We start from the raw sequence: 106978 nt of genomic DNA, 5'->3' as shown, positions 1-106978 counted from the left end.
GATACAATAGCAGTAACAACACACAAATGTGTGTGCATGGAAGAGGAATTAATTTTCAATTCTACCAGCTAATAAACTTGTTTCTCTGGTCCTGAAACTTAGTAGTTTGGGTTCTGCCAGGATGTGACCGGAGTCCCTCAGGGGCAGGGCTCTATACTAGACTCCAGAGCCTTAGAAATACTCTAGTCTTTTCTGTTATTGTGGGAAGGCTTTCGCAGTGGCAGAAAATACAGTTTGATCACAGCATGTTTGCAAAATCCTTCCCGACGACAAGGTTGCTGCGGTTTAAGTGGTTAACTCAATTATCCCAGGCCCAAAAAATACTCTCTAAATACACTGTAAATCCAGAGTGTTAAAATCTAGGAGTGTACAAATGGAACCAGAATATAAACCACATACTACAGTATTTAAATGTGATGATGAGCGTGGTGAACGTATGTTTACTGATGTTATTAACGGTGATAATCCTATAAATTGTGGTTTGTATGGGGAATAAAAGCATTTCAAAATGTCTTGTGTTTCTGTCATTACTCTCGCACTGGTTATACAATAGGTAAATGTCCTATTGCAGTGGTTCTCAAACCTGAACCTTACTTTGAGAACCACTGTCCTAAATTCCAAAACAGACTCACACAGTATAAAACCTTTATTGAAAATGTAACAAATTCACACTATGTGCAACCACTAACTGTGGTGGTAAAATGTAGCAAATTCACACTTTGTGCAACCACTAACGGTGGTGGTAAAATGTAGCAAATTCACACTTTGTGCAACCACTAACGGTGGTGGTAAAATGTAGCAAATTCACACTTTGTGCAACCACTAACGGTGGTAAAATAATGTAGCAAATTCACACTTTGTCCAACCACTAACGGTGGTAAAATAATGTAGCAAATTCACACTTTGTGCAACCACTAACGGTGGTAAAATAATGTAGCAAATTCACACTTTGTGCAACCACTAACGGTGGTAAAATAATGTAGCAAATTCACACTTTGTGCAACCACTAACGATGGTAAAACAACAAATGAGTCTTAACAGAATCAAAACAATTTGTCTTCAGAACCAACCGGATTCATAACCAGACAACATACCCACACTCTCTCCACTTTGTTTTTGAACACCCTCAGTTACTAATCAAGTAACAATTATCTAAAACAAACAAAACATGCCGTCTCTGCCGGGTGGAAACCAATCCAAAACTTACTTTTCAGGATTAAAATTCAAAAGTAGCAGAAGTAGTCAGATCGACACTAGATTTATCACGTTGGGTGTTCATTTATGAAGAAACTTGATGAATTAAAATATGTAGATGGGAGGTTTCTGCCCGATAGGGACGATATGAAAGAAAATGAAGGGTTTGTGATCAAATCTCCATCCCATCTCTTCACCAGGAGTCGGAGGAGAAGTCTGTCTCCTTTCCTCCCTCGCTTTCCTCTTGGTCTCGGTCTGTCCTCTCCATCTCTCTCTCCTCTTGGTCTCCTATGCTCTCATATGGTGCTGCAGGATTACAGGTACATGGATTTAAGTTCTCAGTTGCAACAACTGATTTCAGTCATTTGGATTTGATTGAATACTTTAACAGTTTGTTAAAGGTACAGAGGTGCAGGTATACAATAATGCTAAAAAGATAACACCAAAAGCTGGTTTCCATTGTGATACTGTGTATTCAATTCATTATTCTACATAAGTCTTTTGTGGAATCATGTTGTGGACTGAAAATAGACGATACATACGTCTTTTATGAAATCATGCTGTGGGTCCCCAGCAAAAGAAAAATGATTGCAAAAGTAGATTTACTGGAATCACAATCATGTCATCGAGTTTAGTTTATCCATTAATCGTTGGCTATTCAAAAATAGATCTACAAGCTTGTACATATAACTTGCTATTATTTTATATATAATATGCTATTTTTGAAAATATTTGAAAAATATCAAAGATGTTTGGAAATGTTTTTACATAAATCTTCTCTTCTCTGGGTCCATGGCACAAATCATTTTCTGATTTGGGTCTGTGCCCAAATATATATCAATTTGGGGGTCCTTGAGAACCCCAGGCTGTTCTAGATCACAGGTATTTCCAATGTAACCCGGGCTGTCGCCATCATGACATTTTACTTGACCATTCATTTTCAAACAAACTATTGTGAATTAACAATTTAATTGTTTTTGATATTCAACATTGGAACAGTTGGCTTTTCTAGGCTTTGTAAACAAAATTGCACAAGGCAGATATGACAAATAACTAAACTTTGGGGATCTGCTATTTTTGAAAAATCATTAAAATGTGTTGAAAATTTGGAATATATATTCTTTCAGAGTGAACTTTTTAACTCAAATCTTTGCTTCTGTGGTGTCCCTGGAACAACATATTTTCAGATGGGGGTTGGTGGTCAATTACATATAATTCTGGGGTTTCTTGACATGAAAATGTTTGAGAACGACTGACATAGAAACACAGGGTTTTCATAAAACTGTCAGGATTTAGAAGACATTTGTAGAATCGTCCTCAGGTCTAAATGGGTTAAGAGGTCAAAGAGGATTCACAGTTAAAACCCCATTGTCTGGGGCATCGATAGCTGAGTACTGCAAAGGCTCTGAGGCCTGGCAGCAAGTCCTGGGTTCAATTCCCCAGCCTGCAGCACATTTGCTGCAGGCTCTCTACACCGTGAAACTATCAAAGTCAAAAGACGCAACAAAAACCTCCATCCACTGCCGGGACATACTAGCGTCATGTCCAGGGGGTGTACTTGTACATCAAGCTGCCTCACGCTACAGAAACAGGAGATAGGCTCCTGCCCTATGGGCCTCATGGCTCGGCAAGGCTACTTACTTACTGTCTAAACAGCAGCTAATAGTAATGTGTTTGCTCTAGTCAGAATACAGCAATCTGTTCCTCACTTTCTTTTGGATGTTTCTATGTTGCATTTCCAGAAATCTTACAATGAAACAACACTGATTAACCACTTAAACCCCAGCATCCGTATTGTGGGGAAATGGCAGATCAAACAGCTTATGACGCATTGTGAGCTTGTCGATCGGCTATTTTCAGTAAAAGCTTTCATCACAATAACATAAAGGATACTTTCATAGAGCCCTGAGGGACTCCGCTCAACTATAATAGGTTTAAAGGGTGCATGACACGGCCCGACTATATCATGATACTGTACATCAAGTACATGTGTATGTCAACTCACGCAGCAGTCTGGGACATATTGTATTTATGCCTACTGTACTGATGCTCCCACCTCCCTGCCTGTCTCCCCTCGCTCGCACACTCAGCCTCGCACCACTAAACCAGGAAGTGACTTTACACAGATAATGTATTTTAATTTGCAAATCATATAAAATAAAAATAATTTGCAGTGCATATAAAATATATGTTTCCCCTCAAATATCTTAGTTTTACCAACATTGTTCATGTGAAATAGTTTGTTTATGCTTATGCGTGTCCCTGGGGGGCTGAGCCTGAATTCTGTCCGAGGACAAGGCACCTGAAGCGGGGGAGATTAGCGGCGGGGGCCGGAGGAGACCGTGGGACTGGGACTCGAGTTGGGGCAGGGCTCCACCGGGCGCGTCAGTGTTGCGTCTCCGTCAGGGAATGTTCCCTTTTTATGGCTCCACTGCCTGCGTTGCGCTGCGTTCGGTGACTGCTTTAAAATTGCCCCGGTTCGTTTTTTGACGCACGCACGCACACGTCCAGTGGAGCCCCGGCGTTACCCTAAAAAAACACACAGCAACTCAATTAGCCCTTCACTAAATCCCACCCCAAAAAGTGATTGTCCAATGCCAATCCAAATAGTTTAGCAACGGTTGCTATGCAGGTCAAGCTTTCTTCGCTGCTAACGTGGACAAGGATGGGCTGGGGAGGGACTTAGTGAAGGGCTAATTGCATTGTAATTAAGATATTCGATAGAAATGTATACATTTTTAATGCCATATTTAGCCTAGTACAGCAAATCTGCCATCCAAATGACTAGACTAACCTGACTTTTTCCACTGAGACCACGTGATGTACAGTAATAGTATAATGATATTTTCGGAGCATGTCATTGGACCTTTAAGTAGTACCTTGGTAGTACCTACCAACTTTATTCTGAGCTTTCCAAAGACCTTGTGAAGTGTCAGCCAATCACAATCTTCTCTCTGACACTTCCTGATCCCATGATCTAAATGTAGAAAAATATATTCTCACCGTTAGCTTGAAGTGTGACGACAACACTGCTGGGCCACCCATAGCCAGTGGTGGAAAGTTACTTAAGTACTTAAGTAAAGTTTTGAGGTACTTTTCGTTTACTGGAGTATTTCCAATTGTTTACACTTTTACTTTTACTCCACTAAATCTCAGAGTCAAATATTGTACTTTTTACTCCACTACAATTATTAGAAAACGTTAGTTACTAGTTACTTAAGTTACGCAGATTTCGATTATTATTATTACAAAACATACATTAACCACTAGCCCTACTAGCACCCAGTGTACTCTGTCTCGAACAATAAGGACGAAGGTAAATTCTATATCATCTTCATAATAATCAAACGCCGGAGGGCGAGAAGCAACCTCGCCCTAAAGGGCACGCATCCGCCTCGTTGGCGGCAGACTGCTGGGCGAGCGCTGGGGCATTGGCATGGGGGGTCAGATCAACATGGAATGAATTCTGTACTGGCCATATGGAGCATGTCTTGAGTGTACAGGGTTTGATGAGGTCAGATCAACATATGGAGATCTAAGGGGACGTTCTCTTGAGTGTACAGGGTTTGATGAGGGCCCAGGTAGGGCCGGGGCCTGTTGAGAACTCTAGTGCGACTGCACTAATAACTTTGGGGCAGGCCCGAGTTTGAATGGACAGGTATTCACCTTTTTCATATGGCCCATAAGTCTTTGCGTTTGTGTGTGCATAAGTTCCTCTTTCTCTTGCTGTATTGCCAGTTTTGCAAGAGAAACAAGTGGCCAGGTCTATGAAAACAACCACAAATGAAAATAGCTGATCTACAAGCTCACAGCGACACATTGTGAGGTTGTACATCTGTTATTTAAAAACACATTGAGAATAAATCGATATTTTGAATATATATAAAATATAAAAGGCACAAAATATGTTCAGATGGATGTCTGTGGACAATTACATATTAATCTGGGGTTCCTTGATGTGAAGAAATGTGGAAGCAAGCCCAAAAAAGCAACTACTGTACACTTTAGAATCAAGCCCAAAAAAACATCAACCAAGCAACTACCAATAATTTATTTGCAAGTGACTTTACAGAAAAAACAAGTCAAAGGTTGCTTATAATAAGCAGACATGGCAACACAGCCTTAAGGAAGCAAAGCACACACACAAGGAGCCCCAGTATGTTGGCGGGGAAAAACGTGGATAAGTCAAACGGGAGACATCAAAGAGGAAGGTTCTGACATATAGTCCATATATGGAGATGTAAGGGTTTGAGATTTGAGGTCAGATGTAGAGTTGATGACATCACTGGTCTCCATATATGGGCTTAACTGCAACAGAGCAGGTCGCATTTACTATGACATCATCCCTGATGATGTCACGAGTCCTGAGCACCATATAAGGGGCCTTTCCTATGTATGGGGATTTTGAGTGATACACTGACTGACGGACAAAAATGTACAATTTCATAGTAAATGCGACCTGCAGTCGCAATATTTACAACCTAAAACATGAACCTTGTGAGTACTTTTACCACCACTGCCCTTGTGCATATGGAAGCTTTGCTGCCCGAATAGTCTGAACATACTGAGCAACTAACCCACTTACCTTTAGTTAGTAGGGCAGCACCTACCCATTATGATCTTACTTACTTTTAATCAAGTCATTGAGATGTGCAGGTTTTGTAAAAAAAATAAAAATAAAAAAAGAAATGTATACCGGTATATCAATGAATCACCAATCCATTTTTCAGGTCACAGACCAAATTGATATACATTTGGCCAAGGACAATCTGAAAAGGTTTTGTGCCAGGGACCCCCAGAAGAGAAGATTTGTGAAAATTACATTATTAGAAATTAGCAGATTCAGAACAAAGTGACACACTGTGAGCTTGTAGATATGCTATTTTTGAATAGCCAAAATATAAATGGATGTCCTGCTACATTAACTACTTATTTGCCAGGGACCCCCTAGAACCCCCCTCCAATGACCGCTGGGGGTCCCCAGACCCCACTTTGAGAACCAATGCTCTACAAACCAACACTATTGCACTTGGGTGACTTTCTTATTATTTACTGTATTATAGATAAACTTTCCCGGCACGCACACGGGTCATATGCCAAATCGACTGGCTTCATCTGGAATCGAGTGCTTGCATTTTGCTAAGCGATAGTTTTATAGCTTAATATACATTTATTAGTGAATACAAGTTTCCCAATGACGTGAATGGGAATATGTAGGTGGCGGTGGCTCAGGGGTAGAGTGGCTGGTAACTGCAAGGTTGCCAGTTCGAACCCGGGCTCCCCCAGAGTTAGTGTCGAAGTGTCCTTGAGCAAGACACTGAACCCCTAATTGCTCCTGATGTGCTGGTTGGTGCCTTGCATGGTTTCCGCTGCCATCGGTGTATGAATGTGTGTGTGAACGGGTGAATGTAATGCACAATCTATGTAAAAGCGCCTTGGATAAAGGCACTATATAAATGCACCATTTACCAAGATGTAACAACATAGTATGAAAACACTTTTCACCGGTGAGAAGTTCCACATTCTGTAACAAATGTTTCTTTCACCTGGTTTCGCCACCCTCTTCTCCTTCTTCTTCAATCCTCCAATCCTCTTCTTTGGCTTGGTGTCCGCTGCTCTCTTCTTCGCCTCTCTCTTTCCTTTCTTGTGTCCCTCTAAAAAAGAGAGAGAGAGAGAGAGAGAGGGAGAGATAGAGAGAGAGAGAGATGAAGCACAGAAGCCATGAAGTTCAGGGACTATGTGAATCGTTTCTGTCGGGCAGAACCCTAATTAAACTTTTTGTGTTGTTTTGTGAATGCCCGACTTGATAAGTAGCAGATCCACAGTAGATCTGCTACTTTTTCATTTGAATCCTGAAAAGTAGCAGTTTTGGATATGAGGTTTCCACCCGACAGAGACGACATGGAACTAACATAACAGGACAACGTCACATGATAAGCAACACACCGTAAGGGCTGATTGCACGCCAGTGTCGTACACTGAAAATGTGGCTATTTTCGGTTGACATACCTAAGTATAAATAAGTCACACTCACTACTATAGTATAAATCACCCTAACCTAAATAATATATAATATAACCCACTTACCTTTATCTTTATTTGGATGCTTCTACACACACACACACACACACACACACACACACACACACACACACACACACACACACACACACACACACACACACACACACACACACAACAATAACTATAAGATCTGAACAGAGGCGTTATGAATCTTAGTCATGCTCACTGAACAAGTTCAAATGTGTGATTGTTTCTGTGCGATGTGTTGTGTTGTGTTTATTTATACTGTATGCGAAGCGACGCATTTTGAAATTAGCCGATCTATAAGCTAACAATACGTTGCAAATAGCTTGTAGATCGGTTTTCGTCATCCAATCCAATCCAATCCACTTTATTTATAAAGCACATTTTTATACAACAAGGTTGAAACAAAGTGCTGTACACAAAGAAATACTAAAAATATCAGGGAAAAAAGCAACAACAACAGTACATAAACAGGGCAACATAAGGACAATGCAGTGGAAGCAGCAACTCTTAATCGGTATGTTCAAATGCCAAGGAGTACAAGTGAGTTTTCAGACGTGATTTAAACACAGACAAGGATTGCGACGCTCTGACATGAGGTGGAAGTTCATTCCACAGTGTGGGTGCTACAACAGAAAATGACCTATCCCCCCGGGATTTCAGCTTTGATTTAGGGATCTTGAGAAGTGACTGGTCAGTCGACCTCAGGGCCCTTGTCGATACTTTGGGAGCTACAAGTTCCGATATATAGACTGGTGCCAGCCCATTTACAGACTTAAAAGCAAATATTATAGTCATGACACTGATGCACGTCAAAGTATAAAATTGGTCGTTAATCGACTAGTTGATAATTAAAAAAGCTTCTTGATTCATCGGAAAGGTGATCGATAGAATAATCATTAAGAAAATAATTGATAGTTGCAGCCCTAGTATAATTGATAGTTGCAGCCCTAGTATGCCTGTAAGTGTGCACTTGTTTGGGGTGTGTTTTGTTTGTGTATAATGTGTTCTTTTTGTATGTTTAATCCTACCTTCTTGTGAGCCGTCTTCATTTTCTCAACCAGAATCTCCATTGTTTCTACAGACAGACACAGTTATTACAGTTTTGTATATATATATATATTTTGTAGTTCCGTTTTGTGTAGATCTGTTTGCTGTTTAGTTTTTTAATTGTAAAAAAATAATAATAAAGAAAAAAGGAAAGCTCGGGTTGCGAGGCGTTGTGAGCTTGTGGATCGGCTATTTTCACTACTTTAATCGTAATAAAAAAGGACCAAATCAATGTATGGGTCTTTGATATGCAATTGTATTGCTTGCTTGTGTGTGTGTGCCTGTGGTGTGTGTGTGAGAGAGAGTGTTGGGGGTGGGTGGGGTACCTTGCAGGTCGCTGTCATAAGTAGACAGCGAAAAATCTCCATCAGATATTTCCTGTTTTGCCTGGCTAGGGAAAAACCCAAACTCCTCTAGCCTCCTCTGGAAGAGAGAGAGAGAGAGAGAGAGAGATAGATAGATAGACAGACAGACAGAGAGACAGAGAGACGGGGTGAATGTTTGAATTTTCACCTATAATTCATGTCCAGGGGGTGTACTTGTACATCAAGCAAGACGTTACTTATAATGCCATGCCCAGAACTGGGATGCCATGGGTTCAAGTGGTTAACTGACCCTGGGAGTTAGGCCTGTCACAATTATTCACAATCATCATAATCATTTCCAATGATTTGTCACTCAGTCACATCCTCCATTATTCTGAAGTGACTCCAGGTACTGTAGGGCTGTCACCATTAGGACATTTTTCTTGACTATTAATTGTCGCTCAAATAATTGTGTGATAACTGGCATGTAGACAGACAGACAGACAGGTAAAGAATGCAGGCATGCAGACAGACAGACAGACAGATAGGTACCACTACTGGTATTTTCTGGGCTTTGGTTGCCATGACAATGGCTTCCTTGAGCTTCTGCTGGTACCCCTTAGATGCAGACTGTAAACATAAGAAACATTATATTAAAACTACTGTAAATGTGTGAAAAAAAACAGCAAATGCCAGTTTCAAACACGTCGCTTTGCAGCACATCGAGCTTGTAGATCTGTTACTTTCTATGCTTTTGTTTGACGCTGCTGTATGATCAAGCAGGGCGTTAATTTACGAAAAAACAGAGTCAAAATAATGAGGTCTATAAAATAATAGAAACACAATGTGTCACAATGCAATGTGTCACAAAAATTGTGAAATGGGACATTCTGCATATAGAGTACTTACTACTTTTACTTTTGTACTTCAAGTATATTTTGATACCAATACTTTTGTACTATTACTTAACTACATTTTATATTCTGGGCAATTGAGAACTTTTTCCACCACTACTCACCATCTTCACATAGTGTTCAGTCAGGTCCATGTAAGGCTTGACCTTACTCTTTGGCACCCAGGCTCTGCTGACTGGTTCACCCAGATATGTGACATGGTACCGAGACTAGATGGACGGACACAGACACACGCACACACACACGTTTGTAGTGCTATACTTGTGAGGACATCAACATTTTAAGACGGCAATTTTACGAATGCCATTTTCGAAAACAGACCACAGAGATTAATTGAGACAATGATGTAAAAAGATCTTAACCAAGCTATTTTGAAGTGCTAAGCGGCTTCACTGCAAATGATTACGTTTGTCTTGTTTACAGAGTGTGCAACATTATGTTGCGGTGATGTCACGCATCTTAGGATATTATAAACTCTTGAATTATTTTGTGTACAGGGGCATCGCCAAGTTGACCAAAGTACTTGGCAATGAGCTACTGTATTGTCCATCTACAAGCTCACAATGCTGTGAGCTAGATCTGCTATTTTTGGCAAATAAACACTCCCTTCAGAATGCAATTTACAATTTAGGCATTTAGCAGACACTCTTAATCCAGAGCGATTTACAGTAAGCAACAACAACACATGGGAATCAAATAGAAATAGTCATCAAGAATCATAAGCACCTAATATCTGTCTAACAGAAGTATATCTGTACAGTGAAGCTATGAGTATACACTATACTAGTACTATAGCTACATAAACTGGTATCTAAACTACATACATTTAGCCTTTGCATACTCCTTCCTGTAAGGTCGTCGAGGCTAGTGCAAGTGCTACGTCAAGTGAAAAAAAGAATAGTTTTGCTAGTGCATATTCCCAATGTACATAAATATAAAGTACACCTCACTGACAGTTGATTCTTTGCGCAACTTGCAACAGGCCTGGTCTTCAAGAGAACAGGGATACCCATGTCCCTGTTAGACTACTTCAATTACGTGAAAGACACCCACAGGCACAACAACAGCGGGAGCTCCACTGATTTCACTCAAACCCAGCTTCGGCACCAACATGGGGACAAATTTGTTTTGCCACCAAAGTGTGGAATGCCCTACCATGTCCTTTTGGTGTAACTTATCCTTTTAGCAATGATTGTAATATTGTACCGCTGTACTATATTTGCAACTGTTAAAGTATTAAAATAAATCAATTCTTACAGGCTGCGTGTCGGCTTCAGTTTTAAACTGGTAGAAATAGTGTGTGTTTGGGTCATTTTCTATCAGGGCAGGCCACCTAGAACAAGAAACGCACGCACGCACGCACACACACACACACACACACACACACACACACACACACACACACACAGATCAAAACAAGAGACAAGTGAACAGATAAAACTGCTCACTGAGCTGTATGGGTCTGGGCGAGACCCCTGGGGTCCTTGGTCCAGCTAGGATAGGGTAGTTTACCAGTAGGACTATGTATTGTATGTAGGCAGTGTGCTCCAAATTTTAAAAATCTAGTCTCTAATCTTAGGGGCACGATGAAAAGTTATCAAATAATGAGTTTTAATTTAATGAAGTGATATGAGGTAGGGGTGGGCGATATGGCAAAATATTATCACATTATCTTTTCAGCCATTATCAGGATAACGATATTTATCACAATATCGGTTTTATGTTCGTTTTTATATAATCTATATAATCAATTTGTTTTATGCTGATAGACTATTCGTTTTTTATGCAGATAGATGGATAATCAATTGTTTTTTATGTTGCTCATAGATAGATAGATAGATAGATAAGGTAGGTAGATAATCTATCTGTTTTTATCCTGCTGTTCTATCATGTGACATTCGGTGCAGGGCAGGCTGCTCGATGGTGAATTTGTATTGTTAACATTCTCCTTAGCTTTTGATTGATTGATTGAAAAATGTATTAACAGTTTGCAGAATTACAGTACATTTCAAGCACAAACTCAATACAAAGGCTGTTAACTGTGAGTGGACGACCCAATTAAGCATTACACTTGTTTCCAATAGGGTCCACATTGTTCAATTCATCAAAAACATTTAGAGACGTACAAATAGACACTTCTATATAGACAAAGGACAGAACAGGAATTCATCATAAAGGAGGTAAAAAGGGAAAAGAAACATATACAGTGAGGGAAAAAAAGGGGTGGGCGGCTGGGGGGGATTCACGTTCAGCTCCGTTCATTTGTTTGTTTTCTTGGAGGAGCTGCGTTGGGTCCCCAAGTCGGCTCCGTGGCCGTACCTTGAGTTGGCTGTGTGGCCGTGACCGTCTCTTGTGTTGTCCTTGTGTTGGGTCCCCAAGTCGGCTCCGTGGCCGTACCTTGAGTTGGCTGTGTGGCCGTGACCGTCTCTTGTGTTGTCCTTGCGTTGGGTCCCCAAGTCGGCTCAGTGGCCATACCTTGAGTTGGCTGTGTGGCCGCGACCGTCTCTAGTGTTGTCCTTGCGTCCGTGTTTGAGGGATTCCGATTTTACAGGGGCCAGTTTCGAATTGCAGCCGTCCGTAGGTGCCCTTTGAGAGCGGTTTTGAAGGAGTCAAGGGATTCGCATGTCTTAATGACTGTTGGTAGGGCGTTCCACATTTTGGTGGCATAGGAGCGAAAATAATTTAGTCCCTTGTTTGTGCCGAATCTGGGTTGTACATGGTTTGTTGCACTCCCTCTGGTGTTGTGGGTGTGGACTTCGTTAACATTAAGGAAGTATCTAGACAGGTACATGGGTATCTTGGTGGTGTATCGAATCTTGTGGACCAGACCCATTGCAAGATGCTGTACTCTGTCGTCGACCCTAAGCCATTCCAGCCTGTCGACTGCTTCAGACAGAACATGCCTGCCTGTCTGCTACCTCGAAGGATGTGAGGTGTGGTGGTGGTTGGGGGACAGATCTTTTTTGCCCTTGCTCGTTAAGCAGGTCACACAATGGATGGACCACTGATATGTATCCAGCCAGGTCAGTCATTCCTAATATCATTCACGCTGTGCACACGCTTTTGTAAGCGAGGTGCTAAGGGTTGTTTTTGATATCAATCTGTGTGCGTGTGTAACGCCCAGGATTCAAACTCGGGTCTCCCGCGTGAAAGTTATATCACTGGTTATCCCCCTGGGAGATATTCGACTTTTGAGGCCATCAGGCAGAGGCTCTGAGCCATTCTGCTACACTCACCCCCCTTTGACCTCCTCCCACGGGGAAACTTTACCAACTTTACCAGTAGGACTATGGTATGTATTGTATGTAGGGTAGTCTACCAGTAGGACTATGGTATGTATTGTATGTAGGGTAGTCTACCAGTAGGACTATGGTATGTATTGTATGTAGGGTAGTCTACCAGTAGGACTATGGTATGTATTGTATGTAGGGTAGTCTACCAGTAGGACTATGGTATGTATTGTATGTAGGGTAGTCTACCAGTAGGACTATGGTATGTATTGTATGTAGGGTAGTCTACCAGTAGGACTATGGTATGTATTGTATGTAGGGTAGTCTACCAGTAGGACTATGGTATGTATTGTATGTAGGGTAGTCTACCAGTAGGACTATGGTATGTATTGTATGTAGGGTAGTTTACCAGTAGGACTATGGTATGTATTGTATGTAGGGTAGTCTACCAGTAGGACTATGGTATGTATTGTATGTAGGGTAGTTTACCAGGGATATCCTCTCTGCTGGGCCCAGACCAGAGAACCTGGCACCATATTACTCATGATGACGCAATCTTCACTTTCATTACACTCCTCCTCAGAAACCAAGCAACTGTTGTATACTGGATCTAGAGAGAGAGAGAGAGAGAGAGACAGAGAGAGAAAGAGAGAGATAAATAACTACTACATACTTTATGTAGAGCGATAGAGTACTAGCTTGATACAGTAGTCAGTGTGGAGACTGCAGAAAGGAAACAAATTCCCAGTTCAACCCCGGGCTTCCACAGAGTTAGTATATCGGTTTCCCAAAGCTTACTGGTAGTGGTAAGAAAGCAAATGTCATTTTAGAATTTAGCTATATAACAACATACCTTTTTTTTGGAACAGTGGTTCGCAAAAATAGCAGTTCTTGTACATCTGCTAGTGCTACTTTTGAAAATCTTTGAAAAATCATTAGTGTTTGAAAAATGTTGAATAATTTTGACACAAACCTTTTCTTCTGGAGGTCCCTGGTACAAAACATTTTCAGATTAGTTCTCTATCCTAATTGGATATAATTGACATCTATTGGTATCCAGTTAGACCATACTCGGATGACCTGAAACTTCATATTTGTGGCTTTAAATCAATGAATGATTCAAAGATGAACAACAATATTTTGAAATCAATACTCAAGTGTGCAGTGGGACTGTGAATAGTGTTTTTATCTAGTATGTATAAGTCTTGTAATGGTACCAATATTCATTGTGCAGTTCCAGTTTCGTGGGAGTTCGGAGGGATCGGTGTGTGGGAGAAGTTTTCTCCATTTCCCACATTCTGGTTTACAGCACTGGACCCAGCTTTTATCACCTAGAACACAATATAATAGATATTGTTATCATTATTAAAATGCAACATTCTGTATTAGACAGCAATGGATCTAGGGACGGGCAATATAGCGATTATAACAATATCATGATATGAGACTAGATGGCATCTGGGATTATTTGGGATATAGTAATTGTGTTGTACAGTGATATGCTTAAGTGTTGTCTTTTCCTGGCTTAAATCATTTAAACCCAACAGACAATGTCGAAATTTACCAACAATCATTTGTCATTTCTCAAATCATTTCAATATGCCCAAACTAGGGATGCTAGGGTTGAAGTGGTTATAAATTGGTAAAATTGCCAGATGGATGGATGTTTGTAATGTTTGATAACAGCAGAAGTTAGATCTATTGTACACTGATATGCAAACAACCTCTACAGTCTCCACAGTCCCTAATCTCTGAAACTATTGGCAAGATCTACTGTAGCCTCGAAATTGGCTCCATCACATTTGGAAGCGTTTTCAGAACCGGATTTATCACACTGTCAGAGTACTTACAATACTGGTGATTCTCAAACTTGTAATTTCAAGGACCACCATAACCCCCGAGAGTGTAATTTGTACACTCTCAGAGGTGTACTTAAAGGTCCCTGCACACTTGACGCGTTTTCAGAGTTTTCGCTGTGTTTTTCCGTCGGTTTCCCAAAAAACGTGCCCAGTGTGCAACCACCTTTAGAGTCCATTTGGAACACTCTCAAGTGTCCCTGTACCCCACTTTGAGGTATATACAGTATAGGAATCCTTAAAGGGAACTGTTATGGAATCTTTAAGGAACTGGAATCGCTAAAGTCCTAAAGTTTCCAAACCGCCCCGGTCTGTACTTACCGCTGTCTTCCTTAGCCTCTCCCTCTCCTTCATCCTCCTGTCCTCCTCTGGACTGAGGCCTCTCCTCCTCTTCCTCCCTGTTTCCATAACGAGGTCTCAACAAGGAGTGTATGTGTGACTGTGTGTGTGTATGTGCGTGCAAGCTTGTGTGTGTGTGTGTGTGTGCATGCGTGTGTGTGTGTGTAAGTGACCTGTGCATGATGTCATCTGGTTCAGCATCAGTTGAGATGTCCCCAGCCGCCTGTAGAACACAGAGACATAAATATAACCTACCTCTATCCCTAACCTAACCTTAATAACCGCAAGCACGGGAGCAGTGCATGTTCGAGCGGTAGTCTGACCGTTGTTCCCGCATGTCGGACTAATGCTCCGTTGGAATTGCTTCCGGATGGCCTACCTCCTGGTCGTCCACCTCCTCCTCCACTCTTCTCTTCTTCATGTTGTCCTTTCTCCAGTCATCCTCTCCCTCCTCCTTCACCGGTCGCTTCTTTCCTTTCTTATTCCCATTACCACTCTGCATGGTTTAAAACAAAATAGAATCTCTTGACTGAAAACGTTTACATTGTAACTTTGATTAATTGAATTCACAGGACCTCTGGGCTTTTGTAATTTCTGAATTCTCATTTTTCAGAACACTTAGGATTTAGAAATGAAACAAGTTCCTTCCTGATGAAGATCCATTTGTGATGGAAAACGGTCCTTGCAATAAACAGTGGGAGCATCAAACATCACACAGTGCAGCAGACTCTATCTGTACGGTACCTAAATGCTGATCTTGTGTGTGATGGACAATGTACGTTTCCCATTATTTTGTTTAGACAAGCCACGAACAAACATCATATTGCATATCTCATCTTACTGTAACTTAACCAAACATGTCAGATCTTATCTTACAGCAGTGGTTCTCAAAGTTAAATACAGTGTCAATCATTTTAGCCATCAGCCATTTTAACCATATTGTATACTTTAGCTATTCAAAAACAGCAGCTATACAAGCTCCCTGGCACAAAATATTATTTTTTCAGATGGAGGTACGTCCTTGCTTGACATGAAAATGTTTGAGAACCACTGTCTTACAGTATTGGCCTACCTCCTGTTCCTCAATTCTCTGCTTGGTTTTCTCCTTCCATTTCTTTCTCTTTACCTGCTTCTGGTCGTCGTCCTCTCTTCTCTTCTTCATGTTGTCCTTTCTCCCACCATCCTCTCCCTCCTTCACCGGTCGCTTCTTTCCTTTCTTATTCCCATTACCACTCTGCATGGTTACCAAAACAAAATAGAATCTCTTGACTGAAAACTTTTGTTAACCCAAAACCCAATCTGTGATTTGTGATTCCTAAACAATTGGCACAATATGTAGAATGATTATGTTTTGTTTGTATTTTTCTACACTATGTTCTACATTCCAGTTGAAGAAATCACAGATTGAGCCTTTAGCTCTGTACTGTAGCTAGTTGACCAATTCAAACATACAATCTATTCTATTGCTAGTTCTAATCACTTCTATTACTCTTTCAGTTTCAATGTAAAATAACTAATAATCAAAAATAGAAGATCTACAAGCTCACAATGCAGACGTGTTGTGCGAGCTTGTAAAGTATAATTTTACACTCTCAATTGTTAAACATCTGCATTACTTAATGTACAAGAAGTCTACACAATTAGAGAATGTAGAAGAATTCTTATTTTGATCAACGTTTGCCTGTTATCTCTCCTAATCCCAACATCAATACAGCACAGAATTGTGCAATTTATGCAATGACAAAATATTATTTTGGGTCTGTGGCTCAAATGCAGAATAAGAAATAATGGGCCATGATATGAAAAAGGTTGAAAACCACTGCTATAAAATACTGTTCTGTGGAATCCAAATGACTGAAATCAGTTGTGGCACTGGCAACAGATAACTTGAATCCATGCCTTCTTGCTGCTCGGCCCTGCAGCTGTCTGCTCCTCTCTTTCTCCTTGTCTCTCTCCTCCTGATTCTTTAAAGCTTTTCAGAGGAGCGGAGAATCTTGGCTTAACCTTCACCATTGGCCCTGTAGTGTAGATGACAACAACAACAACAACAACAACAACAATACATACATTAGGTAGGTCTGCACATACACACTATTCTAGTAGGCTACTATTTCTGTTATCAACTATTATGAACTATCATTTTTCTTCACAGTTTAACATTAAACACGATAACAAATTACATTGTAATTACATGTCTTAATTTATCATTTTAGCACCCTTTGTATAAATCTACCACTGTACTTTTTTTGCAAACTGTTAATAATGTTAATTCATTCAATCAATCAATGTTTTATTGATTGATTGATTGATTGAAGAATGTATTAACAGTTTGGAGAATTACAGTACATTTCAAGCACAACTCAATACAAGACTGTTAACTGTGGACGACACCATGCACTACACTTGTTTAGTGCACTACACCAGCGGTGGCCGAACGGATAGCGGCGCGGTCTTGATACCGGAAGGTTCCTAGTTCGAATCAGCCGTCCGACACGTTAAAATTACCACCGCTGAAGTGCCCTTGAACAAGGCATTGAACCACTACGATGAAATGTGTTCTATGAGCAGGGCCTGGCTGGAAACAAGTTCTTGAGCTTAGCCCAGATACCCTGGGTAAATATAGATTTCATTTCATTTCATTTCACATTAGGGTCCACCATTTTCAATTCATCACAACATTTAGAGACGTACAAATATACACTTCTAGTTCTATATAGCCAAAAACAGGAAATCATCATAGAGGTAGAAAGGGGAAAAGAACATAGTGAGGGGGAAAAGGGGTGGGTGCCTGGGTGGAGGATTCAGATTTTACGGGGCCAGTTTCGAATTGCAGGCGTCTGGATAGGTGCCCTTTCATACCACTGTTACCCAAAAACGCTAAAAGTTACAAATCTAAAAAGCATCGGCATATTAACAATAATGTCGACGACAGAATAAAGGACTTTAGCTAAACTTTCAATTGACTGCTAGCATAACTTTTAAAAGGATCGACCAGGTGTAAATTACATCTCCATTTTAACTATTTCAGCTCACCAACACAGTAGGCTATGGTAAAGTTGTACACGTTGTATTGCCTCATGAATATTATGTTAACTAAATCATTATATCTAAATATAAAACATTTACCTGTGCCGTCCATCATGGTCTCTCGTGCAGTTTTCACGTCTTCTTGCCGCTGCGGAATATTGTAAATGATGATCCTGTGAGCTGATTCGTAGGAACGGCCTGTCAATCAATCCTCTCCGCCAATCACCAGTGTGCGTGTAAGCCCTTGTTTACCATGCGTGCAGGTGATTGGTGGGCCAGAGATGAGGGGGCGGGCTGTTTGTCGCTTGTCGAAGAAAACTAATCTACAGGCTAACAACGCGTCGCGTTGTGACCATAGTGCGACGCGTTGTTAGCTTGTAGATCAGTTCTTTTTGAGCACGTGATAGTGTGATTTGTTGTGAACTTGTGCCTGATTTGTACTTGCTTTATTCACCGTAAATAAAGTTAAATCATGAAATTAAATTAACTTTTTATCACATATCCCAGTGGTTACACAACTGCGAGTCCCCAAATTATTGTGTGAGGTCCCCAGATGATTAGCTTAAAGTGCAACATTGTTTTCTCACATACAGTAGGCTACTAGAGAAGGTCCTCCTCTGAGCACAGGTCTCCGCTAGGTCAGGTAGTTTATTGCGGGCCACCAGCAATGTTTAGAATTCACCAATCACGATGGAATATGAAAAATCACACTTGTGTGAAGTGAGGGGCGCTCTTATCATCATACATCATCAATATTCTGTGCTCAGCCAATCAAAACATCACATTCCGTGGTACAAACCAGACAATTGCACGAGTCTCTCCGATCCGAGTCCGAGTCGAGTAGCAAGTCATTTGGTCCAAGTCTCAAGCAAGTCTCAAGTTTTTCTGTTGTGGGCAAGTCAAGTCAAGTCGAGTCTCAAGTTTTTACCCTCAAGTCCAAGTCGAGTTGCAAGTCGTCAAATCAATGACTCGAGTCGGACTCGAGTCGAGTCATCGAGTCTCGAGTCCAATACTCTGCCGGACAGGCCGGTTACTTAAGTTGTCCGAGTCAGCTTGTCTCAAGTCGAGTCGAGTCTGGAGTCATTGTCTTCCAAGTCAAGTCGAGTCTCAAGTTTTTACCCTCAAGTCCAAGTCGAGTTGCAAGTCGTCAAATCAATGACTCGAGTCGGACTCGAGTCGAGTCATCGAGTCTCGAGTCCAATACTCTGAAACCCACAACGCTGTGCATATAGGCCCTCAAAAATAGAGATAATGTGTAGTGTAGCCCTTTTTTACGCAGATTATAGTTCATGATTTGAGGCATTTTGTTCAAAACGGAGCAGCACTCACTCCTGCAAACTTTGGAAGCCAATCTTAGCCAATCAGGATGGAATATGAAAAATCTGAAGGACCCATTTCGTTTAATGACGATATACAGACAGTCTGTGTACTGATTTTTTACGTGATGATTGGACAAAATATGTAGGAGTACTGTCGACCTGGTGGTGCTATAACAGCCCCGGCCATGTGAAAGACCTTGGGTTTGGCATCCAGGGAGTGTGTGCACAGTTTCGCTTCCATCATTCCACCGTTGCCGCAGATTAGCTGTTCACACTTCACACACGGACACACACAGACGGAGGAACGGACGTACAGGCAGGTTTCAAAGGCTACCCCTGTCAATTATAAGTATATATGCTCCATGTATGCTCCTTTTATTAACCTGTGAACTATCATCTTTCTCTTAGCAGCCTGTTTCCTATTTATAAAGTATTTTGCTGTGTAGGCCAGAAGTCAAATAATCATAGGATGGGCTATGACATTACTCCTGCCAAAAAGTGTTTACTGGGAGGTATTTTCTGCCTCAAAATCCCTTGATTTCTTTCTTGAGGGTTATATTTCTTAGGCCTATATATTATAGCACAATCAGACAAATATACCGGAGGTTAAGTAACCTTGCAGAGCCATGGGGCCGGAGCCTATCCCGTTTCTGTAGTGTGAGGCAGCTTGATGTTGTACACTCCCTGGGCATGATGTCCAAGTAGCTACATCATGTACTTGGATGGCATGGACATGACGCTAGTATTGTCACAGGGATTTACCCCAATCCAACAATGCTGAGTGCCAAGTTTGGAGACACTAGATCCTAATTTTATGAGTCTTTGTCTCTGCCCAGGATCGAACTCCGACCTCCCAGTCTCAGGGCGGACACTCTAACAAGGCCACTGAGCTGGTATATGGATATATGGACTGGATATACCACTGGACAGACATACAGTACCTCTAATATAGCCTTATAAGCCATAATATACATCATTACTCCTGCCAAAAGCTCCTACCTGGCAAGGCTGGCAGCCATATTAGCTTGCCTTGGGTTCATTCTTGAGGTATATTTCAAACATAACCAAATCAGACCAATTTACCAGTGGTTATAAAGGCCATATACGCCATACAAATCAGTTTTTCTCCTACCAGAAAGTAACTGTAGCTCTTACCTGGCAACTTAATTCTGGCGATGCCATTAGTCAACCAGTAGTGGACCAGTGGACAGGACAGGGAGACCACCTCCAACCACTGCAGATGTACTAGCCTTACTGCACCAACATACTGTAGCATACATACAGATTAGCCAACAAGTTCTATTCGCAAAAAAATAGTGATGGATTGCAGCTTTAAGGAATTTGTCAGAGATAAAGGTGAATCTGTTTAACGTAAAAAAGTGACATCTGCAATCAAATCCAGGTAATATCAATGTCTCATGTCATTATTCTATTTGTTTTATACAGTAAAATGTGTGGAAATCTGCTCCAGTCATCATTAAATAAAATGTGGATTTGGATAACAGTAAATAGAGGAAGTTACATGGACAAGCCAATTCAATTCACAACACCTTTGCACAGGGTTCAACATCAATTCAATTCACAACGCTTTGCATAGGGTATAACACAATATATGGTTTAATTACATAACCTCTACAAAAATACAAAATATATACAATATATACAACAAGCAATATAACAATGAATACAGTAATAGCAATATAACATATATAATATATAAGCAATATAACAATATATAATACAAAAAAAAATCATGGGGGATCTGTGGCTACTAGGGTAGTCCCCTGTCTTCTTGGGACAATTCACTGAATTCAGTCACTAATCCGGAGTCAGGCAGTCAGGCTTCTTCCTCTTTCGGACCAGGCTGCTTTCTGCTGCTTCAGATGAGGTCCTTTTCCTCTCTGTGGGAGCTGTGACCCTCTGTGTCTGGCAGACACTCATCTTGTCATAACAAGACCTTACACTGAAAAGCAAGAATGAATGAATGACTTGATTAATCAACCACAACACCAATTTCATATCTAGACACTTCGGCACAGGCCAAAAACATAAACTAAACAGACACTTACAAGGGGCTGTAGTGCAAGCTGTCCACCAGGTGGCTCATGGTCATAAATGGATGCTGCAGTACGTGGTCGGGTTCAAACCGTTTCCCAGGATCCATTTCGAGCATTTTCTTCAGCAGATCCACGAAGTGATGGCGATCTTTCACTCTCAGGTAGTTACCCTTCAGCTCGGTGGACAGACGGATCTATAATAAAAATTAAAATAAACATTTCAAATCACTTTCCTGCCTGGTCAATACTTCTACATCCTGAATAGGGAATGTTAACAGTGAATTGAAAATTGATTAATCGCCGTTAACAAATTCTCCAATTAAACGTAACAGTTAACAATGAATTGAAAATTCTGTGGTTCTATCATTAGGTGGTTTTCACTTTTCTGTCAATGTAACGCTGTCTGCGCTCGCAGCCGAGGAATGCACATGTGGGCCAGTTAAAAAAGTCGCATAAACGTCTGCTTTTGCATGTGATGTGACAGGAAAATACTTTATTTCATTTTATTCCTCATAAGATGCCATTGCCTGGCCCTGAATCTCAAATGGTGAAATAAATATTTGATTAAGGATAGTTATAGTTAATAGTTATACCCTTTGTATTCTTTCTGTATATCAGAGGTTATCATTTATTCGATAATTTGAGAAACATTGAGAAACATCCTCACACTCAAGTGCTAAATGATGACTATGTCTATGAATGTAAAATAAAAGACCACTTACATCTTTGATTGCATCTAGGGAGCATAAAGAGTACACCATGGTCCCTCCAGACTGGGCGCTTGCCTCCACCGGTGTCTAAAAAGCAAAAAACAACAATTAAAATCATGTTTTATATTATATAACATACAGTTAGTAGCCTGCATTTTAAGAATATAGTACAATGAGGGCAGAAGTGTTTGTACCTTGAGCCTTCTGACACCCGTCAAGTCACTTGTAAAATACAAGTTGGTCTTGGTTGAAGCATGGAGTAGACGTGCTGGTGGCAGTCCCTGAGTCTCTGTGATGAATCTCATCTAGAAACACAACATCAAGGCATTCATAATGTTTCATCCATGAACGTTCACTTACATTTGCATAGGAAAACTTACTGAAATTAGTTCTACGCTGTAGAAAACGCAAATATAACATTTATAATTTACTTATATTTACATTAATTTACGTTATTTAATGTACATCAAATAACGAAAGTAGCCGATGTAGAATCTCGGATATTTTCGCCGAACGTTAACCAACCCAATTCTGTTGAATGTTCACTTTATTACAGCACAATTAGGCGAAAATGGCCACCTAACATTCAGAGAATAGGGACGCTAGAGGTTCATGAGGTTAACTCGATAACTTGAGAGCTTATGTGTTTCTATACTTACCATGTGGTATTCACTCATTCCAGGAAACAGTACAGCGCCAAGGAAGAGTTCTGCTGCCACACATCCCAGAGACCACATGTCAATGGCCTCTGTGTAGGAGAGTCCCAACAGGATCTCTGGAGACCTGAGAGAAGAGAAACATCACACATAAAAAGTCTGATTTCAAGTCTGTCAATGATCCTAATGTTACCAATCACAACATATATGGTATACTTTATTGACTAGAGTCCCTCAGGGGTCTATGCATATTGTAATGCATGCCCCCATTATTAATATATGCCCAGAATAGGGATGCAAGATTCACGTGGGATTCATATTGTGGGAACAATAATAATTATAATAAATATAAACATGTATGTAATATTTTTCCAAAACAAGAGTTTATAAATGGGAAGATATGATACAATAAAGCGATATAATGAGACATTCACTCACCTGTACCAGAGTGTCTGGACATTGTCACCACACTTGACTTCAGAAGTGATGCAGGCACAGCCAAAGTCAATGACCTTTACCCTAAGGGGCTGACGATGGTGGTCCACCAACATAATGTTGTCAGGCTTCAGGTCAGTGTGGATGATTCCAGCTCTCTTCAGCATCTGTAACGCTGTGGCCACCTGCAACGTAGAGGACAGAGGGGTTACAAAACCTTCGACTCTCAAATAGCCTCTAGCCGCGCCCCCAAATAGCAGATCGACAAGCTCACAATGCGTCGCATCACAATGCGATTGAGTTGTGAGCTTGTAGATTTTTATTTTCCAAATGGCACCCCTGACAGCCCCTATTTTGAAAACATGTGACATGTGACAAACAATTGCAGTATGTGGTTCTTATATTTGATTAAGTCAGCTAAGTTGAAGTTAAGTTCCATCAATATTACAAAAAGTAGAACATACCTGCTGAACTATTGGCCGTATCTCTCCTAGGGACAACGGCTGGTAGCGGGAAATGAACTCCTTGAGACTGATGTGCAGCCTTTCAAATACCAGACAGTAAAATCCACTGAAGTGGAAGAAGTCGAAGCAATGTACAAAGTTGTGTTTGTCTGGATCGAAACACAGCTTCTGCAGCCTCCTGAGGATCTCAAACTGTAGAGAGAGAAAGAGTTTAAAGGCATAAGCAGTCATAGTTGTCTTCAATAATAATCATTGTCACATTATATTTTAATTATTGGTGGAGTAGATACTATAGAACAATCTCTACAAAATTGTAAATGTAAACAATCCGCAGCAACTGTACATTGTACACTAAAGTAACTTGATGGCACTCTTTATGTAAACATTACATTGTAACCACATTGCTTATGCTCATGCTATAGATTAAACTTTCAACTGACTTCATGCCATTGTTTTGAATTTTTTTCATTGCTTTAAAATTTGTTATCTATTTTCTCAATTAATTATTATTATAATAATTATTATTATTAGTAGTAACTGTAGTAGGCCTATATTATTATGTAATAATAAGGCCTTGGACCCATCTTCCAGCATGGCTGCCTGTAACCATTGGTAACCTAACCACCTTCAAAAGAAAAAGCCTAATTTCTGTGCATTCACAACACTTTTCCAACAGTAAACGGTTGGAAATGAAATTACTGTTAAGTGTTAAGTAAAGAATAAATGTAAGCCTTGGAAAATGGTCGGAAATAATAAAGCATAGGCTACATGATTTATAACATGCACAGTACAACATTATCAGACCATTCAATCAATGTCTTCTTTATCCCCAAAATAACTGGCTATCACAAGTTTTGTAGCAATTTGAATTGGGCCTTTAAATAATACACAATTATATTTGTTTTGGCTCCTTAAATACATGTAAATATAAAATAAATACATATTTCTTACACAAATTGCCTTAGCAACAACCTTGTTTGTATGCATGCTTTTGGCACTACTACTAGCCATTTTTTGGTATTGGGATGGTAACATACAGTTTAAAAGAACAACTCACTCTAGGCATATATGACATAATCATAGCACAGCATGTTTTCAAACATCGAAATAGCATATGTCCTGAATGCAGCTGAGCCGACCGGCCTACCATAAAGTGGCCCATGGACTAACGATCGCTTTCCCCTACCCATGGTTCACATGACGATCGGCTCGTACTTCACGATATTCATGAAATGAAATGAAATCTATATTTACCCAGGGTATCTGGGCTAAGCTCAAGAACTTGTTTCCAGCCAGGCCCTGCTCATAGAACACATTTCATCGTAGTGGTTCAATGCCTTGTTCAAGGGCACTTCAGCGGTGGTAATTTTAACGTGTCGGACGGCTGATTCGAACTAGGAACCTTCCGGTATCAAGACCGCGCCGCTATCCGTTCGGCCACCGCTGCCACGAATGACAGTCATGACAGTCATGTTCCAGGGCTAGCTTTCCCCCCAAAATGAACTCGATCTATAAGTTAAAGGGCGTTTTTGCTACTAGCGACAACTAGTGTTTAACGACTCCGAGTCTCGGAGTGTCCGTGTCAGATCACCTACCTCACGTTTGGCTCCTCTGGTGCTGTCCGTCACCATCTTAACGGCCACTGTCCGGTTGGTTTCCATGTCCTTACACCTGAGCACCTTCCCAAACGCTCCTCGGCCGAGAAAGGACTTCACCTCGTAGGAGCTTTTCCCCGAGGTCAGAACCACGGACGGCGGACGCATGGAGTACGCGCTCCACGCACGGAGCGTGGAGTCCCTCATTTGACGTTGAGAATCATGCAAGTAGAAGTATCTATCACCTCGACGTTGAGAAGCCATTGTTGCTGAAATGTAGACAGAAACAGTTACGTTAGTAGGCCTAGTTTGTTAGAAGTTCGAACTGGTCGATGGAAATCCAACTGACCTTAAATGTTTTAAATTAGACAGTAGACATTAGACATACTGAACATCTTTGCTGTAATGCAGACGGAAATATCAATGCTAACTGTTGATGTTAACTAATGCTAACATCAATGCTAACGTTAAGAAGTTCTAACATGAGCGTCCCACTTTGCACCTTACCTGTTCGCTGTTCAGTGTGAATGATGAAGATGAATTCTCAAGCGGTTAATCCTCAATGCGGTGGGTGGGCGGGCGATTTAAAATATGCGCGTCCCATTGGTTAGACTAGGAAATGACGTTTCATCACGTTCAAGGTCAACGCTCACATTCCATTGGTTCTTCTAGGATGTGACGTAGGAGCTTAACGCCAGGCAGCAGGCTAACTTGTTGCTACAGTAGGCCATGGGTAGGCTTGTAGATCCGAGAAAAGACATCTTTAGATTAATGTATAGCCTTATTTTTTCCCGTGTGAACTACTTTGAAGGCCTAATATTAAAGTGTTTATTTAGCCAGTTAAATACTAGCCTTGTTTTGCGCGCTGTCGTCACAGGAATTTAGTGCTAGCGACATGACACACACCTTATTTCAAACACCAGCATTGTCATAGCGACGTGTTCACTAATTCACTTCAAGTTCATTCTCCACGTACACTGTACACGGCGAAAGCAGGTTACAAATGTATGTGTCTGCTGCCTACAGTGCCTGCAGTGCTACTGCTAATTTACTGTATCATGTTATTTTTTGCTGCCGTTAGCTTGCAAGCTAACTATTTACGTTTTGTTACAGTTAGGCTACGTTATGAACGAGCTGTTTTCTTTTTTACGTCCACGTACATAATTGGGCCTATGCAGCCTACATTTATAGTGGCTACCCCCCCCCCCCCCCCCCCCTACTCTTATGGTGGCTACAGTTATTATGGAAATATGTGGCATACGCAGTTGCCGTATTATTATAGAAAATTGTACATTATAAAATGCTAGGTCAAAATGTAATACCGGTAACTTTCTGGGGCTGTGCCTGTGCGATAAAAATGTGTATGCCAAATACCTGCTATGAATATGACTATGGGTTCACACTTATTTTTGTGTAGCAACAGTGAAAACATATAAGGTTTTATAATTATAATCCGTTTTATAATAAAGGTTTTATTATAATGCTCTTATTTTACATTCCACAGACCAGAAGACTGAGCGCTCTGGCCACGTTCATTTTTGAAAGTGAGGAGAGATGGCATTGGGAAGGAGCTCTGAGGGGATACCGTAGTGGGAGGAGTCCTGCTGTATTTTGACAAGAAAAGAGGTGAAAAACAACATAGATGGCCACATTGTGTTCATATTGTCATGTGTTCTATGGTTATTACTGCACCACTCACCAAAACTAATTCCAGATATACAACACACTGAAATTAAAAATACTATACAGTACAGTAAGTGCAATATTCTGCTCTTTCATCAGAATTCTTTGTTTAAATCAATATTGTTCTACATTAGATTTGTATAAGCTCAGGTATGCTGACAACGCTTCCCTTTGTGATGCGTCGATCAGAGTGTTCAGGTTTCAGTAAGATACCCAGCATTGCATTGTGTGTAGGCTCTCTCTCTCTCCCTCAACAGATTATTGCATGATGGGTGACATAGGCTCTCTCTCCTACCTCCACCATCCCCCTCTGACTCTTCTCTCTCCCACTCTCCCTCCCTTCTGGTCTCCTTCTCACTCCCATCACTCAGGTTGTTGAGGTTTGGTACCTCAATCTCTTAATCTTCCCGCCCAGGTGCTCATCTGCCACAGACAGACAGACAGACAGACAGATGTAGAATTACTTATTTATTAGATTCCTTATTTTATCATCTTACTGTTACTGTTGGCCCAGGTAAGACCTATTAAGTCAACAACATTAGTTTCGTTCTCTATTTATGAGTATATTTAGACAGCTATGTGTGTTTCTGGCTGGCTGGGTGGCTGGCTGTGTCCGTCCCTGGCTGGCTGGGTCTGTCCGAGCACGAAAATTGCGTTTGGTTTGTTTGCACAACCAAGTGTCACTTGGTGCAGCCTAACACATACACACAGGCGGCGGTGGTTCAGGGGTAGAGTGGCCAGATGGTAACCGCAAGGTTGCCAGTTCGAACCCGGGCTCCCCCAAAGTTAGTGTCGAAGTGTCGTTGAGCAAGACACTGAACCCCTAATTGCTCCTGATGTGCTGGTTAGTGCCTTGCATCGGTGCATGAATGTGTGTGTGAATGGGTGATTGTAGTGCACAATCTATGTAAAGCGCCTTGGATAAAGGGCGCTATATAAATGTACCATTTACCATTTACACACATATTAACTGTATATATGATGATTTGGGGTGTTACAGTACAGTAGAGGGCCCACCTGGATGTCCCCGGGACCCCCAGGGTACCCCCCAGGGACCCCCACACAGTAACTCTGTAATTTCTCAACCATTTCGAATGCGGGGCGGCTCACCGGAACCGGGCCGGCACCCTGGCCGCGTTCTTGTGGGTCTGGAACTTCCGGGGACCCCCCCAGGGACCCCCACACAGTCTTTTTTGCAAAAGAGCCTCTGCCTGATGATGACCAAAAGCCTAACATCACTAGATATTAACTGACCTTTTCCTATGTTGGATACCTCCCTTCGTGTGGTTTTGTTGCCCTATGTGGATCAAACATATGGATTATTTTTTACCTGTGAAGTTATCGCCCATGTGGACTTCCATCTTGATGAATTGATAGGAAAACAAGCTTTTTGTGTTATCCTTCATTGTATAATCGACTTTAATCGTACTATTTGCAAATGGTTAATAAAGTATTCAATCAATCAATCCCATCCTAGTAGCCTATACAGTAGGCCTACCTACAGCAAGCTTTTTGCTTATGCAATAGCCTGCTGCATTAGCATTATGGTAATAGACATAAAATGCAAAAAGGTATAACAGCACAATGGCAGGTCCCCTACTTGTAGGAATTTTATGCTATATTTAGATATCATTGATTAGCCCCTCCTATATAAATGGTACATGGTGCATTTATATAGCGCCGTTATCCAAGGCGCTTTACATAGATTGTGCATTACATTCACCCATTCCACACACACATTCATACCGATGGCGGCAGAAACCATGCAAGGCACTAGCCAGCACATCAGGAGCAATTTGGGGTTCAGTGTCTTGCTCAAGGACACCTCGGGTTTGAACAGGCAACCTTGCGGTTACCATCCAGCCACTCTACCCCTGAGCCACCGCAGGTTTAATGGTTGTTTTTCCTTAAACAAACACTCCATTGACATGGACAGAGTTTAATGTTTGTTTTGTCCATGTTTGTTTTGTCTGATAATTACGTCATAAAAGATGTATACACTTCACTTCACACAGATGTGATTTCTTATTTTATTTGATTTGTTTTTTTCCTCGCTCCCTCTTTCTTTTTCCTGAAAACACAAAAACGAATTTCACTCAATTATACACCTGTAAACCTGTTCTGTGTCAATTAATCTGATTTGATCTTTTCGCTCCTATGCCACCAAAATGTGGAACGCCCTACCAACAGTCATTAAGACATGCGAATCCCTTGACTCCTTCAAAACCGCTCTCAAAGGGCACCTACGGATGGCTGCAATTCGAAACTGGCCCCCGTAAAATCTGAATCCCCCCCCCCCTATTTCCCTCACTGTATATGTTTCTTTTCCCTTTTTACCTCCATTATGATGAATTCCTGTTCTGTTCTTTGTCTATATAGAAGTGTCTATTTGTATGTCTCTAAATGTTTTGATGAATTGAACATGGTGGACCCTCTTGTAAACAAGTGTAATGCTTAATTGGGTCGTCCACTCACAGTTAACAGCCTTTGTATTGAGTTTGTGCTTGAAATGTACTGTAATTCTGCAAACTGTTAAATATTTCAATCAATCAATCAAATTTGCTGACCTTGTGACAATACATTTTGTGACAAGTTGATCCACATCGCGCGATTGGCCACAAGGCGGCGCTCAGAGCCCACAACTGCCAAAACTGCCAAGATGGAAAATCAACAACCGACAGAGCCATTCGATTGCATTCAACTCTCAGGGAACACAGCACGCATGCGTGTTGTCCCCAGCGAGGCATAGGAGGAGACCATTTCCTCTTGCACAGGCCCAGGCCAGCCGCGAGCCGCTCCACACAGACAGACAGTCCCACATTCACTCATGCTCACACACATAGAAGAAGCAACAGTCCAAGCAATCCCAAATCAAAGCCTCCTTTCGGATTGTCCTCCTTTAAAAAAAAAAGACCAGTCAATTAACCGGATGTCCCCGACAGGTCAACAACAGAAGGAGTCCTCCTCCTAATGGGTCTGCGACGCTAGTGTTACTTACAACATCATCCACATCTGAAGTGATCTCTCTCTTTACGGGTGAGTTGGTTGCACACTGACATACACACAGTGCAAGCAGTGTTTTGTCTTCCTGCTGTTGCAGCAGCAGCAGCAATGCTTTGTTAATGCTTCAGAATACACGTCAAACCCACAGCTCCATTAATGGACGGTGTCTGGCCCGTACACTGCACTCTATAATCTGTCAATCTGTGTTAGTGAGACATGAGAGGTGGAACTGTTTATTGCAGCGTTTAGCCTTAGCAGCGGCTACCGCTACATAGACATTGTTGTAGCCCTATTCATCTGTCGGCGGTGGAATGGATACTGTACTGTCTGTAGCAGCAGGGTCAGCCCATTTCTATTGATGCCGTGCTGATCGGCGCGTGTTGTTTTTTCACATTCAATTCATTACACTTGATATATCACTTCATTTTCATATAATATAGGCCTGGTTAAAAGTGTTAACAGCTGGTGAGGAACGGCATGTTGTGTGGACGATTTGCCATGCACATTGTGTGTGTGTTTGTGTGTGTGTGTGTGTGTGTGTGTGTGTGTGTGTGTGTGTACTACGTACAGTAGATTCTAATTGATTGTTGGTTTTGTGCTTTTGTCTTGTGCCCACGATGAGGCCCCTGGAAACCACGTTAGGTTTACGTGTTATAAATGTTAGTCTGGATTGGAGAGGACCTATATGTTGTTCGTTATATCGCGATATGTACGGAACCAAACGTCGACCTTCAATTATGTCGGGATATCTAAGCGTTTTGTCTTGATTTCCTTAATATCACAAAAACATTGTACATACAAAAAAATACTGTAGGCCTACCTCCATGTGCCATAATAATGACAACAGAGAGTAGATGATTTGGTTAATTATTTATTTATAATATGCTATTAAGTAGTAATAATATGTATATGTGTATATATATATATATATATATATATATATACAATACATACATACATGTAACATGCATGCATACTAGTGTACATAATACAGAGAGAGAGGTAGATGTATTTTTTGTACGTATTCAGTTGTTCCATAATTTTCTTTTTTTTCTCTTTTTTCCCCGTGATTTTGCAACCCATTTTTTTCACCCAGTGTCAATTATCTAATGTAATCCTGGGCGCTACACTTCCTCTGCCAACCTGGAGGGGCAGTGCCAGTGGACTGGCCTCATGCTCCTTCTATGCATGAGGAGTCCAAGCTGCTTCTTTTCACCTGACGGGGGAGTTTCCCCGGCCGAACGTAGCACGTGGAAGGAACACGTTATTCCGACCAGTTCCTTTCCCCTCCTTCAGGTGCCCTGGCTGGCCAGGGGGAGGTAGTTTAGAGACCAGGATTACTGCATGTTTTTTGTGAGGGTACCACTACCTACCTACCCTAGGGGACACGGGGAGAACATGCAAACTCCACACAGAAATACTCTAGCTGTGAGGCGACAGCACTACCGTGTCACCGTGCCCCCTCAGTTGTTCCATAATGAACATTTAATTGATATAGTCATAGTCTGTCTATCAGAATTCGTTTCTCAACAAAATGTTAACACACCAAATCACTTTTTTTCTTTAAGGAACAACTCAAAGATTCCACTGACTAATATTCATATTGCATATAATGGACAAATGCAATTTCTGGATGTTTACTGAATGGTAATGACATTTGCAGTGAACTTAAATGCTGTCTTAAATATCCCACTAATTACAGCGAGTAGTGGTCATTGGAGTGACATGATGAGCTTTGGGATTTCAGTTGGAGAAATCTTTTATAGATGTGGCGAGAACTTGAAGTGTGTGTGTGTGTGTGTGTGTGTGTGTGTGTGTGTGTGTGTGTGTGTGTGTGTGTGTGTGTGTGTGTGTGTGTGTGTGTGTGTGTGTTTGTGTTATTCTCAATGCTCATTTTAACATGCATACCTATTACCAGCTGTTGTGTTGACGTGCGTGCGTCTGTCCGTGCATGTGTAGTAAGGTAGGTGTGTGTGGCCTGGGAAAAGCAGACTCCAACATGCTCAGGATCTGTATGACGTCTGTTGAGCCCGACCTGTTGCTGCTATGCTTGGATGTTACAGCCAGTGTCTTCAGGGTCTGGCTGAGCAACAGAATATAGTTTCTGTCGGGCCAGAAACCTCTTATCTCCATATTTATTTCCCGTAAATTAACACCCTACTTAATAATAGCGTCGCACAAAAACATCAAAAGTTGCAGATCCACAAGCTCGCGACGTGCTTCGAGCTTGTAGATCTGCTACTTTTGCTGCAGATGTTGACAATTTGGCAGATCAGTGGTTTCCATTGTAAACATCCATACCTTGTTGAACATGAACTTGCTCATTAATTAAAAACTTCAGCTAGAACGAGGGGGACTAATTAGCGAGTTCAGTGAAATGTGGTCTTTTGATGATGGAAAGACAACCTGCCTACACCATGTGGAGATATCACCGAAAGAAAGAGCTTGTTATTCTCAATGCTCATTTTAACGTGCATACCTATTACCAGCGTGCAAATAGCACTTGTCGTGTTGACATGCAATTGGATGTGCTGTTATTTAGGGCTGCAACTGTAGTTTATTTTCTTTGCTGATTATTCTGTTGATTACTTTATCTATTAATTGAATAAAAGTACAAAACAACATATTTTTTTCAATATGTCAAGAAATCAATTAACCTCTTAAGCGTTATTATATACTTGCACAAAGATGTCATGCAAAAAGGTAGGCTATCTACAAGCTCACAACAATGCATCCCATTGTGATAGCTTGTAGATAGATCGACTACTTTCACTTCACAGTTCACACACACTTTTTTTAAACATTTCTGTCTATGACTTGCCTCAAATAGGGATAGATTATTTACCACTTAAATCCCAGCATCCGTATTGTGAGGAAAGCTTTTACTGAAAATAGCCGATCGACAATCTCACAACTTGTCCACCTGGTATTTATTTATTGTGCTATTCTAAAGGGCACGGTGGCACAGTCGGTAGTGCTGTCGCCTCACAGCTAGAAGGTCCTGGGTTCGATTCCCGCTGGGGAAGCTGTGGTCGCTATGGGCGTGTTCTCTCCTCTGCGTCATCAGTGCCCATGCGTCATCAGTGCCCATACCTGAGGCAGGATTGGCGAAAGGGCCTTTCTGTGTGGAGTTTGCATGTTCTCCCCGTGTCCCATAGGCCTAGGGTAGGTACCCTCACAAAAAACATCCTGGGCTCTAAACTACCTCCCCCTGGCCAGCCGGGGCACCTGATGGAGGGGAAAGGAACTGGTCAGAATAACGTGTTCCTTCCATGCACTACCTCGGCAGAGGAAACTCCCCCCTGTCAGGTGAAAAGAAGCAGCTTGGACTCCTCATGCATAGAAGGAAGCATGAGGTCAGTCCGCTGCCCCCCAGGTTGGCAGAGGAAGTGTAGTGTAACATTAGATAATTGACACTGGGTGAAAAAATGGGTTGCAAAATCGTGGGATAAAAATGATATATAAAAAAGTGCTATTCTGCCACAATTACATCAACGTGGTTATGAAATTATCAATTATCTTTTGATAATCGATGAATAGGTCAATGAATTAACTGTTAACACCCTTATATACCTTCATTTCCCGGATACACGCAGAGAGGGACTTGGAACAGCACAAATCCAATGCTATTAGGCTGACTTAACGTACAATCAGTCTGTGAAGACAGACAGACCCATCTTGTATAGCGAGGACATTGACCACCACTGGGTCACTTTCTCATCACTATCTGTTCTCTGTCAATAGCTCTTAACCACTCTCGCATTGAATGACTGATGGCTAGATTGAAGAAGTCTCTGTGCTGTGTGTGCCTTGAGGAGGCCGTAATGGTTGTCAGGCAAGGCCTATGGGCCTAGACGCTTGTCTGTTTTCCTTCTTCCATTGAAGGGCTTTAGGAAGAAACCCACTCTGGTCTGGCAGCATGAATGATCAGTGAGGAAGTGCAAAGGCCTGTATTTCGGACTTACGCTAAGCTCTGAGCTCGGCTCAACACACTCAGCATGGAGGTAATGGCTGCTCAGTCTGTACGCCGTTGTGTCTCTGTTGCACATTTGACGCCTCTCCAAGGCCCTGCTGACCTTAACACAATGACCACATTTAGCTGCTTCCTCTTCCAGCCTGTCCCCTCTCCAACATCCACTGTCCTCTACCTCAGCATCGGATTGTAGGATTTTAATTGTTGCGTGTGGGCGAAAATAGCGGATCCAAAGCTCAAGATGTGTTATTTCTGAGAATGTTGCCCAAAATTGGGACACCAGGGTTAGTGAAAAACAAAAACAAAACTACAATACGAGTATTGCCATTACCTGTATGTATATGCTGATATTTGATATTTTGAGCACAGTTGCTGACCTACTTAACTGTACATAGTTACTTTTGGTTGCTCTAAAGTGTTTTAGTTTGCATCCTGTTTGTTGACTATGTCTTTGACTCTGATCTTACACTCTGGATAAGAGAGTCTGCTAAATGGTGTCGGGAGATGTATTGTGTCCAACAGTGCATTTTCTCCTTGTGCAAAGACAACATTATGTTGATTTGTGAGTTGCCAGAAATAACGTTACTGAGAAGCTGCATTCCTGTGGCTACAAAAGTATCTCAGCATCCATCTCTGAAGTGCGCAGACTTGTGCAGACAATTCCAAGTTGTGGCAAGATTTTGCCAAGCAAGCCAACTGTGCATAAGCCCATTGATATGGGATGAGGGGAAACTGCAGTTTCTGCATTGCACCTGCAGCTGTTCCTCTTTTTAGATCATACTTAATGTGTTCTCCTGTCGAGACCACACACAACAATATGAACAAATCTCAGCCATCCATGTCCTCCCACTGATGTTGGTAACACTTCTCTACTGTTTGCGGCGGTGGCTCAGGGGTAGAGTGGCTGGATGGTAACCGTGAGGCTGCCAGTTCGAACCCGGGCTCCCCCAGAGTCACTGTCGAAGTGTCCTTGAGCAAGACACTGAACCCCTAATTGCTCCCGATGTGCTGGTTGGTGCCTTGCATGGTTTCCGCTGCCATCGGTGTATGAATGTGTGTGTGAATGGGTGAATGTAATGCACAATCTATGTAAAGCGCCTTGGATAAAGGCGCTATATAAATGCACCATTTACCATTTACCATTTTACTGTTTTCTTCAACAGGTTAAATCAAGCCTGTAATTTTTAGAATAACTAGAATTCTAATGAAATGTTCAACACTGTCCGATTTCTGACTGAATCATATCTACAATTCTACATGACATGATAATTTTTTCGTAGAGCGTCAACCTTGTCGAATGAATTATAACGCACACAACACAGTCAGTGCAAACTGACAGAATGGCATATGAATATGAGTAATTCAGAATATTAATTGTGAAATATAAGTATATAAAACATTCTGAAATACCGTAATAACATGAAACACGTGAACCGTAGTAGTAGCCCTATTGTGTGGTAAACATTCTGCAATCTACAAGCTCATGTCGAACCTGGGTCTCCCGCATGGAAAGCCATCATCTCAGGCTTTTGCGCATCAGGCAGAGGCCGAGCCACTACTGCTACACTCGGGTGTTGCGATGCATTGTAAGCTTGTAAATAGGCTAGAAGGGGGAAAAATGACTAGTAAAGACACTGGGGGACTCAGACCTGAGGGTTTAATGTGTAGGATAACTCGGTAAGCACCACCAGGGCATATTTCCTTTTGTGGTCTTCACAAGCTAATGCAAAAGTGCATTGGACGGTGGACCACGACCACACTAGTGTCAGACCTTTCAAGACACTCAACATTACACCTGACCAGGCTACCGTATTCAGCACTGCTTATTGAGACCCGTCCTGGCGGTTCCTCTTGTGTTTCCAGCAGACTGCTAGTGAAATCATCCCAGAGTGCCTGAGCTGCATTCTACGCACTGTGTTGCTCGGCATGTCGTCCTCCTCTTCGCCACTGTTCAGCAGCTGTGGTGCTGTGATAGAGCCGCCCCTCCTGGCGACCATGCTGCCCAGTAGAATAGCTCCATTGTGGGCACCGTCTTGGGTGAAACACGCAACGAGGCCTCTCCATCTGGACAGCGGATGGCCAGGCAGGCTGGCGCTTGAGAGAGGGCCATGGAACCCACTGGCCGCTTGGCATGTAGGTCTTCCCCATGCTAAGTTAAATGTTAGGATTCTGTCTTGCTTGCAGAGTAGGCCTATGTACGTTTTCAATCACAACTGTTTGAATGAAGATTCAATACATATCATGTTATGGTTTAACATGGTGGTCAGTCAGTTTAACTACTGACTCGTCAGTCAGTAGTGTGATTCAGCTCAGAGTGCTCTGGACTGACAGCATAATTGATTTTAGGCAGCCGTTGTTTACATTCTGGATACATCGCGAGTCCTGTGGGTTGGCAAAATAACTGAAAAACACTGGCGATGGCGGAATGAATAATTAATTAATACCTGGCAATCAATGTGTTGAATGGAAATATAAATTATTTTTTTCAAATGAGATTTGCTCTTATAGATTGAAATGTAGTCAGTTTTGGATATTTTCTGGGTGTTGTATTGTTGTATTGTTGTATTTTTGATTATTTGAACTAAGAAATATCGCCTACATGTCAGTGAAAGTAATCACTGCGAAGATCCATACATTTCTACACAGGATTAGACAGGATGAGAGGTCACAGTTGAGTTACAGATCAAGTTTTGTTAGATAATTTTTTTGGGGGGTTATTGTGAGGGGAAGATTGATTGTTTTTATTCATGTCTAACAGATTACTGTTATATTAAACTCCAATAGTAATTAGTTCCATCCATGTTTCTGAAATCTTATGTTCTTCTCTGCCTCCCACTGGAGGACCAGTAGAGTGAAGTCTAACCGTAGTTATGTTCATGCTACATACAGTACAGTTACAGTTGTAGTACATCCTCCATCTCAGTGCTCTCTCTGTCTAGTTGAACATTTAATAATTTGTAGATGTGATAATGCTTGCTAAATCACTTTCACCCCGGCATACCTATTTTGGGCGTGTCATTCATTATATTGTCAAAACAATTGTCCAAACATTCCAGAAAGAGCGTGCTGGCCGATGAGGTTTTGTCTGAGGTTTTGTCAAAGTCTATCAGGCTTAACTTCCACTTGACTAGTACCATGGATGAAATGAATGAATGAACTGACGAATGAACGCTCCAAGCAGGACACCAGTGTTTTGTAGAGGTTACCGTCAGTCGCCACATGTATGTATGTATGTATGTGCTGTGTAGAGATGTGACGTTCGTGAACGAGTCGGATCTTTTGAACGGCTCTTTGAAAGGAACGATGGGATCCGGTTCACAGTAGGGAGCCGTTCCTTTTTAGAGGAGGAGGGGGGCAGGGGGGTTTCAACTGGGGGGGGGGCACTGGGGAGACACTGGGGAGGCACTGGGGAGTGGGGAGTCCCTAGGGAGGCCCTTGGCAGATATTGGGGAGGTACTGGGGAGGCACTGGGGGGGGACACTGGCCCCCTTCCCCCCACACCCCTCCCCACACCCCCCCCCCCCCCATCGGGAACGTCGTTCAAAAGAGCCAGTCTTTTGAACGACTCTTTGAAAGGAACGGATCCCAGAGATCCGGCTCCCTTCAAAGAGCCATAAATCCCATCTCTAGTGCTGTGAGTGTGTAGTAAGAGGAGGTCAGGGAACATACCAGAGGAGGCTGCCCTGGGCAGATCCTGTAAGCCCCCTATTAAATGTGATTTATGATCCATGTTCTGATGTCCTACCGGAGGGTGATGATTTCAAAATAGTGCTGTGAAGTAATCCACACCTAAATGGACTGTCATCAATCAGCCAGGGCACGCACACGCATAAGCATATACACATGCATTTTCCTCTCATTTCCTCGATATATGTGCATCATGCAAATCTACACACGCACACATACGGACATACCTGCGCATACAGATGCATTTTCTTCTTGGTCTCTCTATATAGTATACTGTATGCATCACGAAAACCTACACACACACACACACACACACACGCACGCACGCACGCACGCGCGCGAGCGAGCGCGCGCACAGAAGACACATATACAGTATGTAGTGCCAGTCAGGCGGCCACAGTTATTAATTATTTAAAAGGCGGTTGTGTTGTATTGTATTGGGGGACCATCGTTCTGGGTTTGGAGCTTTGTGTGCAGGAGTGTGCTCAGCTGCTGATTTGATTTAATGAGAAGCAGATAAATTTGAGTGGCTGGCTGGGAACAGCCGGTCTCTTCCTGCTCTGAGTGGAGTCATGCAGAAGAGCCCTCATCAAGATATTTAGTCTGGCCTGGCCGACAGTGGGAGGCAGCCAGCCCACAGCATGTCCCTGGTCTGATCTGTGTACACCAGTGGGTTCTTCTCAGACATTTCCACGTTAAGGCCCCCCTATGTTCATATGCATTTAGCCGCAGCCCCCCCCCCCCCCCCCCCCCCACGCCCCATCTGAAAATGTTCTGTGCCAGGGAGGAACCTCCTTTATTAGAGAGGATTTGTTTTGTTAAAATATTACACATTTATTGCAGATATTATTACAAGCAGGATTTTTTCTTTTCCATTTTTTTCTTTTTCTTTTTTTAAATGGATCTACAAGCTCACAACGTGTTGCATCTCAGGATGTTGTGTGAGCTTGTAGATCTGCCATTTTTGAATAGCCAAAGTATGGTATATTAATAACACAGTTTTTTTTGTTCGGGACCCCCTGGATAGAAGTCATATCAATTAGATCTATAGAGGGTATGCGCGTGACATAATCATCATACCCGGAAGTTATGCGGGAATGCCTACTGAGTGGCAAAAAACTGCTCTCTGGCCTTCACAGCCCATACATCCAAACAGAAAAGTCCTATTTGATTGCATTAAATGACTTTAAACAACATTAAATTAACTTTGTCACTAACTTTGCCATTCGATCTGCCATTCACTTTATGCATGCGCATACCCTCTATACACTTATATACCATTCAGGGCCTATACTGTAGTTCCTACTACTAGTAAAGCAGGGTGAATCCCAGTAAAGCCTTAGTTGCACACTGGTGTAAAGAGCATATAATATACAACCTCACAACGCACCACATTCGTGACACGTTGTGAGCTTGTATCTGCTATTTACTGAGTACAACACCGGAACGCAACGAAGTCTAAATCGGTCTTAAGTCAGGTACTGTAGCTGTGTTTTGGCTTTCCCCTGCTGTGATCTGTAATCATCCTGCCCTCAGCAAAACAGCACCTGTGTGTACTGGCTCAACTGTCATTTGTAATGAGAGCCCATGTGCCGAGAGAAACGGGAAATGGCCATGTTGATATTATGTTCTCACTGGCGGTGTTTTTTTCTCTTTGGAATATAACTGTACCGCTGTTGTTATTTTGTTGCTGTTGGAAGTGGTGACTTGTAGAAGATGCAGCAAGTCACCCGCTGTGATGAGCCCCCCCTCACAGTGGGGAAACTACAGCGCTCCCACTTTCATCTGGTGTTTTTTGATGCCATTGGAGACGACTCACACATTCCAGTCCAGCAGTCAGAAATAGATGCCTCACTCTAATGATGCTTTGGGAAGTAAAGTGATATGAGCAAGTTCGACTGAGGTCTATATAGTTTCTTTAGGGAACTACAGTTAAAAAACAAACAAAAAAAGAATGGGAATGTTTTTGATGTACAAAAACACGGAAGTCTCTTAGATTAAGGTTCTGTAGAACCACATGTAGCTAGCTATCCCAGGTGGACTAGGGTCAACTCCCACTCAAACCTTCTCTACTGTTTCCCCCATATATCTCCCGCTGTCTCTCTCAACAAAAAATGCATAAAACAAAATTACGAAAGGGGGTTGGACTGCATACTTTTCCTTTTTTGGATGAATAGATGTGAAACCTCAGTAATGAGGAATACTTTATCAGCTGTATACCTCAGTAATGATGAATACTCGTATCAGCTCTGTATTTAAATTGACATTTTTGATGTGAGGAGGGATTAAAGCTGAAGATTTGTCCAGCTTACAAATGACCCGCCTTGAACCTATGTTCAAGGCGGTAGCCTGGGCCCACAGTGAATATGACAGCTGTATAAGAAGGACAAACTCTCAGTCCACAATCATCCCTATATTAAACCTGAAGCCCAATATCCAAGACACTGTATTAGTATCAAATCTTCATCCAGCAAAAATTCCAGCCCTTATGTTGAAATCTATTTTGAAGAGTGTTTCAGCTGGAGAGGAGAGATGCAGCCGGAGAGGAGAGATGCATAACTACAAAATATGATCAGTAGAGCATAGACTGCCACCCAGGTGACAGTTTGTAAGGTGGCATCACGTCCAATATAACTTTATGACGCATGTGACCACTTATTAAGTCCTTCCTTGGTACTAGTGTTGTGTTATGCTCTTCAGAGGTCATGCCATCTTCCACGCTGCCTTTTAGTTTTACCGGAATGAAAATAATGACTTCTGCCTTGTCCCGGGAGAAACCTTTCCACTGTGTTTGTGCAAAATGTGCTCAAGATATCACTGCTGCTCAAGATATCACTGGACGGCTGTGGCTCAGGAGGTCGTCCAATGACCTGTGGGTCGGCGTTTAGAATCCCGGCTCCTCCTGTCTACATGTCGAAGTGTCCCTGGGCAAGACACTGAACCCCACATTGCCTCCAGTGGTTGCCACCGCTGGTGTGTGAATGTGGGAAGTGAGGACGCTGGCGTTGACTGTTCGCCGCTTCACCTCCCGATGTATGAATGAATGGACCATTGTAAAGTGCTTTGAGTAAGCACGTAGTGCATAGAAAAGCGCTATATGTAATCCATTACTGCTGCTGAGAGACAGATGGGAATGAAAACATTATCTTCTTGACAGAGGTAATCAACTTGTATTTTTTAGCGCCTTCCACAAACATGATATCGCATGAAAATAGAAATAGAAATACAAGTATGATAGTATAATAAAAACTTTACATACGTGAGTGGCCCCTGACCCCTTAACAGTTTCATAGCAGACTACGTGCTTGGCACTTGGCAACATTTGTTAGAGTATGAGTGTGGTCTGTTGTGGGTGAGAAGCGGAGGGGAGTGGGTTTTCAGTAAGTCTGCTTAATGATCGGCTCTGTGTGTGTGGAAATGTCCCTGAGCAAGACACTTAACCCCTAGCCTCGATACCCAGGCTTTCATTTCGTCTGCGCGAAAAATGAAAGCCTGGATTTACGCATGGGCTGCACTGGCCTAAACGTGGGAGTCAACCCTTCCGCGTAGGCGTCACTTCAAATGTCAGGGCTCTGAGCGGTGTGCACCCCTCAAAATAACACCGTGAGGAAATCATTACCAGTGGAACTTCAAACGAGGCTATGCGAGGAAATGAGGAGAATGGCTGAAGAACCCACCACACCGTCTAAGAAAAAAACCAACGTGTGCCGACTCTGTGGAAATAACTTTGACAGTCCGTTAGAATGGTATACTCCAGAAACCAGTGGTTTCTGCTTCTGGTCGACACAATAACAGTGCTGCACTGGGGAGGGGAGGAGAGACGGGGGCTGACGGACAGATCGGTGAACCAATCAGGGTGTGCGTAAATCTGAGCCGCGGCCCTCCCATATAGGCCAGAAAGGTCTAGCGTTAGCTCAGGCTACTTAACCCCTAACTGCTCCCTGGTTGCTGTGTTAATATAGAGCCCACTGCTCCTAATAGTTAGGCTGGGTATATGCAGATGACACATCTCAGGTATGTGCAAATGTACAGTGACAAAATCATACTGAGTGGGGACTAGACTAAATTATTATTTTATAATAATAATAATGATGCTGTGTGGATCCTGGCTTGGGTAAGGGGCCTCAGAAAATAATACACTACCAGTTGCGTGTGTCCATGTTGTGGTCAGACTCTGTACAGTAACTTCTTGCATTATGCATTCCTAGTGAAGTTGCATTGTTTATCCATTAAGCATGAGTAACTAATGCACTATGAACTATGCACAAAAACAAATTTCACCCACTTTTTTACCTGTGATGTTGTGACAATGAAGCTGATTCTGAGTAATGCAGGGATAGTAAAACGGCTTAATAGTGCCTACATCTATAGTATTACGTGATGCTTGTATGTGATGCCCTGCAATGTTTGGAACTTTGGAATTTATTTCTCATTTCACTATTCCGTTAATTCGTGCATCTGTTCTGCTCAATTCCCTAATGCAGACACAAGCTGTTTGTACTAAGAGAAAGCTTGCAAATAATATAAAAAGAGTGTTTCCTTTCCTCATTGGCCCTTGCGCTTTCAAATGATTGTGTGCTTACAGTAGGTTCCTATTTTGTCATCATCAGGGGCCATTTACAATAGCTCCACAGTCTTCAGTTATGTATATATATGTACAGTGTATTTACAGTGGCTCCACAGTCTTCAGTTATGAGTATGCACAGTGAATTTACAGTGGCTCCACATCTTCAGTTATGCTTGCCGTGGTCTTCAAATAATGTTCTCAACAACGTCCTCATTCTCCTCAAGGTGTTGAGGTTCCTTTAAGCTCTTTCAAAACTTATCACAAGGAAGGAATATTAAGGAATATGTTCCTGCTTCTGGACAATACAGTACGTATGTATGTGTAGCAGAGTGGCTCAGAGCCTCTGCCTGATGGCCTCAAACGTCTAATATCTCCCCCAGTCCAGAGGGTTATCCCTTTGGTCTAGTGGTTAAGATGTTGGACTTTCACGGGGGAGGCCCGAGTTCGAATCCCAGGCGTTACATATGCACAATTATCCTGGATAATTGAACTTGCCTCAGCCGAGTGTTGCCTTTTCCTTTTTTCTGTAATTTCATCTGTCGAAAGCACTTTAGCCTTTCATACAGTCTATATAGCCACATAACGTATAGGTTATTGACCTCATCTTGATGTCTTTCAGCCAATGGCATCATCCACCCACTAGCCACACTCTACCACACTTGTTGTGGGTGGGACCAGATGGTCTCCCCGTAGCGATCTATCACAGCCACAGCTGCTTAATGACAGCAGCAGGCCTGGAACTCAGCGATGGCACCACTAATCTCCATATCATCTCTATGCTGCCACATAACAGTATATGACCATCCTGCATTGGGCTGGGAGTCATGGACCGTCCTTGGTATGAAAAGGTTTGAGAACCAATGATGGTGTTGGGAAACTGTTCCGGAAATGCTTCCAAATGTGATGGAAACAATTCCGGTTCTTAACTTCTCCAACGTTTGCTCCGGTTCCTCTGGTTCTCGGATCCTGTTCCAGCCTGGTAAGGGTCAGGTTATAACCTCTTCTATGCTAAAAGGAAGGAGTCTGTGCTGGAGAACTGGTGATTTAATAAACAAAAATTATTCAACAAAACAAACGTGATCAGCTAGGGTTCTACTTCTGTATCATGCATCCATAGTAACAACAAACATAATTATAGGACTTAAATATATAGGACTTCCTCTATTTTAGGGCGACCACTTCTCTCCACATCAGAACTGAAAACTGAAAGTAAACACACAACAAAAACAATCCCTTAATACTCCTCCCCGGCACGCTCAGCCCACCACCCAGTTTCTATACAGTAGCATAGGGTTACACGGTGCTGCACTAGAAGTAGTAACTCACCAATGGAATACTATGACCCCAGAGCTCACAGTGTTTGCTGTGAAATATTTGGTTGGTGTGGCAGTGTTAATTTCGTTGACTAAAACTATGATGAAAAAATGTTCATAGACTATCTCAAATAAAAACTAAATAAAAATGTCAGGGAGGGACTAGTGGAAAAGAGAGCGGTACATTTGTAAATATAGTGTGACAATCATTTTAACCTCATTAACCCTATTTTATACTTTGGCTATTAAAAAATAGCAGATATACAAGCTCACAGTGCGTCACGTCGTGCCACGCTGCAAACTTCTACATCTGCTATTTTTGAAAAATCCTGAGTGTTTGAAAGATTTAGAATTTTTCTTAACACAAATCTTCTGAGGACTTCTGGGGGTCCCTGGCACAACGCATTTTGAGATGGGTGTCCGCTGCCAAATATATATCAATTTGGTGGTCCAAAAAGTTTGAGAACCACTCGTCTAAATAACAAAGGTACACATATGTCACTGACAGCGCACACAGGACGGACGGCCAAGCTGTCCACCAGAGGGTGATTTATACTCGCCCGTGTCGTGCTCCACAAATAGCAGATATACAAGCTCACATTCAAGGTCACACTGCATCGCATTGCACTCTGGCCTCCCAAGTGTCTTGGATGCGGACTGCGGAGTCAGTGTGTGTAACTTCCCTTCCTGGTGTCTAAAAATAGTCGATTGAGGAAATGGGATTAGTGTAGTTGAAACATTGATGGTGTTTGTTTGTGCTACTTTTATGGCCAGGGATCACAGAACTGTTGCCGCCGGCGTTCTCATTTCACTCTCACTTCTCTTGCAGAATCTCTCACTCAACACTCACAATTGTAGTGTGTTACAAGATTCAAGATTATTTAATTGTTACGTTACGTGCTGTTATACAAGAATAAGGGAGTGACATTGTTGGGTTTCGGCTGCTCAACAACATTGCAGCAACAAGAAAAATAGTAACCAAAAATAGCAGTAAAATTAGTATTAAAGATTTAATTCACAATTCACCCTTTGTCAAGACCTGCCCGTGGTTGTGCCCCTCTTCGCACCCATTGGTTGCTGTTTCGTGGTAGGACAAAAATCCCTTCTCTCCATCCACTATACCGTTGAAATAACAGGTTTTTCAGTTGCTTCATATTGATATTCTGTGCATTCAATTCTTATTTTAAACTTGCTGTCAGTAAGAAGGAACATCACAGGTGCGCGTGCGTGTATGCGTTTCTCAGCAATTTCATAAAAGCAAAGCTTTCAAATATTTTTGCGATTTGTGATTTCTTCAACTGGTTGACTGTATGTAGAACAGCAGCAATAAGTTTAGAATGATAATACCTGAACGTCATCATTACATTTTCAGTCATGCTATTTAATTTTGCTTTATTCCGTGGGTACTACTTTCCACATGGCAGCGGACAGTTGAAACAGGCCATGGATTGTGGTGGTGGCTGGGCTTCTCTGGTAATCGGGCTAGGGCTTTACTGACACACCCTCCATCATTGTACAATAATCCTGGATGGAGGGGAGCTCACATCCACTGATGCTTTGGGACTGTCCTCGCTCTGAAGTGCAGTTCCTGTGCCAGGCGATGATGCATCCGCCAGTCAGAATGCTCTCTCTCTCTCTCGGTGGTGCCTCTGTGCAGAAGGCCTGTAAGATCCTGGGCTCCGTGCCCAAACTTCTTTAGCCGCCTGAGGTGAAGAAGGCGTTGCTGTGCCTTGCTCACCACATGGCCGGTGCACTTGTGCCAGGAGAATGTCCTCCTCCTCCTCGGTGATGTGAATGCTGAGGAAACTACTCCAAGTTGATGACTCTCTCCACATCATCAATAGGGATTACATGAATTAAAGAAATTTTTTCCTGTCATTCATATTCTATTAAATATCTGTTTCTATGAACATGCCTGTTTCTCAAATGTGTTTTGTAGTCTGTAAATCAACCATAAGGAATTATTATTGTTAGTCAGACCTTTATTGACCCCAGGGGGAATTCAGATGATGTGTGCCGTTTTGATTTGATGTGTTGAAATTATTGCCTATACGCACAGGTGTGGGTGCCTGGCTTTGATAAGGGAAGCTCAAATCTACTGGTGGCGCTGGCTTGTCCACACAGCCCTCTGCAAAGCTTTGCGGTTCAGAGGAGTACAGTTCCAACTTCCCATACTAGGCAGTGGTGATGCTCTCAGTGGAGTCTCTGTAGGAGTCTGTGGGCCTCATGAAAACCTTTCAGTCACCTGAGGTGAAAGAATCCAAAGAGAGAGGCCTTGCTGTGCCTTCATCACATGGCTCGTGTCCAGTGGGTTTGTCAGTAATGTGGAGTTGTGGATGCAGGGGAACTTTTTCTCCAGTCCACTGGTGCCGTCAATGTGCGGCTGATTGGGTGACGGCGTGCTCTCCCTGGCCTTGCATAGTTCACAATCGCCTCATCATCATCAGAGATCAGGCCTTGCCTGTCACTGTCTTGTCTTGATGGCTGCTGGCACAAAGGGCCGACCGAAACGCCTATGATGAGTGAATATGATGAATGTGTTCCTCTCTTCATCCCCACTAACATCATAGAGGGGATGAGAAGGCCTCATCCTCCCCTCAGAAACAACCTCCAGAGTGTTGAGAGAGAGCTTGATCTTCTCCTGGCAACCACTGTCAGGTTGCTGACCTCTCTGTAGGCTGCCTTCATCGTTGGTGGTGATCCCTGTTGTGTTGAACTTGTCTGCCAACTTGATTACTTGATCACCAAGTGTGAATGTCTCACTCCTCCTTACATACAACACACACACACACACACACACACACCAGAACTAGTCCACTACTATCTGCTTCTTGCTCGCTCGCTCTCTCGCTGTCTCTCTCTCTCTCTCTCTCTCTCTCTCTCTCTCTCTCTAGCTAGGATATATATATATATACATATATATTATATATATGATATATACAGTACTATATATTGTATATTTCAGTAAATAGGCGTCATACATTTAAGGTATTTATCATAATATGCATTGTACAATGTACAATGTTTGTTTACAAGCCTAAAGGCATATTATGTAACTTTTGCAATTAATTGCATTTATTTGTATGACAATTCATTGTCAACTAAAATGTCATGATCTTAACAGAGAAGGCTCTGTCTGTCTGTCTGTCTGTGATTCAGAGCAGGAGTTGTGCTGAATAGCTTGTAGTATTGTCCTGAGCTGCTGTGCAGGCCTCAGGGCCAGCCTGCCGTCTAGCTTGTCTCAATTTCAGTCTCTTGGGAATTAAAGAATCTAAATGCCTCCCTCCGAAGGCATTTGCTAATTCTGGTTTCACTATTTTACTGTGGCCCTCGTTGTGTTAAGAGTTTGACGAAATGTTAGGCATGTACAGTAGGGTTGTGGACGGTAGGACAGGGTATGAAAAGTGACTGCATATCTTGTGCACTGTATGGTTATAGTCCACTTGCCAGAATGTGAACCCAGGCATGTTGAGTACACCAAGGTTTTATGTGTGAGTATGTTGAGTATGGGTCCCCAGCACGTAGAAGCTGCCGGATGCTAACTTGCATATGTTGATCAATTTTCATGATTGGCATAATATGTGACCATACCATCCATTAACGGCCTATAAGGGGGAAAAAAAAACGTAATTTCATCATGCTTTAAGTAGCATGTGACGTGACAAACTAGGGGGTTTTCATGATGCTGAATACATTCCAAGCATTAGTTTTGCACAAAAAAACACTCCTTGGGTTGAAACGGCCATAGCCGTCATCACAAATGGCAATATGGTCGTTTTTAGCCCAAGGAGTGCCCAAGGATGGATTCACTGTTAATGAACAAACACTATCTATAGCGATGTAAGATCTATAGAGTGTAACTATCTTAACCAAAAACATTTTGTTAAACCAAAACAAATCTCTTTTTTTTTTTTTTTAAGCTTGAGAATCAACAAATCCTGGGTTCTCGGTTTCGATTATGTGCTTTTAAAAAAAAGAAAGAAAAAAAAAGCTAGAGAATCTCCACTGTTTAGAGCTGCTGTGGTTGTTGTTGGCACTTCTCCTCCACCCTGGTTGTGGGAACTGCATGGGAACCGACTCTTGAAGGAATATACCCGCTTGCCTGGTCCTGGCTACCACACCCTGTCTTTTAACCTCTATAGCCAGAGATAGGTTGCGTGCATGTTGTTTCAGCAACGCCCTCCAGTTGACACTCATACAGTTAAGACACACATTCACTCTGCCCAGTACAACCACTGTCTTCTACCGCAGGCAGTGGTTCTCAAGCGGTTTAATTTCAAGGACCCCCATAACTCTGAGTGTACAAAAATGGAATTTGGGTCCATTTGGTTCAGCTGAGTCGTCATTGTGGAGAGATGTGGTTTAGGAGGCGTCGTGTCCATGATGAAAACTGGAAACGGGGCACGGTTACCGGGACAACGGCGTGCATGCGCAGTGACAGCGAAAACGGTGGTCCTAGAGCTAACCAGAGTTAGCAAAAAAATGCTAATAAACAGCATTCAGTTTGTTAAATTGAAAAACGGGCTCTGAGAAGCCCTGCATAACGTAATGGTCAATGCCTGTGTGCAAATTCTGAGCAATTGGTGCAGTCAGTGAGGAGAAGCAGTGGTATGACAGACAGAGAGACAGACAGAGAGAAATGTCTTCCTTTATAGGAAGATAAATCTAGTTGGCTGGGAAAATAGTGAACAGTTATGATGTAATGTTATGATATTTCACACTCACAGTACGGTGTCTACCATTGGTATACCATTGGTCTTTTTCTGTATTCATTTTGCCCATAGCAAAAGAAACTAAACTAAGTATTTAGCTTTGAAGAAAAATATTGCTTTGTTGAACTGAAACATGTGCGTGCCTGTGTGTGTTTATTGTGTATTGAACTGAAAGTCCCATGCTTTTATGTAATATTTACCTAAAAATATTAACATGTTATTAACATATTAAAAGCATTACTACAGTATCGCAGGAAAGGCTGATGTTCCGAGCCGTGGTTGCCTGTTGATGCCTTTAAAACAGTATACGGTTACATCCCTAGTCAATAGTGAGATTTCACAGGGAATTCAATCAATTCACACAATGCCACCATGGCCATCAGAGAAGACAATCTGGCGCTCGCCTGGTGCAGTGGTAAAGTGCCTGCCCACCACCATGGAGGTTGTGGGTTCAAATCCACCGTGGTGCATCCGGCTTTGTCAAGTGTCTATGATACGAACACAATTGGCCCGCGTTCGGTGGTTGTACGTATTTCTACGGGCTGGGGCGGCACCTGTAATTAGGGAGTGTTGGGCTGGAGGAGTAGGACAAAGGCTCTACGTCCTCCTGCTGGGGACTCCTCACTGGTACGTGAGTCAGTAGGAGTAATACACAATGGCAAAATGTGTGTGGGGAGGAATTTATTGGTATAACGACTGAATTACGGAGAAAAAACAAATTAAAAAAGAAATGATATGTGAGTGAAAGATGTGTCGGAACGGTACCAGGGGTTAGTATTTTGTCGTCACGGTGTGCAGTGAAAGTAATAGGCTGTGATGGTGCTACATGATGGTGTTACATGAACACCAAGATGATGGTATGTCAACCCCGAAGATTGGTCTTTGTCTTTGAGCTTGTGCCCCCGAGCTATCTGCAAACAGCACAATGACAAAGCAGGGTTCAAATTCAATCATCCATAATGACATGATGTCGCATGCCATGGGTTATGCATACTGTACGTGAATATGCCATGCCCTGCACTTACAGTATCGCTATACACACTACACACAGTGAGTGAGCTTTGTGTAAATTGAACTAATAATACTGTAAAGCCCCGAGACCTGACTCTCTGCAGGCTCGGTTGCTGATGCTGCCTAGTCTGCAAACATTTACTCTGCATGTGCAGAAATTCTCTGCGAAGCATTACTCTCATTCTGTTTCTCTCTCTCTCTGGGTTCCTGCTATCATGGTTTCTCACTACAATTACTTCTGTTCTTAATCTCTAATACCGCACGCACGTACACACACACACACACACACACACACACACACACACACACACACACAGAGTGTACCTGTCCTATGTGCCACACAAATGAGTATTACTTGGTCTGCAAACACAGGCAGTTGACCTTTCTTGTTTCAGATATTCTTTTGCTGCTTACTACAAGTAGCTTATCACTCATTTTAAAGTCTAAAATGAGCAAATCCAATTCCTGCCAGGAATCCTTTCACAGCGGCATCAAGAATAAACAGTTTACAGTATACATTTATTCCTTTGCCTATTCATTAATCATCATTTCATAGATTCACATTTTTGCACTGGGACTCGGGAGTATATGTTTTAAAACAGGTCGTTATTATAAACATCTGCCAAAATCTGCCTTGAACATCACTATATTTAATAACATCTTATTAATATACACTATTAACGCTCTTCCTTTTCAAAAACGGCAAAAGTAAAAGTTCAATGCACTGAAAATGTGCCCCTTCGCACCACGTTTCGAGCTTGTAGATCTGCTACTTTTGATGCTTTTGTGTGACTCTTTATTATGATAAAGTAGGGCATTCATTCATGAAAAACAAAATAAAATTGGAATATGGAGATGGGAGGTTTCTACCCGCTGGCAATGATTTGCCACACCTCATTAGCCATGTCCGCAATGAATGTACGCGTTATTTCTTTTTGCCTTTCCTGCCACATTCATGTTCAGTTGAACCTTTTCGCTCCTTGTTGCTGTCATTGTGTTGTGTTTTGTGGTTGTTTCCCTGCAGACTGTGGTTGTTTGACACTTTCAACCTGGTGTTCCATAATTCCAAATTTCAGGCTTTAGCTTGTAGTAGATTTTAAATGTTTTGCTATTCATCGTATGAGTGGTTAACCTATCTACAGTGTCACGTAAGAGATGAAAGGGATTTCTGTGTGCAGGTGGGTGCTTGCCCTTTCATGCACGAATCATCATCGAGTCATCTCTATCATCACTTTCCCTAAATGTTCCGCAATGTTGCTCAGCTCTCACATAATCCCAGTGATACTGTACCTTTAGCATGTGCATTGGCCGATGATGTTGCATATGGGGGAGAAAGTACGCTCATTTGTATAGTTCACATCGGGTTGGGCACCTTGTGGTGTCGGCCGTCGGCTAATGGAACTCTTAGGTCAGGAATGAATTATTCAGCAGTCTGTCTGTTGTAGGGGTGCGGCTACTGCGAGGGTGTAACCATTACATGCAGTGCGAGTGTCTGGCTGCTGGTATTGCAGCTAATAGATGCAACTCTCACTAGACAAGAACCCAACTCACAATATGCTTAGATTAGAAGCATCTTCCATAAGATCCTAATGGTCTCAGATATTTCATGACAATGATGATAGTGTGGGGGGCTCCTTTCACGAATCCCTTAATAGGACTTGGCCGCCAATGCCGCCATACACATTTGTTTCAGTCGTGAGATTTCATTTTGCTTTAATCCATGAGAACCACATCCGCCCGCGCTCTCTCTCTCTCTCTAGTCTCTCTCTCTAGTCTCGCTCTCTCTAGTCTCTGCCCCCAGTCTTTCCAAGAATTTCTCTATATCCTTTACTGTATTTTTTTATTTTGTTTTAATTCCTGCCTGGGCCAGTGCCAACAGTTCAGTTCTGGGCCCCATGAAAAGATGATACCAGACCTCTTTAAAAATGGATTTTCTTTTACAGATGATGACATTAATACTGTGGGCCCTCGTGTAGCCTCGGGGCCTCATGAATCATCACTTTTCACTGCTTAATGCTTGGTGGTGGCCTTGATCCATGATATGAATGCGGCTGTGGCTCAGTGTGTGGGTCTTATTGGAAAGATGAGGCTGAGGTCTTATTGCATCCAGTGTTCTTCCTCCTCCTCTCTAATCCTCTCCTCTTTGTGTGTGTGTGTGTGTGTGTGTGTGTGTGTGTCTGTGTTTCTTCCTCGTCTCAACCCCACCCAGTGCATCCTCTCTCTCTCTGTCTTTCTGTGTGTGTGACCTGTCTTTGTCTGTGTCTCTGTCTCTCTGTGTCAGTGTCTTTGTCTGTCTCTGTGTCAGTAGCCTGGGGTCCACCTATGCTTTCTATGGCATAGGCAGCTCCCGGCAGGATCCGAGAATCTAGACGCAGCTGTGTGACATGAGACTAATTAATTAGAGCGACAGAGAGGAGTGTGTGTGTAGTATGTGTCCGGGTGTGTGTCAATTTAACAAAGGTGCAGACGATCAGAAATCAGCAGAGAGTGATTGACGTTTGCGCTACTCTATGCCGAATTGAAGTGGACTCGGTCCCAGACTTTTTTTCTCTCCCTGGAAATAAAAACGTCTGGGTTTCTGAGGCTACTGTGTCAGTGACTTTGTCTCTGTGTCAGTAACTCTGTCTGTCTATCTGTGTCTCAAGACACTCCGTACTCTCTCCGTACGTCTGTCTCTCTCTGTGTGTGTCACTGCCACTGTGTGTGTGTGTTTGCGTGTGCTTGCACTCGTGTCTGCTCTGCTTAGCATATTTTAGCTTTCAGAGCCAATGACACCTGGGAGTTTTATATCTCACACGCACGCACGCACAGAGACACACATTATTCCAGCTGTCCGCCCACCTTCCAGGCAAGAATTTCCTTTTGTTGCATCTCCTACTTGATAGCTAATGAGTGGAGGAACCCCCCCACATCCAGCCTACATGCTGTAATGTATGCAGTCACGGATATGAGTATGGTGCACCGTTCAGTTGGCCAGATGAAGAGGCTATAAATAGTCCTCTCCTCTCTTGTCCTCTCCTCCCTTGCCTTTTCCTAATTCAGTCTGACTCTCTCTCTCTGTCTCTCCCTCTCCTATGTACCCCCCCCTCCCCCCCGGCACGCGCCTTCCCGGTTCTTTGTCTTTGTAGTGTGTGACCGTTAAACAAGCCTATGCTTGTTGTTAATGGTTACATCACTGAAGCACGCGGATAGCCTGTCTGTCTGCCTGCCTGTCTGTTGGTCAGAATAAGAATCAACTTCATTGTCACAGGTTTACAGGTGTAAAACAGTGCTTTTTGAGCAAGCTCCATCGTTTTTGTTATTTCCATAAGAGAAACTGAAGAAGAAGGTGGTCAAGGGGAAGAGGCGGAGAGAGATCAATAGAAACAAACGAATGATCTACATTATTATGTACATTGTAGTACCGTATATAATCTATCCGGTGCGGTCAAGCCCCCAGAATGGCTGGGCAACGTTGAAGTCGTCTCCCTGAATCGTGACACAGAGGTACCACAAGAACAGACCGACGGGTACTATGATGGGAGCCAACCAATCATATCAACGCTCGAGGGGTACTACGCGGAAGACATATTGTCGTTCTTCCGGGTGCTTCAAAACGCCACTGAGCAACTTCCATTGAAGTGAATAGCGGGGGGCGGGGCTGTCGCCCCTCAATTCGTTCTCTAGATAAATTATAGCGCTATGGGTGCGGTAGGTATCTGAGGTAAGACATACAGTAAATAAGTCCACACACTGTGTGCATGATATGCTATGGACTGTCTGTCTGTCAGGCTGGTGTCTTCCTCAGGTATTTCATCCACATTCAGTTGAAAGCCAGATGGTGATGGGAGAAGATTGCTGCTGTGAAAGTGCTCTCCCACATCCTCATGCTTCATTCAGAAGCAGTGGGTGAGTACGGAGTAGAGGGAACCATGTTATAGACTCTAGAGAGAAGACATATTTTATTGGCAACCAAGCCTATAGGGCATAGTAGTGGTGGCCATTTTGCAGTTCCATCGATCCAGAGCCAATTCATTTTTCCCATAGAGATTTCCAAAAATATTTATATAAATTATTTTAAGGCTAGAATCAAGCCATCCAGGATCCTTGGTGAAACATGACCATAAAACCTTTGATTCTGTGAAAAAACTAAATTTGAAAATGGAATCAAATGTTTTATGGTCACGGTTCGCCAGGATTCTGGACGGCTTGATTCTAAGCAAAAAAAATATGGCCTGTCAAAATTATTACATAATCTCCCAATCGCTATTATTTGAGATTTAAAATAATTGTAAATAGCCAATCTAGCTTGTAGATTGACTATTTCCATCATTCTTTTTTCTTTTTGGTATAAATTATGAAATTATGTAGCTATTTTGTTTACGAACCCTAAAAGTCAAACAGAAAATGGTATTTTTGGCATGTGCGTGCGTGTGTGCGTGCCTGCCTGCCTGCCTGCCTTGCCACCAGTACCACCAGTCATTTCTCACGGTGGTGTGACATCCCTGGTAGGTGACAGATGATGGATGTAGGAGAAGCACTGAGAGTAGGTCAACCCCCTGCCTGTCTCCTCTGAGATGATGTAAAGGCTGTGAGCTGAGGTGGTGGTGGACCCCCCCCCCCCCAGTAGAGAGAGAGAGAGAGAGAGTGGCCTCATTTTGTCCTCCCAGAGGAAAGGATAGAAGCACCGCCTCAGCTGCAGGCACTACTACAGCACTCAGGGAAAACTAAAATACTTAGTGTTCATTTAACCCAGTAAGACCAGAGGCCCATTCTAAAAAAAAAAAAAATGACAGAGGCTTTCCCGGAGGAGTGTACAAGATTAGGGATGGAGCTCGATAACGATACCCGAAAAAATCCGATAACAAGCTTATTGAGTACCCAGTCCCGGTATCAATAAGCCTTGGGCTTATCAAGCCTGTTATGGAGCATAGCAGCCCATGACTTCATGTTTAAACAATCAAGACAAGAGGCGATCAAGAAATAAAGGTAATCATCCATGCTGACACAAACATGTCTGTCTAAAAGTGTATTGATACCTGCCAACCAGTGCTGTCCGGGTAAAGAAAATTACACTTTTAAAGTGACGGTATGCATATTAACCAGTTAATAGTTTCTTTAATATTTTATTGGTAAAAGGTCAATTGCCTTCCGTCTGCTAGTAAAGTACTGTATTTGAAGGCCCTAGTAAAATATACTGGTTCTATACAGAACCAGTATCTTTATAGAATGTCTCCCATCTTTCCACAAAATAATAGAAAATGCTCGATAGTGGGCTCGATAAGAACCCAGCTCGATAAGCCTGATCGATAAGGTGCTCGTTATCAATAAAAATTAACGAGCCTAACGAGAAGTAATTTGGACCCACAAGGGTCCACGTTTTCTTGACAACGATGCTAGCTCGTTGGCCTTAAAGCTTGGTGGTTGAAAGCCTTGGACAGGGATAGATGAGTGACGATCTCTCCTTCACCTTTGAGCAAAGCTTGTGCGGGGTTTTTGCACAGCAGTTATACTGGGCAGCTCCCAGGTGGGAATGTGTGTAACTTGCTGTACTAGGTCAGACTGATGGTTAAATAAAATAGTTCCTAGAACTGGAGGTCTGAAAATAACATTTACATAACAGTAACATTATGAAGTACATCTCAGTGACATCACAAAGATGTACTTCATTTACTGATTTTTTTTTCCAGACCTCCAGTTCTAGGCAACACAGAATGGGGGACTTTTTTATTTATTATTTCCACACGAGGTACAACAAGGTATATTAATGACAGTAAAATGTTGAAAATGAGTGGTATTCCCTTGGACTTCCCTTCTGGGAATGCAATATTTGTAGGCTTAAAGTTTAAACCCTTGTGCAATTTTTTTAGAGAGAGTGTGTGTGCGTGTGCGTGTGCGTGTGTGTGTGTGTGTGTGTGTGTGTGTGTTATGCGTGTGTGACGCGTGTGTGACGCGTAGGCTGAACCATGTGGAGCCGTGTCACAGCAGGGTGTGTGTGACCCCAGGCACAGGGTCACACAGCCACATGAAAAGGACACGGTGGCTTATTAGAGGCTGCTTCTATCTCAGGGCACATCATGTCTCCGCCATATGAGGCACTAATTGGAGCCTACTTCCTGCTTCCTACTGGCAGGATGAAGGTGACAGACACGCAGAGCAGAGGTGGGGGGGGCAAACATTCACAAGTAAATATACTGTTTACACACTAGGGCTGTGGCGACATGACTCCAAAGCAATACTGTGATTATTTAAAACTTCTGCCTCGATTACGATGAATTAACGAGATATTTAAAGATCTAGAAGCTCACAACACGGTGCAAAGCATCACGTTTTTCTTAAACTTTTTGTATTTAGTTTATGACGTACTTTTGTACTGTCTGAAGTGAGTGGTGCAACAGTGCCCCCTGTTGGTACCCTAAACATAGGGACATACAGAAATAGGGATGGTAATGGGGACATTGCTGTTCCTTGGAGTGGTCGCACCACTCAAAAATGTTGTAATTGTTTTATTGATGCCTGGCAAGGGGCTTTTTTTGTTTCAACTTTTTAAAATATTTTCAAATGTATATATTTTTTTAATGTAGGAAAAAATTGACATTTACTCATGACCCATAAAAATGTGTCCGCGACCCACTGTTTGGGAAACTGTGCTGTACTGCCAGTTAACAACACAGCGGCTGTCAGTGAGCTGATCTACATCTCAGCATGTGTGTGTGTGTGTGTGTGTGTGTGTGTGTGTGTGTGTGTACAGTGGAGAGACTTGTTCCTCTTTCTTGGTTGAGAGCAGCATTTACTTTGTGGGCAGTGGAGGGATCTAAATTAGTTGGTCAAAGGGACAGTCCCGTTGGCCAGAAGGCCACAGGTTCAACCCACGCTACAGCCAGAGGCTGGCTAAAGCAAGGAAGGACAAGTCTGCTTCAGCCTTCACATGTACTCTCACTCTCTCACACACACACATGCGCGCACACACATGCGCACACACACGGCTATGTGCAGTCACTCTAGCCATGGATGATAGCGTCGGCTAAATGTCTGAAATGTCAAATGGAAAGTGGCACATCCAAATTGTATTCAACCACTTAAATCCTGACACCACACCACACCAACGCTAGCCTCGGTACCCAGGCTTTTATTTTAGTTTGCATTCGGCTCATAAAGAAAAGCCTGAGGGAACCTATTGGAAAATCTGCACTAAGACCGGTGAACCAATAGGATCCACCGGCTGTTTTCGCCTGCACCCGCCCCTTTAGGGCAGAAATCACACAGTCTACAGTACATCAACGCAAATAGCCGAAGCTTCTAGATCAGCTATTTTTCCTGCACAACACCGTCATATGACGTGGAGAATTAAGCATTTAGGCTTAGAATTAGACATTTTGAGAATTATTATAACAACATGCCCAAAAAAGAGAGGCTAGGGTTAATATGGTTAACCCATTCAACCCAGGAAAGCATCTGAGTCATTAGCTATATATATGGCGGCTGTGGCTCAGGAGGTAGAGCAGGTCGTCCAATGATCCCTAGGTCGGCAGTTCGATTCCCGGCTCCTCCTGTCCACATGTCAAAGTGTCCTTGGGCAAGACACTGAACCCTATACATTGCCTCCAATGAGTCGGTCGGTGTGAGCTTGCCAAAGTTGCCACCATTGGTGTGTGAATGTGGGAAGTGAGGACGCTGGCGTCGACTGTTCGCCGCTTCACCTCCCAATGTATGAATGAATGAACCATTGTAAAGCGATTTGAGCACTTGGAAAAGTGCTATAAAAATGCAATTCATTATATATACCGTATATACAAAGTTTTTCAGAGAACAGTGGTTCTCAAAAATTACAAATCTCGCTCTGATGCGAGCTGTACATCTGCTATTTCTTTTTAGCATTTTTGAAAAATCTTTTAATTTTCTAATCTTCTCTTCTGGGGGTCTCTGACTGGCACAAAACATTTTCAGATGGGGGTCCACACGGGCAAACATTTTGGTGGTCCTTCAAGTTCAATAAAGGATATTTGTAGAATCAACCTCTGGTCTATATGGTTAATGTCACAGCACAGTACAAACACTAACTGGTTACCTCATTTTTGTATGCGGCGCGATGCCTTCTGTCTGTCATTTGCATCCCCCCCTCCTCGCCGCCAGCCAGCCAGGGACATGTTGTTTTGTCAGCCTGTTCACACAGTACTCTCATGATGCTTTTTGCCACACATTCTGGTCCCACTGCTTCAGCTCATTGTCCGTGGTTTGTCATTTAGCCTAATGATGATCACCTGCTGTTTGATTACAGTCACCTGTGTTTGCCACCAAGACGTGTGATGGAACATTACGAGTGCCATCATTGCCGGTAGACACTACATGCCTCATAATGTGAATAGAGAGTACACGGGCGCTGCGCCTACAATTGAGGTTGAGAAAACGGGAGTACTGCAGGCCAACCCATATAGAAGCCACTGAATTCAACTGTAATTTAGTTCCACAAAATTAATGTCTTTGTCAACATAATCGTCTCGTTTTCTCAAAAGATGATGTGTTTTACATGTAATTTTCCACTGGAAGACAGCATACAGACAAATAGACGCATTTCAGTTCCATCACTGTCTTTTTTCGATCGCGACTTTGAGGAGGGGGAATTCTGCGTCTGCATCCCGGCGAATCCCGACTAAGTTTATTCATTCTTTTTTTTTTATATATATATAATAATTTTTATCCCACGATTTTGTAAACCATTTTTCACCCCTGTGTCAATTATCTAATGTGATCCTGGTCTCTACACACCCTCCGCCAACCTGGGGAGAGCAACGGACTTGAACTCATGCTTCCTTCATGCATGAGTGTCCAAGTCACTCCTTTACACCTGACAGGGGGGAGTTTCCCTGGTTGGACGTAGCGCGTGGAAGGAACACATTATTCCAACCAGTTCCTTTCCCCTCCATCAGGCGCCCTGGCTGGCCAGGGGGAGGCGTTTATTTTGATCGCAACAGCCTAAGTAGACAAATAGTGAAATTACGGTATTTTATTAAGCCTCACGTATGGATTGCATTGGCCGCTGCAGTGTGGTACACCATTCTCCCTTACCCCGAGGTGTGGCACTGTCTCAGTTGTGGGTGTAAAATTGTTGGTGGCAGTCTCTCTATGCTCTATGCACAGAAGCCATATTGGATGTAAATTAAGCCTCTTCCTTACTTTCACAGGTCTTACCAATCCCTGTGTTCCATTTAGTGTTGCACAGTGGTTCTCAAAAAATATATATTATCATATATTCAATCCAATCCACTTTATTTATAAAGCACATTTAACACAACAGAGTTGAAACAAAGTGCTGTACACAAGAAAAATACTAAAATACCAAGGGGTGAAAGCAAACAATACACAAACAAGGACGCAATTTTCTCTGAGAGTGTACAAATGGACTCTTACGGGTTGATTTTGTTCCATTTGTACAAAGTTACACACCTGTGAAGGAAGTAAGGAAGAGGCCCACTTTTTTCTTTCCAAATATGGCTGCTGTGCACATAGATATATATAAACACTAGATAGCTCACCCGCGCTGTTGGCCAATGGAGAGCGACGTCGTTACGTGGCGGCCATCTTACCTCGGGACACACAACATTGTGTCTATGGGGCATGTACTCTTAAATGACCATAACCTGCTCAATTTTCAACCGATTTTCAAACGGTTTGGTTTGTTATAAACGTCAGAGACGTCCGCATACTTATATGCTTTTATACGACGTTCATATAAAAAACATAAATTAAGCAGATAAGCGTCCTGAATCATAGCCACGTTGACAACGTTTGTAATAAACCAACCCGTTTGTAAATCCGTCAAGGTTTGAGCGAGTTATGACTGTTTCTGTTTGAGCTGCCATTGAACATACTGTACTGTATCCCCGAACTAAGATGGCTGCCGGGTGAACGACGTCAGAAACTCCGCCTTGAGCCATCTAGTGTTTATATATATCTATGGCTGTGCATAGAGCCTATTCATCAAATACAGCGGTGGATTTTGTACTGCAAGCAGGTCAACTGTCCATAATTTTACATATGGGGAAATGCAATATAACCACCAGTCATCTTGATGTTGACAGTTCCACGTTTGTTGTTCCCATCCATGTGTGTGTGTGTGTGTGTGTGTGTGTCACATATATACTGTGTGTTGTGCACCAATGCTGTTATTTGCATACCCAGTAGGTCACATTTCCATATGTCTCTCCTGCCCGTTTCGTTTACTGCCAGTAAACTTCACAATGCCAACTTTGTACAGCCTGGAGTCTGGGGCTCACCGGCCAAATCCAAACTACTGCACGCCACCGCACCTGTGAAGCCCTCCTCCAAGTCTCCCTTCATGCTCCAGGCAGGCTGCTTGTCCACACACATTCACGTTGCGTCACTCAACCTTTATGTACTGCATGTGTGCACTCAACCAATTTTTGCACCGGGTATAAACTTTTAGGCCTATCAAAAAGCTTTAAAACAGCCTTTCACGCTGTTTCACAAATCAGAGATTGGCATTTGGGCCTGACAAAACCAATCCATGCACACACACACACACACCCCTCTCCAATCTGTCACTCTAGCAGAAAACATAATGTGGGGATGGGTTTGTTTGGCTGTTTCTGGAGGGAGGAGGCGTGACTGAGAGCTAAGCCTGTCATTGTTGGCCTGAGGGAGAGAGTGCTAGTTAGGACTGGGAGGTATATTATGTCATTGTTGTTATGATATATATTTTAGTGAAGGCCTAGAGGCATATGATTATGATATTGACAGTACTTGGTTTTTATGTTATAATATGTTCCTTTACTGGATCATTTATCCAGTAAGACCAGCCTTGCAGGATAAATGCAAGCATTGCATGAGTGCAATTGTACAGTACAAAGGGGGCAGTACGACACACAACACTACATAGTATCTACATGTCATATCGTCTGTCAGGTGGAAACCTCTTATGTCTAAAACTTGTATATCGAATATCGATATTAATCGATTTAATATTAAAAAATCACACCCGTGTGAACTGAGTGGTGCAACTACACATTTTTCTGTTATAGTTACTGTACATTAGAACCAGGAAAGCATCTGTGTCATAAGTACTCTGTCAGTGACGTCACATACTAACCATAGCAACCATGCTCGTTCTTTTGGTTGCTAACCATAGCAACCATGCTCGTTTTTTTGGTACGAACAAACACGGGTACCACCACTCAAAAATATATATATATCATCATACTATAATTCACTTAATGTCTGTCTGTCTGAATTAATGTCTGAAACACTGTCGTTGCTCCTCACTGCCTGAACCAATCTCACTGCCTGTGCAAATCTCACAAAAATCGGTACACATGATCTCTGGACCCATCCGATTAAAACACCACAGGCAGAATTGAATCCAGGACCTTCTAGCTGTGAGGCGACAGCACTACCGACTGTGCCACCGTGCCCCCGGATTGTTTTGTTTGTTAACCCATTTAGACCTGAGGCCGATTTTTAAAATGTCTTCTAAAACCTACCGCAGTTTTATGAAAGACACCCTAAAACCTGAGGTCTTTCTGAGAATTGAATCCGGATGAGATAAAGTAACTTGCCATTTTTGGGGCAAGTTTCTGCACCATACTCCTTGTTGTTTCGCGCATGCACTGCCGTTCATTTCCTTGTTTACGGCTCCAAAAGAATGGCTCGTAACTCCTAATCTAGGGAACTCTCCATGGTTTTGACCAAAAGGACAATGTCCTTCATTTCTGACTTCAGCATGCCTCTCGTTTGGAATATAAACGCTTCTAGAGAGACTTTAGCGTGACCAGCGCAAGGTAAGAATGGAAGATTATGTCTCCCGGTTTTGGGGGTGAACGCAAAGCGGGGCTTTTCAGAGTAAAATCTCCCATATCTGCTGGCACTCTAGCGCTTATATTTTGAAAGATGCTGGCAGCGTCCCAATTGTTAAGAGGAAAGTAACGTGAATGGCCTTGTCAGGCGGTCTAAATGGGTTAAGGAAGGTGTAGATACAATTGCAAAGGCCCACCTTATAGCAGAATAGTTCTGGTTCTTTTGCACCATAATAGAGGGTATGCGCATGACATCATCATCATACCCAGAAGTTATGCGGGAACGCCTACTGAGTGGCAAAAAACGACTTTCTGGCCTTGACAGCCCATACATCCAAACAGAAAAGTCCTGTCTGATTGCATTAAATGTCTTTAGACAACATTAAACTCACTTGGCCTCTCAATTTTGCCATTCGATTTGCCACTCGATCTGCCATTCACTTTATGCATGCGCATACCCTCTATACATGAATTGGGAGAGTGATAAAAACACATATGATGAGAAATAATTCAAAAGACTTGCCTTGGGGCGTGCATAATGAACTGTTCTAATTCTCAATGCTTTCCTCTCCTCTGTTGTTCTTGTTGCCTTCCCTCTCCCCCTCTCCATCCTGTCCCTGTGCAAATGGTATTTGGGATAAACATCTGGAAGTTATTTTACAGTAATACATAGCATCTCCCTCTCTACCTAAAGGTTATTCTACAGTAATACATAGCATCTCCCTCTCTACCTAAAAGTTATTCTACAGTAATACATAGCATCTCCCTCTCTACCTAAAAGTTATTCTACAGTAATACATAGCATCTCCCTCTCTACCTAAAAGTTATTCTACAGTAATACATAGCATCTCCCTCTCTACCTAAAAGTTATTCTACAGTAATACATAGCATCTCCCTCTCTACCTAAAAGTTTTTTGTGATATTTTTGGCTTGATAGATGCAGTAGTCTGACAGGAAATGGGGGGGAGAGAGAGATGGGAATGACACACAGCAATGGTCGTCGGGATGGGGAGTCGAACCCACGACACGCTGTCAGGCGGCATTAGTAGCCTAGGGGCCCAGACGGCTACGCCAGCCGCCCGGGCCCCTCGCTCTATCTTTAAACACAGTAACACCTCGTTACATACATCAGCAGCACCCTTATTTACCCTGACTGCTAATGACTGAATATCCCCCCCGTGGGATCAATAAACTGCAATCTAAAAATAGTCCATGTTTAGGTGAATTACTGTGACCAGCTCAAGCCTGGCGCAGGATCAGAATGTACTGGAGCAGTCTAAAGCGTTATTCATACTTTACACTGCGAGTATAGGGGTGGGAACTGGGAAAACAATCAAATAGATTAACAGAAGTTGTATACGGTTGTTGTCAGGCAGAAACCTCTTGTGTCATATTTTATAAAGAATTGTTTGAAATTCGAAAGGGTACAGGCTTTAGTTCTGACATGCTATTGGTCCGACTGTCATTAGAACGACAACCTACCCCAAACCTAACCATAACCGCAAGCACGGGAGCAGCGCATGTCCGAACGCATGTCCGACCGTTGTTTCCACATAACCTTTGGTGTGTCGGATCTGCGTGTGCATCCCATTCGAAACGTGGTGCGAAGATTTATTATTATATAACACTATATTTGAGTTTTAACAGATACGAATAAACAAATGAACAAAATAAAATTAGAGTAAGAAAATTGACACAAAGAAAAAACACATAACAGCAGAAGATGTATTTCGAGTTTAGCAATTCAACTGGTTTAATGTGAAGATTCAAGCAAGGATGTATGAAAGATACATCCTAAGATGGTTAAACGAAGAGTGCATATAAATCTTTAGTGCTTCAAAGAAACATCAAACCTATAGCAATAACAGGCTTGTCTAATTGACATACTGTACTTATATAACTAGCGTCCATCAAAACAAGCGGTAGGAGCGATGCAAGGAATGAGGAGTGAGTGCTAGGGTTAAGGTACAATCTGAAGAGGTGAGTTTTCAGACTCCATCTGAAAATGGGGAGTGCGTGGGGAATGCGTAGGGGGATGCAAACTTGCAAAGTCCAGAGATCATGTGCCTTGTAGGTCATCACCAGTGTTTTGAAATGGATGTGGGGGAAGCAACGGCAAGCCTGTGGAAGGGAGTGCATTTGGGGGAGACAGAGGTGCAAATTTAGGAAGATTGAAGACCAGGGGTGCTATTTTCCTCAACTGCTTTTTATTTTTTATTTTTTTATTTTTTTACAATTTTGAAAAACATTTTTCAAAATGTTCAAATAGCCGAAAAAAAAGGCAAATAAGTTTAGGGATAAGGGGTATAGGCAGTGACGGAAATAGAGCCACAGATGTGTAATCACGCCATTCTGGATCGGTTGTAGGGGGTTTGAGAGAACATGCAGGGCGACCAGCAAGGTGGCAGTCAAGTCTGTAAATGATGTGGTATGGTAGGATTCCTTGGTGAGGAAAGGGTCTAAATCTGATACACAGATATAACAGTACATGCTACCCAACCCCCTCCCCCCGGACAGGCCGGAAAGAGGACGTATGGTCACCCTACTTTATTGGGTGTTTCCAATGATTCTACTGAAGGCTCTGTTCCATTTAGTGTAGCACAGTGGTTGTCAAACTTTAATCCCCATAACTCAGAGTATACAAATCAAACCATTCCATTTGTGCACACTTGGAACCCCCTTAAAGGAGCCACGAGGGTCCCTGGACCCCAATTTGAGACCCACTGGCGTAGCAGTGTTTCCAGTGAGCCAACATGCACAATATCAGCACCGTGACTCTTTTTCAAACCATTGTTTAGTTGGTGGAAAGCCATCCACTGTGAGACTGAGATGTCAGCCAGGCATGCAGCGATGCGATGCATTCTGTCTTCTGATGTTAACAGTGGAGGAGAGAGGCTGTCATTTGGCAGAGTGGAGGATGGGTACACACTAACATCACTCGCCCAGGTTACCATGGTGGTGCCGTTGCCAAGCACTCCTGTAGCAGAGGGGGAGAGAGAGAGAGAGAGAGGAGCTGGAGGCGATGGGTGTCGCATCCGGTGAAGCAACAGACCACCAAGCGCACTCAGTCAGTAAAGCTGCCGTGATGGTTGTTTTGAACCTTAACGTGTGTGGAACTAAATAGGCTCTGTGCACAGCAGCCATATTGGAAAGAAATTCTATGCTCTTACTTTGTTCACAGGTCTTACTAATGGTGCTAATGAAGGCTATGTTTCATTCTGATCAAATTGGAAACTGCTGTCTGCTACACCAGTGGTTGTCAAAGTGTGTTCCAGCTAGGAAGCTACAGTACCCTCGTGTGTGTGTGTGTGTGTGTGTGTGTGTGTGTGTGTGTGTGTGTGTGTGTGTGTGTGTGTGTGTGTGTGTGTGTGTGTGTGTGTGTGTGTGTGTGTGTGTGTGTGTGTGTGTGTGTGTGTGTGTGTGTGTGTGTGTGTGTGTGTGTGTGTGTGTGTGTGTGTGTGTGTGTGTGTGTGTGTGTGTGTGTGTGTGTGTGTGTGTGTGTGTGTGTGTGTGTGTGTGTGTGTGAGAGAGAGAGAGAGTGTGAGAGTGAGAAAGAGGCCCAATTTATTCTGTGCATCGAGCCTGTTGCTGCTGTGACTGACCTGCAGGCTCCCTTTGGTATTGCTGTCAATATGCTCCTCATCCTTGATTCAAGGAAGGTACTCGGAGAAGGTAAACGGCAAAACTTGAGGAACGTACTCGGAGAAGATGTGCAATATGCTACTTATACAAAATGGTCCTATTATTTTCATGATTACATTATTGAACTTTATTGCAGAAATGTGCTGTAATTTTAAACAAACAAACTAGGACCAGCATGCCTCACAATAACCTTGATTTAGTGAACGTGAAGCATGCAACAGTGTGTGTTCAGCACAGAGCACAGCATGGAGTCGGTGCACAGTTGCACACACGTTTGAAAAGAACATCAAAGCTGGAACAATACAAAAGCAAAGCAAGTAGGCACTAGGCAGGCCTGACATTTGGGCATGTTTCTGAATTGCGACTGACAAAAATGGAAAGGAACCGGAGGAGGAGAAGAATGTAATATTGAAACATTTTAGTATATTAGATGCATCTATTTATTTATTAATCTAACTGACGAAAACTAAGGCCAGACCACTGTGTGTCACTGTCCGTGGTGCTGTAATGGCCATGATCTCTCTCTCGCTTTCTGTTTGTATTTTGGGTCCCAATGAAAACATTGCAGGAGCAGACAGTACTTTAAACGTTCCTGCGGGCGGGATCACTCACACAGTCCAAAATAAACTGCGGCCGGTATGGGATGAAACCGGTGGGGGGGGTGTGGTGGCCCGAATGGTCATAAATCCATTGGAAGCGTGACTAAGAAAACAGTCCGCTAAAACAGGGCTCAAAATCTGCCTCGTTAGTTCTATACCTTAATTTATACTTCTGTAGAAAAACAGCAAATCACCAAAAATAATATATTAATTTGGTCTAAATGTTACTCCTTTTTCTTTAAGTTTGTGTTGCATTGTAGAAGGTGGTTGTACTGTTAAGTAACTTGAAAAATAACCATAAACAATGCATGGAAAAATATCGTGATAATATCGTGTATCGTGATACAGCTTGAAAAAATATCGTATTATTATTATATTTGTCCATACACCTACTTCAGTGCGTCACTCAGCCATTGAGCAACACAAGGAATCCCTAAGAACCCCTAATCCTGACACGATGTAGGAGATGATCATTGCATAAAGAATGACCAGTTTGCTCTAAAATGCTTTAGACTGTGAACTTCTCACTGTGCACACACACACACACACACACACACCAACCACTTGTCTTAAGTTAAGGAGAGAAGTGCAACCATTGTAGTGCAGCCAAAGCTCTCACATGCCTCCAAGGCATTCCTGGGCACTGGAGAGAGTTGATAAGAATAGCGCTCACTTGTCACTCCCTCATTGGCCGGGTTAGCAGTCTGGGCTGTGGGCTTGATGAAGCGGTCTGCTCCAGCTCAACCTAAAGAATGGGCGAGAGTGAGAGAGCTCTGCCTATACCAGAGCAGCCTGGAGCCTGGCCACGGCTATATTTGGCTCTTGTCAGTCTGCATAGTACAAATCTGCTGCAGTCTGCAATTAGGCTGCTTCCTGTTTCAACACAGGATATGAGCAGTGGTGTTGTGAAGGGAAGCCATTGATGGCATGCATGCGTGCGTGGACTGCCACTGCAGCATGCTTTTAGGGTCCAGCCCATTGGAAGCTAGTGGGCCCTTGCTGGAGGCATAATGCATTGTTTATTGCTTCTAATGTTCAGTGGTGGCTTTACTGTCAGAGAAGAAATGACGGCCATAGCCCAAACTAAATACAAGGGTTTTGGAAACATCAGCTCATCCGTGAGGCCAACAGTGTTATTCTAGATGATAGACTCTCTGTCTACAGAATACCGTCCGGCTCTCTCCTCTGAACATGAGGACTTGTGTGGAGACTCCTCTGTGGTCTTTTTTGTGATGGTGACGTGAGCACAAGCTGTCAAAACAGCTTGCCTGTCCAACAAACTGACACATAGGTTGCCACTGAAATAGCATCAACGTGTGACTAAAAATAACGCATTTTCGACGGATCTCTGCGTCGCATGACGCAAGTGTGATGCTGAAAGATGAATCAGGCTTGCCAGGGAGGGAGGTGTTGGTGTGGTGTTTTGTAATCCAGTGACCAAGAGCTAGAGTAGAGATGCAAGCACAGATAATTGTAATGAAATTGGGCCTCTTCCTCATTTCCTTCACATGATCTTACCAATTATAGTAATTAAGGCTCTGTTCTTGGTCAAACACAGTCAGGGTGTTGATATTGTACTCACTGGAAACACTCCTAGAAACACTACTACGCCTGTCTCACACTGTGGTCCAGGTACCCTCATGGTTCTGAAAACACTACTACACTGTTACTACTACGCTGTTATCGGCATCTGGACAGGCGGCCGCTGAACGGACCAACACTGCTGCGGAACGGAGCAGCAGTGGAGTGTCGTAATCCCCCTACCGTCCCCGACAGGTGGCGCCCCTCCCCCCGGCAGTGCCGCGTCTAATTGCCGCTGCCGGAGAATGCACTCGCTCCTTCTGGCCGACTTCCTATTGGTTCACCAACCTATTGGTTCACCAACCAAAGGTATGGCTCCCCCATATCTTGCAAGCATGATTGAACCCTACAAACCCTCCCGCGCACTCAGATCAGCCAACGCAGGAAAGCTGGAAGTACCCTCACTAAAAACGCCGGGACAACGCTCCACACGTCCCAAACTCTTCTCCCTTCTGGCCCCAAAACTGTGGAATGCACTCCCCGTTGCAATCAGAACTGCAGCATCACTCCCAATCTTCCGCCGTAGTCTGAAGACCCACCTTTTCAGACTCCATCATGGCCCATAGCACTTATCCTACCCCCTTAGATAGCACTTTTTAGACTTAGATAGCATTTGAAACAGACTTATAGCATGTCATGTAGACAGCACAATAATTGCATTGTATGTAGTCATAGCACATCATAGTACATATGTATAGCATAGTATAGTATATATGTATATTTAATATGTATAGTGTCATTATATAGATATGTTCTAGTTACGTTCTTAGGTTACGCATGTTTCTTGATAAATGCATTTTATATATGTGATGTATTCCCATACTTTTGTTCTTGCCTAATGTAAATCGCTCTGGATTAAGAGCGTCTGCTAAATGCCTAAATTGTAAATTGTATGAGTCCGCCTCCCCTCCCCCACTCCCTTCCTCCTCCCCTCTCCAGTGGAACGCAGCGGAGAACAATGATGTCACCAAATTTGCCCCTCTGCACTGTTATTGGTTTAGCGAAATACAGGGTTCACTCCCACTCCTAGTCCTATGCCACTTTTCCTGCTGGGCTCGCCCAGGCTTCCGAGGCTACGCTGAATGTAACCATTTGGTTCCATTTGTTCCATTTCAGTTATGGGGGAGTTATGGGGGTCTTTGAGATTTAAAAGTTTGAGAACTACTGTGCTACACTAACATTTAACTGAGCCTTAATTAGTGTAATTGTAAGAGCTGATATGGAAGTAAGGAAAAGGCCTTCTTTCCGATATGGCTGCTGTGCATATAGTCTATTGTCCACTAAAGCGATACTGCTCTTTAATTGCCCGGGGTTATTTAATCCATTAAATTATAGCGCCCAGTCGATTTATAAACACGGAGCACTTTGACTGACAGACCGGATGTTGTTCCGGATGTGGCTGTAGCAGCTAGATGTAGCCACGCCACTCTAGAGGCGATCGACAACAACGGGAGGTAAGAATAAATCTATCGCGACTAGCGACTGTGTTAGACTAGGGCCGTCTAACACAGGATCTTTTTTCATAATTAGACGGGATGATTTAGATTGCAAGTTATTAACGTTTTAAGATTTTCGTTGTCTGCTAAACAGGGGCGGGGAACATTTTCGATGACGTCTCACTGTTGCGCAACATCGAGGATTGCACAGGCGCGTCCAGGCCGTGGAGCGATGCGATCCGTTTTCATATCAATAAACTTCGTCTTTTGGATCAAACACACACACACACACACACACACACACACACACACACACACACACAATTGTATTACTGTACTTGTGAAAACATAAAACATTAAGATCATTTATACATTTTTAACATTCATTTGGCATTTTTAACTAACACTAAAGCCTGGGTTATACTTCATTGCTGTGCTGGACTGAAAACAGCCAATCTTCAAGCTCACAATTTTCAGTGCATGTCATGACAGACACGGACGGACGCACCACTAAACTATAAATCAGGCATTAACCGTAACCCCAACTCCACAACCTAACCTCTAAAGCTGACCAGAATCTCTTCCTAATTGTAAGCATATCTCTTAAAAAAATTGTTTTTACCATAAAACAACCATTTCTCTTGTCTAATTTGTCTATTTCTGAAATTCTAGAAGTATAACAACACCCGGCGCACGCACACGCGTGTACAGTTACTCTAACCTCCACCGCTGGCTAGCTCAGATCATGTTATTTCCCTGTGACATCATCCGGAATGAGTTGAAATGGGCCTGACCGTCTGTCTGTCTGTCTGTCCGGTCCTGTCTGTGTTTAAGCCAGTGTTTCTGGACAGAAATCAGTCGGTAGCGAGCTGTCCCTTCCTCGTATCTCTCTCTCTCTCTCTCTCCCCCCTGGCAAACAGTGGATGGCACATTGTTCCTTTGTGCCGGCGTGTGTCTGTCTGTCTCTGTGCCTGTCCCAGTGTGATGCCGGCTGAGCCGGGCAGCCATGCTGTTGGCCGCCGGCCTTTTTGGACTCTGCTGTCTGTCTTCAGTGGGGCGAGAGCACTGCACACCACACACACACACACACACACACACACACACACACACACACACACACACACACACACACTATCTGAGCACACACACACACACGCTATCTGAGCATTCTCATGCAAAAAACATCAACACATGGACACACACAAGCTTTTAGGGCACGTGCACATTCATTCGAAGGCTCTCGTGTATATACACACACACACACACACACACACACACACACGGTCTCTGAGGTAAACATTGAAACGCATGCGCTGTCTCAGACACACACACACACACACACACACTCTCTCTCACTCTCACTCTCACTCTCACACACACACACACACACACACACACACACAACATGCTCAAGTTCCACATGACAACGCCTGAGGACTCACACACCTCTTCCAGCATAGTGCCTGCGTGTCTAGTCAGCCCTGTAGCTCTGTCTTACCCAGAGTGCAATGCAGGAGACTGGAGCCATTTGCTCCAACCACAGAAACACTTGACTGTATGCATGGAGCTCGCTCTCTCTCTCTCTCTCTCTCTCTCTCTCACTTTTCTCTCGCTGTCTGACTGTCTTCTATTTCGCTCTTTTCTGTACCCCCCCCCCCCCCCCCCCACACACACACACACTCTCTCTCTCCCCCTCCTCCTGTTCTTCTGTCTTTCTCCTCACCAGGGAAGGATTAACTCCCCTGCCTGTAATTCTATATACCAAGGTCACCCTGAGCCCACCGACCAACCAGTATCAGCAGTCATGCAGTGTCGGATGATCAGACATAGTCAAATATCTGTTTGATTTTAGCGTTGGTTTTAGCAGTGAGTGAGGGCCACCGGTTGTCGGGTTCGTGAGATAATCGGAGAGATGTGAGGTTTACGGGTCCGATATGCTAATATAGTAACGCTTAACCACTTAAACCCTGTATCATCTGTCGGGTGGAAACATCATAATGTCCAAAACTGTACATTTTCAGGATTCATATTTAGAAATGACTGGTGTTCCTCAAGTGTCTATATTTTGGTAACGACTGATCGGGCCGATCCGCCGATGGATCGGAGCATCACTACTTCGTCGTGGGTCACAATTAGGAGCTCCTTTGTTTTACTGTTGTTCTTTCAACAGTGTTGGTGTTGGTAAATCAATTCCGCAATTCAAGCTTTATTCAACACCAACACACCCCACAACACACCCCACAACACGGCTGTTCTTTTCTGCAAGCAACGTGATTGTGTGATGAGGAATATCAATGGCTTAATTGGCTTAACCACAAAAAAAATAGTTATGAGAAATGGCATATCTAGAAGCTCACAAAGCGTGTCATGTTTGCCAGATTTTTGCTATTTGTCAAAGTAGTGGTACCGTTAAACCCATACAGTTCAAACAATCAGACTGATTCATTTGTCTTACTTTGTTGCTCACTGTGGCCCACAGGATGTGGTTGGGTCAGTTTTGTTTTGACCTGTGCTGTGTGACTGTATCCAGTCCCAATTTTGTTTTCGTTAAATGCCCAAACATGTTAGCAGTAGTGGCTCAGAACCTCTGCCTGATGACCAAAACCCTAATATCTCCCTCGGCCAAGGTGGAATTCCCCTTTAGGCTGATGATTAAGATGTTTCGTGTTTTACGGACCTGGATTCGAATCCCCGGGCGTTACAAACACACCGAAGATTTAGGTGAAATAAATCTATGGTAAATTGTATCTTGAATATGTCTGTCTTCTCTTCATATTGTTGCAGCTCTGATGTTAGCTGCTGAACAGTGAGGAGCGTTGCCCTGCCCTGAGGACGCCTGCTGCCCCACTCCCATCATCATGTCTGGGGTCCAGGTGAGAGGAACATGCATTCTTCTTTTTTTTTGTATAATTTTTATCCCACGATTTTGTAACCCATTTTTTCACCCAGTGTCAATTGTCCATGTAATCCTGGGCTCTACACTCCTTTCTGCCAACCTTTATGGGGAGAGCAACAGACTGACGTCATGCTTCCTTCCGTGCATGAGGACTCCTCCAAGCCGCTTCTTTTCACCTGACGTGTTTGGTGGCGTTTTTAATGAACAATTGAACAGATTCTTGGCTCACCCACCCAGGGGCTCCCCTGGTGCTAATGCATATAGCTGGTGAACACACACATTCATCAAAATGCTCTGCCTTGTTTTTAGCTCATATTTCCTGAGCTGTCTTCGGTGGCCGACCGGATGACTCATGTACAGTACCAGTTTCAGCATAGGGTTACCATCTTACCATCTCCCCTCCACATTCCCCTATTGATCTGATCTGTGTTGTTATTTCCCTCTCTGTCAGCGCAGTAACCACAGCCGTTTGGTGAGAACCATGTATCTAGAGAAAGTCTAATTTTTGTTAAAGAAAAGTAAAAGACCTGTTTTCAAACAGATGAGGGTTTTGTTGTTGTTGTGTTTCTTTTGTGTATTCCACAGACACACTAGAGAGTCATGAAAACTACTCTGCTGATTAGGAACTCGAGTTGTTTCCATCTCCCCTTCAAACTCGCTGTCTCCCTACTGCCTTGTTAAAAACGTAATAATAATGTGTTCCTTTCAGAAAACAAAAAAAACTGCCTTGTCTGCAAATTGATGATGTACTTTTTTTTCTCCTTTTGGGAGGTGTCTGGGTTATAAATGAGGTTTCATAAGCCCAGTCGACAAAGATTAGTTTGTTTTGAGTCTCTCGCTCTGCATGCTGTTGATTGCTTGTCATATGGGTGTTGTAGTCATTTAAGCATCATCTTGTACTGCTGCACACACTGACAAGTCGCCCAATGCCACAAACTGGTCCGTCCTCAAAGTTGGGTTCCTAGTGGGGGTTCCAAATGGACCATTATACTGTGGGTCTGTAACTCTTAGGGACGATTCATAGTCATACTCCTATATTTAGTGACGAAAGAAAAGCCGGCTTGTGACTGCAGTCCCCACCCGACTTTAGTTAGGCTCTATGAAAGTTAATTCATACTCCCTCACGGCTAGTGCCGAAGTCGCTTGTAAATATGTTTGTGGCTGGGAAATGAGCCAAGCACAGCGGGTACATATCTGACTGGCCCTCGCTTCTTCAACTGGTTGACTGTATGTAGAACAGCAGCAACTTCGGTTTAGAATGATAATAGCTGAACATCATTACATTTCATCATTACATTTCCATTCATGAGATTGTATTTGGATTTATTCCAAGAGCCTTGTCGACTCACGGCCATGTGAACTGTGTGTCCCCGGTGTGGTCATCCTGTCATGAAGTAATGCCTCGGGCATGTGCTCTCAGCTCCGGCTGCAGCATCTATCTACAGTTCTACACCCATTCAGCTGTGCAACACAGGACGGGTTAAACAAGGACAAGCCTCTTCACTCACAAGAAGAGAAGAAAAAAAGCTGTTGCCACTTTTTATTCCCTTTGATCTCATCCGACTAAAGCAGCAACCCCTCTTTTTAAAAGGCTCTAGTACAGCTGGATACACAGTTATTAACATGGAACAGTTTGGAATATTTAGATGGTGCTGCTGCTGCGCTTAGCCACCATAGGCAACTTCATAGCGCTCCATTACATTTGAATTCCTTGATCAAGGGCTCCAAAACGTTTAAGGCCACGACCCCTCAAAATAATCATATTTGAACTGGGGACCCCTCAAAATAATCATATTTGAACAGGGGACCCCTCAAAATAGTCATATTTGAACTGGGGACCCCTCAAAATAATAATTTTAACAGGGGACCCCTCAAAATCATATTTGAACAGGGGACCCTCCCACCCTGACAAGCACATGGAATTGCCTAATTTATACTGAGATTAAAGGTAGTTAGGGTTAGATAAGGGACAACATTTGATATTTACATTCTAGTTCATATCTAAACAACAATTCTGTTTATTTGTATTGTTCGCGAGTGAGGGGAGGAAGGAGAGGGAGATCAGCCTGGGAATCGGCGCAGCAGGGGCGGTGTTGCAGTCGCTGTACCGACCGCACTGTTGTGACGAAAAGAGAGTTGAGCCAGAAGGCAAAGCTCTCTGTCTTCCGAGCAATCTTCGTTCCTACTCTGATATAATTGTATGGAAATTACATAAAATGTAGAGGTTTTCTTTTGGAAAGGTGACGCTACTGCTAGCAGAAAGACAGTGATGAATGACTGTTTAGAACCACTGTCCTAGATGCCAGTACTTTGATTATAACATAACATTGGCCTATAAATGAACATAGTTGTGATGTTCTGGCAGCCTCTATACTGTAAAAGGTTCAATTAAATGTATGTTAAGTATCCTTCCTTGTATTTGTTTATAGGGACTTTACAAGGTTGGACCTCCTGACATCACAAATGCGTTCTAAATCAGTGGTTCTCAAGCGTTTTCGTGTCACTGCTATTTTTGAGAACCACTGTTCTAAATCCTATTTTTAAAAAAAACGAAATAACTTGTTGCCATTTATATATAGCTAAAATCTAAAATGACACCGATGCTTTCCCGGTTTTAGTGGGTTAATAATGTTTGGGGCTGAGCATATTTAGCTGTTCAAAGTAAACACCTTGTACAGTTTTTTTTCCCCTTCTTCACATTATTGGAATTATTTCAAATCTGTTGCCCTGCCTTTAACAAGTTTCTATAAGAGGTTCCTCACTTTGGATGTGTATGTGTGTTGCAGCCGGCACCCTGGGCGACTAACACAGAGTGTGTGGCCAAATACAACTTTCAGACCAAAAACGAACAGGACCTTCCCTTCTGTAAAGGAGATGTCTTGACCATCATCGGAGTCACCCGAGTAAGAAAGACTTAATCCATGCCTTACCTGGCTTTAGCATGATTTTATTTTTTATAAATGTATCTTATTATTTACTACACTACCAAATTCTGAGTGTTCATTTAAAGAGTTTAAAAAGTCAGGATCTTGCTGTGTAGGCCAGGCTTGTAACAATAGCAAGGTGTGCACCAATGTGGCAAAATACCCATTTCAGTGGCACATACTGAATCGTGGTCATTGAGTATTGTTATTAGTTAGTAATTCATGATTATGAGTGTCAGTGATTTATGAAATTACACATTGCATTTGAACATATCACTTTACATTTAAAAAAAAAAATATATATATATATATATATATATATTTAGATAATTTTTGCTTCTATCAAATGCTATTTTGCTAATGGACAAAGGTGTTATTATATAATTTTCACTATATTTCTCAATATTAACTGCCTGAGTTAAGTGCAAAGCACACTGCCAGGCTTGTGAAGGAAGTAAGGAAGAGGCACAATTTATTTTCCAAGGTAGCTGCTATGTGCATAGAGCCTATTGCTAGGCAAGTATAAATAAGAAAATAAGTAAAATAAGCGTAATGGCTGTCCATGTGTCTTCAGGATCCTAACTGGTACAGAGCGAAGAACACGGGGGGCAGAGAAGGAACCATCCCTGCCAACTACGTCCAGAAAAGAGAAGGCGTCAAATCAGGAGGGAAACTCAGTCTTATGCCGTAAGTGACGAGGCCATTGTCTGTGTCTGATGTATAACGTTAGAACTTCAGGTTGCATTCTACTGCTGAGGTAATCGCTGTCAATTTTGGTATAGTTTTAGTCATAATCTTTTGAATAAAATTGAATTTAGTTTTAGTCATATTTTAGTCATCTGAAATGTTTTGGTTTTAGTCTAGTTTTAGTTGACTAAATATTATATGATTTTAGTCAACTAAATCTACAGTTGATTTATATCTGATCTACAAGTCACAACACATCTTGTAGATCGGCTATTTTCTGAGTGTGACACCTACACATAGTCAAGCAGAAAATGACACTGGATCTCTCTTGTCCACTAGTCCTCCCTAATGTTTTCATATGTAGTATTTGTTTTCGGAAGTTGTCTGTATATTTTTGTCAATATATTCATGTTGCAGAGTAGCCCTGCCTGTTGCTCAGAAGCCTAATATCTTCCTTGGGTGAGGGAAGAGGGCCTCCTTTGGATGAATGAGTGTTAGATGTTGGGTTGGACTATAGGAGACCCAGGTTCAAATCCAGGTGCTTACTTTAATTAATTTGCCCAACATAACCAGTCCTCTAATGCTGGCCATTGGACCAATGACCAACATCCCACAACAAGCCATAGGTTAGCATCCTCTGAGCTTATAGCTTCCAGCTATAATAAGTCTTGGTCACGTGGGGTGGCTGCCGTGTTGTGTCATTAACCACTAACAAACTGGCATACAGCATTTGTTGACTGGTGTCGCCTCCTTTTTCCCTTTAGTCTACACCAAATCTCTGAGCAAATACCAGCTCTACAAGCTCACAATGCATTGCGATATGTTATGTTGTAGATCTGCTATTTTTTATTTTTTTTAAATTTCTGCCCAATATTCGCCTGTCACACATGCATGATCAAATTCGTCTCGCGACCAGTGTTGACTCTGTATTCAACTTCAACACTGTATTGAGAAATTATTTACGGAAGCTTATTTCAGTCCTTTGTACATTCATATCGCTTAAGTACACTCTCAAGTGTGTTTATTCAGTGGTTGTACAGTGTACTGTGTACCTACCTTACCTTCTGTTACCTGTCGCAAGAGAAAAGGGAGCAATGCATTTAAAATGTCATCCAAGGCTTCAAAGCCTAACCTCCACCACCTAACAGTCACTTGGCTTGTTTGATGTTGCCTATTTCTCCCCCCCACTGCGTGTCACGTCTCTTCTCTCTGGGTGGCTGCCGCTGGGGGCAGGACCCGTCTGCCGCGGAGCCAGATTTGAATCGGTGCTCTCGTTTGAAACGACAGCTATTTCAGAAGAGGAAAATATAATGAGAGACTTATGCAAATAATAAAGTCAGAGGGGAGAGAGAGGACACATGGAGGCGCTACGGTGTCATCACTCGCTCACAGTAGCTGGGAGAGGGTTGTTGGAGCGCGGAGACCTGGGAGAGCGCTGGGAGAGGGTTGTTGGAGCGCGGAGACCCGGACAATCCAGAGAAAACAAGTATTTGAACTAGTGTTTATCCTGTCATGTGGACTGTTGATCCGAAGGGCCTAGGCCCTAGGGAGTCATGTCTGGTACTTGTGTGACTTTTCCACTGTAGATTTTATACTGGGCTGTCTACACATTCAAATGTTGGCCTACTACTACGGGCTTACAACTTGCAAATACATGTTGCACTTTGCTTTTCTATCATTTGCTTTGTTAGAGTACGACGGATAAAAAGAGGCAGAGAATCCAGACAATATTCAGCCCCGACGATGACAGCATTATTTCTTTACCCGAGTTGTACATATACAGTAACTAACGTGAGAGTACCTTCTCAACCCATTAAAACTGGGAAAGAATCTTTGTCATTTTATATTTCAGCTATATTTTAACCACTTTAACCATTATTTTATAATTTGGCTATTCAAAAATATCAGATATACAAGCTCATAGCGCGTCACTTTGTGTCGCATTATATGTGTAGATCTGCAATTTCTTTTTAACATCCTGAACATTTCTGCAAATCTTGGAATATATACATTTTTAAAGCAAACATTTTTAACTCAAATCTTTGCTTCTGGGGGTCCCTAGAACAAAATGTTTTGAGATCGGGGTCGGCGGCCAATTACATTTTTGGGGGTCCTTGACATGAAAAAGTTTGAAAACCACTGATATGGTTGGATGGATTTTCAGAAAGCTGTTTTGGAAGAAATTAGGTCTTAATGGGTCAACATATCCCTACTGATGCAGATTTTGGTACGGTTCACAATTTCTGCTTTAATCACATCATACAGTATACAAACATGGTGGTTACAATTTGAGTAGGTTTTGCCTACACACACAAACAGTGTTTGTGTGCAAAGAAGGTAAACAAATGAAGGATTACAGGGATTAGCATGGCATGCATGCTTAGAGCGGCTGCCCCGTGAGAGAGAGCGGTGTATGAGGCCAGGTTCCTGATGCCATGGTATTAGGATGATTACAGTAGGGCTGTCATCACCATCATGACATTTTACTTAACAGTTTATTGTCATACAAATAATTACGATTGACGATTTAATTGTATTTCTTCCTTTGAACATTGGAACATACAAAAATAATAAATATATATTTTTGTTTGTCTTTTTTAGGTTTTGTAAACTTGATTATACACATACAGTATATTACCAGTAAGACCCCCTAAAGGGCGAGGTCGCGTGCACGCATCCACCTGGGTGACAGGCAGCAGACAGCTGGGTGAGCACTGGCGCTTTGGCATGGGGGTTCAGATCAACATGGAATGAATTCTATACTGGCCATATATGGAGTGTGTCTTGAGTGTACAGGGTTTGATGAGGTCAGGTCAACATATGGAATGTCAGAATACGTCAGCTCCATATATGGAGATCTAAGGGTTTGAGGTTAGATGTAGAGTTGCTGTCCGGCTCCATATATGCAGATCCAGTATTCTCCATGTATGGCTATCCAGGGTTTGATGAGGTCAGTGTGATCTTCATATATGAAGACGTGGAGCGTTGTCACGAGGCGTAATGGACTGACAAACATAATTATATGGAGGCGTGTCCTGACTGACGGACGGACGGACGGACAGACAGGTTTTGCAGGTTTTCATAGTAATCTGCGACCTACTGTCGCCATTATACACATAATATATAAAGAAATTACTAACATTGACTGATTGCCAATAATCAAAAATGTAGGCTACTATGGCCACAATGGACTGTATTTATTAAAATGTGTTTATAAATCACACTTGAGGTGAAGTGAGGGGTGCCCACTGTGGCTGCCACATGACGTCACTGCTTAAACAAACATTAAAAGTCATAGACTTGGCTTCCACTTGAACATGTCTGAAAGCCAGATGTTGGAAATAGCCGATCTACAAGCTCACAACGTGTCGCATTGTGACGCGTTGTTGGCTTGTAGATCTGGTATTTACATATTTTTAAAAAAAATGTATGAATATCTTTTGATATTTTTACATAACCGATTGACGTTGATTATGCAAAAATGATCACAATGATCTAAAATAATTGCAATTAGGCGATTCTGTAATAACTGAGACTAGCCTGGTGGTTTGAGGTTCTGAGGTTTCACACGTGGTTACAGTGTGATCTCCCCTTTTCATTTGCATTGTGAACATGTTTATGTGAACTTGTGTATTCCGGTATTTGGTGCGTTACTTTGTTCGCTTTCTTCCAGCACCACTCCCCCTCTGTTGAGATCACTGGATGTTTGGCTGATTATTTCATATTAGGTCAGAGCACTAAGTAGTTTTTTTGTCCATACTGTAGACTTGGGTGGTTTATTAATAAAGTTATTTGCCATATCTGCACTGTGCAGATTGAACTGTCCTCAACTTAAATGTGTAATGGTGACAGCCCTACCGGGTCATTGCAGAGGGGTCCTGAGGGTCCTGTTGGTGTGCTTGCTGCTCGTTGTTGTGAATGTCTAACAGCTGTGTTTATGGGAGCTCTCACTCTGCACTAGCTGACAGAATACCTCAGCTGTGTCTCCTACTGTCTCCTGGGCCTCCTCTCTCTCAGGCCCAACACTGTTCACTGTGCTCTAATAATGCAGTGGTTCTCAAAGTTTTTCAAGTCAAGGAGCCCCAAACTGATATGTATTTGGTCCCCAATCTGAAAAGCAAGTGTGCGTAAGTCATCAGATGATGGGCCAGAACACAATCAAAGGTTTATGTACCACCTGGGACTTTGACAGACCGTCTTATACAATAACGAATATATCAATTGCTATAAAAGTTACTGAAGACATTTGTTTTAACTGCATACCGATACATATTGTGAAGGCTACATTCGTGAATGAGGACATTTAGTTAAAACACTGTTTTACGTCCTCCTGGTGGCAGTTGACAACACACACAAATGCGTGTGGGGAGGAATCAATTGGCGTAACGACAAAATTGGGGAGAAAAACAAACAAAAAATACATGTTTTATCTGTATCCCTGTTACCCCCACTTCCCTCTACTCTCTCTGGAGTCTGGAATCTCTCTCTCTCTCTCTCTGCTGCCCCCATGTGGCAGCCATGTGCTGTGGGTCACAGAGCCCCAGCAGCACCACCCTAGACCAGCTTGCCCGAGGAGCACAGATCCTGCATTCTCTCATCGCCTCGCCACGCCTTCGTGCCTCCTCTCTTTCTCCTTTCATTTGCTGGTTGTTTACCACGTTTTCTGGCATTTGATTGAATTTTTGAAGAAATGACAAAAATCCTCACAAACATCACATTTCTGAGTGACGTAATGGTCAAGACAAACCTCTGGTTGATTTCAGAGGACAAACCAGCCAATGTGGGGAGCACTGAGAGGCTGTGTCTTTGTCCTTTTTGGTGCGCGCACAAGCGCGCGCACGTGTGTGGCTGGCGTCAGGCTCAGGACTGAGCTTGCCCGATGCCTCCGATTAATGGGAGTTACCGTCCCGCGGTCTCTGCTGATCTAATCAAGTCTTTGGTCACATTAAGCTGCTTTGCCACAAGGATCCCAGTCTCTGACCTGGAGGAGGTGGAGGTAGAAGAGGAGTTGGAAGGTGGGAACTGGGAAGGACCAAAACGGGGTGAATCAATTAGACCCGCTGATTAGCGTCCACTCACACACACACACACACACACACACACACCCTGCAGGCTTAAGTCTTGATTTATACTTGTCTTGTGCTCCATTGTGCGCACCAAAAATAGCAGATCTGTATGACTGTATCTGTAAGCTCACAACACGCCGAAGCTGCATTTTCGGTGCGCGACAGCGGCTTGTGGCTAAGAAGAAATCACCCTTTCAGCTGCTACTTTTGGGTCTTATTAAACACCGTTTGTCTCACACAGGCAGTCTGATAGGAATCCATTATTTATCCTCCCATTGTTCTGTGGGCCTGGATGCTGCTGACAGCCTTTACAGTTTACATTTGACATGGTTGTCTCCGCCAGGCCGGACGGACTATGTTTTCACCCATGATGATGTCCGTCCCGTCAGTCATTCTGTGAACAGCTAATCTCCGGCATGTCATGCAGCATCACTGAGATACAATAAGAAAAAAAGGCATATTACTGTAGGTAGATCACTGACATACCTACACACTGCCAGACTAAAAGTATGTGTCACTGACATACTGCACTTGTCACTGATATAAATGTATTGTCCCCATCTATTTTTTAAATGTGTATATATATATTTTATATTATTTATGAAAAATAATAATTAATAATAGTAATACAGGGGTACAGGCTTTAGTTCCGACATACTATTGGTCAGAGTGTCATTAGACCGACAACCTAGCTCAAACCCTAACTTAACCCTAACCGCAAGCACGGAGCTTGCGCATGTTCGACCACATGTCTGACCGTTGTTCCCGCATGTCGGATCTTTGGTCTGTTGGATCTGCGTGTGCATCCTGAAACAAAAATTCTGCCCGACATTGATGATATGCAACCATTGTGTCATATGGTGCGAATAAGGCACAGTTAAAAAATATGGCCCAAAGACTACACTCTAAATCATGAGCTATATTTATCCTGTAGAGCGAGTGGTTCCCAGTGCTGCCTGCTCGGGTTGACCCGAGCCTGGCTTGCGGTCAGTTAAGGCCAGGGTTCACTGACCGTACCGTGTGGTGGGCACCGTGTGGTGAGAAGCGCCCTCTCTCTGACTCTCACCCCCATGGCAATGAACAGGGAGAGGGCGGGGCCCTGCATCTTCCCTCGGATGCTTAGTATTTTCCTGTTATTGCAGCGACTGTGCGTCAGTTTCCGACTCTATCCCTGTGTGTGTGCGTGCGTGCAAGAGACATGTTTCCTGTTGTTGGACCCAGGTACTTTCTCTCTGGTTCTTTGAGACAAGGCGTGCATGCCCTGCCCTGCCTTCCACAGCGTTGAGCAGCTGGCCAGAGGCTTAATTCTGACTTGTGCTGCTAAACCTGCTCTCTGTATCCTGATTAGAGGCGTGTGCATTGGCACTGCCCTCTCAATTCAATTCGATTAGGATTCACCATATTACTGCACAACATGGCACATTTTTCAGCATTCAATACAAGCAGTCGGATATACTGAACAGAACACCATATCTTATTTAGAATTATATTATATAAAGTATTATAATGATATATATTGTTTTATATAATTATATTTAGGCTTCGATTATTGATTATGTCACATTACTGATTTGCTGCATTGCATTGCATCGCTGCAAATGCTCCAAATCGCGATGCATTGCCAAATCGATTATTTTTGACACCATTAATTCTGATGGATTGAGAAGGAGGAGAAGAGGTGTCTCCCTCCAGCACAGCACTCCTAGATGAATGTAGAATGTAATCTGTTGAATTTGTGCTTTTGGGACCATTTCTAACAGCCAGGCAACACGTTGTGGCATCATCCTATGTACTGTGTTGCCTAATTGCTGTAGTGTGTACACACAGTCTCACACACACCACGGCCAATGGAATTGATACTGTGTGTGTGTGTGTGTGTGTGTGTGTGTGTGTGTGTGTGTGTGTGTGTGTGTGTGTGTGTGTGTGTGTGTGTGTGTGTGTGTGTGTGTGTGTGTGTGTGTGTGTGTGTGTGTGTGTGTGTGTGTGTGTGTGTGTGTGTGTTCTCTCTGTTCAAGTGTTTTTAGACAGATATCTTGTGTTGTGAACTTGTGTTTATAGTGAATTAAAGACTGTTGCAGTCCCCTCAAACACACATGGTCTGCTGTCCATGACCATGTATTTACCCTCTCGCTGTGTGTCTCTAGTGAGAGCAGATAACTAAAAAGGGGAGGGGCCGGTGGAAGTGTGAGGGAAAATAACGCGTTGTTGGAAATTTTTTATGTATATTTTGTCAGAGCACACCCAGAAGTAGTCGACTCTGAAAATGTATGATACGATAACGGAGTTTCATGTACACTGTACATTATGCAAGTACATTAAAGGTGCAGAAAGCACATTATCTCCATAGCCTGAATACTGGGGAATATTTGTGGAAAACGCGGAATTATTTGGAGCATGTGTGTGCTGTGAGACCCTGGTCAACGCTGACTCCAACTCCATGGGTATCGTTCTTGATTCTGGTAGGATAGGAATATGTTTAATACACTCTCATTTGCTCTTATGTCGTTTCCCAAAGATCCACTTGGGCTCGAAACGTCACATACAATGGTGCCAGAGAAATAGATTAAAAAACTTTCAGAGCTTTGATCCAGTGTGCAGATTCTATTTGCACCTGCATGGCACTCTAGTCTAGAGTGGATGTGCGTGCTTGTTCTGTTTGTTTCTCCCTCTCACCTCTCCTCCCTTGTGTCCGTTCCTTGCAGATGGTTCCATGGGAAGATAACCAGGGAGCAGGCGGAGCGGCTCCTCTACCCACCAGAAACGGGCCTGTTCCTGGTGAGGGAGAGCACCAACTACCCCGGGGACTACACCCTGTGTGTGAGCTGCGACGGCAAGGTGGAGCACTACCGCATTATCTATCACAACGGCAAGCTCACCATAGATGAAGAGGAGTACTTTGAAAACCTCATGCAGCTGGTGGAGGTGAGGGGAAGTGTTCATGTATCTCTGACAATGCAGGAGCACCAAACAAAATAAGAAAAAGGGACGTTGGTTCGAATCCCCACTGTGTCCTGTCACAAATTATCTGTGAGCACTGAATCAGTAACACATGGGATTTCAACCAGTGGGCCGTTGTGTGTTTTTCTTTTGAGGGGGGGGGGGGGTCCCAGGTGATAGTAAAGTGTATATTATCGTCTTTTTAGACCTTTTTAATCGCAAAAAGAATAATGGAAATATTGCTGCATCAAAAGTAATCAATAAAGTACTATAACAAATATTATAATAGGCAAACCACTGCACTAATGGGAAGATACAGTTGGAAGCTAACCTCTTTGCCTACTGGTCACAGCGGCTAATTGACCACTTGACCAATCAAATGTCATTTTTGAAAATGGAAGATGATCTTTTGAGAAATGGCTAATTACCTGCCAAAGTGGCACGTTGGTCCAACAAAATGTAATCAGCTGTGGCTAATAACCTTGCTGCAAAACTGAGTCAGCTATCGGCCATGTCCTTCAAAGAAACCCCTCTGGCGTATCTGTGGAAGAGTCACTACTTCAGACTGAGGGGAGAGTGTAGACAGCAGGAAAGAGTACATGAGAGGTAAGGAGATGGACAGGAGGGGAGGGGAAGTGAGGGAGACAAGAGAATACATCAAAGTTCAGGAGAGGAGAGAGGGGGCGGGAGAGCTGCCGAGGACTGACAACTGAAAACAAGGGGGAGAGAAAGGCACATATCTCAATGAGAGAGGGAATGAAGAAAGGAAATGGGGAGGAGGAGAGTCACTTGGAGATGAAAAGGAAAACGAGGGCGGACATGAGAAGGGAGAGAGATGGGGACGATAGAATGCTAGGGAGTGAAAAGGAGGTATGGAGAGAGGAACAGACAGATAACGAATGATGCAGGGTATAGGGTTGTTATCTCAGTGTTACTTGGTGTTAACTCACTGGCCTGAAGTGTGTCAGACGTGGACAGGAACGAACGAGCTGACTGCTCCTCTTAACATCTTAATTTAACTCTAGAGTGTAACTCACCCTTACAAGTGACAACGCGACCGGGAGTCGTTAATTTCCAATGAGCACTGGGAGAGGAGGAGAGGCAGAGAACGCAATGGGGCTCTATGCACAGCAGCCATATAATATATTGGGCATCTTCCTTACTTCCTTCACAGGTGTTACCAATGATTCATTGATTCTAATGAAGGCTCTGTTCCATTTAGCACAGTAGTTCTCAAACATTTTCATTTCAAGGACCCCCATAATTAGGGGACCTGATAAAAGCCAACAATGGCCAAAACATTGTGTACAGGGCCTGTAACGATGACAGTGTTTTAAAATAAACCAAACAACGAGGAGCAAAGCTGTGTGCAGACTTTTATATTTTCAGAAGATAATACGAGACATGGGGAAAATAACAGAATGAATAGGAAATAGAACATGCCTCTAGTCTCGTATCACTGTGCACAGATGTCAGTCGATCTGATAAAGTAGTTGATGGTCATGGACATGGTGTCATTATGTGCTTTCGCAGATCAGAGTAATTCAACACATGTACAGTATGTACTGGGTCAAGCAAATAAATGTCAGTCCTATAATCATACAATCATGATAGATATGATCATATAGCAGCCTCTCTTATCCCGCTCTCTGTCTCTCTCTCTTTCCGTTATCTGTTTTGCTCATTCTGTCCTATTTCCCCTTTGTTTCTTGCTTCTATTTCATTATTATCTGCCCTCTGTCTGTGTGTTGCTCTTTATTTGGCTGATGAGGTAATTCTTTACATTCGTATGTATTTTCCCTGCATGTTCTGTGTTCCACTGCTCCATTGGCCTGTCCCTACAGGCTCCACACAGGTCCTCGGCAGACCACGCACGTTCGCTTGCATGGAGCTTGCCTTTTCAGCATAGTGTATGTATGGGTGCAAGGAAGCGAAATTGTACTGTTTGTGTCTAGTCCATAATATCCTATATTAAAACTGGGATGTGTGCGTCACAAACAGTGGCGGAGGGAATGTCCCACGGGCCCTGATGCAAGATTGACAGCCCAGCCCTCCCTTCAGCTGCAGCATACCTGAGGCAATGAATATACATACAGTAGGCGCACAGGTTGCATATCGAAATATAGCTCCGTAACCATTACAAACGGTCTCCCTTTACCTCCCAATGAACTATATTTTACACTGGTTACTATTGACAGGAAATGTAGTCTTAAATCGCGGTAACTTAACAGCGTGTGTTTGTGGGAGAGAGAGAGATTACAGTTTACTATGGTAGGAGCGGCCGCCGGGCCCCTTCCCCCCGCGGGCATCTACTGCTTCTACTATATGCACGCGCCTGGTCACAAATGTGAGTATGTGACATACTGACAATTTATTGGCCGAATTGGGCAACAATTCGGTCACAACCACGACATCAGGATGTGATGTAAGTTGGTGCAAGAATTGAAATTTCACAAACATGATATCCGGACGTGATTGGCCAAGCTTCGCAAATCGGTGTAGATGAGGAAAGAAAACAAAAAATAAATCTACATATGGTTTTCCTAAATCTATCACAGTGGAGCACAGGTAGCAGTTACATTGTTAGTAAGTGAATTATGCTCTTTGTGGTGTGTACAGTGTCTACACTGTTGGCAGGCAGATTGTTATCTCGCATAGGCAGACCTCCGTCTGATTATCTCAAAGAGGCCAGTTACTTTCATAGAGATATGCAGGATGTTTTTGTATGAGCACTTTATGGTAAATGCAGCACAGGATGAAAGAGATGAAAAGGCTCAAATCTTTGATTTGATCACAGAGAGTTCAGAGCCTGTGCACTGCCTCCGTTTTGTATTCAGTAAAACAGTGGTTCTCAAACCTTTTGCATGTCAAAGACCCGCCAAATTGATACATCTATCTGAAAATGTGTTGTGCCAGGGTCAATTTGCAACAAATTGAGTTAAAAATCTCTCAAAGATTTACACACATTTACACTATTGTTATAATATAGATCGACACGCTATGAGCTTGCTATTTCCGAATATCCAAAGTATCAAATATGGTTAAAGTACCAGTAGTTAAAATTATTGTGACACTAATTTAGCTAGTGGCCCCCTGGTACCAGATGCCACTTTTAGAACCAGTGCTCTAAAACGTTCAAAGGAGCGAATGGGTCAGCAATTGTTCATAACATAATTATTCAACATATTCATCATCTATCCTTCTCTGAAATGATTGGCACTAGAGCACGCTCAGTTCGGGACTTATGTCCCCTAGTATTTGGATAAACAGATAGAGACTTATATTATATGATACCCATAATATACACAAGTTAAACTACAGTAAATTGTTGCATGACATTCAGATATTCCAGTGGTTCGACATAGTTTATGGCCGTTTAAAGATTCCAAATGCATTGCTCATTTGTTCAACTTCAACATAGCTCATCTAACACACACACACTTAGCTTGTAGATCTGCTATTTTTGTAGACTTTTCAGTTTTTACCTATTATGACATGACCAGAAAAGGGACGCTAAAAAGGGACGTGGTTAGCTTGTGTGTATACGCACACACACACACACACACACACACACACACACACACACACAGAGAAACACACACACAAAGGGAAAAAAGAAATAAAGCAACATCCTAAACGTAATAATATATTAACTAAGAGAAGAAATAACAATATAAAGAAATTAACACTAAGAAACAAGGAGATTTTGGTTTCAGCCATGAAGCACTGCAGCAAACAGATTAAAGGAGGCCTTGTAGCAGTTGAGACATGATTGTTCAGGATAATTCAATATTGTCCAAATAGTCTTAATATTTTATAGAAGAAGAGGTGTGGTGTTCAGGGAGGATTTATAAGCATCAAGACATTACAGAGTTGTGAAAGTTAATCTGTGCTTCCCAATATTCCGTGCACTGAATGTACGTAGTTGTTCTCGAATGTCCTGTGAAACTATTTAATGACGGGGTGAAATGACTGGAGCTGTGAAGAATGCACTGGAACAGTCAGAGAAGGTCTAGTTGTTCATGTGCTGACAAGACTGTCTCTTGAGCTGCCTTTCAATGTTGTTATCTCACCGCACTTCCTTCACTCTGCTGCCCTCTGCTGGTCAGGACTGTACCACATCATGGTGCCTAGTCCAGTCCACTACTGATGATGAGATACAATTGGATAGAGGGTGAATTTACACCAAACACAAATGCCACTCCCAAATATCTAGACGAGCTTACAGGACCAGTAAAATATACAATGTAGGCATGGGAGTTGCAGTGTAACAATGGCATGTGTATTGTATTTCCAGCATATAGCATATGCATGCCATTTGTGTTCATATTTTTACCCGCTTTTTTCCACGATTTAATCGTTATGCCAATTGACTCCTCCACACACACATTTCTGTGTTGTCAGTTGTCACTGCTGTATCCTATACTGACTCACCTACCAGTCAGACGTAGAGCCTTTGTCCTACTACTCACGCGGCCCGCCCAACAGTCCCTGCTGCCTGGTGCCCGCCCCAATCCATAGGATTACATGCAGTGAAAGCTATCACCCTCCAATCCCCGTGAACAACGGTCGCGTAGACTGGATGCATCACGGTGGATTCGAACCCACAACCTCTGCGGTCGTTGATTTCTCCTTTTGATTATCTACTTTCAACTGGTGTCCATATTTTGCCAGTTCAGTTACACAACTTATTCCAGCCATTTAGCAGTTGTACAGGTTGATTCCCCAGAGAGCTCAGCTGTCTGCCTCATCCGGTGTATAGACCCGACTGTCCCAGGAGCAGAAACAGTCCTAAAGTTGGATCCCCACTGTGCCCATCTGTCCGGTCCCAGTGTCCTGGAGCTAGACTCTCATCTAAATGTATCTCTGTGTCACTCTGGGTCAGAGCATCAGCTAAGCGACTCAAATGTGAAGGTCCCAAATATTTGATCCCCTGCCTAAGTGTGTCCTTGAGGAAGGATGCCTCCTGAATTGCTACATGGCAATGGATCCATTCATTTTGTACACTCTTATAGAGTTAAATGAACAATCCAAATGTTAACACCACCACCTAGTGCTCTGTGGGCATTAGCTCATCTCCCTGCAGAGGAGGGAAAGAATCGATCAATAAAAATCAATAGAGTATCACTAGGAGAGGGAAGGTTTTTACTCAGACATTTAAGAACTGCTATATATGATAAATGCAGCCACCAAGGGGTCGGCCATGCTGGAGTGTCCTTGGGCTACACTGAAACTGTACCCCACCTCCCGGGGGAGGAGGGGAGAGGGCTATTACTTGGTGGTGACCGCCTGTTGTAGGAGGGCAGGGCATGTGAAAAGACTCTTTGAGTGTAAATAAAGTTTGACAACAGCCAGTGTGGAGGATTGCACTTGACTCCTGCTGACTTGGGAGGTGAGCTGCTATTGACAGCAGCAGCTTTTGTTTGTTGCTGTGTGTCTGGGGGGGTCAAAGGTCAGCCTCCGTGACCTCTCCCACACCCACACACCACTCCTCTCCTGCTGGTTCCCACATTCAGCTCTCATCATCATCATCCCCTCCCCTCCTCTCCTCCTCCCGAGCTGTGGTGAATTCAATGGAAGAGCAGCACTTTGTGGTTCTATCCTGTTATGGAACGTCTTATTTAAGCACTTAAGCCCTGTATATAATTTGCCGTACGACAAATAATGAAAATACTAATAGCCAATCGTATGAGCTTATAAATTGGCTATTTAGCTATTTTTTAAAACACCAAAATTAACAAATTCCTATTTTTTTCTTTTTCTTTTCTTTTTTTAATGTTGAGACATTTTGATAAAGTTGCTTATGTGCCCAAATTAGGGACATCAGGGTTGAGGTGGTTGCTTTTGTTAATTCAGTGCACACTGCTGAGTTTAGCTGTTTATCTGGTTCTCTCTCTGCCTCTGTCTAAGACACCATTGTTCACACATGACTCTCCACTTGTGTTCTCATTGTGCAACATGTTTTTGTTCTGGTGCGTACTACCTACAGTAGGTTTATGTTCTGGTGCGTACTACGTAGCTACGGTAGGTGGTTAGAAACCTACACATCAGCAGAAGCTAGACTAGACCATCCACTCTCCTAAATCAACAATTAGCAGAAACATAATTTATTGACAAATAACACATTTCTATTTTTATATGCTGTATTAGAATTTATTGTAATCATGTTCCGGTTACCCTTCCGTCAGGCACTTTTGAAGACCATAGTAGAAATAAGGTTTTGAGGGGTGCTAGTCCCTCCTATACCCAGCTTTGTCTGATTGTGTGAACACAAACACGGTGATTTGATTGGCTGATCGCCCCATAGCAAAGTACATATTGAGGATAAAAAGTGAAGGCAGAAAAGTGAAGACCCCAAAAGTGATTGTCCGGAATGACATTTGTGATGATTTGATTGGCTGAGCACTGAATGTGATGTAGGATGATAAGAGCGCCCCTCGCTTCACACAAGTGTGAATTGTTACTTTACTTTTATGTGTTGTCCTCAATTAATATTGATTTGCTCTCTCTCTCTCTCTCTCTCTCTCTCTGTCTCTCTCTCCCTCCCTGTCTCTCTCTCTCTCTCCCTCCCTCCCTCCCTCCCTCTCCAGCATTACACCAAAGATGCTGATGGGCTGTGCACAAGGCTGATGAAACCTAAGCTAATGGAGGGAACAGTGGCAGCGCAGGATGAGTTCTCCAGGAGTAAGGACACACATACCAAGATCACCCAGTGCAGCACATGGACACACACACACACACACACACACACACACACACACACACACACACACACACTCTCTCTCACTCGGGACCACACTCTCACTCATCCATCCTCTTTTAACAGTGTGCTATTGTCCTACCACCACGAATAGGCTAAGGGTTATTAATCTCACTCAGAGACACTGCTGTGCTGACTGTCTGGGTAAAGATCATCCCCACCAGACACAAGACCTATCTTATCTATCTTATCTAGCTCCCAACATCAAAGGACCCCTTTTACAAATGGCCTCATCATGTGACTGAATTGACCTGAATTATGTGCTCTAATGAGATCACCTGGGATTCTGCTTTGTTGTTGAACAACACTTGGAATACATACAGTAATTCCAGTTTGAAAGCACCCGAGAATCGAGATGTGTTCCAAGTTATGATCACCCAAACCAGCTCTGAGGTTTGGCTTTAAAATCTTAATTCAGGTGTAATTCGGGTAACACACAGCTGGAATGATCCATGTTTGAAATGCACAATAATGGCAGAAATAAAATGTCAATTGACCTAAATGTCAATTTACCCTTTGCGTGACAAGTGTCAAACAACGACAAAAGTGAGATGCGAGTGTTGTGTACCCTTTCAAACAATCAATGGTCATCAGTCACATATGCTTCATTAAATGTTGCATACTCAGATTTGTTGAGAAGATGAAGTAAGCTCTGTGATAAATTATCATCGTGTAACACTCAAAGCAATAACTGAGGTAATAAACCTTTAAGTATTATCCTCTGTCACTTTGTTTGATATCATTTCTTCTGCATTCAACCAAGGGAAATTCATTGTGAAAACAGCAGATTCTCATACTTAAGGAGCAGAGAAATGTTAAGTGTTATTGCCTTTAGCTAACTTGTATATATTGAAATGTTATTTCCTTTAGAGGATAGCCCCTTGAGATGTATCATCTCGTTTTAGAGGGGGTCCTCGGGCACAACACAATGAATACAGTACATAGACAAAACAATACATTAAACATGTCGACACAGAACAATACACTTAACAAAACATAGATGCTCTCCAAACCACTCAAACACTACATCAAGACCAGAAGCAACTGCACTGAAACACCTAACAAAATACTAATAATAGTGATACTAATAATGAAAATAATAAAGATAAAGATAAAAAGAAAAAGAATAATCAAGCATTAAAGTACACACATCAAAAACAAGTACAAATGGGTTTCAGGTTTACAAGCAAAGAAGCCTTGAAAATGTTAAATGATGTCAAGTTGTTCCAATCCGATGAAGCTTTAAACTGAAAAGCACGTCTCCCAATTTCATTAGATGTTGTGGGTACAGAAAAATAAAGTTGTTGAGTATGTCTAAGAGGGTATCTAGAGTTATATGTAACTAATAACTGTTTTAAATATGATGGATAATTAAAGTAAATGCACGTAAAAATGAAAAGCAACCAATTTAAGGTATCATACATGACACAGTGGTGTGTCTGGTAGGGACACCTCAAGACAAATCTACAGATACTATTGTACACAACATTCAATGAATGGAGATGAGCTTCAGTAGTATTCTGATAAATGATATCACCATGTAGCATAGACATCTATCTGTTTTTTATTTGCTCGTGTTTCTTGTGTTTCTAGGTGGCTGGGCTCTCAACAGAAAAGAGCTAAAACTACAGCAGACCATCGGCAAAGGAGAGTTTGGAGGTGAGGAGCTGAGCTGAGGACCTGGTCGACATGTTGTACAATACTTTACAGTCAAATAAAAAACATGGATCTTGAGATCCACATGTTAACAGTGTGGCTACACGTGGCCATCCTGTGATGTCAGTGGTACAGTATGTCATATATCCTATCCTATATATGAAAATTGGGAGGACCTCTGACACTCATGTCAGTACGTCTGACAGTCATGTCATCACGCTCATGTCTCCATGACTCGGCTTTAACCATATAGTCTTTTATGTACTACACCAACATTGGCCGAATATGGTCACCTTGATTTGCTCTAGGTACACGGATAACATTATCAATAAATAAATGCACATCTAAAATTCTGTGCGTGATTTTTCCTGTCAGATGTGATGGTAGGCGACTACCGAGGGACCAAGGTGGCGGTGAAGTGCATCAAGAATGATGCTACTGCTCAGGCATTCATCGCTGAGGCTTCTGTCATGACGTAAGCTTTGGATGAGTGACGCTGGGCATGCATTTCTGTTGCATTGGCTGATTATTTTATACTTTTATACTAACAGTACAGGCAGTACGGTCTAAGGTTATGCTAGGGGGTTCCAGAGGTCCCCAGCAAAAGTAATAAATATAATGAAAATCAATTTAACAACTTTAATCATAATATACAATACATTGTCTATTTGATGCGAGACGTTGTTAGCATGTAGATGAGATGAGATGAGATATACTTTATTAATCCCAGAGGGGAAATTGAAGCGTTACAACAGCATAATGTGACACATAAAAAGCTAAAACGACTGGACAAACAGAAGAACACAAATGGATCCCCCATACAAGATGTGTGTTGTTAAAAAAAATCAACTGCTATTTTCAAAATAATCTTGAAAATTGTTTGTATGGGGGATCCCTGGCACAATTTCTTTTAAGATGGGGGACGACTGTCAAAAACATTAAGTTATGGGTCCTTGAGTGAGTTAGCTATGCAAAACATAAATCATAATTTTGTCTACATTTCGTTATTTTCAAGGCAAAATAGCAAACCTTTGTTTCAATGCTCTGCCTTTCAATTATGGCAAGGCAAGAAACAAATACCATATGTCATTGCTAAAGTGAACTACTATGCTAAACTCTGGATTATTTATCTGGTTTTACTCTCTAAAGGGATTTAAAATGTTATTGTTCATATCTGCTTCCATGGGATTTAGTTTTTACATAATCTGTGCCATTTGGCTGAATATGCATTGAATTTTGCATTTGTATAATCATGTTTTCCTGGAGGGTCTAATGATACAAATGCAAAACATATTGGAGTAAAGCTCAGTAGAATCAGAAGGTATATTTGCAGAAAAAGTAAGGAAGGGGTCAGAGGATTCTACTATGAAGGTGTCGCGATTCCCGTTATGAACGATTCAAAATCGATTCATAATTTCCAAAAATCGAAAGAAAAAATATATATGTATTTAGATTTTGTTTCTGGTTGTAAGCTTACCCTAATCACAGTAAACATCATGTCTTCAGTAATTTTCAAGTTACTGTAGTATAGTCACTTCAGTTGGCTGGAGTAGATTGTGATGAAATCCTATGTATTGAATCGAGAATCATTTTGAATAGAGAATCGTTTTGAATCTGGAAAAAAAATGCTTTTGAACTTTTTTTATTTTGATTTTGAATCGAACCGTGACCCCAAGAATCGGAATCGAATCGAATCGTGGGACACCCAAAGATTCACAGCCCTATTATTTAACATATTCTTGAATTCACTCGATTAAAATACTTGCTTCCCATTTTGAAATGTCAGTTTGTAACCTATGATTACTCCCTCTTTACAGTTATCCCCCGAGATATGTATGTGTATTTCTGTGATTACGGTTGCAAAACAAACACCCATAACATGCTATTGTGATCCCTCTCTGTCTGCCCCACCCACACAGGCAGCTGAGGCACAACAACCTGGTCCAGTTACTTGGGGTGATCGTGGAGGAGAGAGGCAGCCTCTACATCGTTACAGAATACATGGCCAAGGTCTGACCACTTCTCCGTCGCCGACAACTCGTCTCCACCTGTTTCAAATCTAATGGATTTGCTAATTCTTATACATTTGCAAAAACAATACAGGACCCAGTGTACAAAACAACACAATATCACAACAGTATCTCTCCCTACTAATGTATTCTGTCCACAACCTTAGAACAATTGACTCACTTTTGAACCCTGGGCCCCTGGCTAACTACTTTCAACCTGGTGTCCCTAATAGCTCAACATCGCGTTGTGAGCTAATTGTGAGGCTATTGGTCATACATCAAAGTATATGTAGTAGGGTTTAACCACTTGAACCCCAGCATCCATATTCTGGGGGAAACATTAGCCAAAAATAGCAGATCTACAGGCTCACAGTGCTCTGCTATTTTTGGTGTAGACCGTAAACTGGATGTGATGTGGATGGGAATGAGTAGTATGCATCCTGCTGAGAGCCCTGTCCCAGTGGGCTGTGTTCAGTATCTGAACCAGAATCTTCCACCCTCCAATCCCCACTTGTTTTTCTCTCCTTCAACTTGAAGTCGACTTATTTGCTGTGTGTGCAATAAGAGCCAGCGTTTCAAAACACAAACTGCTTACACTGCTCTTGACTTGCACATTTACAATCATAGTGTAATTTCCAATGCATCGTCAGCATACCAGTGTATATCGTCCACTCTTGCTTACTAGTTGTATTATTATTTTCGGTCATCTTTCTACCCTCTTTCGTCTTACATCTAGCCGGGTTTCTAGGCTAGATTCACCTTAAATGTCTTTTTCACCCTAACTGTTCCTGTGTTAATGTTGTGTCCCTGTCCCCTCCACAGGGCAGTCTGTTCCTGTGTTAATGTTGTATCCCTGTCCTCCACAGGGCAGTCTGTTCCTGTGTTAATGTTGTGTCCCTGTCCCCACTACAGGGCAGTCTGTTCCTGTGTTAATGATGTTGTGTCCCTGTCCTCCACAGTGTTAATGTTGTGTCCCTGTCCCCACTATAGGGCAGTCTGTTCCTGTGTTAATGATGTTGTGTCCCTGTCCTCCACAGGGCAGTCTGGTCGACTACCTGCGCTCCCGAGGACGAACTGTCCTGGATGGAGACTGCCTACTGAAGTTCTCTCTGTAAGTGTCCTTCACCAGACAGACACTCTTAAGTACATTAAAAACAAAATCATGCTAAATCTCATTAGGTTTTCAACTTGAGTTTTAAAAAGGACACAGAGATACTTGACATGCATTATAAAACTCAAACTGTAAGTGTAGTTGGCGGAGGCATACAACACAACAGTGATGTGGTCATTTTAATGTTTTAACGTTATTTCTTGGCTGTGTTTTCTCCATTTCACCTTCTCTTTATATTTGTGTGTCCTAGTGCTGCTCGTAAAGCACTTTTAGCCACATTATAAAGGTAAACATTCACATGTTATGTTACTAATGCATGTGAATTCCATGTGTGTTTCAGTGATGTGTGTGAGGCCATGGAGTACCTGGAGGTCAACAACTTTGTCCACAGGGACCTGGCGGCCCGCAACGTGCTCGTATCCGATGACAACATTGCCAAGGTCAGCGACTTTGGCCTGACCAAGGAGGCCTCTTCTGTACAGGACACTGCCAAACTGCCCGTCAAATGGACCTCCCCCGAAGCCCTCCGAGAGAAGGTGAGAGGAGATGGGACTTGACAGACCTGGGTATTTGACAGTAGCTGTTTATCATTTTGGTGGCTTTTTATTTGTTTTTAATTTTATTATATGATGGTTCTGTCTAGATAATAAATGCTTTTGAATCTATCCTTGCTCAAGAGTGAGCTTGAAGCCTGTCCCAATGAGACCCCTCAGCTGCTTTATCATTGTTTGGGTTTGCTGTAACATCCCCGGGGACAGGGTACTAGATGGATCCAAGAAATACCACATAGCATCAGCCCATCATCAGTGGGCCAAGTTGACCACTTAAAACCCTATATATTTCAGGGCGCCCGCTGGCCAAGTGGTCCAGGCGCATGCCACATATAGGCTCTGGCCTGACAGCATGTTGCATGTTCCAGTCCCGTTCTTGACTACCTTTGCTACATGTCTCTCCCCTTCTCTCTCTCTCCCTCTTTCCTGTCAGGCTTCACTTGATACTATCAATGAAAAAAATAATAATAATAATAAAAAAATATATATATATATATATATATATATATTTTTTTTTTTCATTGAACAGGGTTCAGCAAGGTTCTATACTTGGTCCCCTACATCAAATCTCTACCAAAAAGAGCCGATATACAAGCTCACAATGTGTTATGAGCTTGTAGATCTGCTATTTCCTTTGAATGTACGTGTGGTCTTTGACTCATTTTGTTATCCTGTGTGGTAAACTCTTGAATACTAAAACATATCACTGTCTGCAATTTGCTAATGCTGCTTGATTGATGAATATAATGAAGTTAGAAGATGACCATCTATTTGATGAAAGAAGCTACTCTTCCCCCAGTGTGAATTTGTGATGTCTTGTCATATCCCACAGAGGTTTTCCACCAAGTCTGATGTGTGGAGCTACGGAATACTGCTTTGGGAGATCTACTCTTTTGGGCGTGTGCCTTACCCTAGAATAGTAAGTAATCTTAGCTGTGGCTCTCTAACATCTATGTGGAACTGGAAACTAATGATGTCCTGTCCTAATAAACTGCCCCTTTTGTTGTGCTGGCAAAATGTACTCTCACCGCTGTTCTTTTTGGCTCATTTGCACACTGAAAGAATCTAGAAGCAAAACGATAAAAACACAATGTTAAAACAACAGAAGGATGAGGTAAAAAATGATGTACTTTTACAGCTAAGAACAAAGAAAGTAAGTCGTTCATCAAAACCTCTCACCTCTCCAAAGCAAAGTAAAGAAGGTGGTGGTCCATGACAAATTTGAAAGTCGGCCCAAATGTGATTATGGTTAATGACTGTCCTGACCTCACAACACCAGTAGAGGGCAGGCTTCATTGTAGAAATGCAGTGCAAGGTGATTTAAAACGAGCAAAGAGTATATTAGATGCTTGGCAGACCTCCTATGTTTATAGAACAAACTGTATATCCCTCCTCTACTCAGTCTGACATGCCCTCGTCTTGAAGCGCAAATAAATTGTCTGCTCTGTTCTCATCTACCATATCTTCAAGCTCTTTTTGCTTAAAGGGACACTTCACCCTTCTTACATTTAGAAGATTTAGAACACTTTCCTGGGGGTCTTTATTTGTGTAAAATGTGGTTTTAGATATTTTAGATTTTAGCAGTGAGCCACTCAGCCCAGTGTCTCTGATGTCATGGCCACTGAGCTCACTTCCTTTCTGGACTACATTTCCCATAATGCTTTGGTGCACTGCTCCTTGTGGATAGGGGGAGGGCTGTCTTACTGAGACAACATGTAGTCCAGGAAATAACATGTAGTCAGTGTCCATGGCGAGGATGGGATCTTCAGCGGATTCTGTCGTTCTTCTGGGTTTTTGGAAACGCCCCCAGCCACTGCGTTTAGTTTTACTGAGGTTAAAAGGTTAGGTTTCTGGTTTAAGGACAGTGTTTTGTACCATACAATTGTATGTATAAGTACAGAACAAAGAATGTTTGCTTTCGCCATCTTTGTTGAAGAGGAGTCTGGGCAATTATGTTTTAGTCTTACTAGAATTACTAAAAGTTTCTAAATCTTATATTTAGATTTAGTCTGGCTTAATCTAGTCACCTCTGAGGTTGTTCAGTTTTACTGAGGTTAGGTTTAGGGTTAGGTTTAGACTGTCAATCACAGCGACTGGCCAGCCACAGCGCACCCTCTACGACCTTCAGGCAGTACCAGTAGTGGCACTACCCCACCAGGTCACCACAGAAGTTGTTGAGCTGTGTTTTTTTCACTTCTTCTTCTACTTCTTCTTCTTCTTCTTCTTCTTCGAAGGTGTCACTGTTTGTGGGAGCTGTGCTTAAATCACTTTTCTGAAACAGGGCCCACTTGAAAATCAAACTTCTTGAAATATATATTTTTTCATCGTAATGTTATATTATTTAAATCAGCTTGTGCTCCTCTCCCTCCCCCAGCCCCTGAAAGAGGTGGTGCCGCGGGTGGAGAAGGGCTACAAGATGGACGCCCCGGACGGCTGCCCTCCGGTGGTCTACGACCTGATGAAGCAGTGCTGGACCCTGGACTGTGTGGTCCGGCCCTCCTTCCGCATGCTGAGGGAGAAGCTGCAGCATATCAGATCCAAGGAGCTCTACCTGTGAAGAGGAGGGAGGGTGGGAGGAGGAGGAGGAGGGTGAAGAGGAGGACAAACGCAGCCATAGACAGCCCAGAAAGAATTAAGAAGAGGACGGTGGAGGCTGGGGCCTGCCTGTCTGTCCACCTCAGGACCACCACTACCAACACCTCCACCTGACCAAGTTGTCGGTCTGTGGGACTGCAATACTGCCCCCCCATCTCCCCTCACCTCCCCTCGGCTGTCCGTCAAGCCTCCTCTGCTTCCATTAAAGGACGGTTTCCTGTGTTGTATAGCCTTTTGCTGGACTGTTCACGCCCTCCTCTCTCTCACTCTCTCTCAATCCAAGATACTCCTCTCGGTCCAAGATACTCCTCTTCTGCCACTCGTAAGATCAATAGCTTTTCTTTTCTCCTCCTCCTCTCCTGGACATGAAAATAATTGGTGGTGGGGGGCTGGCCTTTTCCTCCACGTATTTGTCAGGTGCTCTATCTATTAATCTATCACTCTGCCCCCTCCATTTCTTCCCCTCTATCTCTCTCTCACACACTCTGAGCCCTTCATTCCTGGATCTCTGTTGTCAAGTGGCTCTGCATGCTTTTCCGTCACATCCCACCCTTCCCATCCAGCACCCCCTGTGCGGTCCCCCCTCCCCCTCCCAGTGTTTCCGTGTGGGGCCTTCGTTCTGTGCCAAAGTGCCTCCAGTCAACAGAGCTCCAGATTTACCCCCACCCCACCCCCTGCCAAGCCTCCAAAACTCCTCCAGTCAAACTGTTGTCTTTTGATTCTTTTTTTTTTTACGTCTTTTTTTTTTTCTTTTTTAATTTTTAATCCAAGGGGTGGTTTATTTGTCTTAGTGCTGTCTACATTACACCCCCCCCCCACCACCACACACACACACGATTATTTATGGGGGCGGGGTTCTTGATGTGTTCATAAGGAGAATGTGAATGGGAACAGAGGCGGCGTAGCCGGTAAATGTAACGCCCCTCCAACCTCAGCTTTGTGGCTCCTCCTACCTACTGATTCGCCACTGCCATGGTCTTCACGGCAACAAGGACAGAGCAGGAGAGAGAGAGGGCGGGATTGGGGCAGTTAACACGCAACACACACACACACACACAAACAAAACATGGTCGATTCATCATATGTGGGCTTGTTTTATATTAAAATATATTTAAAGGATTTAAAAAAATAAATTAAAAAAAGGAAAAGGAAGTGACTGGCGTTTGGGCGACAAAACAAAGGAAGTCAAGGAGGCAAGAGGAAATGACTGCTTTTGGATCAGAACGTGGTCGGTGTCCATGACCAATGGTGGGCGGGGGGGCTGGTGCATGCTGGGAGAGGCCTTTTGGGGTTTAACTGTCAGTGCTTTAAATGTTCATTGTTTTATTATGCTACCATGATTATGAATAAATCATTCCATCTGAACAGCGTGGAAATGGACATCTCAACAGTGGTATTATGGGCAGAGGGAACTTCATCGAGTATCCATAGCTGTTACAGTACTTTTCAGGATTCAAATTCAATAATTGCAAAAACGTAGCAGACTTTATACTAGAGACAACATACTTCTGATGCTTTTGTGTGATGGTGTAGTATGATCAAGTAGAGCGTTACGAAAAAACAGTTTAAATATGGAGATAAGGGGATTCTGCCCAACAAACCTCGTATCAAACCCTCATTGATCCCTGGAGTGAGATTAAGGTGTCGCAGCAGCAGCAACAATAAGAATGAAAAATGGGAGGTATACAGGAAAGCCAGAAGGTGTGTTCATACTGAAGGCGAAAATTATTTTGCCATGCAGCACGATTAAGGTCTCCACACACCGGACGCGAATCGGATGAGAATTCGGATTTTTAGTGGCGTTTCTCCATTGGTTTTCCGAAAAACGCGGCCAGTGTGCAACCACCTTTACAGTACATAGAGGCAATTGTAGAATATTGGCTTGAGTTCAAATAGTATGTGTACACAGTGATTGTCAGCATGTGTGCATAGGCAAATGGGTGCACACATGAATAAACCCAGAGGCCCAAATCATGTGAATGAAGTGACGCGAAGTACATGTATCTTCACCTCCTATGAGAACGCATCTTTAAGGTCCAGAACTAAACCAAAGACTTGGATTGAGTTTAGACTGGCTCTCGACATCTGCACTGAGTCTCTGAATGTGTGTGCAGACTATCAACTGCACCTCTGTGTTGAATGCAGAGGGGGGTGCTGTTTTGCAAATATAAGCAATCAAGGCAGGCAGGTAGTTTATTTCAAAAGCACACAGTGCCATCCAAGTAGCCAGACTCCTGCTTAGTTTACAGCTCAAATCAGTTTGTAACATCCCAAATAGCAGAAGAACATACATTTTTATTAAAGTTAGTATTAAATATAAAGAATTATTTCACAGAATCAAAGGTTTTATGGCCATGATTCACTAGGATCCTGGATGGCTTGATTCTAGGCTCAAAATAATCACCGGTGTATATAAATATTTTTGGAAATGTCTATGAAAACATAAATGGGGTCTCACTCTGGAACGATGGAACCAGAAAATGGCCACCACTGCTATGTCCCTAGCCGGGGTCCCCATGCTATTGCAAGTAGAGTTACTCTAAACCAGTGGTTTTCAACCCTTTTCACATCCAGGTCCATTATGTTCAACAATAATTATCTCTTACTCGTAGAATTAATTTTACTCTCAAGAGTTAAAGATCCAATACAGGACCATTTGGTTTCCAACTCTCCATTTAGCTGGGGACCACCTGGAACCTCCTCAAGGACCACTGGTTGAAAACAACTGCTCTAACCCATTTTCACACTCTAGAGTTAACATGTTGTAGGTCCTGTAGGTGGCTAGGAGCAGTCAGCTCGTTCCTGTCCACGGTCGAATTCTCAGACTGCCCTAAAAGTTCTGAAATAATAGTTCTGTTCTGTCTGTTTGTGTATTTATCTACAGCTCTATCTAAAAAATGAATATTGTGTAAAAGTTCATTTTCTTCCCTAATATAATTCAAAATGTGAAACTTTCATATATTCTCAATTCATTGTGCATAAAGTGAAGTATTTAAAACCTTTTTTGTTTAATCTCAAAATATTAGAATATTTTACGAGACCACAGAAAAAAATATTTTTAAAGCGAGAAATGTCGAACATCTGAAAAGTATATTAACGTAAGTCAATACTTGGTCTGGGCTACTTTTGAACAAATTATTTCATCAATGGGGCGTGGCATGGAGGTGATCAGCCTTTGTCACTGTTGAGGTGTTATCGAAGCCCAGGTTTGTTTTGATAACAGCCGTAAATGCATTAGTAACTGGTGGTGTACACCAGTTACTAGTAGTTTTGGCACTGTGGGCAGGTGCCAAATCGAGCTGGAAAGGAAAATTAGCATCTCCATGAAGCTTGTCAACATACTGAAGCACAATGTACTCTAAAAAGATGGCTGTGTTGAAACCGTTTTCACTCAGTGGACCAACACCAGCAGATAACATGGCCTAAATCATCACTGTGTTTTATCAAGTCCAGAGTCTCAACACAACCATGATATTTTACAGCACTGACCCTAACCCTAACCCTATTGATGCTGATCTTCCTTTTCCAGTAGCACAATCATCAAGATTAAAACAAAAAAAGGTTTTAAATACTTCACTTTATGCACAATGAATTGAGTATATATTATGGAAGTAAATTTACTTTTACGCAATATTCTATTTTTGAGTGGTGCAAACCACTCCAACAACCAGCTTTGTCTGTATCTATGTATCTATGTATGTGTGTACCTGTACGTGGGGCCACGTATAGGTGAGCATGGTTGCTATGGTTAGTGTGTGACGTCACTGCACCACTCAGTTCACACGGGTGTGATTTCTTTTTAGATGGAGCTGTATTATGAAGATGGTGCTGAGGCAGCGTTTCACTTTTACTCTCCATGGCTGACGCACTTCAGGGCCATCATTCGTTATCTATTCTGTCTGTCATCTCCTTCATGATTGCACAACCCTTATCACTTGGCCATTTAAAAACAAGTCATGTGCATATCGTCGCTGTCGGTTGGAAACCTTGTATGTCCAAAACTCTTCAGGAAATAGAAACAATAACCTGTTCCAATGGATCCAATTATTGGTCACAAGCTTTAATACTTTTGGATGAGGGCTATGTACACAGAGAATGGCAAACCAAAGATTGAAATAATGCGGATTTATTTTTCTTCTAGCAAGGAATAAAAAAATGTGTGTAGTGTTTCAAACAAAGGTAATTCAAGATAAAGAAAACAATCAATTTACTATGCCTAATTCAAGCACGACAGCCTGGAGATCATCTGACTCTGACTTGATCAAGGGACAGAGCCCCTCTTTCCTATCTTATACTCGAGGCTTATGTGGTGTCCCTCCCAACCTTCTCTGGGCTATAGGAGTACATATAGCCCAGGTGTACATGGTACAAGCCAAGGTGATGACCCCAGACAACAACAGAGTTGGTGTTACAGGAGGGCACCCTCGACCCCTTCCTCTTCATTATAGCCCTGGCCTGAACTATGCACTTACTTTCACTCTTAACAGACCTAGACATAACACATACATGACATCTGCCTGACCATGTAGAGAAGGCACCGGTGCTCCTGACCAGAGTTAATTGTGTCAAGTGGCCCTGAAAGAAGCAATTAAGTCAGGCTACATAAAATACCTGCATGGGCTCGTTATAGGTCATCTTGACCTTAAAGTGAGGAAACCACTTGCACGGATCGAGGGCTCTGAAGAAAACATTTCATTATGCTTTAAGTAGCATGATGTGATGTGTCAAACTAGGGGGTTTTCATCATTCTGAATCCATTCCAAGCGTTAGTTTTGCACAAAAAAACACTCCTTCGGCTAGGCCGCTTTTAGCCCAAGGAGTGTTTTTTTGTGCAAAACTAATGCTTGGAATGGATTCAGAAATCAGAATGATGAAAACCCCCTAGTTTGACATGTCACATGCTACTTAAAGAATGATGAAATTTAGAGTTGTTTTGCCTTTGCAGGTTCTTAATGGTAGGCTAAGGTCACATATTATGCTAAATACTCAAATTGCTCAACATGCAACTTTTAGCAACCAAGCTGAATTTCATCCGATAACGTGTGCATGTGTGTGGCTGTGCGTGTGTGTGGCTGGCTGTGCAGAGTAATAGGTAGGATAGGATTACCTCATTTGGCTGTCAATCAAACAGCCGGCCTGAGCCCGGGCACGCTAGTTCAGTGAACGCCCACCAAAACAACACATGAAACACAGCACAAGTTAGCGAAGTTAGCGAAAATTGTGACAAAAGAAACATGGAGCTGATGGAGGAGAAACTAAGAACACGGCAAAGAAAAGGGAATGCAGTTACAACAACAACTTAAGGACTGGGAAAGTATTCATCCGTGATCCGTGACTCCGTGAGTGATATAAACAACGTGCTGCAGGAGGTGCGTGGATCATATGGGACCAAAACAAGATTCCAACACAGAAGGTATAGTAACCAGCAGCTGAAATAATTAGTGTTTATACCAGTGGTTCCCAAACTTTTTCATGTCAAGGACCCCCAAATTGACACTAATTAGCCCGCGGACCCCCATTTGAAAATATATGCCAGGCAGCCAGGGACCCCCAAAAGAGAAGTCGAGAAGATGTTTACAGCTCTATAGCAGTGATTCTCAACCTGTTTAATTTAAAGGACCCCCAGTTTGACATGCATTAGTCTACGGACCCCCCATTTAATGGCATTTCTATCTCTGGGACCCCCAATTTATATTGTAAAATCATTGTTAATTTAACTCTTGTACAAATGTACCTGTTACAGTAGGGTCCATTTTGTACACTCAGAGTTACAGACCCAGGCCATAAGGGTCCATTTGGTTCCTAACTATCATTTAGCTGGGGACTTCCTGGAACTCCCTCAAGGACCCCTAGGGGTCCCCGGACCCCAATTTGGGAACCACTGGTTTATACCACATAGTGCAACAATCTGTCATACAAAAATGTGTTTTGCTAAAATCCACCTGTTGGTGGCACTATAACAGGCCAATGTGAAAAGGGTGGATTATAGCCTATTCCTCAGCCTAGTAGGAAAGTCTGTGAAATATTTCACGTAAATTGCACGCTGCGTTCATGATTTGAGGCTTTTTGTTCAAAAGGGGTCAATCCTGCAAACTTTGAAAGCCAATGTTGGCCAATTAGGATGGAATATGAAATATCAGACAGATCAGTCTTGAACACATGACTATAGAGATAGTTTGTAACGTAGCCTAGTAGGAAAGTCTGTGAAATATTTCACGTAAATTGCACGCTGCGTTCATCATTTGAGGCATTTTGTTCCAAAAATGTGTTTTGCAAAAATCCACCTGTTGGTGGCACTATAACAGGCCAATGTGAAAAGGGTGGGATATATTCCTCAGCCTATAGTAGGTTGGCCTCCTGGTGATGCTATAACAGGCCATTCTGGAAAATTCAGAGGTTCATCGTTGGCATCCAGGGAGTGTGTTTGCAAAATTTCATTGGCATCGACCGGGTTATTAATTGACACCTTCCTCCCTTTCATCTGGGTTGACATTGTCCTGCCTTGCAGTGATAAAGCAAAGGTTTTGCCTGTGCTACGGGGACTAGACAATCAGATTCTGACATCATCACTTCTGGATCTTTCATGTATCTTCATCGAATGTATAACTCGGTTGTCGTGCAGCCATGCCCTCGTCTCTGGTTTCACTAGGAAGAGGCCCTGAACATGGCCTGTATAGGGGACAGTTGTTTTATAATATGTGGTCGGCAGTCTGCTCAAACTCCCCACACTAGCATGCTGCACTGTCTGTCAGGCCCCACTTCTTGTGGGTGTCGTGAAAGGCGTGTCCTAAAAAAGTTTAACTTTGTCACCGACAACGGTTGCCTTCGCTTGCCGTCAAAGCCCAAACAATGAATTTAGATACTGCTGGGCAGATATAGTTGGGGCCATCCAGCCGTCTGGCTAAGCAAGACTACTCGCTCGGGCCGGGAGCAGTCGGCGATGCTCAACAATCACTCGTGAGCTAGAATAGCTTTGTAAATTGTTTTGTGTTGGTGTGAGACATTGGCATGCCATGTACCATTCAATTCCATAATCAGACTCGGTATCATGTTAGCAAGTACAGTAGACTACTTAAGAATTTACAGATCAACATTCAAAGCTCGATAGCAGTTTACCCAGTGGTTTGAACAGTTTATAGTCATTTTAGTCTTCCCGAGAGTTAATTTAAGACAGGATTTTATAGCTGTCTAAATCCTCACATGATGTGAAGGTTGGTGTACAGATTTAGCCGAGGTGCTATAGCACATTCTTCTAGGTGTGAAACGCTGCTGTGTATCTTCTCTCTCACCCCTGGCCCTGGTGGTGCCTCCAGTGATGTTCTACAAACAGCACAGCTGACTCGCTGGCTAGAATCAGATCAGCGCATTTGTTAACTGCACTGAGCCATTACTTTCCCTGTTGACCATTGTGTCACCCTTTGGTGCTCGAAATGTCCATTTTTACTGGATTATTTGTATATTTTTGTCTCCTCGTGTGTCAAACTCTCACTTTGGTTCCTGGCAAAGCCACCCATTTGCTGCGGTGCATGACTTCAGTTCATATGAATTTTTAATGGGGGTGACAGGGAAGTAACAATGGGATGGTTATGTAAGCCAGGCACTTTGTGCTCATGGCCACAGGACTGTGCCGCTGTCAGGACCCATCATCACTCCCAAGTCCAATTTACCATTCCTGCTACAACAACAGCCCCACACAAGCTCGGCCTGTCGTAGAGGAGACGGTTCCCTGACCGGCTAGTCCCCTCAGTCACCACTGGGTGCCTTGTAGTAGTTCCAGAATCCAGACTGTCACTGGGAGGTCAGCAAGCAGACAGCGAGAGCTCTGCCCCAGGCAGGCCACAACGGCCCGGGGCAGCGATTATGTTTTTGCCCCTGCCCGTCTGTCTGTGACAACATTTCTACCCTTTTGTGTTTTCATTCATTATCTGACTATGTCGAGTCCTTGTGACTAATATGTATTCATCTGATTTTTGGTTTGGCTTCCAAACATTGCCACAAATCACGAACGTCCCATCTACAAATTTTAATCCCACATTGAGGGTCATCTAAGAAACGCAAAACCAAAAGATTTTTTTTTGTTATGAGTTTATTTTTTTTCACATTGTATTCGCATAGTCTGCATCGCAAACAGTTGCACCGTGAGAACAAAAACGGACACAGCCCTGGGTAGACAACGTGGCCTGGCGGAGATCTGCGCCCAGAGAAGCACCCCTTTGTATTATTATTATCCTTTTTGGTAACACTTTATATTAAGGTTGTCTTTATAATGCATTATAGCGCATTATAATGTGCTTATAAGCCATTCCTGTAGGCAGACTCATCCCCCTTGGAGATGAGCCCTACTACTGTGGTGTCGTCCGCAAACTTTACCATACTTGGACAGACCATAACTTGGTCTGTCCAAGAGGAGGAAACCGCAGGCTCCTGGAAAGTTAGCATGCTACAATAGAAGCCATTGTTCTTGTATTTAAAATAAATTTAAAAAGTATGTAAAAGTTTCACTTTCACTTTCAACTAAGTTGAAGATGAATGTCTATAGAACCATTTTGGTTATTATCCAATCTGAAAGCATGCCATAAGGAACATTTTTGGCTATAGGGCCATTGCAGATTTGTCCCGGGGTAACCATGGCAGCCATTTTCCAAAATGGCCACCACCTGCTGTTATTTAACCAATTCAGGTTCTAGACCACCTAGGATCTTGATTCTGGTAACTAATCCTACATTGTCAAGGATGAGGAATATAGTGGTGCTATTTACATTTGTCCTGTGACCATGGTAGACATTTTGAGTGGTGCAAACCACTCCAACAACTGGCTTTGTTAGTACCCGTGTGTGTGTGTGTGTGTGTGTGTGTGTGTGTGTGTGTGTGTTTGTGCCTGTACGGGTGAGCATGGTTGCTATGGTTAGTATGTGACGTCACTGACAGTAACTATAACAATAACAATAAATGTGTAGTTGCACCACTCAGTTCACACGGGTGTGATTTTTTCATAATGGCCGCCACCTGCTGTTGTTTTACCAATAACTCAAGTTCTAGACCACATAGGATCTTGATTCTGGTCTACATTTTCAAGGATGAGCTCTCAAGGTTGAGGTGGGGTGAGGGTCTATTTCAGGTGCAGGTTGAGTTGCTACTGACAGGACATTACAGGAGGTGGGCTTTCTGACCTTTTGACTCCCTTTCCCTTTCAGACAATGTTTTTGGTGGAGACTTGCCTCTCATGACATCGTTGCTGCGGCAGTGGCACTCTGGGTTTCTGGGGTATTGTATCTTGGTGACTCTGTGTTCTGGGGCTCTGTTATAGTCAACATACATTGTCTTGGCTGGAGGTTGCTTTCCAGGGCTCTGGCTGGGCCCTACAGGGTCCAACCGAGTCTGGTGCAGATGGCTGCTGGCCCACCTGGAGGCCCCAACCTCACAACCCCTCACAGTGCAAGGCGTTGTGACTCGTGAGGTTGTAGATTCAGCTAATGTTCCCTGGCGGACCCCCTGTAGACCCCCTGTACCCCAGGCCTAGGGGCCCCGGACCCCCTGTTGAAGACGCCTGATGTATACTATAGAGGTGACCCTCCTAAATCTTATCTAGTA

At 42.8% G+C, this 106978-nt stretch overlaps 2 protein-coding genes across 3 annotated transcripts; one reads left to right on the top strand and one right to left on the bottom strand.

The window, feature by feature from the left end:
* Positions 1–21100: 21100 nt before the first annotated feature.
* LOC306919792 (homeodomain-interacting protein kinase 2-like) lies at positions 21101–25406 on the bottom strand (the record flags this gene model as incomplete). The annotated part of the gene is made up of 8 exons (XM_079496342.1): positions 21101–21245; positions 21352–21533; positions 22062–22136; positions 22244–22354; positions 22709–22832; positions 23144–23325; positions 23605–23796; positions 25200–25406. The coding sequence occupies 8 exons, from the start codon at positions 25404–25406 to the stop codon at positions 21101–21103; spliced, it is 1218 nt and encodes a 405-aa protein (XP_079352468.1).
* Positions 25407–25895: 489 nt separating this feature from the next.
* Positions 25896–98752, top strand: cskl (c-src tyrosine kinase-like). Of its 2 annotated transcripts, XM_079496634.1 has the most exons (15): positions 25896–26204; positions 26704–26825; positions 29825–29918; positions 70980–71068; positions 73878–73994; positions 74590–74702; positions 82471–82690; positions 89296–89389; positions 91059–91124; positions 91497–91596; positions 93041–93131; positions 94168–94241; positions 94582–94777; positions 95625–95711; positions 97167–98752. In XM_079496634.1, exons 4-15 carry the CDS (start codon positions 71054–71056, stop codon positions 97347–97349), a joined length of 1356 nt encoding a protein of 451 aa, XP_079352760.1. In that variant the 5' UTR covers positions 25896–26204; positions 26704–26825; positions 29825–29918; positions 70980–71053; the 3' UTR covers positions 97350–98752. The 2 variants fall into 2 exon arrangements, with proteins under 2 accessions (XP_079352760.1, XP_079352761.1); XM_079496635.1 differs by lacking the exon at positions 29825–29918.
* The last annotated feature ends 8226 nt before the right edge of the window (positions 98753–106978 follow it).

The sequence above is a fragment of the Electrona antarctica genome (assembly GCF_951216825.1).
Source record: "Electrona antarctica genome assembly, chromosome: 3".
Classification (NCBI taxonomy): Eukaryota; Metazoa; Chordata; class Actinopteri; order Myctophiformes; family Myctophidae; genus Electrona; species Electrona antarctica.
This window is presented reverse-complemented; position numbering and strand designations above follow the sequence as displayed.

What these genes read in the sequence shown, in the direction of transcription:
- cskl (XM_079496635.1), top strand. An exon ending in GCAGGATGAGTTCTCCAGGA is followed by an intron (nt 89,390 to 91,058) that starts GTAAGGACACAC and finishes TTGTGTTTCTAG; the next exon opens with GTGGCTGGGCTCTCAACAGA. An exon ending in GCTGAGGCTTCTGTCATGAC is followed by an intron (nt 91,597 to 93,040) that starts GTAAGCTTTGGA and finishes CCACCCACACAG; the next exon opens with GCAGCTGAGGCACAACAACC.